The following is a 117,242-nucleotide window of genomic DNA, read 5'->3' on the forward strand; positions in this document are numbered from 1 at the left end:
TCAGTAACTCTGCTTGTCTTGTCCAGGCCTCTCTCAAAGAAGCAGAATTGCGTCATGCAGAAATCAGGAAGGCTAAGAACGAGTTTGAACGCAGACTGCTCAAACCTATGAAGGACAACAGGTTGGAAATGAAGGAGCCTGAGAAGGTGCTCCAGTACATCGAAGACAAGTCAAAGGTAGAAATAGGTTAGGTTCAGTCTAATGACATCAACCTGCAAAGTAGGATTAAAATAAATTGTTAAAAAAAATAAATAGCTGGACTGCTCATTTTAACCTAACTTACAACCTATGTCATTGTGTTACTTCTCATAGTTCAGTTTATACAATTTCAAGACATTTTGAATTTGAGTCTGTTATTTTTCTTCTGTCAACATATCATCATTATTGCCAGCTCCTGCATTCACTTTTCCACCTTTAAAATGCTATTTTAGCATGATTATTATTCCGTAGTCTGATGTTTTGATGCACCAGTTGTTCCTTCATACTGCAGAAAAGTCAGATGGGGTCAAATAACACATAATACTCATATCCCTTTAAAAGGGAATGGTCCTAACCCCCACCAATATTCATCATCTCCCTCCCTTTGTCCCCATTGTCTGCTCTGTTCATAAACTCACAAACAGGTCCCCCAGTTGGAGAAGTTTAATCTGAAGAACCGGGCACTGAAGGCCCACGAGAAGAAGCTCCAGCAGCAGCTTCAACAGAAAAAAGAGATGGGAAAAGCCGAGTACGAGGTAGAGAACCAGAGTGTGAGGGTGCATCTCCAGAGAGGCTAAGAAAGCAGAAAAAAGACCCTGTTTCATCAATTTTATCTCAATAGATTGTCAGTGGATTGTGTGTTTTGTGACTGTTATGCAAGAGAACACAGCTTGGTAGTAAATACTGTGTGTCGTTTTCAGGACATTTTCCAGGAGTACAGCGAGCAGAGAATTGACAAAAACCTGGACGAACTTCAACTCAACAATTTGAAAGTACAACGTGTCCTCAGTTCACACAAGGTATCTCATTGGAAATGTGCGTGTGGGAGAGAGAGATCACTTCCTTTGTGTAATTTAGTGTAGATGTACAGTATGAAAGCACCTTTGCAGTACAGCTCCAGCTTGTTAAATTGGCGTGTGTGTGCGCGTGTGCGTGTCCACAGGAGAAGCTGCAGCAAGTGACATTGGAGTCCACAGAGCTGAGCAATGACATCACCAACAGGAAGCAGATGCTGGCAAAAATTGAGGAGGAGATACAGCATGCCGAAGAGGTTTGTTACAAGTCCAAAAATTAGACAAACTTTATTGACCCAATTTTAAAGGTCCCATGACATGGTGCTCTTTGGATGCTTTTATATAGACCTTAGTGGTCCCCTAATACTGTATCTGAAGTCTCTTTCCCGAAATTCAGCCTTGGTGCAGAATTACAGCCACTAGAGCCAGTCCCACAATGAGCTTTCCTTAGTATGTTCCATTTCTGTGTCATGGGTGGGCCAAATTCTCTGGGCGGGCAAAGCAGAGAAAGGGGAGGTAACCTTTCTCCTTATGACCTCATAAGGAGCAAGATTCCAGATCGGCCCATCTGAGCTTTCATTTTCTCAAAGGCAGAGCAGGATACCCAGAGCTCGGTTTACACCTATCGCCATTTCTAGCCACTGGGGGACCATAGGCAGGCTGGGGGAACACATATTAATGTTAAAAAACTCATAAAATGACATTTTCATGCCATGGGACCTTTAAGCCCAACATGGTCACCGAAATCCATTATAGTAATTCCAACACGGTTTGTATACCAAATACCAAAACGCATAAATCTGTTCATACTTTATGTCTCTCCCTCTCTTTCTTCTTTAAAACCCTACTTATCTCCTGCTCCTTAAACTAATTATGTGTACTTCATGCCCTTCCACCTCTTTTTCTCCCTCTTCAGGAGCGTTTGAAGGCGGAGGCCCTCAACCAGCACCTGCGGCGCCAGCTGACAGATTATCAGGCTCCTGATATCACCGAGTACATGCACGTCAAGGACAAACACAAGAAGCTGCAGCAGAGCGTTCACACTTGGGAGAGGAAGGTTGGGATCGCTGAGGTAAACTATATTTTATTTCCCCCCCCACCCCCCACCCCCCTCAAATACAACCAGCTCTCTCCCCAAATTCTCTCCAGGATTCTCTGTCAACTGTGTTAAAAAAAAAAAGGTAAAAAAATGGGATACGGTTTTGAAGTTCAGTATTTGTTTCTCCACTTTTATCATACCAAACCAAGCCTCAGTCCAGCTGCAGGAAAAAAAAGTAAAAAAAAAATGGTTGTGTGACAGCAGTCAAAACAATGGGCTCTCTCTTCTCTGTTTTCACCAGATGGCCTTGAAGAGCCACACCAAAGCCTGGAGCGCACAGAGAGCCCCTCTTACTCCTGCATACAGATCTGAGGCTGGAGCTAGATCAGGAGAGCACCAAATCCCAGTGAAGCTCCCACACATAGCACAACACCGCACATAGAGAACTAGAGAATCAAAAAAGCCTAAAAAAAAAATAAAAAATGCTATGCCAATGCTCCGTCACAATATTCCAGTCATCCAACATCTGATGATTTGTGACGATCCTTCGATACTTTCTTGTAATGCCTGTTGGGGAAATGTAGAGAGAAAACAATGCACTTTTGTCTCGAAGCTTTAAAGGTCCCATGGCATGAACATTTCACTTTATGAGTTTTTTTTTAACATTAATATGTGTTCCCCCAGCCTGCCTATGGTCCCCCAGTGGCTAGAAATGGCGATAGGTGTAAACCGAGCCCTGGGTATCCTGCTCTGCCTTTGAGAAAATGAAAGCTCAGATGGCCCACTGAGGCCTATATAAAAGCATCCAAAAAGCAGCATGTCTTATCATGTCTTTTCTTTTCATATATTTTTAATCATGTATCGTTTTTTGTTTTTCCACTGACACTCACTATGTGTCGTTGGGAGATTTTTTTTACCATGCACCCATGGGCGTCAGTTTGGTTTGAAATGTGCTGGGGACAGAGACGCATTCGGAAGTGCATTTTCAAAAGTGCTGGGTACAATGACGCATTCATTTTTTCTTTTCTTTCTCCTCTTTCGTGCAGGTCATGTTTTGAAAGGCGCCGTCCTGTAGCTTATCTAATGTAAATGAATAAAAATGTATGCAAAAATGCGAATGGTGGGTACAAAATGGCTCATGTCCAAATCTGATAGGTACCCCACCGAAAATTGACACCTATGCATGCATTATGAAGGATAAACCGTACAGGAGGTGTTCTGTACATGTTAAAGCTCGCTTCATCGTTATAAAATCTTTGTGTACTGAATTATATTGAATGATGGTGTGTCACCATGGTGTACTCGATCCAGTGTTCAGCAACGTATGCTCTCCTGATGCCGGCTATTTGAAAAGTTCCTAGAAAATCTTGAGCGTTTGCGCTGCTCGTTTGGAATAAAAGCTCGTCTGTCAAGATTTGATTAAATCTAGGCTTAAAACACGTCTTTTCTCTGGTCCCTCATAACGTTCCAAATGCCTTCTACCTTCCAATCAGTAACCTCCATACCATGACAATACCATCATTGTATTTATTATATATTTTTTGAACTCTGATGATTGGCACTGTGTATGTGTGCATACATGTGTTCTACTGTGAAGTGTGCAGAGAATCCCCGGGTGATGTCACTGTTAATGATGTTGGAATGGCTGCTATACTTTTACTTTAATATTACCGTTTTAGGCTACTGTATACTTCTACTCCACCAGATTTCATAGGATTTGACCAACCACAACAATAAAGCAGCATTTTACATAATGTATGTTATTTAATACAATAATCCATATATAATATGACACTGTGAAAGGGGCCATTTTGCATAATGAGCAGGATTTTTACTTGGACTAGAGCGGTGGTTCTCAAATGGGGGACTGCAGGGGGTTAACAAAATGTTTAATAGTTCCAAGGCTGTTGTCCAGAACATTGTTCCTCTTTATGTAGAATTTTTTTTTTTCCTACCAAAAATGTGACATTTGTGTCACCTTCTTTGGACCTAATCTTGCCTTCCTTCTACTGTCCTGCTTTTTACAAGTTTCTTGCTTTTTTCTTCTTATGTCAGTGTTTTTGATACTATTTTGACCTATTCTTGCCTTACTTCCTTCCTTCTACCATTTTGTTTCTCCAAGTTTTTGTCTCTTTTTCTCATTAGTTTTTTTAGTTACAAGGCTGTTGTTTAATAAATCTATTGCTGACAGCGCTGTACTGTTCCTGTTTGTATACACTTTTTTCTACCGAAAATGATTAGCGCTGGTTAAAGAAACAATTCAAAAGGGGTACATTATTGAAAAAAGTTTGAGAACCACTGGACAATAGTATTGTTACATTGTGGTATTCCTACGTTTACCCAAGTAAAATGATCTGAATACTTCTCCCACCACTGATTATAAATCAACTTAAAGTTGAAGTTACTCAATAAAAAAAAAAAAAATCCACCTCAAACTCGACAAACTATTTCCTTTATTAGAAAGAAATCCTTGGAGGTATAAGCCCTCAAAGAATTCTAGGTGTTAAGATGTTACGTGCCATATATACAGTTATATACATCAAATGTGCAATGTCACAATGGGTAAGCTGTTTATTATTAATAATTCTGACATAACTGGGAAATGGCATCGTTACTTATTCACGCATCTTCTTTCTGCACTGCATTTTCTCAACACAAAAAGCATCCGACACGAAAAATGCAACAGTACAGAATGTCTGGAGTTCCTCTAAAACATCTTCAAAGGCACTTTCACAAGTACATACTACAGATGTACAGAACACTACAGAGTAGCTTAAAGCCTACAAGTCCTATTGTTGACGATAACATGGTGACAAAAGCACACTTTTTTTTTTTTCTTTCTTTTTTTTACATCTGGCTTCAAACTGTATCTCTGGATATTTATTCTACATCATTTGTTCCAAGTCAGAAATAAAACAAAATAACAAAAATGATTACAAAAATAATGAAAGTTAGTAAGTCGGAAGTTAATTCCTCTTTTGATTATTATACACAATATCTTGTCAAGTCAAAGAATAGTGTAAACCTGCCGTTAAAGAGCACTGCTTATTTATCGCAAACCAAGTCTTTTCTGTGTGTTATATTATGCTAGCTCAAACAATCCCAGGACATGCACCCAGTTCTGTTATTTCTACAGTACTGAGGTTATAAAAAACAAATACAGGTGGTGCAGTCAGTCACACAGTTGGGAGCTCTGGCACATACGGTTGTATGTGGCTATTGCATTTGAAATTATTACTCAAACTGCACACATAAGGGCCGCTTTTTACCGGTTATGGGAGACTCGTGTATTCTGCCGCGCCAGGCCTTTAGAGGTGTCCTCATCCACAAATACAGAAAACACACAGAAAGAGAGAGAGAGACTCATCTCAGTCAGAGAACAATACAAAAAAAAACACATTACTGACATTCTCACATGAACATAAAACAGACTGGAAGGACACGAAGCAAGCTGCTGTTTCCAGAGAAGCATAGCAAGCAGGGGGAGCACATTAGGAGGCTTTCAAACTAACAGTCGTTAGGTCCATGGCTACCGGCAGCGGTCCCACAGGGCGCTGCCGTTAGTCTATACACGAGTCAGTATGAAGATATATATGGAGGGCCGAGACCCCGGTCATGTCTTTGGGTAGATAAAGCCGAGCAAGGCCTAAAAAGTAGCCATGGCATGTGTTCCACACTGTATAATAGCATATGTGTTGTATATACTCTGAACATAGGAGATGATTTGTCATCATTTTTCACACGGCTCCTCATTTGTCACACAGATGCAAAGTTCTAAGCGATGTTTTATGCACGCGTCGTGAGTTTTTGATGCAGGAATTCAAGAATGCATCAAATTCAAACAAATAAATGAAGTAGTGGTTTTATCCAATAGTTATATCTCATTCCAGGCAATATGGAATACCTAAAAAAGAAAAAAAAAAAATCTATTTGAGTGAATCCAGCACAGAGGTGATCTTTGTACATTTTCTGAGACACGACGGGATGGTATGCCTTGCCAAAGAAAAGTCGCAAAGTTTACACGCCAGTGAAGAAAAGCACAATGCTGTGTGATAACAGAGTACCGTTTAAGTTGTTAAGAGGCTCTTCAGGCCCGTGATCAGCCCCAACCCTCAAACCGTTTCTGTCCAGCTAGTCACAGCACCTTTTGAAAATGTTTAACATGTGAAATCAGTTACATCTCAAAGTCAAGAAGGCCTTTGAACTAGTTCACATCAAATCCAATGGTCCTATTAGGGAGGAGCAAAAAAAACAAACAACAACAACAACAATCTAGTTCTATGTGTGAGAATGCCAGTGTGGTCGCTACGGTTCTCGCCAAGCGCCGATTCAGGTTCAGTGGCGAACGGAGGAGCTACATGCAGCGTTGTTCTATTCAGAGTTACACAGTTCACGAATGTCCGCACACTAAACTAACTAGTGTACGTGTTTTCTAAAACCTTGAAGGAAGCCTTTGTGATTTGTTGTTTGAATTTCCATACATTTGTTGAATAATAATAACCTTTTTATTGAGACGGGAGGTCTGTCGGCACTCTTACACGAGTCTCTCGGATCCCGTCAAGACTCCGCTTTACGATCTCGTTCCAAAACACCACTTTTATTTTTCACTTTCACAGCTTTATGTATTTTACACGCTCTTAGATATTAGATGTTGTATGTCCATCAACAGCAGACGCTGGTAGCGTTTTTGCAGCCCCCTGGAAATGGATTGAGGTTGAAAGTTTTTTTTGTTTGTTTTTCGTCTCCGGTTCCTTGTGTCAGAGGTTACATGGTGCAGGACTTGTCCAGAGGGTCCTGAGCAGAAGCAGCTGGAGGATGCGGGGCCTGGCTGGACCTGGGCAGGACCATGGGCTTGGGCCTCAAGGCCGGGGGTTTGAGTTGCACCCCCATGCGCGGCGCTACCAGAGGCTTGAAGGTGCTCATGGTATCGCTGGAGGAGCTGGCGCTGCGGCGAATGGGCGGCTCGGTGTTGGCGGCGGACCTCAGCACGACGCCGTGGACGGGGCTGAGGGACTCGCTGGAGCTGGCCGGCGTGGGACCCCCGCCGCTCCCGCCGGAGGTCTGCCGCTGCTCCAGGGTGTCCAGCACCACGTCGGGGGCGTGCTTGGCCGAGCTCTGCCGCTCCAGCTCGCGCAGCTCGTTCAGAGCAGTGTTCATGGTTTCCTCTATGTCCTGCAGGAGACAGAGAGAGCAAGTGTAAGACGGGAGGGTATGGGGGGGGGGTGGAGAAAAAATGAGAGAAATCTAAAAGAGGAGGTAGGAGGGAGAATTGAAGAGTGAGAAAGAAATGAGAGGTGATAGGAGCAGCAGAGATGTGAGAGATGGAGGCGGTAGAGCACGGCATGGTAGGAAATGCAAAAAAGCGAGAGAACCACAGTGAGAGTTTAAAAATAAATAAAACGCCAAGCATGCATTATACATGGCAGAGACTTAGCAGAGTAGGACTTTGCACTCTGCATGCTAATGACTGTGGATAACGAAGGAGATGCAGAGATGACGGGGTCTGTTCATCTGAGCATGCTCCCAGTAGGCAGGCAGGCAGACAGACAGACAGACAGACAGACAGACAGACAGCCCAGCCCAGCGGAGAGCTCTCTGTGAACTCCGCTCTCCAACTGAGGCTCTGTACAAACGCCATTCATGGCTTTACTACAACACTAAGGATGTGACAACAACATGAGAGCCGCAGCCTTCCTTATCAGCAGCAGTGATTCAATAATGGATGTCTGCTTAAAACACAACATATTACCAGTTAGGCTAATGGTATATATATATATATATATACATCTAGAGCAAAATATTCGGTGACGGGTCCCAGTGTCGAGCTATGCTCCCCTGCTGTCTGCCTGCGAAGCTAGTCTTTTGCGTGTATTTAGCACACGGACACAGTAGCAGCCAGAGGAAGCAGAAAGACAGGGACTGACTATGTTGTTTTACAGGGCGGGGCAGGGCTTTGATGGTGGAGGGAGCTGCGGTCGGGTCGCCGCTCGTCCCGCGCTGACCTGTGCGATGGTCTCCGGATCCAGGGGCTTGCCGCCGCCGCCGCCGCCGCCGTGGTGGTGGAGGTGGTGGTGGAGGTGGTGGTGGTGGGGGGCGTGGGCGTCAGTGAAGCCTGGGTACTGGCCTGAGGAGGTAGAGCGGCGGATCGGGGGGCTCTCCATCTTCTTCAGCGACTCGTGGCGGCTGATGTTAGTCAGACTGCCGTGGCCGGCGCGCCGGCGGCGTTCCGGGCTGTCCGCCAGCATGTGGTTGTTGCGACTCCGCAGCACGTCCCGGGGGCTGAAGTGGCCCAGGACCGGGGAGCCCATCTCCGGGGTGCCTCCGTGTCCTCCGTGACTATGCTGGGAGGGATGCACCGTGCAGTGGACGTCGCTGGGGCGGGCAGGGGGCCGCCGAGAGGGGGGGTCTGATCTTTTCTTGTGCCTGCTGGGATAGAAGAGGGGGGCGGAGAGGAAACAACTAAGCAAATCATTTATTTATTGCATTACAGCCTTTTATTGTCGCCTCATACCCAAAATACTGAATTAAGCATTTTATCTTTTTTAATTACAGCCAGTGTGCCACTTTGCATCTCCCAAATGTAAACATTTTAGAAAAGGCTTCTTTTTAGACTGACTGCCACGTCTTCAATAATTGAAGCCTAAAATGTATTTATTTAAGCCTTACATTAATCTATTTAAGGGCTTCCTTTGGGTATTAGGTGTTTGGTGTTTTAAGCCCCCCAACGTCGCCTTCCAGGCAGCCTGGGAGGCACTAGGATTAGGCAATGGTTAGGGTTAGGTGCCTTGAAAGTCGACGTTGGGGGGCTTAAAACACCATCGAGCTGGGTCTCGCTCTGAAAACACAGTAACGCCACACATTACTCCACACATGGAAACCTTCCAAACCGGATGCTCAATTACAATATGTGGGCATGCATCCTCCTCAAACATTTGCCGCTGTGGGAAAAAAACAACAACAACAACAACCCAAACAATCATCAGTGGTGTAAGAGGAACCCTGATGTCGGTGCCAAACAGCTCCGAGCAGCTTATTTGGAGAGCAGGTAGAGTGGACCTGGCTAGCCGCCAGAGGAGGGAGGAGGCCTGTGGTTTGTCAGAGCACCAAAACAAGACGCTACAGCTGCCCTCCATCTGAACCTGGACCAGCACAGCACCATACACACCTGATATGACACACACACACACACACACACATACGAAACACGGAGAGACAGAGCTGAACATGAATGCATGTGTCTGATCAGACACACACACACACACGCACTTATTTGCTGAGTCATGCACAGTGTTTCTCCACAGTAACATCTCCTCCATTGAAGCTGTTCTATTGCTCCATAAAAGGCCAACAGAACAGCTCCTCCTCCTCTTCCTCGGTATGGCTCCAATAGGCTCTGCCTCTTCATGACTACCAGCACTCCAGTAACTACAGACAGACTTTAATCAAAGCAGCTAGACGTCTGAATTGAATTATTACGTGACATCTCATTTAAGGTAAAAAGAGGAAACCGATAGCATCATTTCATTATTGCACAGTCACTTTTTCAGTTGCTATAGCATTTTCTGAAATGGTGACAACTTTGGAGATATTACATCTATAACATCTAAGAGCTGATACATGTCAGGTTAACTATTTTATTTCTGCATTATTGGCTCTTTGTGATGAACAAGTATAGCATTACTCATCCTTTAATTACTTCTCCGAGGCAAATGGCTTTGTTTGGCAGTTTACAGCTGCCTAATGAACGCTGTGTCAGTCATTATCATTAAGATTTACAGGCAGCTTCATCCCAGCGCTCAACTTAAAGCAATAATGAGCATGGATAAGAAGGGCCGTGAGGGTCTTAAAGAATGTACTTGCAGCTCTTCGCGTGAAGCCACCCTGCTGTCCTTTATCTCCCCAATATATTCATTTCTTCGCAGAAAACTACTCGTCTGCATTAACTAGAGGGTCACCAACTTTTTTGAAACTGAGAGCTACTTCATGGGTATTGAGTCATACCAAGGGCTACCAGTTTGATACACTCTTCTGAAATAACACATTTTCTCAGTTTGCCTTTAGTTATATATGATTATTAATGATTAATGATACTCATCTATGTGAAGACACTGATCATGTTAATGATTTCTCACAACAATTATCAACTATGCTTAACAAGGTGGGAAACAGATAATATCAATATTTAATTTTCATTTTAAGAACAGGCCTGAGGGCTACTCATGTGGTCCTTGGGGGCTACCTGGTGCCCGCGGGCACCGTGTTGGTGACCCCTGACTACTAGAGAGTAGTCCGCTCAATCCAAGCGGCCATGTGTGCTTATGTAACACCATGAAACCTGTACCTGCTCACACACTGCAAAACACTCTGAAGTGTGAACAAATCTCTTAATGTAAAAATAGTTTTTGTGTCCATATTAATAGTTAATAGTTACTGAAGATAGTTTAGACATTGAAAAATAAAGACTCGTTGGTGGAGTGGTGTGGGCTGGTGTGCTCGGTGAGAGAAATATATATATATATATATATATATAATTTTTTTTCTCTGACTGCAGTGAGAAATCTGGATGAGTAAACAACTGCAGCAACCACTGACAACCTGCAGGGGGAGCAGTCTACATTCATAACACCAGTGGCCCTTAGGGACAGAGTGTACAACAGGAACTGCAACTTACTCTGCAGGCTGTGGCCACACTGACAGCTCAACTCACCTAACGTTTATATGGCCCTGGCTAATGATGTCAATCACAAGGCCTTCTAGGAGTTCCCCTCCATCAAAACAAAATCGGACTAACCGTAATACTGGGTGTGATCCCGTCAACGTGGATCCTCTCCACTAACGGAGGCACCAACTTAATCTTCTTGTTTACCGACGCTCGCTGTGATCATGATGCCAAACTCTACAAGAAGTCCTGTCTGGTGAGAGTGTTGTTGATGGAGAACACCGGGAGAGGGAGAAGATCTAAATAAAGCTCAGGATATAAATGATTCAACACACATGAGGGTTGTCTGAATGGAAGAGCAGAAAAGCAAGTGGGCGGGGGGTAGAAGAGAGAGTTGGGGGTCACGTTGGAGAGCTTGTGACAGGTAGAGAGTGTTGTAGAGGAGCGTCATTAAGGCGGATGTGAAAAAGACAATTCATTCCGATATATTCTCCATCCGCACACAGCTACCTGCAGTGGTGTAAATATCGCCTCTAGTATGAATCATCAACATTTTAACGGTGAAGTAGAGGGGGAGTGGGCGTGGCTCTGAATGAAACCGCATTTGTTCATGTGCTTGGCAAAAGGGAGTAACAGACGCTTCGAGGTGGCTTACTCCACCAGCAGAAATGCAGCGCAATGCAATGAGGAGTCGAGCGGGAGACAAAAGTCTGGCACGCAACCAGCAGACGCTGCCAAAAAGTCGGAGGTGTGACTGGATGTGTGTGCGTCTCCTCTCTGTGTGCCATCCCTCCCTGTGCATGTCTATATATACAGTATTTTTCAGTGTGACCAGCTGATACCAGCCGGTATTTAATACTCATCATAATAAAAAAAAGTTGATTTCTCCAGTAGCAATTCCGCGGAGAGAGGTGAGCTGAGGATACAGATTGACAGGAGGAAGCATCAATGTAACCTTCTGATTCACAAGGTCCCGATTTGATTACATTTCCGACTGGATATCAGTGTGGTTAGGGAAATTTCAGTTACAATACCAATTTTGCTTGGATATAAAAGAGATTCTCAGAGAACTCAAATATGTTTTTATAATGCACCCAGAATTTTTTTCTCCAAATATTTTTTTACTTAACATGACAGTCGTTAACAAACTACAACAGTCGTCAACACAATATATTGCAAATGTAGACTACAGCCAGTGAGTAGAGAGACCAGGTTGAAGAACAGTCTATACCAAACTACACCATGGTAAAGAATGAAAAAAGCCCCCTCTCAGACTAATTGACAGTACTTGTGGTCTTTACAGTTCATTTTAGGCTGAGAAAAGGTTACCGTGAGCTGGGTACAGGGCATCGCCAGCTGACGGTCATTTCAGCGGCCGTTGCAGTAGAGTTTCGCCGACAAAAGGTGACTGTCCTGCAGCGACAACGGTTAAAGGAACACGCCGACTAAAGTCCCAATAAGTCAGGCGTGTTCCTTTAAGTTTAGGCACCAAAACGACTAACGTTAGTTAAGATTAGAAAAAAAGATTGTGGTTTGGGTTAAAACACCGGTCCCCTTAAGTAGTACTCCCGGGACATGAACACACGTTTGCTGGGTGAAAGTCTTGTTTTTACCCTAAACTTCTTCGGCGACATGAACTCTGCGCTCTCCCGCTTTAAAGCCCTGTGTGTGTGTCACGTGATGCTCTTATACATCCACGGTGAAAAGGCATATATTAAAAAGATTGATTTTGGCATATTATTAATCGATATCAGATCACTCACATTATTTTAACCCAGCCCTATAGTACAACAGGCGAATCGGATACATTCTGTTAAACTGCTCTCAGTGCGAGCTTGCATTAAAGTAAAAGGTTGAAAAACATGGTTATAGTCCAAGTCCATCTCTATAAAAAACATTTAAAGGGTTGTTCACTTTTCGAGTGTCTGGAGTTTGGGTATTGATATTCACACCTGAAGCTATTTAAACATCTTAAATGATGCAACACTGAAACATGCTGCGGCGCCGTCAGTTGTCATCGGATTGGCCGGGTCTCATTAGATAAAGCCAATGTGAATTCCAAGATGTGTCGTGGTCATACATTGGTCACTGTGGCATCAGGAGGACTGGCACTATATAACAGTGGGGTGCTTGATAACCATGAGAACATGTGTCTCAATGTCTACAATATTCTTGAGTGCAGTAAGAAATCACAAATACCCATATGTCCAATGAACGTAGTTATTCTACAATACTGCGAGAACCATTTTTTTTAGGCACTTTCTTGGCCGTTTTCTTTTCCTTTGGAATTCTTTTTTTTTAGGTCATTACATTTCTAAAAGATGATGTTTATCTAGTCAGCAGCTTGTGTCTTTAACTTCTCATGCTAATGTTCCCTTTGCAACCAGATCACTGCTGCTGTACAATACACACAAATACATACACTGCAATATGATATAATGGCCCTGGTTACAGACTGACCGGCTGGGGGTCGGAGGGACGGGTTTGAGAGTGTAGAGGGAGGTAGGAAGGGTTTTTATTTTGTGTGGTTTTTAAAATGTTCTTAGAAAAAGAACAACATGTAAGTAAATAAGATAAATAGGTTTGGACTTAGTTTTACAACTGAAATTAAATGTTTTGTTATTACAGTGAGAAAGTACCGAAAAAAAAGACCAATTCCACTACCTGGAATGCGGTACCGGTAATATAAACGTTTACAGAGTGATAATATATGTAATAGTGGATTTTTAAACAGATATTTCACAGAATTGATTGCAGGTGTGCCTTGGGATTTTGGCTTGCACTTTGGTGTCTCTTGGGCACAAAAAGTTGGACGACCACTGGTATGGACAATGCAAAGATTTTTGCCGGATTCCTTATTTAGGTCCCTTTATAGAAATATGTTGTTGTATGATATACCGCGGTCCAATATAGCGCAGCTATACAGCCGTGTGAAAACAAACCTGGTGATGTAGGCCTCGGAGATCCTGGTGTCTGAGGGCGAGCCCATGTCTTTCCCCGAGCATTTATCCTCGCCAGCGTGGCCGCTGCTGGCCTCGCTGTCAGCCTTCTGACTCAGAGTGTCTGAGAAGGTGTCATCTCTGGGACACAGAGACAGAGTGACATTGAGACATGGAAAGAGGAAGTGACAGAAAGAAATGAGAAATCAGCAAATCAGTCGATCTTTCATATTTGCACCGTTCTCCAATGGCAGCATTTGATATCAGTTCCTGTGAGTCAGCATGCCCCCCCCCCCCCGCCACCCTCCCATGGTCCACAGAGTCAGATGAGTCATATTCCTCGGCCTCTCTGTATTCCGGTGATATACTGTGACACACACACGCACATACCCACACCCACACCCACGCACAAGCCGGCTGTATGGGTTTCAGTGAGGTGTATGACTGGATACTGAGCACAGTTGGTGTCTGTCAGGTGGCAGTAATCAGAGCTAGTGAGCTGCTGTGCCGCCTCTGGTGTGTACTATCCCATATTAAAACGCAGTCACTTATTTAGTGTATCCACATGAACGCGCACAGACGGAGACAGAGCAAGGACGAGCGCTTTTACAAAGCAGAGGCGGCAGTAAACACAATTTACGCGAGAAAGTTGGTGACCCCTGACTACTAGAGAGTAGGACGCAAGACAGTGGAGTCTTGAGAGAGAGACATCCTGTGCTAAAGCGGCCTCTCGGATGTCTCTCCGCATGTTTTATTCTGGGCTCTTTTATGGGACAAGTGAAGATCACAACCCTGTGTGCTCTTACACTCCTGAGCCTGCTCTGTTTGAGCAGAGAGCAGGATGTTACTACGCTCGGGGACAACCCGTAAAGCTGTAAATCCCCCTGCTCTTTCATTAACTAAGAGGACACCCCATCAGCAGTGAATTATTGATAGTGGCACACTGACGAGGGGAAAGAACAGAAGAGGAAAGAGAGGAAGGCATTCTAAATGGCCATTTTGTCGGCCAGCTCCTAAGTGATTGGAGTGATTCTGTTCCCGTCCTAACGAGACAGCGAATCCAGTCCATTAGGGGCGAGCAGTCGCCATGGCAGTGTGTGTGTGTGTGCTTGTTAGTGCCGAGAATGGGGAACAGTGACAGAAGGGCTGGTTGAGGACCCTGGAGATGGATAACAGCAGCTGAAGGTCCTCTATGCATGACCCTGCAGCTAACTGATGGCCCACGGCCTCTTATAGAGCAACAGTCAACAGGGACAAGTGTGTTGTTTAACCCACAGGGACATCACCAGGGAGAGCTGGAGGACCATTTCCTTAAAACCACCATCCAGGCTCTGAGTGGAGCTGGTAGTAGTTTAGGAGTAGAAAGCAACATTTCCCAAGTGTACCCCCCTTGTACGATTCTTTTTTGTTTAATTGTGTGACAACAAGACTGAGTTTTGAGTCTACAACGATGCCTGCAGCTCTGTGAAGCTGTACTGAGGCACAGGGGTGCTTTGAGCTAAATGCTAACATCAGCATGCTTAGGGCTGGGCGATGTGGAGAAAATCAAATATCACGATATTTTTGACCAAATACCTCGATATCGATACCGCAACGATATTGTAGTGTTGACTGTCGGAGCTTTCACAAAATATTTACACAATGAGATTTTTGATGAATAATCATCAGTAATGTGGATATAATGACTAATCACTTTACTGTAATGCAGCCTTCTTAGCATGCTAACATGTGCTAATTAGCATATACACCAGCTGAGGCTGATGAGAGGGACCATGATGAATGTACAAGATTTCATGGCAATCCATTCAATAGTTGCTGACATATTTCAGTCTGGACCAAAGTAGTGGATTGATCAACAGACAGACATTGACTTCACAGATTAGAGCCATGCTACTAGTGAGGCTAAAAACACATGAGCTTTGCTTTAAAGGTCCCATGGCATGAACATTTCACTTTATGAGGTTTTTTAACATTAATATGCGTTCCCCCAGTCTGCCTATGGTCCCCCAGTGGCTAGAAATGGCAATAGGTGTAAACCGAGCCCTGGGTATCCTGCTCTGCCTTTGAGAAAATGAAAGCTCAGATGGGCCGATCTGGAATCTTGCTCCTTATGAGGTCATAAGGAGCAAGGTTACCTCCCCTTTCTCTGCTTTGCCCGCCCAGAGAATTTGGCCCACCCATGAGAGAGAGACATCAGGGCTTTCAAACGAGAGCAAAGTGGCAGTTGGTCAAGGCCACACCCCCACCCTCCACCTTGCCCCCCCTCTCCCTCCTCAATAGCTACAGACACAGAAATGGCACATACTAAGGAAAGCTCATTGTGGGACTGGCTGTAGTGGCTGTAATTCTGCACCAAGGCTGAATTTTGGGAAAGAGACTTCAGATACAGTATTAGAGGACCACTAAGGTCTATATAAAAGCATCCAAAGAGCACCATGTCATGGCACCTTTAAGGCTACAGCACTCACACAGAAAATGTACTGCTTTATAAAGTCATATTTCTATTGATTCTTTTTTTTCAAAGAACCCAAAGAGACTAGGTCGTTAGAGGTGATCGGACTGGTATTAGTATTCACTTTGCATGCAGAACTCTGTGCATGATTCAGCTTCTTTGCTTGCATTTAAAACAGGAAGAATCCCAGATCTGAATATAACCTTTATTATACATGTAACTTATAACGTGTTCTCGTTAATTCCTATATCAGTATACATTCATCTGCTGTTATTCAACCTTAAAGCATACTCTCAAAATGTTGATTGGACACATTCATGCATTACTTATTCATATCTAAAATAATGCTCAATGAAAAACACTCACATGTCTTGGACCACAATATACTGGTGTGGAACCAGGCCATCGATGCCGTTGTGCCGTCCCTCCCACCAGTCTTCTGATGCCCGCTGATACAGCAGCAGGGAAGCGCCCTTCTTGAAGGACAACTCTCGGGATGAGCGCCCAACGTAGTCAAACTTGGCAATGGCTTCAATGGGCTCGCCCTCTGTCAACAGAGAGGATTAGACAGGTCAGGTATGTCAAACAGGGCAAAGACCTCAAGTAGAGACGGCTCTTATCGCAATCTACAGACATTTCTAATGATTGATACAAGTGGCGCAGTCTTATGAAATAAAAATCTTAATCCGGAGAGATAACACCATGCACTTAGGGCGTTTTCACACCGATAGTCTTTAGTTCAGTTGAATCGAACTAGAGTTTGTTTGCCCCGCTGGTGAGGTTCGTTTGGGCAGGTGAGGACACGGCAATTGAACTTGGGTGCACACCAAAAGCGGACCAAACAAGCGTACCGAGACCTGCTTGAAGAGGTGGTCTCGGTACACTTTCAATCGAACTCTGGAGCGGTTTGTTTGTGGTGAGAACGTGATCTGTACTCGAACCGCACCAACTAACATGTACTCCGCAAGTCTGAGCTAATGTCTCCTGTAGTCAGGTGTGTTTAGCAATCTGCGATGCATCAGAGCAGCAAACTGTAGCAGCTTGCAGTGTTTCTCTCACAGAAATAGACTGCGGTCGAGCTTGCCGTCCAACACTCGTATCTCTGTGGTCAAACCAGAGCAGATCGAAGGATGAGTCAGGACCTTCTTCCTGTATTTACTTTCTTGCTCCCTCCCCCAGAAATATCCAACCAAAAAGAGGGCTGGACGTTCTTGCCTGATTTGTAATGACGCATTTTGGTAAGCTTGGATTTTTTCAGGTTTGAAACCATAACAAATCAAACTGACCGAGGGCAAATCGCTCCAAGTTTACTATCTCACCAACTGATTCGGACCAAAGCAAACAAACTACAGGTGTGAAAACGCCCTTAAACACATGTTGGCTCCGATAGTCAGGTCTAATACTGGCGTGTTTGTGCACGAGGATGCTCATGTGTGACAGTTTGTGCACATGGAGTTCAAGTGTGCTGAGCCAGTTGGTTGTTTTAGTTGTAGTCAATAAACCTGGGTCTACAACACCAGGCCAGGGCAACAACAGGCCCTGAGGAGCTTTAGCAGGATATAAATAGAAACTGTTGAGAGGAGATCTATATGACTCAGGGGCATGCCAGCCACTGGATGGATCATTAGACTGGGTTGATACCTACTCAATAACTGTACAAGTAGAGCCTGGGATCAGTGGCATGGGAAATGAACATTGGAAAGACCAGGGGAAGTTATTGGAGACAGTAATAACCAGTGGTAGATAGAGCAGTTTTATGCCTTATTTCAATTTATTATTATACATTTATTTTTTGTACTGAATGCTCTTTCTGAGTCTATTATTTTGAACATCAGTCTTATATTGATGCCTGTCCTAAAGAAAACATCTGTTTTCAACAGAAGATACAGTCGATTTCAAAAGGTACAAGTCTCCGAGCCAATATGCATGCACTACAGCAACACAGGTCTAAAAATAGCATCTTTATTCCTCCCTCACTCCTACCTCTGCCCTCCTCCTATCTCACTTTAAGTCAGACAGACCCCCCTGGACAGACGTAGCCTCACCCTAACACAGGCTCGCTATATATACACTGGGAACAGAGTAAATGGCTAAAGCTTGTATCGGCTGTGAAAAGCCATCATGGTATATCTTTCACAGGAGCATGAAAGTAATTCCCAGATGAGCAGAGAGGCCAAGTGAGAGAGAAAATAGAGGTGTGATTCTGAGCAGAGCAGAGGTTTCTTCATTTTATCTACCTACCTTTAGTCACCTATTCAGCCTCATCTACTTCTATTACATATATTTTTTTCCAACCTTTAACTTGCCACCTTCCTTGCTTGGTTTAGGATCTGACTGGGTGGATGTGACGTGGCTCCAATAAAATGTGACAAGCAGGAATTTACGGTCTGAATTAATTGGGCTGCACTGCAGCGGACAAGGCTGTTAATAAAGTTGACGGAGTCCTATAGGTGCAGAGGATTTCTCTTCCTCTCCATTTTCTCCGTCTCTCACTTCAACCTATCCATCCATCCATCCATTCTGCAAATGTTTATCCACACACACACACACACACACACACACAGTGTGCAGGCCATAAACTCAAATCTCAGCGTGGTAAAGGATCCCCTCTGTCACGTTGTGCAATTATGACTGAGAATCGTTTCAGACCCAAGCACCCAAGGTTACACATGCACGCTCACACTGCGACTGGAGTTAAAGAAATGTTGAACCATGAGAGCTGGGGGCCTGCGGTGTAAGAGATACGAACTGTCAGATGTTTTACACAAGCCAGTGGAGCAGAGTCGGGGTGGATGTTGCTCTACATCCATGTTCATACATAAAAATAGGGGAGCAGAAGCCTGGTGTGAGATATGGTTAGGATCAGTACAATAGGAGAGGGTATAAAACACTTTTTAAAGATTATTCTTTTGGGGGGCTTTTCCCTTTATTAGAAAGTGGATTGATATGAAAGGGGGAGAGAGATGGGGGATGACACGCAGCAAAGGGCAGCAGGATTTGAACCCTGCGCTGCTGCCGGACTCAGCCAACAGGGGGCGAACGCTCTTACTGGGTGAGCTAGAGGCCACCCCATAAAACACTTTTTATTCCTTTTTCTCACTCTTTTCCCTGAAGACAGATATTAATCTCAGATGCTAGCTGCTACAAACTTAAAACTTAAAAAGGATGAATGCGGGTTAGATGTGGCTCTTTATGGGGAAAAGGGGACCATACAGTAAAATACACTGCCCTTTAACAATATACAGTATGCCTGGCAGCCTGGGGGCAATTGACAAACAAGGACATCCTGCTACACTCTTGCAAAGTGATATATAATCAATGTACCAGTTAATTCACCTTTGACCTTGTAGCAAATTTACCAGCAGTTAGAACATCATTGTATTGATGGTGTGTGAGAAGTGCCACTCCAAACACAGACAGTTAATCTACAGGCTCCTTGAGACTGACACGTGTGTCAGCCCCGAGCAGAAATATGCTGAAGGACATTGACAACATGCCGATGATTAGCAGGTATAATGTTTACCATGTTTACCATCTTAGTTTAGCATGTTAGCATGCTAACATTTGCCAGTTAGCGCAACACACAAAGTGCAGGTGAGGCTGATGTCATTGGTTTTTGAGGTATTTGGTCATGAACAAAAGTATGGGAGAAACTAAAGTTTTGACCTGATGATGGCGCAATATAAAAAGGAAAGGGATCACAAACGTTGTTACAGTTGTAACACATGTGTGTGCCAAATTTCACAGAATAAGTGAACACTTTGACCTCATGGTGGCGCTAGAGGAAAAGTCAGGAGATCAGAAAAGTCTGTGGGCCTCATCCTCTGGAGACCATGAATGTCTGTACAAACTTTCATCGCAAATGAAATGACTTTCTGCTCATCTTTTGGTTAATTGGGTGGTCAGCTCTGTTACTCCAATGTAATGCTAATACACGAGAGCCCCAAATTGGGACTATACTTACAAAAGAAAATAAAAAATCTGGCCAGTCCAGATCATCTATCTAAGCTCTAATGAGCTCTAACACGCTGTGGGGGGGCTGCGCCCACGAGGCAGAATCATTTCCGGACAGCTACTTAGACAAACATGTGGAATGACTTTACTCCTCTCTCTGTCTGCCTTGTGCTCACTTACTTTCAGGGCAAAGAGGGCAAACACATTTCAAGCCTTGAAGAAGAAAGTGAAGATACATATAACTGGCATATAATAAACGTCTGCAGAATCAAGTGCTGGTAACCGAACAGGAAAGGAGGTTCGCTTTTGTGTCTGAAATCCAAATGAGGTCATGGGGATATAAAAATAACTGATGACAATAACTTTGACCACAGTTCAAGACTCCGCAGGGAGGGACTCAAGTCAGTGAGGACATCCTCTCAGTCCACTCAGAGAAGCTTTTGGAACAAAACCATGATAGCAAAGGGATTTCTGGAAAACATAATCTTCCATTAATTACTCAAAGAGTTGACAGCTTCCATCTGTGTTTTTATAGGGGAATCCTCACAGAGAGAAGCTTCCTTGGCTAATCAGATGTCGTTTTTAATTATGAAGGACATCATGATGATGACTTTGATTTGGAAACAGAGTGATTAACAGCTGATGTAATGAGACCATATTTCCATAATCTCTCTATGGAGACTGATGACGCATTGGTGACAGGGAGCCCCTAAAATCATCTCTGGGTGTGAGACAGGATTGGGGCAGTTGTCACCATGGAAACAGGTTTAGGGAAGTCTGTTACTAAGGTAAGATATGAAGCCTCAGCTCAACTATAGGTTGATTCTTTTTGTCTCACAGTGACTACATCTTGTCAGCTCTCTGTCACATTTATTAATCACTTTTTAATGAGCTGGAAGTTTTATTGTCTTTTTTTTTTTTTTTTTTTGCTTTTTCGCTGGATGTTATAACAGCAATGTCTGACCCTGGCTGATATTTTGGTTTCAACTAACTCACAATTTGATTTAGATCAGACCAACTGGTATTCATTTCACTCAAACAAAGGACCACATGTACGATCGCACAAATGCGCAGTATCCTGCCACGTCTGAGAGAAGTCTATTGTATCCTCCAGTGTCTACATGAGCCGGGTGTTTTTTGTATTTCTTCATATTTCTCTTGGACACATGGAAATGTAGTTAAATGTAAAGTAAACACAGGCCGTATCATATATGGAAAGCTATTAAAACCTGACACTTTTGACACACACTCCATACATTGGCTATTATTTTACAAATTAACTGGGGAAAAAATGAAGGGAATTGAACATTTATAACCCAAGACTGCGACCCTTAGAAAACAAGATTTCCCACCCAAAAAGGTCCAGTTGGTGTAGACCACCCTCGAATTAGTAAAAGGGGGATGTGAAAGTGTCCCGAGGCCCAGAGAGAGAAGCAAAATCATTAGAATATGAATGGCGGTCCATCACTGTGAGCCCAGTTCCTTGGCCCTCCAAGGTTACTGATTTTAACAGGCTGAAAGGCAGGATTAGCTGCAGTGGGATGCAGAGAGCTGGATTCAACCCGCGCAGCACCACAGACACAAGAGAAAGTTTCAATATGGACATGGCGTTTAAGCAGAGAACAGAAATGTACTTTATGAGCGAATGTGTGTTTCTTGATAGTTAAGTTGAATTTATGTAATGTTAAATGAATGATATGTTTACAAAAAATATACAGTTTGGTGGAAAACCATAGTGCAAAAAGTAGAATTGCACACATTTAATTGAAGTATGTGTTATTATGTACATACAAGTTTGCATAGTTACTCACCGTCTTCACTGGTGTGTGTCTCTGTCCCTCCCTCATTTTCTACTTCCTCCAGGGCTCCATGCTCACTGTATGGGCTTTCACTGTGGGGGGGGGGACAACAACAATGCACACTGTCAGGGTCACAGCCAAGGCAGGGTCAGGGTTCAAGGGATAGTTTCACATGAAACAAAAAGCCTGTATCTTTTCCTTCATTTCTTTTTCTTCCAGGAAACAACAGTTGTTTGAAAACACTATCTCCTAATTAAATAATAATAATAAAAAAAAAAGTAAGACTTTTGCAATAGAGAATTACAATAGTCGAATTTCAGTGAAGATGACAAGGAGGAAGTTCAAATAGCGGTCATTATTCTGCGAGAGGCTTAGATCCTCCATCTGTGGTTGGACCTGTGTTAAATGGTCTTCTTCTGGCATGGTGCTGAGAGAGCTGGTGGTAATGCCACACACACAGATTACCCCTGCCAGAATCTAAGTGTCTCCTCCCCTGCTAGCATGTCACCAGTCACCTCCTCTCCTGCAAGAAAGGGAGGAAGCCAAGACAACAAATCCAGGGGATGGGACATGGTTGCGCTGAGACGGGTGATTAGCTCTAGCCAGGGATAAATCCCTGTCAACCTGTGGTGATGTGGGGGCATAGAAAAGGAGAAACAAGTGATAAGCACTGCTTACATATGTGGAGCTGGCAAAGGGCCTCAGGTATGACTCAAGTCTGTTTAACTTCAGCATGTGCTGCAATTCACCTAATCATTCTTTCCCTGCCGGGTAACCCCGTCTTATTCCTCCTGGCCTGATCACGGTAATTAAAGTGATTGTTTCAGCCTGTTTCACTAAAAAAAAAAAAAGAAAAAAAAAAAAAAAAAGAGTCCACCATGTAAAGTCAGCGCTGAAACACGCTCTCCCCTGTCATATTCCTTAACCACAGACGCATAATTGGAGAGGGTAATTACTCATATCAACTCCATCGACATACGTTTGACACAGCTGCAGCGTAGAGAGCACATGCATACCTGCATGTTGAGTGAGTCCCTAATGAAGGAGGTTTGGCTGCGTGCCATTCATGGTAAGAAACAAATGGATAAAGACAACCACTAGTGTCTGTCTGACTCTCAAACCTACATGTCGTTGAGGAAATCTGTGCAGCTGCATGAAGTAATCTCATCAGAATGCCTTCCATCTTCCCTTTTAATCCTGGATAACCTACAGCTTCACCGTCAGACACCGGTGACAGTGTGCGTCTTGTAGCTCAAAGATCTAAGGTTCATTTGCGATAAAGCCATTTGAGTCTTTCGAGCGAGAAATTGAACCATGACCTGAACAGTTAGCTAATGTTTGAGGAATTAAATCAGCTAAATGCATCGCTCCTCACCAGTAGTCTCCTCCAGCCATACACTTCTCGTAGATGGGCCCATCCAGTTCTTTGGCATCAGGAAAGATGGTCTCATGGTGGATGATGATGGTCTTGACGATCTCATTGACGTGGGCCTGGCAGGAGACCTGGTCCTGGCTTTCTGGTGTGGGCATGAGCGTGGGGCCGAAGCATATGGCCAGGTTGTACGGGTCCATCATGTTCTCGTCACTGTACTGGGACAGGCTGGAAGGAGGGAATGAAAGAAAGAATGAAAGAAATGAAAGAAAGGAAGAGGACAAATTAACCAAGTTAAGGCTGAGTGAGAAGACATTGCAGTGGGGAAAGGTTTTCACATCAAATCATGACTGACAGCAGTGGATGCTCTTCATTTAGAATGTCATTTACTAAAGATGGGGAAATCATTGTGAAGCGAAATACAGGATTGATTCACTGGTTAGTGTCAATAGACTTACTGGTTGAGGAAGGCGAAGAGGTAGCGCATGACGATGAGGACTGATCTGGGAATGGTCAGGAGGATCTTACGGATGTATAACGCTCTCTCATACAGGTTTTCTATCCCTAGAGGATTGTAATACAAGAAGAAAAATAGTGTTAAATGAATAAAGACCGCTTTGCTTCCATCCATTCGCCTCTGCTGCAGGTAAAATGCATCACCTCATCTACCTGATGATGTCCATATATTGATTAGCACCACGTTCCAGCATAGAAATACAAGAGCACATGGAAGCTGAGCCAATTACTTATCAGAATTACTATAAGTCTCTGGAGGACCAAAAGATTTACTAATGTAGGGATATTTAAAGTGTGTGTGTGTGTGTGTGTGTGTGTGTGTGTGTGTGTGTGTGTGTGTGTGTGTGTGTGTGTGTTTGTGTGTGTGTAGAGGCCACAGCAAATGTATCAACTTTGTGGTGGTGACCTCAGCCTGTGTTCCTCTGTTGGCTGTTGACCCCGAAGAGGAAGAGCAAGAGGAAGAGGAGAAGGAAGTTCAGCACTCTTCGTAACACCTGACAACGAGGACGCTAAGTAGTTTTTCCTGCTCTAAATGAAAACAGCATCCATCAAAGTATTACCATCAAAGGAGTTACCTTTTTCTCAAACATATTTATTGCAGGAACATTGTCATAACTTTAAACAAGACTTCCGACCTTTATGTCTTTCATTACTATCTTATTTGTTCCGCTGGGGTACTTGGAGCAGCCTATTTTATTTGGCTGATCTGGGGCTCTGCTGGATGCTAAAAATAGCCCTGTCACCCTCCAGCCATATTGTGCCTTCTGGGATTTGGGCTTCTGGAATACTTGTGATGCATTTCATTTTTTCATGAATACCTAACTAGGATTCTGCAAGGCTCCTGAGCACTTCAGAAGCTACTATTTAAGGATCTATTCCATTGTACGCTTGTAAATCACCTACAAACACGCGTGAGAAACACCCACGCAAAAAAATCCCTGCTGCAAATGCTCCAAATGAAAGATATAACTTGCTGCAGTACGCCGCTTTAGTGAAAAAAGTGAACTGAGAGCAGTTGAATGGAAAAGTGATCTTGTAGCTGGTCTGATCTGCTCCATATGGAATAAGCAGAGGGGTTTTAATATGAAGCCTGCTTGGCGTTCAGCCCGCACTGCAATCACTGGCATGTTGAGCTGGGGAATGTAAACAGGGAATCCCCATCACTCATCCTGCACAAATGTGTAAAAGTACACTACAGACGGTTAATTATACCGTTTCATCTGAAGACTACATTTGCTGGGAAATACAAATGAATGACGGTAAAGATGCTAGCTAATAAGACTAAAGTTTCTAACTTTGAAAATGTCCACACAGCGCGTTGCAGACCAGGGTAAGTGTAAATCCATCAAAATCTGATCTAATGTCAGGATAATCTTGGGAATAAAACACGCTGTTAGTGAGAAGGACAATGCCAAGTGCGTAATAATAATAATAATAATTAAAAAAAAGAGCAGACGGTCTGTGGAGTCATCTGGGCCATAATCCACCTGAGTGGGATTCACTTCCCGTTTGAATGACAAAAAAAATCTTTTAACACAATAAAGATTCAACAGATAAACACTGTGTTGTAATGCCTTGATCAACAACAAAGAGATGCACTCTGAATACAACTACTGATCATGAGCAAAAATGTGTGCGTTCTTACTGATGCATGACAGCAGATCATTGAACCTCTCTTTTGGGAAAAGAGGATTCTCCAGACCACGGAAGTAAAGTTTGAGAACGCCAGCCACCGAGTTGATGTCATGACCGTTCTCATCGTCCGCCAGGGGGTCGTTTCCTAAGACACAAGACAAGTGAGAAGGTCAGTTGGACATCTCTAATTATTAAAAATGCATAATGATTTCATGTGAAATAAACCTACTCAAAACGCCCACTGGCTAAACATTTTCAATATAATTGATAATTGGTACAAATTTTCAATATAATTGATAATTGGTTCCTAATTGTACCAAAGATTTGCATCTGACAACAATGAGGCAAAAACAAAGATCATTTTTTAGATCCAGGTAATAATGTGTAGCTAATATAGTTTAACAGATACATAATGTACCTCTTTCAAAAGAGTTCTTGATGTCATTGACTTCCAGCTGGGATCCAGATACACGGAATATTCCCTGATGTTGAAGGCCTGCACAGACAAAGACAAAGATAAAGACAGAGGGTAAGGAAGAAGGAGAAGCAGACTGAAGACGGTAATGGACAGACACACTCAACATGCTCATGAGTCCACTCTGACGGTCGCAGAAAGAAACTCCCCCACTCAGCAAATAAAGCCTACTTCAGTTGGACCTAAAAGGCACATCCTGTTCGTTAAGCCCCTTCACTTTTCTAATTAAAGATAATTAATGAGTCAGGGAGGCCGCAATCAAGCTTTACTAAAGTGTCTCCCAGCTGGGATTAGGACTTAATAAGGGGAGAGGTCAGGGGTCAGGAGGAAGCATGATTAGTCTGCTGTTTGTCTCTTTTAGATTTCCACGCCATTAGTTTGCTGCTCCATAAAATGCAGTGGACGAGCCTACAACCCATGCTTATGAGTTTTCAAAAAAAATCTGGTTTAAAACCAATATTGTAACTCATCATTTGTGCCAGGCTAAGCTGTCTGTTTGTTTTGGAAACTGGGTGTAAAAAGGCTGCGCCGCTGTAAACAGGATGGAATCTGCATTTTCCCATGACTGAACACTCTGAAACACCAACGTGGAAAACTACACCCAAAACAATTAATGCTTGGAAACCACTGGTAGTGTCACTTAGTGACAGAAAATATAAATACAAGTTATAATTGCTGTGACAAAAATGTCCATACACTGTACAGAACAACAACCAACTCACCATACAAATTTATGCAGCGGATACAGCTTTCAACCACACGGGGGATAGCTTGTCCAGAGTCCTTTGAAGGCAAAGTAAACAAAAACACCCAAATGTCAGATCATGTATAATTTGTATTACATGTACAAAAAGCTAGAGTCCGACAGATACTGGCATTTTGAGACATCAGTAATTGAGAATAATGAGAATTGTATGCAATAATAATAATATTGTTTATATAAAATACATGCTGTTTTAAAGATATATCAAAAGTAAAGATAAGAAGTAAGGAAAGAGTTATATAGCAATAGCAAGCATAACCGGTACTGGTAAATTTAAGATAATGTGATAAAGTGTTTATCAGTAAATGGGATTCATATTTATATTATTTTAAATAACTATGAATAGAAAGACATTAGACAAAACTTAATTTAGGTGTGTAGTATCAAATGCACATAATACATTTATTATGGCAGTTTACCTCTCTTTAATTCCTTTTTGTACGTATAGCTGAAAACATATAGGCCAATATATCTAATATATAGAACGGTGATATTGGCCTGCTGACGTATCTGTCGGGCTCTAACAGAAACTGGTTAACCTGATGTTAAAAGTATATAAACATGCACACCCAGTGTAAGTGAAGAGGGAGGGTTACCTTTTTGAGATCTTACTGAGACAGACTGAGTTGACTTCACCAGCTATTTGTTTATGCCCAGTCTCCCATAATAATTCACTGATTATGAATGATCAGAAAATATACAGAAATTACTGACTAGCATGTACAGACCTGATGTCCAACGCATTTCGATTGGCCTCCAGTGATGCTAAATATACTTTGTGACTTGTTATGCTAGCATACAAATGCACTCGGTGTTTAAATGAAGTAGAGCTCATCTAAAGAGCCACACACTCAATATGGAGCTCGGGGCAGGAGTGGTGAGGTTGAGAGGAGCAGCACCGTCTCCTTCAGAGAAAACTACATTCCTCTCACACACTGACGGTGCACTCTGCCTCTGTGGCTCAGTGCTGGACAGGGACTCTGTACATGCCTTTAATGATGCAGTGGAGGCTTATGTAATACTCTCTCTTTGGTGTGTGAGACTGGGGATGACTGCTTTTTATCACACCAATTTTTAAGTGTTTCATGCTGGGGAACAAAGCCAAATTGAAACTAAAGATACAATGTTCTGCAACATCTCTGTTTAAGGAGAAAACCTTCAATTCAGTCTGACTCGGTCTGCTCTCAGAAGTCAGGTAATGAATACAAGATATAGACAAACACAACATGAGGTGGAAATGTTGTTAGGGCAGGACAGATGAAGGAAAATGAGCGCAGGCAAGCAGCATGGGCCCCCCCAAGATGCTTCAAGATGTCTACCTGATGTCGAGCGTGCGAGTTCCGTCGTCCCCGGCTACAGAGTAGTGTCGCAGAGAAACAGAAAGAGAGAGAGAGAGAGAGAGAGAAAAGCAAGACCCGGATTAGGACCACAGCAGCTGCCCACCAAAGCCTCTCCTAAGAGCGCACCCTCATTCCACTCTGAACTGGCATCAAACCCAAAAAGGACCCAAAAAAGTGGATAGGACCAGGCAGAACCGGACAGGGCCACCAGTGAGAGGCCACCACAGAGGAGAGAGGCAGCACACCGCATCAGTCTGGCATCTGCTCCCTAATATATACTGCTGTTTCACTGGCCTCTGCTCTCGCTCTGGAGGAGGAGGAGGAGGAGGAGGAGGAAGAGAAAATATCTCTGCCAGAGCAGCTCACTGATGCCAGGTAGGGGTGCATGACAGATCGACTCAATATCGTTATCGCAATATCACGTTGCGCAATATTCTATCGAAAATAATTGTAAGTATGCAGTATTTTGTTTATTTTGTGGAGCGCTGCGTCCCGTCCGTTGGCAGTGTGGCTTAGTTGTGTTTGATTTAGAGCCCACTTGAAACACTATAATGATCATCATTTCATTGGCCAGTTACCATGCCACTTGCACATGTTAGTGCACGTCAGCGCACGGGTCCACTACGTGATAAACCCTATGGAGCGTACCACGTGTGTGCATATTCCGACAGAGTGACAGCGTGAGTGAAGAAATAGATAGAGACAACAAAACGGAACGAATCAGAGAAGCGAAAGGAAAATTGTGTCCTGTTCTCTTTATTTATTTATTTGATACTGTCCAACCAGTAAAACATGTCCTCTTCTGTAGACATGGTCCTTTATTTATTTATTCATGTTGGACCAGTCCAATGTGACTGCCAGCTGAAATATACCTTGTGTTGTATTTGTTATGGATCTATTTTGATGCGTTATCCCATAACTTTTGTAATGTTTAAAAAATAATATTGATATCGCAATATTCATAATCGAAATCGCAATATCACATTTTGTCAATATCGTGCAACCCTAATGCCAGGTCAGCAGTGAGTCAGATGACTGAGACAAACATCCCTCCAACTGCAATTCCTCTCCTCCTGCAACCCTCCAAATCCATCAGAGCCACCCTTACATCCCAGAAGCACACCGCCACTCACTCATGGGGAAGGTTTCCAGAATCCAACAACTATGTTGTTGTTTTTTTGTTGGTTAAATATAAATCAAAGCTAAAATGCTTTGGGGGAACCCACCAAAATGGCCAGAAAGCCAGAGCAAGATAGAAAATAGATAGGAGGAGGAGCAATGTCAAGCGGACGGACTGGTAATCAGTACCTTGATAAATGACTCCAAATTGCCATTAAATAACTTAACATTAAAAACAGAGCAGGGTCTAGCCCGCCGGGTGCCGGTGTGGGTTTTGAGTGACCCATTGGGATGTCTAGAATAAAAAGAATGCATTAGAATAAGTTAACAGTGCAGTTGCGTTTTTCTTTTTAGAGTGGTTCACGTATTCTCCAATAAACTTTATGACCTACAAAATTTTTAACTGAAGTTGAGGCTGACTCATCTTTTGAACCCTTCGACTCAAGATGACGGACGGGCATATGAGGGTATTTTTCAGACACTGCTGAAACCTGGGAATTAACTTTTTCCTTTATAATCTTTTTCTTTCTCCACAAGATATCACAGGCCAGTGAAATATCAGACCAGCTGGGAGCATAATATGTGTCATCATCTACCACATGACAGGCCCTGCGGGGGATTGCCTCTCTTTGTGTGTGTGTGTGTGTGTGTGTGTGTGTGTGTGTGTTTTTTAAAGCAATTTGGCTACTTGTGACTTGTAGGACTGAGAGAATAAAAGAGTCCGGGACTTTGGTCCCTTCTGCTGCTCAATCATAGTGACAGAAATAAGCCTGAGGGTGTTTTAGATATCTGATCATGTCAACACATAAGATAAAATCTTTGCAATATGAACAACTGTGTCATTAAGTATACTACCCCAGTGCGTACTTTATTGGAATTTTACTTGCTACGGTTACAAATACTGGTGTTAATCTCTACTTAAGTAGAGCAGGAGCTGCACAACAATGTTCTTGGGCGATTATTTTTGTCTATAAATGTTGAAAAAAATGTAAAACAGCCATCACAGAGCTCAAGGTGACATATTTCAAAACCAAAAGATATTCAGTTTACAAGAACATAAAACAAAGAAAAGCAAGAAATTGTCACAATGGAGTAAGCGGGACGTAAGGAGTATTTGCTTGAAAGATGACCTAAACTATTAATTCAATAATGAAAGTAGTTGCTGATGGACCATTGACACTCCATAGCTGTTTAGTTTACACTGCTCATGCTGAATTGAAAATATGGTCATAACATTTTTGTAAAATCAAATGCAAGTGAAATATGCCATGCAATTTGATCTGTTTTCAAAGTTAGACTCAGGATTCAACTGAACTATTGAGTTGTTCTTTGAAACTGACTCTAAAACATTTACATTTCATGCAAATTCTTTCTCCTCTCTTTTCTCCACTCCACCACCTCCCATCCTGTTTACAGGCCTGACATACACTACGGTTGGGAATGGCAAGTATGGTCACACCACCACACCACACCATGTTGGGCTTAAAAAACACAGAGGCTGGCGCATCTGCTCAGTACGCTCCAGGAGTCTAACTAAGGACTCCTTTGCTTTCATGGTCACATAAGACTTCACATGAGAATATCCTGAGGCAAAATGTCCCCGCCTTGATGAGCTGCAACATGTCACCAACGTGTCTGTCGCTGTTGAAAGAAAAGTGGACTGGATGCGTGTCTGGAATATGCACAGGTCCTGAAGTGTGTGTGTGTACTTTACCTTGTGGTCATGTAGTCAGCTCTGTGGCCTGCGGGTGAAGAGAGAAAAGAGAAGAGAGATGTGAGGGTACGTTAGATGCGTGGACATGCCAGGACCTGTCTCTGAGGTCCCTGCGTCCCTGCATTTTGCATACGGCTAGTGAAGCATTTGAAGCCTGCCATCTGTCCGCAACCGCTGGCCTCTTGAGTCGCACTAACAAAACCCATACACACACCTACGCACACAAACACAGACACCAACACCAACACCAACACCAACACCAACACCAACAGCTCATAGCTTGCACAGAGACTAATACAGGCAACACTTTAGCTACATTACAATTACGGTATAAACAAACATCCACCAGACACACTAATCATTATAGAAATACACAGAGCTACAAGTGTGGACAGGCAAAGTAAGATTAAGCACAAGATAGCTTCCAAATGTTTTTTGGAGAACAGGAGTAGTTTAGTTTGTGTGAACAGGATCTGACCTGTCTGTGTGACTCACACTGTACCCCAGCTCATTGACAACAATATGATTAAGGAGTATGTAGGAGAAGCAGGAGGCTTTTCTCTTCCTCGTAAGCACACGGCTCCATTACTCATTAAGTGGACAGTTTGACTGAGACCACCAGGACTGCTGGTTAGGACAATGACTGACTGACACTGCCTTGGTTGACGGTAGATTAGCTGAGGCCTCGAGGAGATCCCACTGATGTAGACCAAGGAGAGAGACCGGCATAATGACCGCCACCCGTCTAATGTACGGCAGTCAATTAAGTAGGGAGCAAATCAATCACGAAGACGGATAATACAAGTTCACAATCCCCCTCAGCTCTGGCTTGACTGGCTAAAACCCAGATTACCACCTAGGAGCTTTGAGTAGTGGAAAAAGCAGGCAAACGATGAGTAAGTTTGTCACGGAAAAGGCTGAGGTTTGCTTGAGTAAGACTGCAGAAAATGAAAAAGGACACAATCCAATAACTAATCATTAGTTATGTTGGCTGTTTAGACACTGATTAGGGCTAATATACACCCTCATTCTAGCTGGAAGAAGGCAACGCACAAAGTGAAAGTGGATTCATCATTAAGCGGAACAAGTATAAAAGTAAAGGGATCGTGACCGTACCTTCACCAAGTGTCCTCTTCAGCAAGTCATGTTTGGCCTGCAGTTTGGAGATGAGATTACTGCCCTCCAGAAACTCCCGGAATTTCTGTGGAGAATTGAGAGTAATTACACAGCGGCCCTGAGTGCCAGCCGGAGCACCTGCTCTTGAAACAGCAATCTGTGATAAGAAAGCCAAGGGCAAAGGACGCGCTGAGAGTCTTTTTAAAGCCTTTATCAGAGCATGTCCATCTTCAGACTGGAACACGATAGCAGTTAGCCTTACAATATGGAAATATTTTGGGAGATTTCAAAGGGGCTTGGTGCATGAGATTCAGTCTTTTAAGTCCAACTGAATTTAAATGCACAGATTACGCTTTTTTAGTCCAGACGAAAGCTTTGAGTTAATATTCTCATATTCATTTTACAGACTTTTGTAGCAGATATTTAACAGTATATTTTTCACTTCTTTTAAAACATCTAAGTATAACAAATTTTAATCAAGGCTTCAAAGAGACTCTATAAGAGAAATGTATTTCTATTTCCATACAGAAATAAAAAGACATCTCTGAAGTCTTATCCCTTTGTATTTGCTCACTCTTATTGACCAGCATCCTCTTCTCTTAAAGCACACATCTCCACTCACCATGAAGTAGAACTGCTCTGTCTCCTGCTGGTTGGCCCTCCTCTTGGCGATGCTGGGTTTGCTGAGGTAAGTCTCCGACACAGTGGACTTGACCGATTCCGTAGATCGACTGTGGTGGAAACACTCGGACACGTCGTAGTCTTCGATGGTCACCATATCCTGGATTGTGGTCAGAGTGGCCTCCGACGTCTTTTTGATCTGGAGATATAAGGGATGGGGAGGGGAGAGTTGAAGAATTACAAAAAACATGCTTAAAAGCATCATCTCTTCACTTTCACGTTGTTACCATCACATCATGTCTGGCGGCTTGTATCACACACTCGCTAAAAAACCTCTCTCGATATTTCATGACACTCTGAAAAATTCAGGTGTTTTCTGACAAGACGCGAGTTCCTAAAAATCCATCAGCCCGTGAACATGACTCCCAGCCAAAGCAATCAATTTGCATGCACTCAGAGGGGCCAGAGGTGAACCAATGTCTGCTAGAGATGGTACATTCAGTCGCAGGCTTTTAAGATTCATTTCCATAACCGCCTCTTTCCTGTCTAACAGGAGTGCTTCTGCCGGAGCTTATAATCGTCAGGACTTTGGCGAGCGTGCACCACCACTTACTGCAAAAGATGTTCGGCCAGTGCGAGTGCTGCAGGCCATAACGGCGTCCAGTATATGATGACATAAGATGACGGAGGATGTGACATGTGAGCTTGTAATAGCTCCATAACAGTTAAAGAGACCAATGCAGATATACATTAATTATGCAGACTATAAACAAAGAACTAGCAGTACAAAGATGTGATGGTACAAGGTTGAGAAAAGAGTATGGATTGGTAGCTGGAGAGATGCCAGTTCACCTCCTGGGCACTGCCAGGTGCTCTTGAGCAAGGCACCATACCCCCACCAACCACTCAGGGTGCTGGTCCAGCACTGGCAGCCCACTCACTCTGACATCTCTCCATTTGTGCATGAATAGGTCCTGAGCATGCCTGTGTGTAGTGATTTCTAACAAACAGAGTGTAAATTGTAATTTCCCCACTGGGGATCAATAAACAGTATACATTATTATAATTAATGTGAGCACTGATTGTCTGAACAGATAGGGTAGGGGCTACAAGGTCACCCTAAAACTATCTCTAGTTTTCCCATGCCAGTTGAGATGTAACTGGGGGGGTGAAAGTCGTACAGGGAGGAGGAGGCGAAATGGCTCCAAGATTGTCTTCATGTGTATCAGATTGCCTGCAAGAATTGTAGCGTCATAATACGCCAAGTGCGTGTGTGCTGTCACTCTGAAGATGCATATAAGCCTAGTGTTTCAGTTCACTCATTTGAAGAACTTGTTCCACACTGAGCTGATGTGCTTTTTGTGAAACTGTGTTCCTCCTATATTTGCAAATATCTTTTTAATAAAATACAAAAACCTAACATGGTTTAGTCTTCGACTGTCTTATTTGTTTCATTTTACTAAACTTTCAAAACTTTACTCCTGCTGCAAAAGAAACTTCCACAACAATACAATTCAGAAATGGGTCGACACTACTTTTTGTAATTTATTTTGATGAACATTAGAGATAGCTGTTGTTTACAGCAGGTTTACAGTACAACTTTTTGATGCACTGCAGGCTAAATTTTTATTAATCAAAAAATCTGGCTGGATGGTTTGTTGAGGACAGTCTGAAGATATAGTGGAGCAATTTTGGTATCCATTAAGCAAAAACTGTGGGAGGAGTAAGGTTTGATTAGTTTTACAGTTTTTGAGAAAGACAGAGCGATGGACTTCATAATTCCTCCAAACTCAAAGCTTATGCACATTTGTGCTTAATTGGGCCTACATTTTGGTGAAAGTTGCAAAGTGCTAGCATGTACAACTGATTTGTTTTTTTTCAAAGTTTCAAACTTTAGACAGTTGCTGTAGCTCCACCATCAGGACTATTAGCCCACAAAGCCAGTTGAAGAAGTTTACCATTGGACTGGACCTTTGTGCAAGGTTTGGTGATTTTTCATGCACAGGAAGGCAGATTTCATGGTAGGAAGAAGAAGAACATCCATCTGGCCCTTATACTCAATGATATGATGTGGATCTACATCAAAATGTCCAATTATAAATTGAAATGTCCCAATTGTGAGGATTACAAATTTCCGTCATTTATTGTAATTGCACGTATGATCTATGAGGTTGCAGAAAGACATTATAAAAAACTCATTGACTAATCCATTTCAGTCAATGAGTTTACTAAAAATATATCAATATAGGGCCATATCGGCTAAGGACAATTGCAAAACAAGGTGAAGTCTGAATAGGACGAGAGAGAAAAAGATAAATGGAGAGGAAGAGTCTAGAGACTGTCAAGCATGTGTGCATGAATCACTGATGTGGAAAAGCTGCAGAAGGAAAGAGGCCATGCTGATGTAGAGACGCCAACAAGCACCTTGAAGGACAAATTCAGCAACAGAGAAACTCTGGGGTCGGATAGAAGTGCTGTGACGATAGCAGTTGGACTGCGTGTGCACCACAGGTCAACAACGCCCGGAGTGAGACACAGCTGGAAGTCCTCCTAATTGTTCTTAATGGTCAGGAGGACCCCCACTCAAAGGTAGTGATTTTCGTAATTTGTCCTTAATTATTAAGCGAGTCTGACCTCATTGCTAATGAAAGAACAAGGTGGATTCCTTGTGTAACTGTTATACACACAGAGACAACAGTAAATTAAAGCTTGTTTTTTTTAAACTGTGTGACCTGTGACTCATTTGGCCTTCAAAAAGAAAAAAGAAAAACCCCTGAAAAGCAAGGTGGCCTTCATCTCTTTCATGTGTTACACTGATGGATTACAGTGCTGACACACATGCTTGGGCACACAATGTGGATGTAGTTAGAGTGTCATCCATCCCATCCTGAAGCAAAAACACACTGCAGGTTTAAACATGCCTAATGACAGCGTAGGAAAGGAAATGGGGGGGATTTTGCAATTGTAAAACTTTGCAAAAACATCATCCTGTCTTGTGACAAAAGTTGGGGATCATCATTTGGTGATCAAATGAGTGAAATGAAAATAAAAAAACTGCTGCCTTCAAGCATTTCAGACAGAGAAAACCTTTCAGACAGAGAAAACATCCAGAAATCTACACTTAAACCATCAATTTACAGTTTATGCATATGCATTGTAGTTTTATCCACAGCAGGTGCCTAAAATAGGCAGCTTACTACGACAAACAGTACAGTCATGAGTTACTAGGGGTGGAACGGTACATGTATTCGTATTGAAGCGAAACGGTACAGGTGTCACGGTTCGGTGCATGAATTTACACAGAGAATACACGGTATAAAAATAAATAAAACTTGCGTGCAAATTAATTAATGTAATGCGGAACTACTGTTAGATATGCAGGTTCTTTAGGGACACATAATCTGTAGCCCTGCCTTAGCTCTGAAGCGTGCAGCCGATGTTGGCGAGCTCCGCATATGTATGCAGTTTTAGTGAGTCAGAGATAGCAGCACTAAGATACGAGTATGGCGAGTTGTTGCGACCCACAAGAGTAAGAGGACCCGTCGGCCTCTTTAAGATCGCAAGTTTGGGAAAACTTCAGTCACAGTAGTACAGGCGAGAGAGTGGTGGATAAGACTGCCGTTGTAGATTAGTGTTACGTTTCCAGCGTCGCGGCTCCGAACCGTAACGTTAGTTGGGACAGACTCCTTGTTTCTTCAGGCTAATTATATTAGCTTTAGCCAGGCAGGGAGCAGCTTTCTGCGGTGAAAAATGGCCGGGAGACCTTGTGATAACGTTGCATTAATCAGTTCATTTAGTTTGTCTTTGCGGAGAACAGAGATGCTGCATTTTCAGTTTCATAGCTGATTGTCTTATTTTGTTTACAAGTTACAGATGGAGTCTGGAGATGATGTGGGGTACTTATTGTTTACTGTTTACATCTTACTTTACACACTTCAGGCTGTTGCAGCTAGCTCAGGGGAGAGACTGTATGACACTAGGTGGTACAGCCTGAGACATGCACACTTCTGCATTTTTGTTTTGCTTTTCCCTCCATTGTACCCAACCGAACCGTGATGTCTGAAGCGAGGTATGAACCGAACCGTGACTTCTGTGTACAGTTCCCGCCCTTATTGTTACATGCTCTGAGTGTGTTGGGTATCTCTCTCCCTGTGTCCCTGGCAGCCTCATCCTGGGTAGGCCCTGTAGAGGCGAGAGGCCCAGCTGTCATCATAAAGACAGGACCCATGCATGCGAGAGAATCGCTCCCAGTGAAAAAGCTGTTGAGTTTATCCATTATTCAGCAGACGAATAGTTACCAGTGTTTACTGCTGGGCTCAATTACAACAGAGCTCTTAGAGAGACTCGGTGGATATGCCTATTAGTCCCTGAAGCTGCACAACAGATCTGGAGAATGTCCCAGGGATCAAATTAAGTTTGTTTATTTTTAATAAAGAACCATGACTCATGTATTTCCTACGATGCTGCCAGTGACTGTAACACAGACAGCGCACCGAGGAGCTAAGCATCAGCCTGCCTTATTTACAGTCGTCATTCTCTGCACTGAAAACAACTTCTGCGCTTGTCAAAATCCGAAATAATTCCATTCACTCACCGCACTTTAAAATCAATGTTATTCTGCAGGGCAGCAGTATAAGATCACTAACAGTTATTTCAACATCTCTCATCACAGCTCAAAAGGCAGACTGCTGTCCATAGCTTTCAACAGACTACGTATGTAGCGAGTGTGTTGTCTGCTGATCACACAGACACACACAGAGACAAACACTCTTTGATGTGCTTCCCTAAGATTTATCTGAGGAAAACAAACACTCCCTGCAAACGAGACGGTATAGATGGAGTCTAGTGTGAAACATCTGGAGAATACAAAAAAAACAAACAGGAAAATCAGCCTGTGTGAGCTTCGCGGCTTCATATGGAGGCAAACGAGACCTAAATGAGCAGATTATTAAATCTAAAAACAAAATGAACCACGCTGACTGACTGAGGAGAACAATTTCAATTGTAATTTCGTCAGTGAGGCTCCCAGCAGGGCTATGTTAAGCCCAACCCTTTAGCAAGAGTGAGATCCAGAGTTTTCTCCCCACACCGCACCACTGTCACAGAGTAAATTATTCAGAAATGTTTCCTTTCACGGTTTCACAGGAGTCAAAGAGGTTTGAGGAAACAGCTGCACTTCTATTAGGTACCGCCCTGCAGCCTTTCCTGACCGGATAAAGACGGACTCTTTTTTTTTGTCTCTTGTACATTTGACGATTGTGCTTGTAGTTTGTCACAGCGCTATGAAAGTTCATTTTTCAAGGATGTATCTGGCACGCTGTGCCCGGGAAAAGAGGCCATCTGGTGATCCTAACACAAGGCAGCAGCACCCTCCAATTCTGACCCACCAGGACATCCGCTTCAGTGAGGCAGGCGGACAAGGACATGAAGCAACCAGGGCTTGTCATCACGCACACACACAAACACACACACACACACACACACACACACACAGTGCGTCTCACTATCTTTGTGGGGACCCGTCATTGATATAATGCATTCCCTAGTCCCTTACCCTAATCTTAACCATCACAACTTACATGCCTAACCTTAACCCTTACCCTCACCCTAACCATAACCTAATTCTAACGCTAATCCTAAAACCAAGTCTTAACCCTCAAACAGCCCTTTAAAGTTGTGGGGTCCAGCATTTTGGCCACACATAGCTGTCCGGACCCCACAAGTATACTGTATTCCCGGTTGTTGGACCACACGAATATAGTTAAACGAGAACACACACACACACACACACACACACACACACACACACACACACACACACACACACACACAAACACACGGGTGTATGTGCCCAGTTGCAGAGATACTGTACATACTGCAGGCAGCATGAACTGTGATGACACCAGCAGGAACCTGGCCAGCCCTGATACACAGCGCAAAACAACACACACATAAGTCTGAATGATACTTAGTTGGGCTGCAACTATGGATTATTTCCGTTATTAGTTGATCTTTTTTTTTTTATTATTATTCATAAATTGATTATTGAGAACATGTATTTTATTTGTATTAATGTATTGAATTTAAAGTGATATAAACACAGAAAAGCAGTAAATCTTTACATCTGAGAGGCTGGAACCGGCAAATATTTTTGCTTGATTATTAAAATTGTGACAGATTCATTTTCAGTAAATTAGCTATCAGTTAGGCTATATCCACGCCGTTCCACTTCCGGGATTGCTCCGGTGCCGCAGGAAATTCCGCGGGATGCTTGTCTTTTCGCAGCTTTTTTTGTTGGAATTTTAAACTCCGGTGGATTTATGAGGACTATGGTTAACTGCTCCTCAGATCTCTGCGTGGTAAATTGAGACAGCTAGCTAGACTATCTGTCCAATCTGAGCTTTCTCTCGCACGACTAAAACAACTTTTGAACATACACACGTTCCACCAAAACAAGTTCCTTCCTGAGGCTATTTTGCAGAGGCACCGTGTGGAGCTTAGCGACGGCCATGACGACAGTGACTGGTTTAAAGAAATGCCAATGAACCAGAGCACGTTTTTCTCCCATCCCGGGAATGCTGTGTGGATTAGCCAGACCCTCCTCCGCAGTGCTGTGGACGAAGGTCTGGCCGTGCGAGACTAGCTATCAGTCAACGAATCGAGTTGCCTCAACTCTAGTAACACGCAAAAAAGCCCAAAATACAGCTTTCTTATCCATCATTATTCATCCCTGTAGATGTCTTTTCAGTCAATTTTACAACGGGTCGACAATATGATCAAAAGGAATCTGGAGTCACAGTGGATGTAGAGGAAGCTGAGAGAGCTGTGTCTCTGTTTGTCTTTGTAGCGGGACAAAAGAAAGAGAGTGCACCGATGTGGAGGGATAAAGAGAAACAGAGAGCATAAAGAGAGACGGCAATGAGAGCTTATAGAGAGGAGGCAGGTCAGACGTGACACAGAAGCCAGCGTAATGGACAGGATTGCACTCTGTGAAACTGTGGCAGTCATGGTTTTTCTCCCCTATTGGCTTTTGTTTCATAAAACAATAAATAAAGTCGCTTTACTCAAGCAAGCTGCAGACAGATTAAAAGAATACAGCCTGAGAAGCAGAGATGCACCTCCAATGTCAAAACAGAGCAGCGCAGGACAGGTTGGTGCGAATAAAAGCGAGACAGTGAATTCTACCGGTGGGAGTAAAAATGGAGGCTTCACAGAGAGGGTTTGATGGCTACCTGCAGGGCATGAGAGAGAGGAAAATACAGAGCGTGCATGTGTGTTTGCGTGCGGTTATATATATGTAGCAAAAACTTTGAATCTTCAGAGATCATCAGCAACTATTTCTCTCTCTCACCTTGGTTGACTTCTGGCAAAAGTAAAGTTAACTTTCTTTAGTAGCTTCTAACTTTCTTGTAATGCTCTGCAGCTGTCAACATCTTGCAACCAACAAATAGCAGCAGGACAAAAAAAACCCATCTCTGGCAGACAACAAAGCCGGAGCAGCAGGGAATAGTTTTGACATCTTTGGCATAGCTAAGCCCACACCACAAATACCTGTGTAATGGCTTGAATTTATGTTTAGCACTGTTACCGAAGATTACCTCTTCGTTCTCGATCTTTAGAGTAGCCAGGCGAGACTGAAGCTGCTGGAACCTCAAGATGAGCTCTCCGTTCACCGGGGGCTGCAATGACATCTGACACACCTAGAGGGGGGGGGGGAGGAAATACATCGTCAATGATTAGAAAACAGACATTGTAGAGCAAACCACAGTGCCGTTTGTCGACTGAATGCAGACAGCCACACAACAGCAGCTAGTAAACAGACATGATATCAGCGTTGGCAGTGTCAGCCAAACGGTAAAACTCAACACATGTTGAGCTACATGACTGCAGGGGGAGAATTAACACATGATTTATCAAATTCAGTGGCCCATAAAACCTGATCCGACAGCCCAGACGCAGTAAAACGCTGCACTTAAGCCACTGAAATCAGACCTCATTAAGTCTGAGACCTTTTTTAATCAACTCCAAATTCACTTCCATGTTGTTCAGTATATCTGCAGTGCAGCAGTGGATGACGTTTAAAAACAAAACATTTAAAAACTCATCATATAAAGGCATATTTCTCCTCCAAACACATTTTTCCAGTTCAGTTCATCATCACAGCTACTATTTTATCCTGAACTGTACCTCGTCTCCCATATGAGACTGGAACTCAAATTTTGCCGGTGGGCAGAAGGCCGTAGGGAACATCTCCATGAACCTCTGTCGGTCACTGCGGGGGTCCAGACTGTCCACGGCGTTCTCTATGATGTCAAGACCCTCGTGGCGTGACGTCTCAAGGTTGTATTCGGCTGACAGGTAGGTCCGCAGGGCCCGGTTCAGGCTGGCGTGGTACCCCAAATCACAGCACTGGAAGGGATGAAAGATCAGGGTCAACATGATCCTACAGGTCTCACAATACACAAACTACCAATCGTTGGTGGCTGCCTGCCTTTTTGTAAATTGACTTGCTGAATATTAGGCAAACAAGCTAATAATTGCTATATGGTCAATTCACACAAACACAACACATTTCTTAGAATTAAGTTTTAAATTATATGTGTGAATATACCTGTAATTGACCCGTGTATGGTAAAAGTAAAAATTGACCTTTAAACGAGACAAATTTCTCTCGTAAACACTCCAGCCCTTTGCCTCCGTGTTATACAATGTTACCTCAATGTTAATAAATGTTACCTCCAGGAACTAATGCTGATTTTTTATAACTTTTAATAACTAGAACCTTGGCCAAGGTCTCTCCTGGGAAGACACACAACCCTCGGGCAACCACAAAAAAGGGCGTGCGTACACACACACACACACACACACACACACACACACACACACACACACACACACACGACATGGCCTGAGTGATAGGCAAACACAATACCACTACCGTCCAGCTTGTACACTTTGTTTTTTACTATAAAAAGTCCCCTTCATCAATAAATAAATGTTTGAGCACGCACGCACACACGCACGCACACACACATGCACACACGCACACACACACACACCATGGTGCGATTGTAAGGCTTGTGAGCAAAGCAGGGAGAGGGGTAATTTCAGCACACAGCATGCCACTGAATAGAGGTTGCATTTATCCTCTCTTCTGGTCCTGTCTGGAATATAAAACCCCAAAACCTGGCCTTCACTCATTTCCAGTAACACACACACAAGTTTATTTCTCTAACAAAATAATAGTAACCCAGGTGAGCCATATTATAAGTCATGTTTATTGGTACGGTAGGAAAATTCTTGTAAGGCAGAGTAGAGAGTGATAAGTGTAGTGAATGGAGTACATGACAAAAAAAACAACCTAGTGTCCATTCAAACAGTCTGAAAGATATGGAATATTTTAAAACAGTGACAAAATGTCAGGAAGAAACACAGTGCAACTAAATATTACACGTGGCTTTCAATACTGACATCAAGAGAAGGAAAAGAGGAATAGAATAGTTCTCATTACAAAAGTTAATATGCTTATTTATTACAGTCCTGCACTGTAATTTCCATCCCACAGTCTGGTGTCCTAAGATCTCTCTTTTATATGCTAAAGTCATCAGTCTCTCCTCTGATCACCATTTTAAATCTCCTCTAAAAGTCTGTGGGGGGGTGACGGGGGGGACGGACAGACTCTGAATAGCAATACATGAGGAGCACAAAGAGACATAATAAAATCTCCCTGACTGCAAAGCGTGAGTTTGGTTTATGTCCTCAGCAAAAAACTTTTCCCAGTCTCACTGAAGACACAAAAAGCCTGCGCTGAAGATAAAGCCGTCTCTAGAACAGGGCTGACAAAAGCATGTGGTTTTATACGTACATCAATTAAGTCCGACAAGTCGTGGATGTAGTATTTGAAGACGGAGGAGTTTGACGCTTCCAGTGTCAGTAGGTACTCGTTCCGCGCTTTGATCGACTTCAGCTTGTTCTCGGAGTACTTGGCTTGACGCTGATGAGAGAATTAGAGGCACAGAATGAGAAACAGAACACAACAGAGCGAACGAGGGAGGCAGGGTGAATTTAATGAGTCGAGAATTGCCTTTTTGACAAGTGATTGTGCTTTAATGTCTCTGCAAGCATCCCAGAACTGAGACTGAATTACTGGCAAAACAACAGCTTCAATAAACAGAGCAGAAATAAATTAAATTATGTTAAAAATAGCAACAACAAAAAAGGGAACAAGAACGAAAAAAAAACAAAGTCTAAACTAAAAACAGACGGTGTCCTTCACTGCAACTAGGATACCTCAGTCTGAGTCATCCGTCTTTGTCTACACTTCCTCTCTACCAGATAAATACAAGGCTTTTAGTTTGTCACCATGCACTGACCAATGGGCTCTGACTCACACACTTCTCTCTATCGTCCATATTTTAATACTTCCCAAATGCATTCCAGGAGTCATGTTTAAAAAGCCATTGAATCATTTGTCATAGAGGTTTAACAGAAAGCAGGCTTGTTCTGAGAATAAAAAGCCTGCTCTTTGGCTGTGACAATGCTTTCAGTTTTTTTATTTTTCCTTTACTCAGGTCCGCGGGAATTCTGAGAAAAAGCCATGCTGTGGCCCCCCCAAAAAAGGGAGGTTTTCCAATCAGATATTGTGTTGTGTTGAAACTACTAAAAGAGAAACACCTTAAGGAAAACAGAATAGCGTGACTACTAACTAAGTTTAAATGCAATTGTCCCAAATTGGATTACAATTGTTAAGGGTTGCGAACCCCTGGCGTTCTACCTTCTCTTTCATCTTCTCGATCTTTTTCACGGAGCTGCGCCTCTGGTATTTGTCCTCCATTCGGATGCTGAAGACTGGTTCTCCCCTGCCGATCTGCTTCTCCTCCTGCTTCTCAGCCTCCTTCAGCTTGCTCTCGGCGCTTATGCTCTCCGAGTGGTACATGTGGTAGGTCTTCATCACCTGGAGACAAACACAAGCGGAAATAAGCTGCAAAGAAAATATGTTTTAAGTCCTGCTTGTCATTATTTCCTTTTCAAGATTTGCAAAGGGCAACATCCTGAAACCGTGCAGTGTTACAGTTTCAGGTCAGTTTCTGTGAGGTCAAAGGTCACTTTAATCTACCTTCATAGTCGCGACTGGCCTTTTATAACCCACAACTAAGGCTTCTATCCTTTGGCCCGCTGATTTATCACATATCGATTCAACAAATTTCACAGCAGGCGGTTCGTCTCTCCCTCGACCACAAACCAAAGACAGATCCTCTCTAGCTTCTTCTTATATGAGGCGCTCACACGACCACAACCACCACAAATCACTGCAGCTAAATCGAACATGCTGCCTTCATTGATCTGTATTTGGGGAAAAATACACTCAGGAAGAAGATTTGGTTTCGTCCTCTGGTTGCCCCCCCCCTCCTTACATTTGAATTTTAAATGCCGGAATCATTGTGTTTTAAAACTGTCTGTGTTGCACTTTGCTGGCTCTAACGATTGATATTCATTCTGTTTAACATGTAGCATATGCTTCTTAAATATATCTAAATACATATATATATTTTTGTAAAGGCTAATATGGCAAACAAGTTGAACCCTCCTATACCCCTTGTGTCATCACACTGTAGTGATCAAGTACAAGGGAAATGCTTTGCCTTGGTGGTGAACGGCTACTTCCTAAAGTCTTCAGACAGTTGGAGTGTGAGCGTTACTCATACATACTCCATGTCCGCATTAGACAGTTACTCAATCGCTAAATAGCCGGTAAACCACGAAACGCAAACAATGAGTTCTTCAAGAGAGCTGAGCGATCGTAAAAGTCATATTAACACTGGCTTACATCGTCAGGAGAAGGGGGAACGGACACATGTGGGGGGGGGCTCTGAGGACAGGCGAAACATGGAGTCCATGACGCTGCAATGGAGTTATCAGCGAGCAAACTCACTGACCCTCACGCATGCAGAAAATGGAACATTCACAGTAGTGATTCTGATGTTCATAGAAATATGCAGACTGCAATAGAAAGTAGCGTTCCAAACCCTGCCACCGAGACACTGCATATTATTTTCCCAAAAAGGAATTCTGGAATTCCCTCTACACATTCAAACAGCTGTATTGATGGGCATGGTTCTGGCAAAAAAAAAAAAAAATAATTATTAAGGACCAGAAAACATTAAATCCACCATGTTTCAGAAAGTGGCTACATGAACTTGTTTCAGTGATCTACCTGAAGAAACGGCGGATTAAGCATTCAAAACATCAATATAAATGGGAAGAATCCTGGGGGACCCTTTTTGGAATATCTGGACCCAATTTGACTGTACTTGTATTTATGCATTGTATTATGTATTAATGCACTTATGCACTGATTTTGTCTATGCCGGTCTTTGTTTGGTTTTTGTATGCCTACTACCGGACATGTTTTGGTTTTGGTTTCTTTAGCTTAGGGTTAAGACAAACTGGGAATATTGGCTTGTTTCGTTTGTATTTTGGGTGTTGATTTTTATATATATTTTGTCCTATGTTGTCAAAAAAACGTTAATAAAAACAATCTTGAAAAAAGAATTCTGGTGTTAGGTATGCAAGTATGAAATAGCAAAAAAAGCAGGTGCACTATCAAGAAACAACATGTCTTTTTTATAAAATGAGGACATGCTACCATGTTTTCATTGTTCAGCTATGACAAATATGTATTTTGCTTTATAATATTTATGTATGTTTGTATTGTGTTGGACCCCAGGTCTTCACTACCCGTGATGGTTGATGGGGATCCTTAACAAACAATAAACTATCAAGAGAAAACTGGATTCACAAAAATGTTAAATCTTTTGGAGCAGCCACCTTGCAAAGTGCCAACTGCAATATACAAGCTAATCCAGTCCTTACAGAGGTCACAGACTCGCTGGTGTGGGAGGAGAGGAGAGTAAAGGAGAAGGGAAAGAAAAGGACAGGACAAGACAGGACAGGACAGGACAGGACAGGTTTGGAGAGGCGTTTGTATTCTAAATCTACAAAACAATTTTTTTTAATCTTTACCAAAAAAAAAAAAAAGTCAACATTGTGAAAGTTTTTGTATGCTTGTATAGTAATGTTTGCTTTGGAATTGGAATATTGTGTGAATCTCTCTCAGATGTTGCATTTTCTAACATTAAATCGGTCTTCTGTAAAGGTACATGAGCCTGAGTTCACGGCAGCTGGCCAAATGCACTCAACTGAAAATAAAGGCAGAAAATACATTCAAACTCCCAGGATAAGGTGGCAATCAGAGAAGTATAGTAACGAAGTAGAACTACTTCACTACTCTACTTAAGTACTAAAAGGCTGTATCTGTACTCTAGTGGAGTATTATTTTTCTCTCCTACTTCCACTTTTACTTTAGTACATAATTTCGATGAGTTTAATACTTCCCCCAGATCCCTCTGTGTCTACACCGGACCCTACACCGTAGCCTGACGTGCACCTCTCGAAAAATGGAACTACACGTCGCTCGGCCGTGGCTTGGTAGCGTTGCATTTCCTACCGACTCATTTCCTGGTTCACCTTCTCCATAAACAACGTGAAATCAAGGAGAGTTTTAACTTCTCCTGCTACAGATTTCCCACCGTGGTCAGAAAACACAGGGGAGACACTTTGTTTCTCTCACTATGACTCTAAAGTCGGTACTCGCTCCGAAGCTAATCGCCATCACTCTTTCACTTCTCCCTCGCTCTACCACACAATGTACAGCTTGTGACTGCCTGTAATGCACCATCTTACTACCAAGTAAAAAGTTAAACTCCACCTGGTGACTCGTGCTCTCTGATAAGAGCCCTGGAGCAGCTAATACACATTATTCAGCATTCACAGGTTTAAAATCCCAACAGTTAGAATTATAATAATGTTATTTTTTATAATTTCTTTATTTTTAATTTTTTACTTGAGCTTTGTTTTTTTAATTTTTAATTTTTTACTTGAGCTTTGTTAGTTTGTTTCGAGATGGAAGAACCAGAAACACCACCTTCAACTTCCAGTGATCGTGGCGGTGAGGGTGAGGAAGGAGACCCCTGGCCCTACTTAAGGGTCCATGTTTTCATTTGTCGGAGTGAAAAACAATTCATATAGAATTGTGCCTACTCTGCCTCCTGAAAGATAATGGCCTTCAAAAATTCATCGTCGAATCTGAAGAAACATACAAATATAATACACATATGGCACACCAGCTTGAGCTATCAGTAAGCGCTAGCTAACTAGCTACCCGCGGTTCTTCTACATCCCTGTCCTTGTACTGCTCCTACAGCCGAAGGAATCGTGGGTGTCCTTTAGGCTAAACGTTTGAAATAATATAAACAATAGGATATTCAAACTTTTGTCTGCTTTCTTTAATAACTACATAATACAATACTTAGTACATTTTAAAATAAACTACTTGCAATACTTATGTACAAAAAATGCTGAATACTTTAGTACTTCCACTTAAGTGTGGTGCTTAAAGAGCACTTCAACTTCTACTCAAGTAACATTTTTGATAGAGCACTTGTACTTTTACTCGAGGCTGGGTCTCTAGTACTTCATACATGTCTGGTGGCAATACAGAGCACAAGTGGTTTAACCTGGAATGAACCAACTCCAACAAATTACAGCTCCATAATGTATGCAATACACTTTGAATGCACTAAACCTCAACTTCAGTACAAATAGAGACTCACCCATCGCAAAATCTAAACATCTTTCCCCCAAACTGAGTTATTTTTGTACGCGTGGAACAACGAAGCAAAGCCTAACTTGTCTGCAGCCCTTTGCCTTTTGTGGGGTTTGGCCTAACTGGAACCAGTTTAGAGATGGGTGACTGACCTTGGGTCCTGTAGTCCTCATTTATTGGTCTGGAGTCTGCCACTGCTGTATTTACTTTGGTGTGTCTTTTAGAGAGACATATTTAGAGACGGAGCAGACCTGTTATTTAATTGGAAGAGGCAAAAAACAGGACTGTGGCTGTCTGATGCAATAGCTACTCAGTGTGTGTGTATGTGTGTGTGTCTTCCCACATGGGCTAAACCAGGTCAAATCTGGAGCGTGGACTGTGGTGAGAGTGACACACATACAGTTTGGAGTAACACGTTTGTCGTGTTTGGAGCAGCACCGACCATCGACTGGAAGTGTAACCACTGTAATCCACCGTAGTGAGTTACTGGAGACTGTATAAGCAAACTGAGCTGCTTTTCGCTCCATCTCTCGGGAAGCGACAACAAACTGCCTCGACCTGTATCTCCATCTGTGTACATCCTAGGTTACCACGATGATCAATAAGAAGGCTCAACACAACGCCATTGATTGTTAGGGAGGAATGGCATAACTGACTGATTCTGAAAATTCTGCTGTATTTGTTTCTCAAATACTTTAGTGACATGTTATTCTGACATGTCATGCTTGTCATTGCTGACGCCTGTGAGCAAACCTAAAGTGCAATCATATTTAAACAACGTTGCCTCGATTCGATCCAGTCAATCTGTCTGAGCAGAGCATCTAATTGCCAACAATATATGTGAGGCATTAAACTAAGCTAGTAGGCTAGCAGAACTGACTGGGACAATTAAGGCAGTGGAATTGGCTATTGATTCACGATTAAAGTACCTTTCTCTACCAAGGTCATAACTACACGCAGCCAACTACTTACAGCTAAGGCATGGAACAGAGGAGATGAAATGGCCTTTAAAGAAACTATAAAGAAGAAAGAAACTCTGCAGCTTGTTTGATGTAGAAGTTTGATGGTTTGGTGAAATGTTGCTCTGTGTTGCATGTAATGTCTCTCGCTCTCTCCCCAGGCTTGTTATCTGTTTTTGTCAACTTTTGAATGACGGTAACAATACCTAAAAGAGATCATCTTTTATTTATTTTTTTAAAGAAAATGTATCCTCAAGTTGCTATTTGGCTCCAACTGCCTGGTGTGGCTTTGCATGAATTTGTTTTGAAGAGCAAGAGAACTAAGCTGATAAGAGCCATTAAATGCAGAGAATATGAACACTAATGAGTCAAACATAATGTTTTGATACTTCACAGTTTGAATATCTTGTTCATTAGGGTAGAACAGATTGTGTTTCATGTTTTGCTGAAAAGAGATTACACATACTTTCCCTTCACTTTGGTAGATGTCTATTTGCTTGGATATTTAATATCTAATCCCTCAGACATCTCTAAGCTGCAGGGTTAAAGACTTCAAGCTGTTACAAATAGTTGGAAGTTAGTCAGCTCAGTGCTATGAACCAGTCTCAACCACAGCAAAGACCAATGCATTTGCATTAGTAAAACTAAGGGGCAGCCATTAATACTTACTGTGTATAGCTCATTTAGGACCTTCATCAAGTCTTCCTGGAGCTGAAAGGCTATCTCCTTGCTCTGAAAAAAGAAAGAAGAAGAACAAACAATGAGTCAATTACAACAAATCAGTAAATTTGTCGACTTGCCTACGGACGACCTTAGACTCCGTTGCTCCCCTGAAAAAGAAGATGATGAAGCAAAGGAAATTAGCACCTTGGTATAACTCCCAAATTTCGCAAATTAAAACAAATCTCGCGAAACCTTGAATGTAAGTGGCGTTCCACAAAAGTGGAAGAATCCCGTTTGGATTGGCAAGAAAGTCTCAAAACCTATAGTAAGGCCCTAAGAAAGGCCAGATCAGACTATTACTCATCACTAATAGAAGAAAACAAGAACAACCCAAGGTTTCTTTTCAGCACTGTAGCCAGGCTGACAGATACTGAGCCATCTATTCCTCTAGCTCTGAGTAGTGATGACTTCATGAGCTTCTTTAATGATAAAATTACAACAATTAGAGATAAAATCCATCACCTTTTGCCCTCAACTTCTAACGGTTCACCTTTAAACGCAGAGTCGCTAGAAATAACGACTAGTCTCGACATATACTTAGACTGCTTTTATCCTATAGACCTTCAACAATTAATGTTAAAGATATCCTCAACTAAGCCATCTACCTGTCTCTTAGACCCCACCCCAACGAGATTACTCAAAGAAGCGTTACCCGTGGTAAACACTTCATTACTAGATATGATCAATATGTCCTTATTAACAGGTTATGTACCGCAGTCATTTAAAGTAGCTGTGATAAAACCTCTTCTGAAAAACCCACCCTCGATCCTGAGGTCTTAGCAAACTATAGACCGATATCTAACCTTCCCTTTCTATCCAAGATCCTTGAGAAGGTGGTTGCTAATCAGTTATGTGATTTTCTACATAGCAATAGTTTATTTGATGACTTTCAATCAGGATTTAGAAAGCATCATAGCACAGAGACGGCACTGGTGAAAATTACTAACGACCTTTTAACTGCTGCAGACAAAGGACTTGTCTCCATTCTTGTTTTACTAGATCTTAGAGCTGCATTTGACACTATTGACCATTCAATCCTGTTACAGAGATTGGAACACTTGGTTGGCATTAAAGGAATTGCTCTAAGCTGGTTTAAGTCCTATTTCTCTGATCGATCTCAATTTGTTAATGTTAATGATAAATCCTCCAAGTACGCTAAAGTTAGCCATGGGGTTCCTCAAGGCTCAGTGCTTGGACCAATTCTATTCTCCTTATATATGCTTCCTCTAGGCAATATTATTAGGAAACACTCAATTAACTTTCACTGTTATGCGGATGACACCCAATTATACTTGTCAATCAAACCAGACGAAACCAGTCAGCTAGCTAAATTTCAAACGTGCATTAAAGATATAAAATCCTGGATGACCTATAATTTTCTGATGTTAAACCCTAACAAAACTGAAGTTATTGTACTGGGACCTAAACACCTCAGAACCTCATTACCTAAAGACATAACTACTCTGGATGGTATTGCCCAGCCTCCAGCACTACTGTCAGAAATTTAGAAGTTATTTTTGATCAGGATATATCGTTTAATGCCAATCTAAAACAAACCTCAAGAACAGCCTTTTTTCATCTTCGTAACATTGTGAGATACAAACAAAATTAGGAATATCCTGTCTCAAAACGACTAGTCCATGCATTTGTTACGTCCAGGCTGGACTATTGTAATTCCCTACTGTCAGGTTGCTCAAATAAGTCCCTTAAGACTCTCGAGCTGATCCAGAATGCTGCAGCGCGTGTTCTCACAAGAACTAAGAAAAGAGATCATATTTCTCTTGTATTAGCTTCTCTGCACTGGCTTCCTGTTGAATCCAGGATTGAGTTTAAAATCCTTCTCTTGACCTACAAAGCTCTAAATGGTCTAGCACCATCATATCTAGAAGAGCTCCTAATACCCTATTGTCCCACTAGAGCACTGCGCTCCCAGAATGCAGAGTTACTGATGGTACCTAGAGTCTCTAAAAGTAGAATGGGAGCCAGAGCCTTCAGCTACCAGGCTCCTCTCCTATGGAACCAGCTCCCGATCTGGGTTCGGAGGGCAGAAACTGTAATCGCTTTCAAGAATGAACTTAAAACTCTTCTATTTGATAAAGCTTATAGTTAGGGAGTGAGGAGTTGCAGTGTTCACCTAACTGGCCCACCTGCTTCTCTTCATAATTGTTAGATTAATAATACATAACAAAGTAGAGGGAGGCAGGCCAGCCAAGCCCGATCCGGCAGGGGGAGAGTTCTAAGCCCGAAAAAGCTACCTCTCCTTATGACCTGTCTCTCTTAGTTACGCTGTTATAGGTATGCTGTTATAGTTCTAGACTGCCGGGGGACTTCCTTCCTTTGACACACTGAGCTGCTCTCTCCTCTCCCTTTCTATTACTATTACTATTACTATTTGTGTGTATCCCGTCCCAGAAATGCTTGTTACTAATCCTAGCTTCTGGGGAGTTTAGTCCCCAGAGTCCTTATGTTTTTTCCCCCAGCGTATTTCCTTGGAGAACGTTGGCACCAAGATCCTGGTTCCAGCTGTCGCCGTGGTCCTGCTGCACTCCCTGCTGAACCCTGCTGCTTCCCGCTACATCCAGTCACTGTTCCATTATTAATGTGACTACTATTGCCACTGTTCATCACACCCCCAACCGGCCCATCAGACACCGCCTACCAAGAGCCTGGGTCTATCCGAGGTTTCTTCCCAAGAGGGAGTTTTTCCTCGCCACTGTCGCACTGCTTGCTCTTGAGGGAATTACTGTAATTGTTGGGGCTTTGTAAATTATAGAATGTGGTCTAGACCTACTCTATCTGTAAAGTGTCTCGAGATGACCTATGTTATGATTTGATACTATAAATAAAATTACAAGTAGGCTACACAAAAAAGAATTCTTCCAGACCAAAAATATAGTTTATAGCCCATTCAAAACTGTCTGCAATGGTGAATTACATCGCAAACACTGCAGCAACTACTTTTATTGAACTGTAACTTAACAAGTCTGTTTACTGTATATTGGGTTTTAAATGAATGGTGGACAACAACCAGACATTGACCCGTGGTCTGAACGGTACACATACACAACAGAAGGGTGGATTTATCATCCTGTGTCAAATGAGTGGTTTCTGATTGAAAGTGGTATCAGTGTCACGACGGCTTTTCCTTTCAAATCGGCGAACACAGCTTGAGTTTCACCGTCCACATGCTCGACACATTATCTGGCTTCTACACATCATCGTGAAAGATTTTCCCCAAATATGTTAACTCAATCAGCTGTGCCACAAGGCTGACTCAGTAATACTATCACACACACACACGCCCACGTTAATGCACCTCACGGTTGTGGGATACAGTTTAACAGTGACTCAGTGATGGATTTAGAGGGGCTTTCACTGTTAATTTAACTGTGGAGCTCACATATTTCCTTAACAGTGACTCACATACTGTATCACATGTTTATGAGATTATGAGTCATGATTCATGACAATTAATTTTTGATCTCTCTACTACAGTCGATACCACACTCTGCTACCTGGATGATGTTACAGCCTCATTCCCGCACTCCAGGTCTTTCTCTAACCCAATTATCCTCAGGCAAATCTCATTTTGGGAGCCGCTCCCAGCAAAAGGCTGTAAGAGGGTTCTGCGGGGGTATTGAACCACCTAGTGCAGTGGAATAGAGTGGTGGTGATGTATTTCTGATTAAGAATGGAGTCTACTGCATGGCAGGGATTGGCGAAAATAAACTAAATCTACACTACAACTGTTTAAATTAGTCATGATCAAAAGGTACCCTGTGGAGTTTTTGACTACTAGTAGTGCTATGGAGTTATGTTTTTATGACTGGGTCCCTGTTTTATTGTTATACTGTCATGCACGTGTGCAAACAGGCAAGCAACGCAATACACAAGACACGTGCCAGTGTGCAAACAAATGCAAGAAAGACGACCTAGTAAACCTAGTTTACATGGACGTTAACAATGCAAGTTTTTTTTTTAAATATGACAAATTTGACTTTGCAAATGTTTAATGAGAAAGAAAATGTATTCAACATAAGTTTTTTCTTTTTTCGGACAGTTTTTGGCAAATATTAATTGTAATAATTTAAAATATTATTTTTTTTAATATTATTTTTAACACTGTATAGATATTGTTCTTTTTCCTTTGGTGTGTTGCTATGCAGTTTTTTATTTTATAGTTATATGTATATGTATGTATGTATGTGTGTGTCATTTCTAATATATATATATATATATATATACACACATATATATATATATATATATATATATATATATATATATATATATGTATGTATGTTTTTTCGAAAACTTTTTGAAGGTAATTTGTAAGGCTGCTTGTTGATTGTCAAACATGCCCTGAATTTTAAAGGATTTATGAATTACCCGAGTCGTTTTTATAATAGTTGCAATTTATGGCAATATTATCTGCTTGTATTAGCTGCAGGGTCCAGTGCACACAAAGGTAGTTCTTACAAACAACACTGCCCTTACAAGCTGAACAATGTATGGGATATCTTTACTTGATGAGTCACACACTCCGTTGCTTCATGTGTGTGTCTTGGCAACAGGTAAAAGGCTCTATTGAGGTGACACACCTGATTGATACAGGTGAGTTTACAAGCATGTTGGTTCTGGCGCACGGTTTTCACAATCTTCGGCTCTAAAAAGGACTCTGGTGAACTGTCACAAAGTAACAGATCAAGACAAAAGCAATCGTGTAAAAAAACTTGTGTGCACAAACATGCAAAACTCTCACTCTTGTTCTTCACAAGTCAGTCACAGGTAAAGCTGCACAATGTCCAAGCAAGTGAATAGACAGCAAAGAGGATTACACTCTCAGTTACCGGCTGCCAGGCCGGTGTCCCAACCACCACCTGCTCTGTCAGTTCCTAACTTATCAGAGTGCAAACAGCCTTTAAGCCTGGATAACCAGAGCTTTAGAAGCATCAAACTTGACAAAAGTCAAACTCAGGCATGTTTGAGAACGGAGTGTAGATGAGGGAGCTAGGGTGATAAAGTTTTTTTGTTTTTTTTTCATAAATGATAGTTAATCTGGTCCTTAAGTTTATAGTAGATCTGTAATTGTATCTCACAAAACATGACAGTACCACATTTTAACTGCCTATTAATTGTAGATCCCTGCATATCTTAAAATATCATAAAAACACAGGCCTTCTCCTGTGGGGAAACCCATTATCAACTGTCAGTTCAGAGGACAGAACCTTTGACTATCTGTCATATCTAACACTCATCAGCTCTTCTCCATTGAGGAGGCTGGGAAATGAAAAGCCTTCTCAGGGATCACACGAGCTGCGAGAGTGTGTGTGTGAGAAGTAAAGGCAGAGATGAAAGTAAATGGGAATTACATTCAAGACATGTTTAGAGTGTGTTCACCAGAGAAGCTTCACCTAACATAATGCTTTTGTGAAATAATCCCTCCTTTCAAAGTGTCGCTAAATGAAACCACGCGCACGCGCACACACACACACACACACACACACACACACACACACACACACACACACACACACACACACACACACACACACACACACACACCTCAAATTACAAGCAATAATGGCTGTTCACTAAAGCTGCATTTCCATAAAATACTTTCGGTATAGTAACTGCTCCATTCATCTCTTGCATTCATCTCTTGACGCAGAGGTACTTCTGCACCAATCACGGACTGCAATGTTTCTAGTTCCACTTTTTAGTATCAGATCAGTGTACGAGGTAACTCACCAGAGGGGTAACGACAAAATGGGATGGAATGGAGCGGTTCTATTGGTACCATCCACAACATTTGGAATGGAAACGCAAAAATAACCATTGTATTGTGTAACAAACTGAACTGAACGGCGCCAGACTGCTTAGTGGAAACTGAGCTTAAATGCGCCGTTTGCTGTGATTTAATTTTCACAACTTAGCCTCTTTCATTTGAAAGGAATCTCACTTGGGGGGGGTTTCCAATTCGGTTGAATTCATTAAAAATATCCTACAAATGGGTTTCCCCTTTTAGATACCATCTGTATTCCAACCACATTAGAAAGTTGAAACAACCCGAGGGAGGAGAAACCAAGTCAGCCTTTGGGGAGTGGTGGGTTTCATATTGCCACTGACATTAATCATGGTATAGAGATGTTAGGCCCTGTGCATGTGTGGTGCTCAGCATAGATCGGAGTGTCTTGTCACTATTAACACAGTCACACAGTCAACAGACACAGTAGAAACTCTTAGCTGATGTATTTCATAAAAAAACAATATTTGACCAAATGACATTGATCCTTTCATTTAAATGCCAAAAGAATAGTTCAACATTTTGGGAAATCCAATTATTTGTTTAACCTGTTACATGTTTATGCGCTGAGTACAGAGCAGGAGTCCTTAGCGTAGCATATAGACTGGAAACAGGGGGAAACAGCTAGCCTAGCTTTGTCCAGTGATAAACAAATCTTAAGCTGTTGTGTTTACACAATGTATCGTGTTTGTTTAACCCAGACTTGAACAGAAACTGAAAGGAAGGAATTCTGTCATCATTCATTTTATAATTTACACCAGCACTTTCCTACTGTGATATGTCAAAAAATGTATTCTTGGTGAAAAATGCTGTAAAATAAGCACTATCCTGCGCATGCTTTGCCTGGGAAAAGGTTCAAAACTGCCTCACGCTTTGGGATCTCCACCTTGTAGCTGCAGACTTCCATAAATAAAACAGGGCAGAGTAAAACAAAGAGCCGGTTGTATGAATAATAAAAACTGAATGCATGCGATAACATCTGTCCAAGCATAAAAAAAGAAAAAGAAAAGACAGGTCCACTATTTGATGCCTGTACTCAAACATAAAATGGGGTGTTTCTAAGCGAATTTGTGACCACAACGCAGCACTGAAGACATAAATGCGCGTGGCAAACGGGTAAACCGGAGGATGTCGACGAAGACACTTTTGAGTCCTTCTCTGCTGTTCCATCTCACAGCATGAGGCCTGAACATACAAGGAAATAAAAACACAGGTCTTTGATGTTCTGGAAAGATGACAACAGTACAGCTGTCTCCTCAAAAGCTGCGAGGGAGCCCACATAACATGGGGCCCTTCTCTGTTGTTTGGGCCTCGTTACTGAAGCTCTGCTGAGATCAAAGGCTCGGGGAAGCTTTAATTAGAGGGCGAGCGGTGTCTCGGGTCTCATGAACCGGGACCTCCCACCAGTCTGCACAATGTCACCTGGATCCACAGAGAAACTGCATTACAAACTTTAAAAAAGGGACAACTATCACAGATTCCACAGCAATAATGGTGCAGGTGGAGGTACCCTGCAGATTGGCAGGATTTGGCAGGATTAGTGTCTTCAGAGTCACACTAAAAATGAAAATCAGCATTGAAGGCAGTCAACCATTATGATCATCAAAGTGTGCTGAGTCAGGGTAGGCAACGAGAGTAAAGTGAAAAACGACTGTTTCGCATCTGGCCTCATTAGTAGAAACATAATACTTTAAACGCCATCAAAAGGAAATGGTTGCTGCAGTTTCCTGTTTGTGTGTCGGGGGTTTGGGTGAGTGGTTAAAGACCACGCCCCCATACAATCAGATGAAACCATAGCCATCAAGAGAGTTTAATTACTTTGAGAACTAAAAAAAAAGGAGCCTCACTTTTACTTTTTGAATCTGGAGGTTAGATGGTCAGGGTTTGCAGTAAAGTAGAGCAAAAAAGAAAAAAGAAAAAAGAAATAGAGGAGGAACAGAAAAAGAAAAAGTCGCACCAGCCTAACTGACACAAAGGCGCTCCTCTGAAGAAAAGCCACTTTGTAATTTAGGCCTGTGGTGAGTTCATGTGACTCCTGCAGCATAGGAGCTCATAATCTTTTAGGGAGTTGTCGTCTTTGTGGTGGAAAAGGCAGCAGAGGCCCGGTTTCAGCCATGAAGCCACAGTCGTCAGACGGGAGAGTGAAGGCATACTGATCTGAAACTGTGGTGGCCGAGGTTCCTCTGCCTACCCTAATTCACAAAGCTAAACCCCAGGAACCCAACAGTGTTTCATCCCATCAGATGCAAAGCGGAATATATACTGTATGTATCCTGTATATCATGCAACTAAATATACTTTGTTGTCAAATGAATGGGTTAATTGAAAGTGAAAGACTTTTTTTTGTGACTGGAGACACCGCTGCCCGCACTGACCGCCGTGAAAAATCTGGATTGTGTTAGTGGTGGAGTTCAAACTTCGGTTCTGTTGATCAAAGAAAAGTCACATCTGACCTCGTCTAGTAGATGTCAAACAGTACAGAGGAAAGTAAAAAAAGAAAGATTGAGGGAGATTGAAGCAGTTAAAAAGAGACTTCATGGGCATAAAAGAGACAAGGAAATGGTGAGACAGAAGTACGTAACGACAGCAGGCTAACAGTCTGTCACAGTCTTGTGTTTGGAACTGGAGTGAATTTGTGTTAAACATGCTATACAATAAACGGAGTCAAATGAGCAGTGTGTTCTGATAGGTTGACAAGGCCTGTAAACGTAGTAATGTTTTATTTCGTGCACATAAAAGTATTTACATCCTGTGCCCTGCATGTTATATCCCACATTTATCATGACTTTGGCATTTTATTTCAAATATGGTCTAATTCTTTTTCAGTCTGTTCAATTTGGGTTATTCCTGGTCAGCGCAGACACCTAAAGGCCATGTTTTTTTAACCTCTCCAACCACAAAGCACCTCTAATTTTCACCGCATTGGAAAATAACTTGAAGACCCAAAAGACTATATCATACCTCCTGTGACATAACAAGTTGTCCATTGTGATGGCCATAGGGAAATCAAAAGAATCCCCATTAAAACAAGGTTGTCACGTCAGTTGTAGCAGTTGTCGCTAGGGGTGGTACGGTTCATGAAAAAACACCCGAACCGCTCGGTTCGCTAGTCTCGGTTCGGAGCATGTGTGTACCGCACGGTTCGTCAGTACACTGTTAATGTGCACTAACCTCTTACTGCCGTAGTGCCCACTTTCGACACCTATGTTAAAACACTTACTGGAAATGACGAGCGGGATGGGCGTGAGAAACGCAACCCATGGCAGCTGATTGGACGATTGCGTCACATGGGTCTGGCTGGTCCCTAATTTCAAAACAGACTGTCATGGCGGCTCGTTCAGAATACGATCTCATATTGTACTAAAATAGTTCACCGAAAACGTGTTTCTGAAAACATTTTAAGCGAGAAATAGGCCATGCAGTTGCTGAATCTGTCTTCATTTCAGATCGACAAAGGTCAGTTTAAAAGATTTTCGTCAGATTTTGAGAGACACCGAGCCGACCGCTCCTCAAGTGGAGTGGGGCGCCGCTGCAGGTCACGTCACCTGCAGAAATGTCAAGTGGGAGAGAGGCTGCCCAGAGCTGGAGGATGAGCCAGCGTCGTTTATAGTCTGGTGTGTGTGGGAACATTTTGAATTTCATGTTACCTATGATGAAATAAAGCAATATAGAACTGCCACTGTGTGCATGTTTTGTGCAACATGCATTCAATATGCTAATTGTAGCTATATGCTGAAGTATATTCTGGAGTGTTAAAGATTAAAAGAAAAAATAACAAGAACCGTACAGAACCGAAAACCGTGACCCTAAAACCGTGATACAAACCGAACCGTGGGTTTTGTGGACCGTACCACCCCTAGTTGTCGCTCTATTTTATTAACCAAAAAGGGTAAGAGTGTATAAGCACTCCCTTTATGAGTGCCCTGACGATCCTATTTAGCTTTTGTGCGATCCTAGCACAATGTGTTGGCCCCCCTCACCTTCTTGAGTAGCCGGGTGGAGTCCTCACTGATCTGCATGAACCTCATGATGACGTTGTTGAGGTAGATGTCGCTCAGCGTGGCGTGGTCCTTACTCTCCCTCCTCACCTGGTTCAGCAACAGGTACCAACAGTTGACCGGGGACAGCAGGTTCTGGTCTTTCCTAAATAAACCAGGGAAACCAGTCAGGTGTCAGATCAGCTGCCAAAAGATCCATGTGGAAAATGAATCTCCTGTTGTCATTTACTATCATGTTATTAATAAGAATTATAAAGAGCAATGATCAGTGTGCGGGAAAGAATCAGTTGTGTCCGTTCAGCAGAACACACATTGTCACCGACTTAAAACCCACTCCATAGTTAGGTAGCATGGCTGAGACGAGCAAGCAGGCCCGATCAAGTACCTGTATGCGTGTCCTGTGTGTCTGCTCCCATGACAATGTCTCAGCCCTAATTTCTTTAGGCAATATTTGTCGTTTTTTTACGAGGAGACTGTGGCAGTTCCTCAACTAGCAGGTTGTCTACAAGTGCACAAGGGCCTGTTACAAAAAGCAGAAGCTGTGTCATAAGCCTCCCTTGGCGTTAAATGTCCCATATACCGCTTCGGGGCCTAAAAAGCTCTCCATATATATTACATGTACTACGCAGTTACGTTGGGAAATACTTTGTACTGGTGACATTTCTGGGGCAGAGCTCTTGCAACGCTATGAGCCAAGCTGGCTTCCTACAACCAGGGAAGAGTCTGCCACAGGCTTTAAATACAATTAGTGGAGTGAAGATGGAGAAGCCATGGATGTATTTTAAGTGAAGGTGAAAATAAGAATGATGTAAAAACTGTGACAGCGGAAGACAAACAAGCGAGGCAAGAGAAGTTACTGTAAAGGGGAAATATAGAGATCTGAGTGCAAAAAAAGCTAAAGAGCCTCAGAGGTGTTTCCTGTGCTGTGTGCTGGCTGCTTCCAAGCTAACTGTAGGACATTGTCCAGGCCAGAGCAAACTGGGGCCCTGCATAAGCACTGGCCTGCAGGCTGACTTCCTCTGGGATAACCTATAACATTCCTCCTGCCTGCTAAGAGCAGCACAGAATATGAGTGTGTGTGCGTGCGCGTATGCGTGTGTGTGTGTGTGTGTGTGTATTAGGGAGAGGTGTTAAGGTTGGATCTGAGGTCAAGTCTTGCAGGAACCATATGTAGACTCGCCTCTGGTCTTCCCTCACAGCGTTTGTTTGCATAGACAGACAGCACTTGTCAACACAACAGGTGAAACTCACTTGCACATTCGGCAAGTGGCCCAGCCCTGAACCAGCCTTCAGCCCTGACACAACATCTGCTTCAAGAGCAAAAAAACTAAGCATTTTCTGCAAATGAGGAACTGACACAAACATTCCAACCAGCTGAAATGCTCCCTGAGACTCTTCAAAAACAGGAAGCAAACTACGTTTGATAAAGGCAGAGCCAAACACGGTGACATGAAAAACATCCGAGAGCACAGTCGCTTATCAAAGACACCGGAAGGCGGTGAATGAAAAAACTGATTTAGCTAAAGAGGAGAGTGGTGTACTGATGCCACATGCCCAGGCTACAGGACACGTGCAAAGGAAGAGAAAGCCAGAAAAAGAGAAAATAAGTGAAGCGTTCCCAGAGCTACAGCAACAGGACTGCTGGACAGCATCACACACTTTTAATGAAAGTCTGAAGGTGAAACACAGGAATGACCCAGGATTCATTATAAAACCTTCAAAGAATATAAAAAAGGAAAAGTGTTCCACACAGTGGAGTTACAGAACTCTGGGGAAAGTCACTGATGTACCCAAGATTTCTAATCTACTAAATCAAACTGCAGGCCTGCAAGTAAAAAGAGTACAGAACGAGAAAACAAGGGGAGGGAGCTGACACAGGCTGTGACGACAAAATAACCTCTGGGAGTTGTTTACCCCACATAATGACAGGAAAATCTCTCAATGTCATCATTTCCCCCTCAGCCAGGGCAGGAACTGGGTCAGACAGACTCCCAGAAAAATAGACGGGCCCCTGGGGGGCTAAAACACAGGTATGAAAGAGGAAACTGATGTCCAGGAGAGGCAGAGAGAGAGATGAGCAAAAACATTTAGCAACTTGGCTCCTATCGCTGAGTCAACGTCAACATGCTAGCACTCTCTCATATAGTAGCAGGATGCTGACATTGAATTACCACTTCAGTATGTACGGTATTGTAACAGGAGCCCTTACAAGCATCAGAGGCAAAATGGCAGAGTCCTCTCACGACTAACTGATAACATCTTTCATTATTAAACTGCAGTGGCGGATTTTATAGCTGCAGCACAGTGACTGGGGTTCACCTGCAATGTAAGTGTACAGTTGCTACCTAAGCAAAGTGATCACTGCAAGTCCAATCACAAAACGGAAAGTTCCAGTTTGAAATGTGAAAGCATGCAACAGGGTGTCAAAGCCTAATTGATCATTCTAGCCGAGTCATTCCGCTAATAACAAATGGTATCTTTGCCACTCAAGCGGAATGCGCTGCAGATAGTAATGTCTGCAGTCGCAGGATGTTCTACACCTGCTTTTTATCCTCACAGACAATGAGAGGAAGTCCCTTAACCAGACACTTAATTCTGGATAAAGGCCGTCTATTTAAGATGATCCCAGCAGTGGCTTTGGCAGTATGAATAATTCAATGATTCCTCTGCTCACCATCTCCATGTCCCTTCTTGAACAAACTTTGTGTGTTCTGCAAACAGCCACGGAAACACAAATGGACGAGGTAGACAGGACTGAATGGCGCTACCAAAGACTGCCACCGTAGGCTGGACACAGTCCGTACGTTTACATGCACAGCAGTAACCGGTTAAGTGAATAACCGGGTTATGCCAGTTCTACCCGTATACATGAGCGGAAAAGACTGGGACAAATGGCGGGAGTAACTCTACCTCCGGTACAGTAGGTGGCGCCCCGGTTCAGGTGTATACATGCACAAATACCCTGGTTCCTAAAGGATTTATCTTGGTCTGTTAACCAGGCTATGAGAACTCAGATTTTTAGCCGGGGTAAGGTGTTTATAGCGTTAGAAACCGTGGTATTGCCTTATTCCCGAATATAATCAGGTTTTTAAACTGCAAATGTAAACGCACTGCTTGATGTGGGTGTTGTTGTGGTCCATGTAACGCTTATCAGTTCAATTTTCTAAGCACAAACGGACATTTGGAAAAACAGAAACAAATTTGATCTTTAACCTGTTTTTCCAATTTTCTGTTTTTTATTCAGAGGATCAGAAATTGAGAAAATTACAAAATTGCGTCTGAGCTCCAATTATTCAATACTGCAATGATATTCTCTTCCTCTACTTTGCGGAATATGCAGGTCATTAACTGCATATGGCCAAAAAAAATAAATAAAAAAACTGATAGACTTTGGGGTCAGAGGTGCTTGCTACTGATGGTTCCAAGTGGGGGGAGGGGCGTAGCTAGGCGTAATGAGGGAGAGAATACCATTGCAGTATTGAATAATTGGAGCCCAGACGCAATTTTGTAATTTTATAAATTTCTGATCCTCTGAATAAAAACAGAACATTGGAAAAACAGTATAAAGATCCAATTTTTAAATTTGTCAAAGTGGGAAAAAATTCTAAATTGGATATTGGAAGCCATTTTTCTGTTTTTCCAAATGTCCGTTTGTGCTTAGAAAATTGAACTGATAAGCGTTACACTGACCTGTTTTGTTTTCTCACAGGAAGGAAAGAGAAAGACACTAGTGCAGTTGAACTTTTTCGTTACGGTCATAAACATTTAATGTCTAAACCCATTGATGTATCTGCTACAATCACTAGCGGCCGCCGTCTTTTCTGCTGCAGCGTTGCCTCATCCTGGATACTATAAGCTCCCAACTGTTTTCAAAAAGCCATTATCACCGGCTCACACAGACATGTTGCTGCTTTGACCAACATCATACATCATGTTAAACAGCATGTGTTCTGTAGAGTTTCCAGAGTCAACTTTCTAACACCTAATTATCACGTTTAACTGGGAGCGTTTGTCGTTTTTTTCCAATATTGCGCACTACATTTACTACAAACAAAACTTACAGCAGAAACACACAAAGGTCTTTTCTGAGGCTAAAGAACAATGTTTGTTGTAATTGTAGTTAATGCAGTGTTACATAGTCAAAATATATAGGCTAATACATGTTACTTAAAGGAACACGCTGACTTATTGGGACTTTAGCTTATTCACCGTATCCCCCCAGAGTTAGATAAGTCCATATATACCCTTCTCATCTCCGTGCGTGTTGTAACTCTATCCGACGCCCCCACCGCTAGCCTAGCTTAGCCCAGATCCTGGAGGTAACCGGCTACAACTAGCCTACTGCTCCCAATAAGTGACAAAATAACGCCAACATTTTCCTATTTACATGTTGTGATTTGTATAGTCACAGCGTGTAATGATAACAAGGTCACATGAGACACAGCCATCTTCTAACCGTATACAAACTGGGAACTATATTCTCAGAAGGCGAAGCACTGCTACTTGGGCAGAGTGATTAGCGCAACACCTGAAAAGCACCGTTGTTACTCTCTGCTCCTCACCACGGGGCTTCTCAAGTGCTGCGAGCAAATCACTCCGCCCAAGTAGCAGAAGTAGCTGTGCTTCACCTTTCTGAGAATATAGTTCCCAGTATGTATGTTTCCACTTTTGTCTGACATTTTGGAAAACTCCCCTCAGGTGAAGATCAGTGACTCAGTCTCCCAGCACCTCTCCCAACTGGCAGAGAAATTTGGTGACCACTTTCCTGAGGATCCCAAAACATGTGGATTTTGGACCCATTTTCAGTGGATTCCACTGTAAATGATGTTGCTTTGCCCTCACACCTGGAATCCCAGCTTCTGGAAGTTTCTACTGACAGCACTTTAAAGCTGCAGTGGGGCAAACTGGACCTGGGCTCCTTCTGGATTGCTGTCTCAAAGGAGTACCCATGTCTTGCACTGAGGGCTGTGAAACTCCTCCCATTCACAACTACGTACCTGTGTGAATCAGGATTCTCCATTGTGGCCACAACTAAGACCAAAGCCCGAAACAGACTCAGAGCAACTCTGGAGGCTACTCTGAGAGTGAGCCTTTCTCCCATTCCACCCAGACTGGATCTGATTATGTCTCAGAGGCAGGCCCAAGTGTCTCATTAAGAGGTGAAGATAAAAGGGAGTTGTATTATTGTTGTTAATTGTTATTATTTGTGTCATTGTTCATTTGTCACAGATATAAAGATTCTTCTGGTTCTGCCATGCAAAAATGGAAACTGCTGAAGCAATTTTACAATGGCTTTGCAGATTATAAGGCTATAGTTTCATTTGCACTTTAATTTCATTTACAGTTTATTTATATTTATAGATTTAAATTATTTGAATGCATTTATTTTATCACCCCCTTTTTATTGATTTCATGATTTATTTATTTATATATATATATATATATATATATATATATATATATATATATATATATATATATATATATATATATATATATATATATATATAATTTACTTTTTATTAATTTAAAGTAAAAATCCTACTATTGGTCTTTTTTTATTATGATTAAAAAGCCTGAATTGATCCTTGAAATTTTTTCTTATCATAGCTTGATTTGGTCCATGAATTATCAGGCTGTTCGGTGTCCTGATGTATGTGTGCAGGTTTATGTGAACGTTTAATAAAAGTCTTTGTGATGATCCCATTTTATCATGTCATTTTATTTGACAATTTTTTTGCTTGTTAAACAATAAGTGGATTTGGTTTATTATTGAATACAAATCAAACTGAAAGTGAAGTCAATTAAACCTATACAGTGTTAATATTTAATCATGGGCCCGGGCCACTTTGTACTATAAAAATTGGGCCTCAAGGTCGAAAAGGTTAAGAACCCCTGCTGTAGAGGATTCCAACACCGGGACGTAACAGTCTGACTGCAGCTGCCGCTGTCGGAAAAACAACACAGACGGTGCGTTCACTTGAAACTCGCCAGCCTTGTGGTGCATTTTAAGTTATTGTAAAATACCCTTTTGCCATCTGGTTCTTGTTTTTGTTGTTTAACAGCAATTTACTGGTGAAATAAGTCATTGTTATAAGTTATTGTTATTACATTATTAATCAATCATTTAATTTTGACCATATGGCCTTGGCAATAAACAAACCGTTCTTTAATGTTGCCAACTGTTGTTTTGTGCTCCATTTACATGTTATATACATTATAAATATATTATATATATTTTGGTTCAGGCACCAGCACCGTTTTAAAAGTATCGTTTTAGCACCGGTATCGAAAAAAAAAAAAAAACGATACCCAACCCTATTCTAGACTAATTATACACAGATTTAGCTAATGCTACTTTAGCATTTTGCAGCTCCACCAAGCTGAGCTGTCATATGAATACTGGCTTCAGGCTACAGACAGAATAAAAACGCAATTTTTCACAGCACGGACAGGTCTGTCCAATAAAAACAACCTAGAGAATATGGAGAGCACAGAAGCCTTACTGTACATGTGTTGTTTATGTAAATACAAAAATACAGGCCAAATGATTTAAAACCCACAGGAAGGTTTTCAATGTTATTCAGACATCTTGTATTTACTTAAGAAATATGCTCCTCGACACTTGCCAAATGTTCACCCTGTGAATGAAATGACCAGACTGTACATCACGCGATGAAAACCACAGAGCGCCATAACAGAGTCCCTTCACCAGTAACATGGGCACACACAGCTGCTAGAGCCATTGGAGCGTCAGACAGAGAGCAGGGGCTATTTGCAGACGGCGAGGACAAACACACGTTTTATTTTGGTTCCCACCGCAAGTTCAAACAATATGCTAATGTCTGCTTTTTCCACAAGCCGGACTCCTAGTGTAATAAGGCCAAAAACTAAAGCACGCTTAACTGTGTCGAGATCCTCAAAAAGGCTCAGAGTCAAACTGTGATGCACCATGAACACAGAGTGAGAGAGGGAGACAAACTTTCTCCAAACAGTTTGCTAAAGAATCTCATTTCATTACATCTTTTCATATCTGCCTCCACAGCCAGGTTAACTCTCTATGAGATAAAGACAGAATTCAATTCAAGGTTTAGTTTCTTCTTCCACTTCTTTTATACTTTTTCAGAAAGATACAGTGACACTGTTTTATTATGTACAACTAGGGCGGGGTAATGAAACTAAATTCTTTTTTTTTTAGCAATAATAATAATAAAATAAAGTATTAGGTATGGAAATGTACATTTTGCATTGCATATTTTGCTGGTCTTCCAAAAAAGATATTGAAAATTAGTTTTTGGTTTTGGTATTCGAACTTTGTGATTTTCAATACAGATCCTCATATTTTTATTTCACATATTTAACACCTTGGTATTCATGCCTGTGACAAAGTTTTGTGGCTTGCATACCACATAATGTATGTCAAAAAGAAGGCATAAATTCCCCCCAGAAAAAGTCTACTTCACTGAACAATACAGTGCTGTACTGTGGCACATAAAACAAAACAAAAAGGCAAGATGGATTATTCATAATGCTCCCCAGCTACATTAGTGTGACATAATGGGCTAAAACCACAGCAATAACGTAAACATTGCATAATGTGAAACAAAGCAGTAGTTTTGTATAGATGAATTTCCTGTGCTGGAGAGATAAAGATATGACTAAGACAAAGAGAGGAGTCTGGCACTAGAATTTCAGAGGGCATAATATTTGCAACACAGAATTTGGAGAATGATTAAAAAATAAATTACAGAAACAAAAATAAAACATCACCCCCGAGCGGCTTTTCTGTCTTCATTTGACCAGCTTTGAATATAAAACGAAGATTAATATAGCTCATCAGCACAATAATCCTATCAGAACACAGACATCCCATCAAGATTACATTGAAATACAGCATGACTTTCGTGTGGTAGAGGATGGATACCCGACGGGACCTGACGAGACCCTTACAGGCCGGGCCAGGTTCGGACAGATATTTAGAAATGATGTTCGGGTTCGGGTCGGGCTCAGTCACGTCAGTGCGATAAGACATTCGTTATAAAATGGTGCTGTGGCTCCTTTAAGAGAGCTCAGTGCGTGTGGGTGTGTGTGGGTGTGTGCGTGTGTGGTAAGTGGAAGCAGACGTGTAGATGCGACCGGAGCAGTGTTGGTGGAATAAGTTTACGTTTTGTACCCAGTGTGTGCGGTGTCCGAAATAAACCCCAGACTGGAAGCCAAGTTCATTCATTCGCTCACCAGAAACGGGATTTGTAACCCCGACGTTATTCATTTTCTAACGTCGGCCCTGGAGGTAACGAGTCTCCCCTGGTTTTCTGACCACGGTTGGAAATGAAGCAATCAGGAAAGGTTAACACATTGAACATTTTAAATTAAACAGCTTATTAACATGCGCTCGTTGCCCCGTGTGCGCTGATGCGCTCATCAAACGTACATGTGTCATTAGTATAAGAAAAAAAAATTGATTTTAACTGTGTCGGGCTAGGACATAAATATCTTAATGCCTGTTGGGCTCGGGTCAGGTTCGGTTACTGCTCTGTTGGACGCGGGCCGGGCTCGGACAGAAAAATGCAGCCCCGATCCGCACTCTATCGTCTGGTTGACACAATAAAATTAAAGTTCCTCATTTTTTAGAAATAAATTAGACTAAGCATAACAATCCCAGATGGCATAATAAACAAATTGAGCACAGACGGACACCCTTACTTGTACTGCTGGTGATCCTTGGTGCTGCGAGTCTTTGCCATGAAGCGCTCGGCCAGTTTCTCCAGATTTCTGGAGTATTCCATCTCAATCTCTGCCTTCTTCCTGAAGAAGTCCTGGAGGTCCTGCAGCAGCTGGACCCTCATCTCCGTCTGCTGGTCCAGACATTTCTGCTGCTCCACCAACTGGGTCCGAATCTCTGAGGAGACCAAGGAAGAGAACAAATCCATTAGGATGGAGCCATAGCTGAAGGCTGAGAAATGAGGTCTTTCAAGATAGAGTTTTATTTCACAAGAAAAACCTTTTTTGACCAAGCGTAGGTGCTGTAGTCAAGAGCACACAAAGCCAGACAACGGGACAAAGGTCAAGAGTTTCATGTTTTAGTGATGCACATCAACTGCTAGATACAGATAGCTCAATTTGGCTGTTATCAGTCAAAGATGTTTACCTCTTAAAACTTTTACAACATGATTATTGTGCACGCTTTCAAATTTTAAAATCTTAAAAGAAAAAAACTATTAAGGTGTACAACTAGGGGTGGGAATCACCAGAGGCCTCACGATACAATATCATCACGATACTTACGTCACGATACAATATTATTGCGATTTTAAAGATATTGCAATATTCTGCAACTTCAAATTTTTCCCAATTTCAAATGATGTCCCCAAAAGAAAACTTTGTCAACATCTGTTTAATCTAAAAAGATACATTTCTCTGTTTGTTCATCTCACTTCAATTTTATTGCTGCAAAATGGGATTGTCAAGCAGACAAACACATGTATAATAAAAGATTAATACTTGGCGTCTTATCGTATATATATTGTATCGATACAGTATTGCCACGGAAAATATTGCGATACTATGCTGTATTGATTTTTCCCCCACCCCTATGTCCAACCCAGATTTACAAAGCAGCATGCAGCATGCATCTTAAATCTATCCAAAACGACATGTAGTCAACAGAACAGCCCAATGCAGCTTATTATCCTTTAGTTATAGGTCTTCTGAATGCTTTAAAGAGGGGAGGTTGAAAAACTAGTCTCAGGTGTTTCATTAAAGCTGAAAATATCTCCCAACACACCCAGTGTTAGAGCACAGCACAGGCTACGGGCACTCACACTCACACATCAGTGCCTATGACTGAAAATCCAAGCCACTTGAAAGCATAGGGGCGACAGCAGGCCTCACTTAAACAAGTTGTATGTGCAGGTAAATTACCCTCTGGGGTCCTTTCGGAGGAATCACCCCTGTCAGAGTGCCCCTCATTTAAATTCACATCCTCAACATGACATCTGATCTGGGATCTAACACACACACACACACACACACACACACACACACACACACACACACACACACACACACACACACACACACACACACACACACACACACACACACACACACACACACACACACACACACAAATACACACACACACACAAATACATGCACACAGCCACACACAAATTGTATCCTCTGAGTGTCCTCTGTGGCTGGAACTATGTATAATGGATTTCTGCTAATGGTTGGCAGCCTGGGCCAGACATCTTCAGCTAAGGATACAGATTAATGAGGTGATTTAGAGCCACGCGGAAACCAATAAGGGAGGGGGGGACACACAGAAAGATAAACATATTAGAGGCAAAAAAAAACACCAAGGCTGCAACATGCCTTCACACATTATTTGTGCAACTCACTGGACTGGGTGCAAGGTCTTACTGGCACACCGACAAATATAGAAAATAACAGTAATAACATCAGCTGAACAAGACGAGGATAACTGTTTCATGGCAAAGTTTAATGCGCAGCGTATTGTCCCCACTTTCAGCTGATGTGGTAATGATAATGCAAACGTTAATATGTAAAGATCAAGTACTCGACGTAGGGTATTGCCCCTTTTGAGAAAGATTCAAACCACGAAACAAGCATATGCTTTATTAGGCATTGGTCACTTTTTAAAGACAAAAACCTAGTACGGTGCAGGAATATTACCAGTGCTTTAACTGTTATTTAACACAATGAGTTGGAAGGCTTCAGAGAAATGACCATAACACTGTATTCAATGGAGGTATACCCCTGTTTTCTTATGCTCCACAGTCTGTCAGCTCCTGAATAGCAGTTCTCTGCCACAATTACCAACTTTCTAAAAGTTACAGCGTATCAGTTTTGCTTCTTTTTGGCATTCTTTAGAAACGGTCTTGTTGAATGTCCGTCAGTCCCTGGCAGGGAGCTTTGACTGGCCACATAAAAACATTTGGTCGTTTTTGTGGCTAATGGACTGTAATTTGGGCACTGACTATTATTCTTCCTTTGATGTGTCGCTGCTGCCACATGCTGCTTCCAACATAGGCTTTTTTTTACTTACTATATGTGTGTGTAGATTCAGATCAGATTTAGTAGTTAACATCACTTGAACTAGGAACTAAGAACTAGGGGAACCGCAACTATAAATGGCATGCTTGGCCAAGAGTTTGAATCCTGCCAGTATTTGACGAGACACTTAAGACAGCAACAAATGACTTTGTAAAAAAGCTGAAAGATCCCTAAGAGCCTTTATGGGATATCATCAATAGTTCAGTATGTCAAGCTACTTTACTTAATGGCCAATCAACCACTGCCTCAATAAGAATTGCTGCGCTCCATTCATCAGCATTAAATCTTCTCACAATCTTGATAAATTATCAATTTACGCCAGGCCTATTAGAAAGAAACAGTTTTTGCATTTCCAAGTAGAAGCGCCTTTCTTCTGGCACTCACAAGAAAATAAACCACAAGTGAGACGTTTCAGCAATACTAAATCTGAATGAATGCTTATCACAGCAGTTCAAGTAAAACACAGTGAACCACGAACATCATTAACCTGGACGACAGTGAAGCAGAGGCTTGACTACAATCAAGAACTCTAAACTTCCACATCAAGAACACCAGGCCGTTGACAAAACTGGGAGACCACCAATGAGCATTAAGAAGGAGGTTGGTTTTAAATGTGACTGTATTAAAGTCCACAGGGGCTTTTTTGATGAACGGCTAAACCTTGCAATTGCTTCACTCTCCAGAGGATGTGGGGATTAAAACAAAGTTACCATGGCACTGACACAAAGAAGCATACTGGATCATTTAACACAATTACATTCATGACTGCACACAGAAACTCATTTTCTGAGTCAAAGATGGGCCATTGAATCTGTACTACCAAGTTGAAGTATGGAAGAGTGAAGCGTGATTTATGTTTCTGCGTTAAATCTACGCCGTGGCTACGTACGCAGGTACATGGAGACACGGACCTTACACCGGACCCTACGCCGTAGCCTGACATGCACCTCTCGAGGGTTAACTTTTCCTGCTACAGATTTCCCACCGTGGTCAGAAAGCATAGGGGAGACACTTTTCTCTCACTATAACTTTAGAGGTACTCGCTCCGAAGCTAATCACCGTCACCCTCTCACTCGCTCTACCACACACTCCCCACACACACACACGACAGCCCTGCTGAGATCAACTTACACACCAATGCACAAGTATAAACTTCAGGCCACTTACATAGGCTACAGCGAAAGCTCTGCGTGGAGCCTCCGCAGGACCATAAATCACGCTTTAAATGTTAAAAGACAACCACTTGTCAGAGAAAATTACAGGTTTGGCACTTCCTTAAAACAAAAGAGAGAAAAATCTTAAAGTGGGTTATGGAAACTCACTTTTTAATTTCAAAAAAATCTGCTGTGACAAGTTGACAACAGAGTTAAAACAGGGTCTACTTACTACAATAGCGCAGACACATTTGAAAATGCATCTTTTTCTCTCTATTTCTGCCTTCCATACATAATAAGATGGTGTTTGTCAACCCAAAATCAATGCTTTTCAAAACGGATTTCCATATGCCTACACAGGCATGTTCAGAAGGCAACTTTCTGTCACAAATCTCGCTGTAATTGCTGATTTTAAGTTTCAATAAAGCAAATCACACAACGCCCAATGTCAACAGTGTGTCGTGGAAATGCGTATCAAGCCAGCTGATTGGTTGATCAAACTCCTTGTGGTGGGAGTTGTGTCCGAAACGGAGAAGAAAATAAATCAATGATATACAAGTTATGCTGTTCGTACAAGTAAAAAAAGAAAGGGCCATGCACTTTTGCCAAGGTGTACCCGATAGAAGCAGTCTAACCTCTCACACAGTAATTGCTCTAATGCACAATATTGTTGTTTGCCAACCAAAGGAGAAGTTATCTAATCCCGTAGGCAAATATTTGAAATGATAATAACTAAGTCACGTATCGTTTGAGGACAGCCAAACAACCCCCTTGCTTTTAAAGAAAAGGGGATTGATTAATTCACTGCTGTATTTGAATTCCCTACTGCAGGCAACCTCAGCTGTCTGACTGGTTTCTTACCGAACTAACATGACCAGCAGACTGGCACACAGGACCTTACACTTGTTAAAAAAAATCTAACCACTGCAATCCAAAGTTTTTCTCAAGTTAGAGCTTAATGTCATAGCTCTACTATTACATGGTGCATTTCTGTCATTCTGAGGTCATCTGTACGGTAAACACGTGTGGAGGCCTCTGTGCCGAGGGATTTGGGTGTGGGGAAAGAGTGTGTGGAGGGGGGCATCAAAGCCCTTTGTGATCCCTTTCAAACTGGGAAGCTGAGGGGAGATGTTGAGAAATGACACTACAGGAAACAGAAAGAAACAGTGTAAAAAATGTATGCAAAAAATAATAACTGACGCTGTCACTCCATTTTTCTCTCTCCACGTCTACGTATCTAGCAAGCAAACAACCTGCCAAAGCTCCACGGGTTTTTATAACCATATTCAGGTACATGTTGATGTGAGTGGGTAGTAGCTTGCAGAATTAAAGCAGGGCCTATAAAGTTGTCAGCAACAATTCCCGCTGATTGATGGACATCCAGTCAATGTGGCCCAGAATGCACATGATATGGACAATGGGAGAGCGCCGTTTGCCTCTTTGTGGTGAGCAGTTTGGGCTAGTGCCCTTTTGTTTCTGAATCTGGATGTTATCCAACTGCTCCTTTGGAGGCCACATCGCATACTTCCCATAACCCCATTCATGGCAACAAATATGTCCAAAGTTGCAGTTCAGAATGGCTTCTGATTTGCCAGACAGGCCTGTTCTATTGTCAAAGAAACTGCCTTGTAAGCAGGATGGGTACTGACCCACATTGTTGAACTACAGAGAGAAAAACTGGGCTTCAGTTAAAACAACTCACCCACTGTCAGAGGGCCACAGAGATGTAATAATAATACTTTTTTTCTTTCTCTCTTGAACCTAACAATATGGTCTCTCCTGATACTCCCAATTAACCTGGCTGTGAATTAATTTGCCTTTAAAACATCCGTTACTTTTGCTGAGTGCAGAAATGTATTCCTTAATGGTACCATAAAAGACAGACAGACAAACTCCCAGTTTCTACAGTTTCTCCTTGTTGATTACAGTCTCCACCAAGCTATCTGGGACATGCCGTACCACATCGGTCCCAGGGCTGCATTTCCACACAGAAATACTGAGTGGCTCATCAGCAGCACCTGAAATAGCAGCTGAGGCATGGGGAGGGACAATACAGGGAGGTGCCCAGCCCCACCATCTGCTTCAGATCTTGGGTTTGGGACTGGGGGGAGTCGTCCGTGCATCTTCTGGAGGCTGGATATAAGGCAGGATAAATACCATGAGATGTAATTACCAAATGGCCAATCAGTTTTTAATGGAGCACAAGCTTTCAGTTACAGTTGGAGTGGGGTAACATGCCAGAAGGAGCTGAGCATCTACAGTATGTGTTCCTCTGAGTATTCTGACAATCCAACAAGGCTCTACGGCCATACTTAATTACAGTGGGTCAATCATTCATGTTCTTCCTTTAAAAATGGAAATGCATGCCATGTGGCAAAAAAATATACAAAAAGCAGTTTCATCCAAGCAACTGGATTGGTAAAGGATGGGCCGAACACGTTGCTAATTTCCATTGAGCATGACTCACTATGCAGCGAGTTAGTTTTTATGCCGAGTCTTGTGGGAGCCGGGGATCTGTTGTTTGATCTGGTTTACCCTCTAATGTCCGTACACATTTTGTTAGGAGCGTTTCAAACATAGACTGTACACTCATTTGCAATCCTGCTTGTGAAGAATGCCCTCTTGTTGTTAATACATTAATGTGCCAGTACAAAATACAGTACGATTTCAGGCTTAGAATATACCATACAATGTTTAGATTAGATATTATAAAAAGGAGAAACATGCAGGAATGATCGTAGATAGGAATGTGGGAGATATTAAGTCGGGCTCATGCCTGTGGCCGCATGTGGCACACACCTGTGCCAATGAAGCTACCAGCACAATCCATGCAGTCACAGTGTTCAAGAGATTCCCACTGATGAAAACTGGCGAGGCTCATTCCTTAGCATTCCCAGATGTAAAATACACTACTGTAAGCACTCTGAGCCCCCATCCACCTCTCATCTTCTCTCGCCACCTGAAGCTCTATCTGCCTTCTCGCTCCACTCTGTTAACGAGAGACAGATGGATGTGCACTATAGGCCCACGGGGTGACTGACTCCTTACCGCACTGTTCCACTAGGCTGACATGTTGAGTTTTATCACTTAGCATGGCATGCCAGGCCCTGGACCTGGGGGGGTGGGGGGTGGGACACTTGAGGGTCTGCTACGACAAGTATCTTGTGACCGAGGCAGACGGTGGCTTTTAGGTAGGCTACTTGTAGCGTGAACATTATAAAAGGCAAAGTTATTAGACCACGCATGATCATCAGACAACACAACTGCTCTCGGATGTTTGAAAATAAGTAGCGTAAATGAAATGAAATTCATTAGAAGCACACATACAGTAGCTATGTCACCTAATAAATGCATTCTATACCCTTCAGGTAGTGTGTTATATATCTATATATTGGCCCTAAGACTGATGTTGTAACAGCGGGTTCAAGAACAAAATTTGTAAGAAAACCATCAGTTCAATAGTAGGGGTGGGAATCACCAGAGGCCCCACGATACGATATCATACTTATGTCACGATATAATATTATTGTGATTTTTAACACATTGCAATATTCTGTGATTTATTGCAATTTATTACTTCAAATTTTTTCCCCAAAAGGAAACTTTGTCAACATCTGTTTTATCTAAAAAGATAAACTTCTCGGTTTGTTCATCTCACTTCAATTTTGGGATTGTCAAGCAGACAAACTGACCAACACATAAATCATAAAAGATCGATAACTGGCGTCTGTGTATCGATGCAGTATTGTCAAGGAAAATATCGCGATACTATGCTGTATCAATTCCCCCCCCCCCTATTCAATAGTCTATTCTTTATTTTATTAGCTTAGTTACAATAATAATGGAGGCTACGCCCAAGCACAATGGTACTATAATAAAAAAAGGACAAACTTCATTTTTCAATAATTTTTTTAAACATTAACGGGAATATTTACCCACTTTTTATGAAAACTCAAAACAACATTGAGCCAAAACCGTGAGGCACTAATCACTAGCACTGGTGTTGGCTAGGTATGCCCACTGGTCACTTCACCAATATCATGCTTGCTGCAGCATCCTCCAGAGTCTCCCAGATTAGAGGTGTTTCTGCATATGGCATCCTGACTCACGAGGAGCAATATGTGACGGCGCAGAGAGTCACACACAATACACAAAACATTGCGCAGTGACTAAAGCAATAGCAACCACTCGGTATCCTTGTGAAGGACTTGTGTAATGACTCCTCCATTACATTGGAGGGACCAGTAAGAAATTCATCATGTGCTTGGTATGTCAGACATTGTTGGACCTTGCCACCCCTCTGCCTTACATCTGGGCAAACGTGTCACTGATTCCTGTGTGGTTTTTGTATGAAATGACATCACTACTGAGATTGAATTACTAATATCAAGGTCTCCTTCTATTTACCAACATGTGGCATGCCTGCTCTGTCGGTGATAAAACATATAAAGTAGAGTTGCACCAATTACAATTTTCTAGGCCGATTCCGATTTCCAATTTTTCATTGACCTGCCGATACCGATTTTAGCCAATTTCATTTTTTCGAGCCATTTTACAGCACGCACAAATATTTATTTTCTATCTTTTCTTTAATAGAACATTTTGCATAGAACATTTTTTTGAACAGATAATCGACCGCTATAAAATAGAACTATATAAATGACTCGTGGTGTGGGAAATTCACTAGGGTTGCGCTCGATTGAAGAAATTCTTAGTCGACTAACACTCATTCAATTGTATCAACTAATCGATTAGTTGATTTAATCGACAGATCTGTAAATCTTTCTCCGGAGATTCTCCGCAAAGAGTCATGCAAAAGCACCACTTTATTCATTCTTGTGTTTACCAGAGATGCGCTCGTACGTTTCTTGGAAATAAATCATTCAGCATGAAAAAAAGCATAAAACATGACTAATCGACTAAAGAAATCTAAGTTGACGAAGACCAAAACGACCGATTAGTCGACTAAGAGGGAGCAGCCCTAAAATTCAGACACATCTAAAGTGCAATGTTATGGAAGAACCATATTGCAAACTTGTTATCTTCTTCACACACGCTGAAGAATTTCCAAACAGCTGACATGTTGCAGGTTAATTCACGAGGTTTCCTACATGTGCGTTCCGTGTGCATGTGTGATGCTGATGTTGCACGATGTTAACCATGCGGTGCCCGAGTGCATTTGTACAAAAGGCCCGTCTATAAGCAGTGACTGTTAGACTGCATGTCGGAGAATAGCGCAGACACGCGCTTCAAACTGCGAATGGGCACGCGCGCCACCTGGCGGAAAAGGGAGAGAAAGGAAAAAGAGACTGTCGCTGTCCGGAGGATAACTAGCCAGTGTGCGTCCTTGACAACTGTGAGTTGTATAACTTATGCTGTCGGTTCATTGTTAGCTCGTTGTTTGTGTTCTTCACCTGCTAGCTAGGTTGCACGTGGCTGATTTGATATAATGGCGATTGTTGAACGCCCTCGCTCACGTTTGTATTTTAGGTGCATTATTTACATGCTACAGTAGTTACACTGCATTAAGATAATGTAATTAATAGTGGTTTTATTGTTATTATTTGCTAGCCTATATATAATTCCTATGCATTGTGTATGGTAGCCTTTACAATGTTATTTATTTACAGCATTTGATCGGCATAAAATCGGCATATGTCAGACTGACCGGCTGGTCGACGGTCATGGCCGGTCAATCAGTGCATCTCTAATATAAAGCACTGAAAGGGTGACAACCCCTCATTTTTGGTTAAAATAAAGTTGTCAGGGACACAGTTAGGACTTGAGGAATAGCCAGGTCTGTCTGAAGTAACCCAGACTTGCCAACAAGGCTGAACAGATTCTCTCCAATCACATAAAGCGCAGCCAAACTACACACAGCATACTGCCAGCTTTACTGAAGCATTTTATCTCAAAATATTACAGAACTGGCAATGTTGTCCCCATTACAGTATCTGACTGACATGTTAGCAGTTTCCAAAACCACGGAGTGAGCTCCAATGGACTGTTGGCTACTGTGATCCAGAGAACAACTGTTAAATCAGAGTGGAAAAGATCCTGGCCCAAAAGCCTCTGCTTCTTGCAAACTCTGTGAGCTTAACCAACGTCCTTTGGGATATTTTATGATCCAGTAGGAGTGTGGTGCTACTCATGTGAAGTGACTTTGCAAGAGGTGTGTTTTACAGCAGCTTATCTGCAAAGGCAGCTTTGTTTGTTGGTCACTGCTGCCACATCCATACTGCTGAGGGTAAGAAGATGACGAGCTGCTGTTAGCTCGCCTTAATTATGATTTCCTTCGCCATGGACACACACACGTAAGCGCTACTTCTCTCAACAATTCCAACACACACACAGGAAATGCAGTAGTGGCGGTGATTTGAGTTCTTGTGTTTTCTCTTGGGCCCAGGAGTATTGTGGGCGGCAGACCCAAAGAGTTCAGGTTCCTTCCTGCGCTCTGGTTTTTATAGTCTGATTCAGAAACAGCTCAGCCATGGTGGCTAACTGGGCTTACTGTTCAAACACAATACACGCCAGCAGTCAAAAAAACAGATGTCTGACTGGGCAAAATAAACACTTAAATCAATGTCTGTTTCACTCACTGAGGTAATATTTAAATGTGTAATTTCAATAAAGTGAAATGTAATTATCTCTGCCAAATTAGATTCAGCTCTGCCAAATGGCAAATAAGCCAAAAAGCCACGGTTGCTAAGGCAACACCCCCACATACGAGAGGCCTGCAGCGACCAGGAGAGAGATCAATCACCGCTGACATTACGGTGGCCTGTGAGCACCATCGTTTTGATCCAAACTAAATAGAGTGAGGAGCTGAATGCTGGGAGAAGTAAGCACACTTTAGAGGCAGAGCTGTTTGTTCAGCTGCTGGCTAACATCTAGACATTCTGTTTGATCTGGACACCGGTCTGGTGCGTGTTTGGTCCGTCAGATGGACCTGCCGAGATTTGTGTGCTTGTGTGAGTCCGTTTGAGTATGTGTATGTTTGCCCGTGTGTGTCAATTCGTTGATGTATGCATGCATGTAAATGTGTTTACACTATTACAAGAATGCTTCACCTGTAAGCTTTATGGTCGGTCTAAAAAGACTGTAGCTTGCTCCTTCCCTAAGAGCAGAAACTGCAGTCAGTTTGGTTGCACAGGAGTAACAATGGATCGCAATGGTGACCCAAAGTCATTCCAGAAGTGTCAACTCGTCTCAAAACGGTGTTTGTTCACCCCCAGGAAGCAGCACAGTGAAATTCACCCACGTCTTTCCGAAATATGTGGTTCAAGAAGTTTGGTGATATAGGGACTACTCACGTGGCAAGTTGCTTAACTACTGTAGCTAGCTGGCAAGCTAACTGCTAACTTCTGTGTAACGGGCTGTTTACTCTCGCTTGGGATTTTTGTTCTCAGTTCTCTGAGCTAACGAGCTTGCTGTTAGCGAGCTTGTTGGCTTGGTCACTAACTGTAAGCGAACCATTCCTCTTTTGTGGAGCAGTTTATACGCCGACAGAGGAGGTTAAATAAGTGAATGGTGCAACACGGCTGATTTTGTCAAATGTCTGTGTCAAAGGTCACCAATGTTGAATTTAACATCAAAGATTTGTGGCCACACAAGAGCATTCACTGATTTGCAGGAATTCGTAAAATGTTGCCTTTTTCAATCCTGGTGGGACAAGGCCTTTATACAAAAGAAGCTGTTTTGAAAAGTTGTCTGTGGACAATTTGTTTCTTTCTTTCCTTTTTTTGCTTTAACTCTGGGTCACTGACAGATCCTGTCCTCTGCAAAGGAGCAAGCTACAAACTCTTCAGAGCCTGCAGAGAGTTAGAATTTGACACTCAAAAAATGAGATTTTCCCAAACAGAACGAGAGACAAAACGATTGACGCGGATTCACTTTAACACTGAGGATGATAAAAATGTGGACGAGTAATGCCAGGGACAGGAAGTGGTTACATCTGTGTGGCTTAACATCAGAGAAAAGAGAATCTTTCACTCTCTTGGCCATGACTCACCCACTTTTCTCATTCATCTCCAAACCATGCCCAGCTGCTCTGTCTGCTGCCCTAAAGTGAACAGTGCGGGTGCTTGTGTGTAAAAGAAAGAAAAAGAGACAGATAATCTGTATACTGAACACCAGTCCAGGCAAAGGCCCTCTTGTTTAAATTTAAAAGCCAGTGCATACACTGAGGTTTGGAAAACTACACTGGACATGCAGTGTTTACACCTCATTTTTCCAAATGAAAAATGACACCTCGCCTCGTATTTGGCCTGCCTTTGTCCTTTTGTTTGGGGATATTAGTGATGAGAGAGATAAAGCGGCTAAAGCTCGTATGTCAAGGCAGCCAGTCCTCCTCCCATTCTCAACAAAGCTAACCTCAGGCAAAAGACTTGGCTGGGCAGGCCTACAACTCTTACAGTTGTTTTGGGTACTATACTATGGAAATTCTGCGGTGGGACAGCTGAAGAGATAAATGCCTCTAAAGAGGGTGTCGCACACAAGAAACATCTGGAACGGAGGCACACAAGCTTTCATCTATAGGAATATTTACTTCCCCTCGCAGTAAACAAATGGAGACTGAAGAATGCTGTCAGAGACTTGAATAATACAAACTCTGAAAGACAAACCTAAAGAATGGCAGAGCCATTATGTGGCCTGCGGTGATAAGCGTTTGAAGGTGGGGTTGCTTCTAAGAGACTGTGGATTTATGCCCTCCTTATTAGGCCCCAATGAGGCAGGAAGGTGAGAAAGAGACAGAGAGAGCAAATAAATGAATAGTCACACAATGTGGCTCCTCACCCACACACCTACACACCTACACACACCTACACACCTACACACACACACACACACAACAGGTAGAGGGGGTAGTGTGTGCACCTGTGTGGGGGTTGAGTACATTACATTGCAGGTAAGCAAACCAGACTTCTGGGACATTTCCAGCGGGGGGAGATGAATATATTTGACAGCTTGGTCTCTGTCAACAAGCTCCCTGCCCTCCGTTCCTGACTCCGCCGTGTATCTCCTGGCCTCTGCTCTCCACCAGTCTCCCTCCGCCGCACACTGGACAGTTTGGTCCCAGGTCAAGTTCGTCAACGGCCTCTGATGGCACTCAGAGCTGCCAAGGTCTGCCCTTCAATTTTGCTGCTTATTTCTGTCTGTAAGTTTTTTTTGTTTGCTGGTGTCTCTATTAAGGCCTTTTTACAGTGGCCGCAGCCGACCTGGCGCGCGCCAATGTGACGTCAAAATGACGTAGATATCGCTGGCGCGCCAGGATTTTAAGCGCGCGACCCAAGGGCGTGCACCACTCTATTTTCTTTTACCGGCGCGCGACAAAGCGAAAACAGGAAGCATGGACGAGTTCCGGGATGCCAGGACTCTCAGAGTGACTGTAGGTCTCTCTTGGTCTCTCTTACTGGGTTAAGATGAGTTCTTTTATGGCGAATGAAAGGCTCGATCCGACCAAGTAGGTCATCGAATCGAAACATTGATGTCAATGCTGCTGCCAGTTCTGCCGTTGTTGACCTTTTTCTTCTTCTTCTAGTCCGTAGAAATAGTAAAGTCGGTAGCCTTTCCTCATTCAGGCATTTTTTTTTCTTGGACAATAAATCCATTGCTGAACTGTTTAAGTATTTTTTGTTAAACAAGTTTAAACAATTTATACACTCATCATTTTTTATTAAAATTTGAATGATGACAGTCAGTGTTCAAATACTAACCACAAAAAAAACATAGAACATTATTATGCAAATAAACTGAATCTGGATAGGTTGATGCTCGGATGCATCCCTGATTGTATGACTGTTTGTCTTCAGGGTGTCAGCCTGTTCGCCTCTCTATTGTCCATCCACCTGTCTGTCTCTATCCAGACTATCTACATAACTGCCTTCTTATGCCTCACTCTGTCTCTCTGTCCAGCTGTCTATTCCCCCAATGTGTTTGTGCATCTGCCTTCCTTCACAGTATGTACACCTCTATTTTAAAAGGCCTGTTCTTTTGTCTGTCTCCCCACACAAGCAGCGTGGAGACACCAGAGCTGGGCAGGGACACCAGGATCCATGGCCCGGAGCCAGCTGGAGACGCTGTGAGCTTGGGTTGACAACGTGTTCCCCCGCTCGGGACACTCTGGCACCGATGGAGGAAAGTATAGGGGGGGAGAGGAGATGACTGTACACAGCTACAGCTGAGCTGACACTGACAACACTGGACCACCAAGCCAACATACAACCAAAAAAGAAAAAGAATGCAGCTGGTAACTCAATCAAACTTAAGTAACCTTTAAAATTTCCTTTTTGTTGCTATACACTGGACAACACTTAGTGGATACAGGTATAACCACACTTTTCTCCAACAGAGTTATGTGTGTGAGTTGGTGATGTAAAAACTAATCCCAATTCCCTGTCCTACCCCTTCCCCTTAGTTTTGCACGTTCACGTGAGAGTAAGGGCTATCCCAATTTTCGTAAGGGGGTAGAAGGGGAAGGGGTAGATACCCCTTAAAACCAAGCATTTTCACGAGCTTACTTGAAACCAAGGGGTACCTCATAAATGTAAGTATTTCCGGCTTAAATAATTTAAAAATTACGACATTTTGTGCTCTACACAGTCCTCTACATATTGTATATATTTGCAACCATGTTCTTAACTGAAACATTTTTTAAAAATTGCTAGTTTGCTACGCTAACGTTACATTGCTGATTTGCAGTCCCGTGTTTCTCTGACTAGCCTTGAATGGACTCCATGGCAGCCAGCTAACGACGACGTACGATGACGTAACCGTGACCAAGTGGCGTCTCATTTCATAGGGGTATTTTTCCCCCCCTAGCCCTTACCACTCGGTTTCGAGGGACAAGGGCTAGGGGTAAGACGAAAGGGTAGGGGAAGGGGAAGGGGAAGGGGTAAGACAGAGAAATGGGATTCAGCCTAAATCCCATCATTCAAAGCCAATGAGCTTCCTTCGGTTACAAATTCATTGTTTTGTCTGAGCGTCATGCAGCAAATCCACCTAATATTGCTGATAATCAAAGCACAAAAAAGCAATCGATGGAGGATAATATGCAAGAGACTAACAAGCTACCGTGTTACTGTTGAGTGCTTGCTAACATCCAGGTTAGACATCCCGCTGGCTCAGGAAATTACAAAAACTAGTCCGAGTCCCACGGAGATCTCTGTTAAAGCCTCCCTGGCCCCCTTATTACACACTCCATCTCCATAAACACCTTCCTCGATGTGTCCCTTCAGACTCTTCAGAAACATTGAGATAGTGGACGTCTCTCTACATATTACCGCAGCAGAGAAAAGAGAAAATAACTTGGGGGGCTATTTTCCATTCTCCTTCTCAAATATTTCATCTTTCAACTTAATGAAAACAAATACCAGCAAGACTATCCCATGATTAGCTCAATCCTTCTTTTAATGACTCCAAGAAAAGATCAGTAGATGAAGGGAGGCTGAGAACTTCAAAAATATGTTAATGCAGGAGCAGGTTCAAACTGCAAAAAACACAAACAACACAAGATGGGAAGAAAGTAACAAGTTTGAGCTTTAATCAAGGTTTGTCCTGCAGTCACAGCCTGCATTATTATGCAGTATGTAAGGGGTCATCTGGATGAAAACAGCATTTCCAAATGTTTCAAGGCTAGTGCTGAAAATACACAGTCTCCCTTTAGGATCTGTCATCTACAGGTATAGAATATAGCTGACTGCTGAGTAGTCAACCTTGTGGCTGTGCCAAAGGAAAAGGCAGGGGAAACACTATTGTCATAAGGATATATTGATTTGGAATCACAAATGTCTGTACCAAATTCTGTGCCAATCCAACCCATAAAAGTTAACATATTTCACTGGAACCTCTGACCTGCTGGTGGCACTAGCTCACTAAAGGTATTAGGATTCAAATTTCATGGCAATCCATTCAATACACGTTTGGTTATTTCAGCCTGGACCAAAGTGGTGGACGGACACATCTAAATTAGTCCATACTGCAACAAATAATGCATGCAGGCCAGTTTCTGACAAAAGAAACGTTAACATAAAGCATAATTCCTCCAAGAGGGTTGCAAAGTGGCGGAAATTTAACCAAGATTATGCTGCAAGATGTTTTTTTTCAACTACATTTAAGTTCCCTGTTATAGACTAACAGTATAATAACAAGCAATATTAAAAATATCCAGTTTATTCCCATTAATTCCCATGGAAAGTTTCCCACTTTGAAAATTCCCGGAATTTTGCAACCCTACTTATGACCCACAATTGTTAATAGAAGGGCGATCATTGTGTATGTGGTTATTTTCCTACAGTAAGGAGGGAAAACATTTATCTCCAATGATGTGTTGTTTGATTCATACTCGTTTCTTTCTCTCCGATTGATGACACCTTCAGGACAGCAAACAGCCAGCGAGCATGTTTGTGCCAGAGATGGAAATAGCGACAGCCGACCTCAAACTTGCACAGCGGAGTACATTAGGGCCGACATCAGAGGGGCACACAAATACTCAGAATTTAGATTAAAACCCCACATGGGAAACATCAGCCATCCCTTCAGGATTTGTACTGTATCCACTAAACAGCAAAGGAAAGCATCATCCTCCCCCCGCACCCCTCCCCTCGATCCGCCACAAAAAACAGCACTTCGCAGGATGTGTGGTTTCTGGGTCTTTGATAGGGCTGAGCCAGTAGAGGAGCTGGAGGGGCCGAGGAGGAACAACCCTACTATTCAAGACCAGGCCTGTAATTCCAGAGGCAGGGACATGTGCTGCAAGCCCACTGGTGAGAAAGAGGAAGCAGGAGAAAAGAGAGGAGGCAGAAATTGCAAAAGGCAGTTTACTAGTTGAAAAAGTGAGCACTGAGGGCTCTAGTAAATTCTCTCAGAAAGAAAGGGGTTGCACAGATTGTTGTGGAGGCTGCAGGCTGTATCATTCTTTCTGACAAGAGAACTCTAAGGTGACATCTTCCATTAAATATTTTCAATAAACTGACTGAAATGTATTAGTTAGTCCAGGACAGAGAAATGCAAAGGCATATTTGATAGTGGGGGGGGATCTCTGCGTACCTCACGATTCGGTTCTGATTCGCAGGGCTACGGAAACGATGATGAAATGATTATCTATGCATCAAAAATGTTTATTTCCATCCATGATTTATTTTTTCTTACTGTGACTACTTGCTACTTTTAAAACATATTGTATGTCTAGTAAACCATAATTAAAATTAACAGATGCATTTACTTAATTAACTACCATTATCTTTTAGTTTATTATGTATTATTTATTTTTCATTTAAATCAAAAGTAAATTTAAGCTCACTGGCCATAATCTTACAGTTACTTACACTTAAATACTGGCATAATAAGAAAAAATAAATCGATCAATTATTAGCTTTTCTGGATCGAGCCATAATATTTCAAGAGAGAATTGCAATGCATGTAAGAATTTTTTTCCCCCACCCCTAACATTTGAAGTCACTTTACTGTTGGTGTACAAACCCTTACAACTGTACGGCAACAGACAGAAAGTTAGCAAGACTGCACATGTCAGTGTTCACTCCACAACAAACAATGGGGTCTTTTCTCCATTGTACGCAAAAGCTTCCATCTGTTGCTCTCTTTTAGCTAATCTGTAAATCTGAGAATTGCTTTAGTTGACTTTCTTGTCCCTCTTCTCCTCATCTTGCTTATCTCCCACTTCAAGTGCAAGTTTTAGAAAAAAATGTTTTTCCCAAATTCAATTTAAGCTATACATTTGAACAAAGAAATAAAAAACAAAGATGAATCCCTACGGAGACTGTCAAATCTTGTAATCAACTCCGGTCTCATTTTCAGATCATCCTGGGACAAATTTAAAGAGACAAGGCTGATTTCGACAAGGTCAAAAAAAAGATGGATGGAAACTCTTATCTGCAAAGGAGCAGCTGGCTGAGACCAAGCACAGCTGAAAGTTTGTCCTATTATGCACACTCTATGTACACACCACGCACAGACACACATGCCCATTCAGCCTTCTCTAAAATTCCTTTTACAAACCCCACTGTGTCTACACACAGGCGATATTGACAACTATGATGATGCCTTTAAATTAGACTATATACGTAGCACACAGCATCCTTGTGTGGTAGCCCAGTGAGTGTTAATAGGATGTATACGTGTGTGTGTGTGTGTGTGTGGGTGTGTGTGCGTGACATTTATCTGTCTGTATACACCCATCTGTCATCTTTTCCATTTTTCTGTGTGAATAAATGATGGGGCATTCGACAGAAAAGGATTCGCAGGTCATGAGAAAAGTTCGGCAAAAACTCCAATCAGCCCAGCATTAACAACCAACAGGTATTTATCCTCCTATTCTAAACGTTTCTGTAGCGCAGATGGGTTGAAAACATAGTGCAAGACGCAGAGACTTCCCCCAAACTCCTCTGCGGAAAAACAGTTCATCTTTCCCACCTGGTGCTCAGAGTTGGGACAGCTGAAATAATCCACTCTCTGAGAATGTAAACATATTCACTTTGGGGAATGTGCAGTCTGATCTCTGACAGGAAGGACAGAGTGATATAAGAGTTGTCTTTCAACTGCACTTAAATACGTATACGGTCCTCCATTAAAGTGTTTGCGTTGTCTGAGTGAGAATAAATGTTGTTAGTTAGATTATAATGAAGCAAACCGTAATATCAGTATTAGTACACTGAGAGCATTAATACATGTGTGAAAATGTACCTAATTACATTTTAACAGTGCCTCAAGGTTGGAGTGTGTCTGCCTGCTAATGCTCACATAGCCAAATCAAACACCTCAGTCAGCTTCAGAGCATCCAACTCTCTGTTTACTAGATGTTGTTAAAGTGTTCATATTATGTTTTAGATTTATAATTGTATTTAGAGGTTGTACAAGAATAGGTTTTTGTGGTTTAATTTTCAGAAGACACCATATTTTTTTGCTGTACAGCACATTGCTGCAGCTCCTCTTTTCACCCTGTGTGTTGAGCTCTCTGTTTTAGCTACAGAGTGAGGCATCACACTTCTGTACCATCTTTGCGCAGTAAGTACTGCTAGCCAGTCAGAAGCAGAGTATGAGGGCGTGCCACGCTAGCAGCTAGGCGAGCATTATAACGTGTTACAAAGTGACGCACGTTCGTCACGGAAGTAAAGGCTGGACTACAATAGAGCTGTTTGGAGCGGTTTGTGAACAGTGTTTACTGTTGGAGATGGTAAGTCCCTTTGGGGTGGACTTTGGGCTTTTTCACTTTGTTTACCTAGAACGTGCACAAAAAAGATATATAACACAATAAAGGAAAGGGGGAAAGCCAAAAAGCATAATATGAGCACTTTAAATGTCAACACCTGAATGTTAGCCATATGAAACCAGCTTAACCAACAGAAGTACTGAACTGAAAACTATTTCTACATTTGTTCCCAGTGAGGTTACCTAAATGTCAGGAGTTATGTGGTCATCTCTGTGCACGGTGGGCGACTTCACCTCAGTGGGACATGGGGGATCAGAGGGAAGGCGGATCACATACCTGACGTATCTGGACAGCTGCCGTCCCATGAGGAGAATGGGAGAGCTGAAGCCAACTGAGTTGGATGAAGTCTGCCTCCTACTTTCTCTTGTTTAGCTGTCTCCCTCACTTATGGGTATGTTCTTTACACCCTCCGTGGGTTCCCGGTGCGTTTTAGAATCGATTTTAAGATTTTAATATTTGTTTTCCAGGCCTTAAATGGCCTGGCCCCAGAGTATTTGTCCGAGATTTTCGCAAGCACAACAGGTCATTGCGATCAATAAATCAACTGGTTTTATAGGTCCCAAAGTCGAGGTACAAACTATGGGGTGATCGCGCTTTCGCAGATGCTGCCCCAAGACTTTGGAACAGGTTACCCCCTGACATTCGCACTATTTTTAGATATGGGTATACTACACACTGTGATTGCATTATGTTATCTGTCATGCAAGAAATTAGTTTGGTCTGTTTAGGTTTTGTTATTAGTTGAATTTGCTCTGCAAATTGATTATAGACAAATCAACCGTTTTTATCTACAATGCTAACAAAAAGTCCTGTTCAAAAATGTTCAAAAGTTGGTATTATATCACCCCATACACTATCTACACTACTGAGATTTCGACACCAGTGCGCTAATTTAGATTTTTAAGAATGCCTCAACATGTGTCAAGACCTGAGCATCTGCTCCCTCCAAACTAAACCAGGTCTGATCACAGACTAAAGAGACTCACATATAACCTCTCTACATATTTGACCTGGTCCATTATAATCTTTTGTTTTATATTTAATCAACTGGCACCATAACTCGGTCTGAATGTCAGAGGAAAAGCATCTGTATGACTTTTGGGGCTGGTCACAGGCCTGGGGGTTAAGGTTAAGAGTGTCAGGTTGGGGGTTAGAGTAATGCGGTGCATGGATGGGTGAGCTAAGATGGGTAAGCTGGGATTGAAGATTTAGGTTAGAGAATTCAGGGCAGGTGGAAGATAGTGGTGGGGGCTTTGCCTGAGAGCTGGGGGTTTAAGAAGAATTTCACATACACAATCGTAAAGGACCCCCCCTGGCAGTGAATCCTCTCGTGTACAAAGCCAAATCTGATTAACCGTTTTTGAATAGTAATATTATGGCCAAATGGATACATAACACAATATATTTTGTTTACTTTAAAAAAATGCACTATAATTAGCCAAGTCGATGTTGACATTAAAAAAAAAAGATAAAAACTATATTTAAGCTGATTCAACAACACAGACATTTGTGGAGAGTCTTTTACTACGTCACAGAAAAACACTGCAGAAATTTTGCCAAGAGCCAAACTTCAAAGCACAAGCATAATCTAAAATCAAAGAGATATAATTATGCTGATATGATACACTTACGATTTTCAACCAAATATGCACACATGCATTTTTAATGGCTGTTTAAGGGAGGTAAATGAATCATCAGAGCCCAAGAAAGAGGGACCATCTAAGGCCTATCATTATTATCATTTTATTATCTTGCAAGTTTCAAACGTTCCCAGAACCCCGTGTTTCGTGAGCTGCAACTAACCACACTGACAGCTCAAAGCAAACTTTAAGAAAACAGAAATTGAATGCTGTACTGGAGGATTTGAGTTTTTTTTGCTCTGTCTGATGCAACAACATCTATAAAGGCCAAAGCCAGACTGCAAGGGCATAATAATGAGGCTGCCTTGATCGAGACAGCTCCCTGCAGTGCAGTCGAGTTTGGTGGTTTAGACTGAGGCACGGATAAATATTTGCTCCACATTCCTCTTCTCAAACCTTAAGATCGACCTTAAGAGATCCTCACCTAACAAAGGAGCGGGAGCAGAAACAGGCAGGATAATTACATGCTCATGTCAGATTGAGGGCTGCACCCTCAGACACACAAGCAGCTGACCAAATTTCTCAAGAGGAACTTTCAGTTGTACCAACATTTGATGATGAAGGTTTAGATCGTTCCCTGTGCACTAGGAGCGGCTGAATTCATGTCCAAATACATATATCTCTCAGCCCCTATTGGATGGATTGTCGTGACATTTTGTGCAAACATTTTTGTTTTCTCAACAAATACTGGATAGCACTAGGGCTGTTGGAACAAATAACAAAATTCGAGTATAATTCAAATAGTAAAAAAATTCAATACTATTCGAATGCTGAAATTACTATTCGAATGTGATTTTTTTTTTTTCATAAATATCTGGGCAAACGTTAGCTAATCCCCCTCTTCTCGCCTTGGCCTACCAGCATGTGTCACTCATGTCACGTCTTATGAACAATAACTTAGTGGGAGTAAGAAAGACAAGGCATTGTGAGGTCTAAACTAATGTTGCGTACCGTACTTTAGTACAACATTACGGAGCTAAAGTTACGTACCGAGTTAACTTAGTACAAGGGGGAGTGACAGGCTGGAAATCGTAACGAAGGACGGGAAATAGTTTTAACATGACTTTAAAATTGACATCCACCGAGCCAAAGTGCTTATGTTAACATTAGTTAGCTTGTTCTTGTTTTCTAACTGCGTCGCAAGGTATAGTAACGTTAGCGTACCTGGGAGCTTCATGGAGACAGCTAAAGGTTATGTTAGCTGCCCTCTCACAGCTTTCAGAGTTAGCTTCGACTATATATATTACCTCCTAATAGCTGTATTCTCAGTAACGTGACAATCTACAAGAAACAGGTTGCTTTTAAAATCACTAAAATAGTGGCAACAGCAAGGTTTGGCTTTTTTATTACTGCAGTTAGCATCATTTGTTACTTACCTAGTTCATGACAAATTGTTTCGGCTGTACTTTCTAACATGATGTCATTGTGCTAACCGAATACCGTTAGCCTTTACAACAATGCCGCTTCACTACACTTGTTAGATAATGTTTCATTACAGAGTTCTTTGTTGATCTGTGTTTGTCGCTGTGTGCTCGTTGTGGAAAATTAATGTAAACAAAGTTGCGTGCAGGTCCCCTCATGGTAAGGCTGATGTTAGAAGTCACTCTAGTGGACAGAACGTGTAACAACAACCACATGCTTATAGTTTATAGTGGCACTGACAATGCATAAGCCTGAGTAGTGTTGTACATATTAGTTAACAGGCTGCAATTGAGCATTACATATTCGAATATTAAAAAAAAAGATAAATCAAATGGAATTCAAATGGTATTATTGAGGAAGATCGACAGCTCTAGATAGCACCATCATCAGGTCAAAGATTTATTTTCTACGACCAAATACCTGCAAAACTAATGACTGATGAATCAGCCATCAGCTGTACTCCATGTTTAGTAGGGCTGGGATGATATGCTTATGTCCAGATACGATTCTTTCACGATGCATGGGTACCGATTCGATTTGTATAGCAATTTTTATTATTATAATATATTTATTGCAATTCGATAGTGTTATGTATTGCGATTTTCTTTTACTTCTTTAACAAAAACAAAAGCTGAATTATACACTTCTAGAGGCAGCAAAAAAACACCGCTGGCTAAACTATTTAAAAATGCCGTCTGTCGATAGCAATGCAGTGATCAGTGCCGATTCTTTCCGACCAATCTGTAGCCTGCAGGGTTTCACGTCACCTTCTCGGCTCGCCTCAGCTCGCCTCAGCTCACTTGGAACCTCGATATATAGATAAAAATTCTAGGGAAAAGAATTGATTTTAAAAATCGTCGCAAAAATAATCAAGATACATATGATTTCCGATTTTTTCCCCCACCCCTAATTAGCAAATGTTAGCATGTTATAACACTAAACTGCTGGAGCTGCTCCCCCCGCGACCCGACACCGGATAAGCGGACGAAGATGGATGGATGGATAGCATGTTATAACACTAAACTGATGTGCTAAACATTCTACCTGCTACCTACATCAGCTTATTTACATAACAATGTATGAAGACATGTTTGCACACTAAAAATTATCATTTAGCTCAAAGCAGCGCCATGCCTAAGTACAGCCCCACAGAGCAGCTAGCATTACTGTACTCTTAATCTTATTTGACTTACTTGCTACGTTGTGGCTACTTGCTACAATTTGCCACCACTTGACAGTGGTGGCAAATTGAATGGATGAATGAACAATGCTGCTATTCAACTATGTTTCTGTGTGCTATAGTTATGTTTGAGCTTTGCTTTTCCTTTGTTTCTAAGCTAAGCCATTGTCATCGTTTCTAAAACTGCTTGGACCAGGGTAAATGATCAAATCTCCAAAATAACACCAAAATACTATTATAAGCTGTGCTGTGCCCAGCATTGCTGAAAAAGACATAAGGCCTAGTTCAAATAACATCCTGATCTTTCCCCTTACTCAGGTTTCAGACTGAGCTCCCTCACCACGTCCCTCACCGCAGCCTGAGGCCCAATCAGTCCCCTTGTCACACTCCCAGTCACCGCCGGCACAGATTGATTTCTCACAAAGCATCTACAGTGGAAGCCCTGCCGTGGAACCCCCTTCCTCACAGGGCACCAGAGGCCAGGGCAGGCTAACATGAGCAGCTCCAACACACACACACACACACACACACACACACACACACACACACACACACACACACACACACACACACACACACACACACACACACACACACATATAGGAAGAATGAGGAGGCTTCACAAAGACCTCATTTCCAGATAATTATAGTGGAAGCCAATATGGAGGAAGTGACAGAGTGTTAGGTGCTGTTATCTCCTCCGACCTACCCTCAGGGAGGCTTTAACTGCCAATCCTCTCCCAATTTTCTAAGTACTGACTCTGAGAGCAAGCTCTCGGTCTGGCTCTCAGGCACGGAAAAATATTTCCGTCAGAATATCTCTAGCTGATATATCTGAAGCTTTTGTCATCATCCCTGCGTGAGCACAAATTTGACAAGACTGGTCAGGTGAAATCCAATGCCAGTTTTGCCTACGGGGAGCTTTACCGCATGAGATCTGAGCCGAGCGCGGCCAGAGAATGTGACCGACCTAAGGGCAGCTGCTCAGAGTGCGAGAGCGAGGGACAAAGAGGGAGGAAAAAGAAAAGAACAGACAGATCAGCTTTCACTGCTCTTTGTTTCTCTACACTATAGACAGCAAGACTGGGGCTTTCTCTTTTCTGTCCCCCACAGAGCCGGGAGATAGAGGCCATACTTTCGTGAGTGTGTGTGTGTGTGTGTGTGTGTGTGTGTGTGTGTGTGTGTGTGTGTGTGTGTGTGTGTGAGAGAGAGAGAGAGAGAGAGAGACCACAGCCTAGTCATGCATGTGCCACACACCCAGCCAGGTTGCCATGCATCACACCCCTGTGACACGCCATTAACCAGGACAAATCACAGTGCCCCAGGGGAGACGGTAGCTTCCTCCACATTGCCTGATTAAAAAGTAAGATACATGAGGCATGCCCACAGTGTCTGTGTCCATGCTGGGCAGCTGACCGAGCATATGTATGCACACAAACGCACATATACTGAAACAAACCAACTGTGGGGACATTTTTGAACTGTTCTTAACAATCTTATTCCTGCTGCTATAATGGCGCTTCAGCAATTTCTGTCATCCTGCTCCAAGAGCAAATAATATATAATATATATATATAATATAATTGAGGAGATTAAAAAAGTGTCCTGCCTACTATTTTCTTCATGACCAATTGTGTCACGCAGGCTTTGCTCTACTTAGGGTTATGAGACAAGGGGCAGACCAGGACAGTGTCAGGCTCGTTCTATTTCCGGATCAGTCTGATCTAAAAAACTAACTTTGCTTTGCAGCTCATGCCACTCCTATTACTATGATAAAATGGGCTGACAGGAGTCTGCAGGGACTTTTCCAGAGAGCAATGTGCGCCACTTCATCTTAACCTAAAAACATCTACCAGAAAAAAGAAATCACACAACAAAGATTTCCAAGAACTGAGTTGCAGCTACCTGCGATGCTACAGTGCTCTGCCAGGCCAGTTCCTTCAGGATTTTGTCATAGACATCATTAAATCAATTAGTAGATGGAAATGTGGTAACGGCAGCTTTATGCTAAAGATCGGTCTCTCACTCTACTGTGGAAAAACACTAATGGTCACCGTGGGAAGCAATAGAAACTCAGGAACTTTACCCAATTTTCGAGCAGAGTAACCAGAGACTAAATTAGTTTTTGGCGCTGCTGGTATCAAAACTAGAATGGGGGGCAGACTTATGATGATTGACGTAAAAAAAAGTAATTGTGTTACAGTATGTTGTCAGATTCCTGAGGGAGCGGTGATCTAGAGAGCTAGCCAGTGAACAAAAACAACTTAATTTACGGATGGACTCTCTCTCTCACAGGTACATACTCAAGCATCCGCTCATTACATTCATCCAAACGTCAGAGTTGTGCCACAGTTAACACAAAGAACAGCATTTTGTTTTTATGTTATCGGACTAATTTGCCAAATGTTAACGGTTCTGAAGACGTGGTCGAAACGCAAACAGGAATGCACAAAAGACGATTAGGTCTTGTTGAGTTCCTGTGGCTCCATATTTCCTGGAAAAATTTGGTTTAAAAAAAAGAAAAAGAGCTATAACTTCCAGGAACAGGTTTACAAGCTAACGGTTACTTTGCAGTTGAGTTGCACAAAACAGTATAAATCTCGAACTGAAAAAACATGGGATTAAATACTCATTGATAATTGGTTTGAATGGCCATCATGACATGGACAGCATCCATGATCCCTGCTGTCAGCACGACAGGCACACCATTAAGTTGAACGGAGTTGGCAGAGCTGTGGTCTGAGGATTCAGGTTAAGGAGCATAGGTCAGTGGTTTGGTGACCAGAGGGGTCAAGTTGTCTAGGGCTGCCAGCTGGAGGTCAGTGAGAGGAAAGAGACAAAGGGCAGGACAGGCAGAAACTAAATACCAGATAAGTTGCATGTTAGTAGCTCTTTACTTCTCAAGTTCTAAAATGAATGAGTCTGCCGCGTGTGTGTGTGTGTGCTAGAAACAGTTAATGACTCAGTTGGATTCCTTTTTTTCATCGGACTGTATACAATGGGAAAAAAGAAGATACAAAGAAAGCTATTTAATCTATTGCGTAATAACCGCATGACATGAGGTCTCATGACAATAAAATGATTGTGTTATTTATAGAAACGGCTGACCGACGTTGCATAGCAGCTCGGAGAGTTCTCGGGGAATTTAAAAGCTTCACAAATGCTTCAAAAGATTAAGAAAACTATAAATAGTTAACGCATCTTTACCACTCAGCCTTAGTTTATTGTACTGTTTAATATGAGCTGTCGGCCAAGGAGAAACTCTTTGAAGCCCAGAAACTGAGCGAGTGAGAAGGGACGTATCGCAGCCAAAGGAAGACTGAGACTTTCTCCATGCATCACCACTGGCAGTGGGACACAATGAGCAGTGGAGCAACATGGCTGACAGATCCTTATCCGTAAATGGCTCTTTTTTTTTTTTTATATACATTTCCAAGCACCCTACATCTCCGTGGCTGGAACCGCAGCTGTGGCTCCAGTTTCCATCTCGGGGGGAGGGTGGAGGAGAGTTCGGGCCAGAGCTCACAAGAACTGCCTCGGGCTTGCTCAGACACCAGCCATGGCTGCGCACTCGGCTTGGGCCTCCTCCTGCTGCAACCCACAATGAGCCTTCATTGTTAAGACCATGGGAAACTCTTCTCAACTCCTCTCAGCACTACTAAAAACAGACCGAGTGCATTGAGGGAACCAGAGACAGAGGGGGAAGTTACCACATGAAAACGGTGTAGACATTTTGGGACGTCCGCAGCAGCGAGACTGCATTATATTTTCAAATAAAAGACAGGGTTGCCTTTCTGGGTTTAAGCTATAATCAATCTGGCTTACAGACACAAAAAGGGATGGAGCCTTAAGATGACATTTCATTGACCGCTTTGTTTTATAACACTATTTCCCCCGCCCCTCAAACGTCTCCCTGGGGCAGCAGTCTAACATGGCAGTCGTGCCTCAAGGGGTGGCCTCTGGTTATTGATCAGGAAGGCAGCCAGCGCAAAACCTGCTTGCCTTGGGTCATAAGGTCAAGGCAGAAGAGAGGGGAAAGGGGAGGGGAGGGGGGAGGGGACCGGGAGGAGTCGCACGATCAGTAAATTAAACGTCTGTTTGTCAGTGTTAATGGTGGATGGGAAAGAGAGTTTACGAATGAGGGCGGAGAGAGGAATTGTTTTGGAGAAACATTGTGTGAAACTTTACACTTTCCTCTCCTTTACTATTACACTCCAAAGGATCTTTGAGGTTGTTTTTTTTTGTACGTGTGTTATTACTGAGGTCAGAAATTAGTGACTTTATAGCTGCATTTAAAAGTGATGAAATTTGCAACAAGTTGTGATAGTGTTTAAAATTGAAAGAAGCTTGTTGGGGGAGTTATACACTGCCTGGACTTTAAGCTTGCCTCAGAAGACAACCTCTAGGAAGATAAAGTCCCAGAGGATAAAAAGTTATCCGTAAAGAAGTTGGATTGTTGAAATCAGGACAGGTATTGATTTGGTCTGCCTTGCGGTCATAACTTTGGCTCAGAATTGGATTATTTATGCAGAAAATAACATGGATTAGAAATTGAAATTGAAGGAGCATTCTTCCAATGTGAACATGTGTTGCAGAAAGACTGGGGAGTTGCACACTATTAGATACTGCATGTATCGATACACATTTACTATACTTACTTAAGCATACTGTGGGAATGACATAACAACATGCATTTTATTTTCTTCTACAACACAGCAAGTCGCCAATGGAATTGGGCTTTTCTTTGTCAGGTGCAGGAAATAGGACAAGCCATCTGATGAACACAGACAAGGCTTGACTTGTCAGCACAATAAAAGCTGCTTAGTTGTCATTCCTGATAAACATTTAATTGTTTTAGATTGCATTATTTCAGGAATAACTGGAAAGCCCGCACCCTGAGGGAAGAAAATGTAGAGAGATATGCAGGCACAAGTGAAGGCCCAGGATCAGATAAGGTGAATACAGCACTTTAGTTGTTATTAGAGACTGGACGTCTTTTAGTTTTTACGTACGGCATTTCTTATCACTTTTGGTTTTGGATTGTTTATGTCTCACTGCTCTAATGAAGTCAAAATATTACAAAAAACCTTCTCATTTTGGACAAAAAGGTGGAGTAAAGGCGAAGTGTTCTCAGTGTGTTTAATTTAATCATAACTTTTTTTTACATTTTCCCTCCACTGCTAGCCATGCAGCTATGCCGCTGTTTCTTCAAATCCAAAACTCTCTAACTCAAGATTATGCTGTACACATGCCATTAGTAACTCAAAGGACAGCCAAGTAAGCCAGTTGTTAATCTAGTTGTGCTTACTACAACTACAACCTTAATGTGAGTAGGATAACCTGATTACAGTGTTAGCATGCCTGTTGCAGAGAAGTGCCTTACTTATAATCAAATTAGTGGAGTGGATGTAAAAGCAGTGTGCCATTCACTTATGACACTCCTCTCTGAAGACATCAGTAGTTGATCTGATGACTTAATGACTCACTAGTTTACATCACATATTTAAGCTCTTTACAAAGTATGACGGCTTATTGAGAGTTTGAGGGAAAAAGTATTCACCTATCTATAAACGCAAAGTAAATGTAACCAGGAGCAGTCCCATATACAGTAGAGTTGAGATAAGAACTTGAGCATAGCAGGAGTGGATAGAGGACTTGGGAACGCCGTAAAACGCCCGGATAGCTCAGTTGGTAAAGCGGGCGCCCATATATAGAGGTTTACTCTTCGACGCAGCGGGCTGGGGTTCGACTCCAACCCACGGCCCTTTGCTGGATGTCGTTCCCCCTCTCTCTCTCTCTCTCCCTCCCCTTTCATTTCTTCAGCTGTCCTGTCAATAAAGGCCTAAAAATGCCCCAAAAAAGAAGAAGAAAAAACTCAGTTCCAAGAAGGTTAATGAGACTGGGACACCTGAGCCAAGCACCACAGCACAGCGTGTGAACAGATTGTCGTCAGTCAAAGCTTTGACACAGAAAAGAGGAAGCCAAAGTGGTAAATGTCACACTGGGCTGGGCGATATGGAGAAAATCAAATATCACAATATTTTTGACCAAATACCTTGATATTGATACCGCAACGATATTGTAGTGTTGACTATTGGTGCTTTTACAAACTATTTACACAATGAGATTTTTTATGAATAATCATCAGTAATGTGGATATAATGACTAAGTGGGTAAAGGCAAATAATAGAACAGTTACAACAGTCTGGTAAGTTCATAAAATGACATCACTTTACTGTAATGCAGCCTTTAAAACCAGGAAATGCCATATAACGATATTAGCATATCCAAAATCTAAGACGATATCTAGTCTCATATCACGATATCGATATAATATCGATATATTGCCCAGACCTATGTTTAAGTGAATGCAGGGAATAAGAAAACTGGTGAGAGACTTCACTTATAGCATGTATGCGCTCATCTTAAAAACCTTTCGCCCCTGCTAAAAACATTAACGGCTTAAATTCGGCAGATGAATGGGCTGAACACACTCAGAAGCAGATTAAAAACAAGTCAACCAAGTCAGAGCTTATAACATCCGCCTTCACTTACTCCTCCGCTGACCTCATACCGTCCCTTCCCATCCCCCAATCTCCTTCCCCTTAATCCAGCCCTATATACTGGGTGGCAGACAGCAGCATGGCCTGATGGTCAAACTGTGTCTGTCTGCCCTTCCTGTCTATCCATCTGCTGGGCCCCAGCAGTGGTTCAAAGGAATTAAACTTGTCCAGCAGGCTGCCAAAACCTCCCCAAATCCCCCTTCAACCCTGTCATTTATTTCACTCCCCCTCCCCTCAGTTTTAGTTCTACAGTTTTACTTTCTCTAAGCACGGGTCAATTCCATTAACACCATGTACCTCCTATTAGCTAATGCAGTGAGCTACACACTGAATCTCATCCAGCTCATTACCAGGCACTTCAGTCCCACACAGGGATTCTTCTCTGTGGTCCAACACCACCTACGGAGAAGGGGGGGGGGACTAGCAGCAGAATATGGCATGTGCAGCAACTTTGTCAAAAGAACAGTTCTCGGTCTCTGTATGCTTCACTCACAGGTAGAACAGCCTCAGTCTGTGACGCTACAGCGGTTTCGATTTGATCCTTTCTGGGAAGAAACTGAATTAACCAGTGTGGGTTACAAGTGGAGACAATACGCCAGGCTTCTTGTGTTGTCTTCATCTGCAACAGTGCCCACTTGAATTTCATCCTTTTTGTTTGGTTTAGTCATACCAGGGCATTGGATGTTTTTTTTTTAATTAGGGGGAGGTGAGGGATCAGTGGGGGGGCTTTGTGGCTACAATGAAAAGCTCAGCAGGGAAAGTGAAGCCTTGCCTGTGCTCGGAGTTTATTAAAACTGCAACAAAAAAAAGGGTGAGTGGCCACAGATGGTAATGTCAATAACCATTCACCCGCCCATGCAAATGCACACTCTCATGCACAAACACACACCAATGTCACACCCCATGCCATATCACCGGGTGAGAACGCACCACACACACACACACACACACACACACACACACACACACACACACACACACACACACACACACACACAGAGTTACAGAAGGAGGGTCAGTAACAGATGGTAAGTGTGTGAAAGGATGTGTGAGGTTGTGGAGAAGTGCGCCAGGGGCATTAGGATCATTCCATTAGTCTTGCAACCTCTAACCTCCATCAACACCTCTGAGAAGCTGTTAAGACGCAGTCTCTCAATCCACATCCAAACTAAGCACGTATCTTTTGCTACGTTTAACCCCTGTTGCCCACACTACTCCGGCGTTTCTCTGGCGAGCTCCTAAAAGCGGAGACATTTGGAATGCTGCTGACCCAGTTTTAATTTGAAAACTCTGGAGTTGCGTTGTAGTCTGGGCGGGCAGAAACGGAGGTCTTTGGAAACGATGGCGCAGACATATACGTTGACTCCGTGACTGGGTCTTATCAGTCACAATGTGTCCGTCCCGGATTGGTCACACCTAGGGCTGGGCAATATTTTGATATTCTATGGATATTGTGATATCAGACTAGACAGATGTTGTCTTACATTTTGGATATCGTAATATGGCTTAGGTTTTGTCTTTACCTGCTTTCAACGCAGGGCTCGAGAGTGCGACCAATTTGGTCGCAAATGCGACCAAAATTTGTAAGGGTGCGACTAAAATTTTTCCTAGGTCGCACTGGTGCACCTAACGTCCTCGCATCCGCTGCCTCTCCACTAACGAAGCAATGTCGTTTATATCGATATGGTTTAATGTTGCGTTACATGACTCATTCCTTCTGGAAAGCCGTGCCTGTGTTTGGATCTCTCCTCCGCGCAGCCCCGCCCCCATTCACTCACACACCGGCCGGCTCGCGATATTACGAATCCCACTATGGCCACGCCAAGACCCGCCCTTCAATAGCATTCACACACTACTATTGGCCAAGAGTCCATGCTTACATGTACAGGTCCTATCCCCTGACCAATCCCCTAACCCTAACCTTAACCACTCGAGGTGAAATGCCTAACCCCAACCAATCAAGCTGCTTCGTAGGGCGGGTCTTGGCGTGGTCATAGTGGGATTCGTAATTTCGCGGCCGGCTCACCTGCAACATGGAGAGACACAGCGCCGCTGGTCCAAACTCCCGACATTTGTCTACAGTTTTAATTGTTATTAACACAACTGTATAATGTTAAGTATGAGAGGAAAACCTGTATTGGTACCAGTGTTTCCGCTGGTAACTCTCTGTTATTGCAGCCACCACAGCGAAAAACACATTAGAAGTTATTAAATGCAACTAACTAGTTGGTTGAGTAATAGCCTGTAAGACGATGCCTGCTGGATCATAGTTCATAAAAATGCAGCGCAGTGACGATACAGACATTTCATAGCCTACACAAGACGGGTGTAACGCCGCTAATGAGTCAGCCGTCACTCTCTGAGTAGGCTAGCATATGCTTCAGTCCATCGCACTCCCTCGGTCTTTCAGTTGTTCTTTTTTATTTTTTTTTCTAAAGATTTCGGCCTTTATTTTGATAAAAGGCCGAAATCTTTAGAAAAAAAAATCTCTCTCCCCTTTAATGTCTTCACATTAAAGGGGAGAGAGAGTGGGGGAGTGACATGTAGGAAAGGGCCGCAGGTCGGAGTCAAACCTCTATATTTACCAACTGAGCTATCCGGGCATCCTCTTTCTCTTTAAGTCAGTCTGTTATTGTTGTTGAAAGTTTATGAAGGAGCTTTCTCATATATATATATATATATATATATATATATATATATATATATATATATATATATATATATATATATATCCTAGGCTATTTATTTTAGCTAACTTTCATTTACATGTGTTGCAACTGTATATTTTCAAACTGGTAAAGGAAACCCTGTCTTTGCATTTTATTTTAATCACAATCTGTTTTAATAAAAGAGCTTGTGAAAAGTGGCTTTGACTTAAAACTGAACATTTAACCCACTTTGTAAAAAAATACAGAGCTATATATCTTGTATCGCCATTCAGCGTTAAAATTTGGGTGCACCTAAATTTTGTGCTGGTGCACCTAAATAAAAAAAGTTAGGCGCACCAGTGCAAACAAGGCAAAAAGTAAGTGTGGAGCCCTGCAAAGGCTGCGTTACAGTAAAGTAGCGTAATCTTCTGAACTTACCAGACTGTTCTAGCTGTTCTATTATTTGCCTTTTACCACTTGGCCACATACAGTACCAGTCAAAGGTTTTGAACACACTGTGTCCAAAATGTTTGACTGGTACTGTATATTTAATCCACATATCTATATCCACATTATTGATGATTATTTATCTAAAATCTAATTGTGAAGACATGTTGTTAAAGCACCAATTGTCAACCCTACAACAATGTCGTAATACCAACATCAAGGTATTTGGTGAAGAATATCGTGATATCTGATTTTCTCCATATCGCCCAGCCCTAGTCACACCCCTATCACGTGACCCTAATGAATTATTGCTGCCGGAGAGGTGGATGCAATTCTGTGACTCTGCATGATCCAGATGTCACATATGTGTGACATCTGGATTGTGTAATGGACAGTGATCAACAGATACATGTATGCTCATCCTCTGCCACGCAATTGGATGTGAACTAAACTCCCACTGTTAATAATGTAAATAAACTAAGGACTTTTAACCACAAGACAAATCCTTTTAATTTGAAAGATAACTAAGACCACCCCACCCCCGACCAGTTTCCTGCCTTTAATCCCCATGCATACAAACATGGGCAGACCACTCTCTTTGAGTATGCAGAGGGGCAGGGCTCTGATTTCAAACAGCAGTGAAGGCAGGTCAAAGGGGGGCAGCCTTTATGATGATCTGGGAGAGGTCCCCCTGACAGAGGCTCAAGGGGTCCTGCCATCGGAGTCACAACCCCCCCGGGGCCACAAACAGCAAGCCACAACCTGACATCAAACCAAACCTTTTGCCCAAGAGAAAACACGGCAGGGCTGCTATGCCCTGATCCACCAGTCCACAGAAACAGAGGCCCACAGAGAATACCAATGTACCCACAACCTCCCTTTAGTCTACATTAAATGACTTAAATTGACTGCAACCGATGTGCTCCATAAACCACAAACAAATTCCACTGTCTTAACCCAATCTTCTTAATGTTTTTGTTTTTCCAAAACAAGCCGAGTCTTGATGTAAGATGCTGATTTTAGCAATCAGCAAAAATTAAATCCCAATGCTCCAGAGCTTTTTCAATTAAATAAGAATTTCCTTGAATTGCCAGAATGCTGTTGCCATGCATTTTCATTTCATCTGTTGGAGTTAAAAAGTGAATGTCAGCTGAATGACAAGTCTGGCTTGAGATGTCAGCCATCGTAGGGAGGCTTTCAGACACACAGTCACCATAGAAAACTACATTAAATACCTCACGTCTACTTCCTTGAATAACAACGCCACTCCGAACAGTGATGCTGCCATGACTTTGAAATGATGATTCTCAAAAGAAAAGGGGAATTGTTGGTGTAAATCTGCATAACTGCTGAATAACTGGATGACGGCAGACGACCACAGCGTTATTTGTCAAAACTGGGACAGAGGGCTTCAGACTACAGATCAAAGAGTGTTCATGTAAGACGAGCCAAAACTGGCAGCCATATATTTGTTGAAATAGTGTGAGAATTAAAAACAAATATTCAAACTGTGAGACAGAGAGGATGCAGGCCAAAGGATCAAACATGAGCTCCGGCTGTTTTCCGCGCTGCCTGTTGTTCTACTTCTTGAGTAATCAATGTCAGTTCGCCAGAATCTGCCTCTAGCTATCACAGCTACACTGCAGATGTGATCCCACTCATTATCACGGCAAACTCTTAACTCATAAAACGCTTTGCAGCTGCGGAAAATCAGGAGCCGCTCTAAAACAGAATACTTAATGTTGACTGAATGCATTTTCTTCAGCTGCTAACTACTCTAATCCTGACGAGCCTGGCAGCTATTTTTCCAGAGCAAAAACAACAACAAGCTTGACAACAACCACAAACATATAGGTTTTGTAGAGATGATACAGCATGTTTGACTATGCATGAAAATGTGTAACATAAATGTTTCTCCATGGCTAACTGCAGCGAGTCGAGTTCATATAAAGACAGAACGGGCGTGATACGTCATCGGCGCTAAATGCAACGCAAAAGATGATCCTAATACACCCTCAAAACGGTCTTTTTCCAAAAACTTTATTTAAATGATGATGAAATAAAGCAACTCTCAAATGAAATACACACAAGCTATGTGCAATGCAAAAAGAACAAGTACAGTGCATTTTGCAAAAAAAAGACAGGCACCACCTGTGAGGATAAAAAAAATAATAATCTCACCGGAATATTTACAATGAATGACAAGACTCGGTTACCCTCAGAATTGAATTCTGCATCTTCAACAAAACAATAAACCGTAACACTGATTTACTGAGACTCCGGTGGTCCCATCTAGCAACGGCTAATTCTCAGCAGCGTCAGGTTGTTGTTGTTGTTGTTGTTGTTGTTATTACCCCGCTGGGTTGTGCATGACAATCGGGAGGCTTCGTCATCTCTTGTTTAGCATCCCCTATGACATCATCATCATGTGCATCATCCTCTATTATAGGCGGAAAGCCCTTAGTCATCCTCACAGGGAGAAAAAAAGGGTGCTGAAACATTCCTTGCAAATGAGAGCTTGTGCTCAACCACATGCAATCTTGTAATTCCTCAGGTCTTGGTCCATTCTCTTCACTAGCCCCCCCAATGCCCGCTAACCTTCCCCCCTTTCTCTGGATTTAAGGTTATATATGGGGACATGAATAGGTGGTATTTCATCATGCTAACCTAACAGCGCTGAAGAACAGAGCTGGTTGGCAGGAGGCCAAATCCCCATGGTTACCCTGGAGCAGCAACTGCCTCTTTCCTGTGCTGGTCTATCTGGGAATAACCTAACTCTGCTCTGCATGCATGGGGGGGTGTAGGGGTGGGGGGGTTTGAAGGAGACAGGATACAAGATGAGTTTGGGTGGCATCATTATGGCATCTTGCAGACCTCTAAACCACACACACTAAATCAGGGCAAATAGCAGTTGTATTATAGGAGTGAGGCTTTTGACATCCAGGGGGAAACAGAGAGGGCCAGAGAATAGTAACAAATGGCACAAGCAACCGCATCTTCTGAAGTGCCCCTGAGCAACACACCAAATCTATAAGACGGGTGTTCTTGTCTGAACATGTGCTCCTCCCGTCTTCGGTTGCACGATCACGCTTTAAGTGCTGTGGGAAAAGTGCGGTTACTACATAGTCTCACACCAACTCCTGATAGTAACAGGTTGTTAAACACATCAGCATAATAAAATGCACCAGACCATGAAGGAAGATAAAAGACTGTAACCTGATTGGACATGCAACATAACAGATTACTTGATAGGCTATATCTGTGAAAGATATTGATCTCTACTTTGAGCTAATGGTGACTCTATTGTGAGCACTTTCCTTGGCTCTTCAGATGCAAAACAAAAGACTAAAAGCCACTCTTTAACACAATGAGCAATCTTTTTATTTTGCTAATTAAGTTCATACCCTTGTAATACTGACATAAATGCCATTAAATTGTATTAGGCCTGTAAGTAACTTTACAAAAACAAATGTTTAACTTTAAAGTTATATAATGATTGACGTTAGATGTTATGGTTAAAAAAAATGTGACTGTTTGCCTTGCCGTAAAACAGGTTACGTTTTAGCAACTTTTTTATTTATTTTTTTACATGTAACACAGCACATCACTAGCTATGATACGCAGGTAGTGGTGAACTAACGTTAGCCTGCTCCCAATCAGTCAACAAGCATTTCCCAGCGAAACATATTCACTCTCCCTTACCTTTGACTTGACTCTCGTAATCCGCGATGATTTCTTTATCCTTTTTGAACCTCGGCGTGGACATTTTCTGTCTTCTTGTGTCCGAAGCTTGTTGTAAACTTCTTTAAAAAAAAAAAAAAAAAAAAAAACAGTTTGTCAACAAGCCGGATCCTAGAGCAGCCTACGCATCCCACACAGGACGAGGAAAACGGACGCGAGGGAAAGAAGAGGCGCGAGACAAAAAGAAATGACACTTTGAAAGGATTTAAGTCTGCAACGAGCTCGACTTGGAGCGAGAAGGAAACGTGTACGTTAGTTCTTCATTGTTCCTCCAACCTCTGGATAAGCGGTAGATATACAAGCGGGTCCAATGCGCAATGCTGCTCCAACCAATGAATCCGCTCAAGTATCAGAGCGGTCGGCACGGCGCAACAGCACTGCCGCTTTCCATAGCCGCTACCACAGAAGAAGAAGAAGAAGGAAAAAAAAACAAAAAACAATCGCGCAAGTTTCAGGCTCTCTGTGGCGGGTTTTCACAGCTAGTTGTAAATGAGTGCCAACACAACCCGTCCGTGGCGCTTTCAAGTCGATGGGAATCTTGCGAGTGTGCTTTTTGGTAGTGGTTTCCAGTTTGGGACTCACGCACACACACAAACACACACACTTCCCCCCCCCTTGCTCGCTCTCCCTCGACGGTTTCTCCCCCCAACTCCCAGCAGGCTCTGAGGCAGACAGGGCAGGCCGACTGCAGCACACACACAGCAGCTGGAGCCAGGCAAGGAGAGGGAGGAGGGATCTGCAGCTATAGTGGACACCCGGACTGACAAAATCTGACCAAATCTTAAGCCTTTTTTTTTTATTATTATAATTATGATTTGTCCATATTAGTCAGCTGTTGGAACAGAATATAACATTCAGTGTAACTAAAGCGTTATAATACACCCATGAAAAAAAGACTTCTGAATTTCGTATTATTTGTAATGAAAGCCATTAAAGTGTTTCCATTTCTTAACAAATACCCAGGCATGTGGCGTTTTAACTCAATTCCCATCATGCCATTAAGGATTTGCAATTACTTTTACCCTCTTATTTAATCCAAAGAAAGATCTCATAGCCAGAACATATTTTTCAAATGAATGGATACAGCAATAGGTAGGGAGCCACAGCTGCAGAGGGCCCATAAAAGGTCCAGTTAAAATATACTCAGTGGGCCTGTATTTCCTAGCTACACCCATGCACTCATATACAAGTAAGCTCTTAGGTAATAAAAATATACAATACATGCATTTTATTAAGAAGTTTTTCATTGAATATTCCAAACAGACAATAAATAGTAAAATACATAGCAAATACATGATTTGTCTTAGTATAAGTTTAACAAACTTTGCAGATACCAAGCCACCATTCTTTTGCACCATTATATTACCTGATCTGTGTTGATTTAGTTAAGTTGAAAGTTGTTCCCTTTTAATTTTATCCGACTTCAAAAACTTTTGCCTTACATTTCAACTGAGATCATTGTAGCCACTGAAAATTAACTGGTCCACGGCGCCATCTGCAGGGAAAATAAAAGCCCAGGACAAGCACATCCACACATTTCTCCTCAGGACAACACTCATTTATTTTCTTTGCACTGTCTAAAAAAAAAAAAAATCCATGCAGCACACCACTGAAATAAATAAGAAAAAGAACAAAAAATAAATTACTTTGTCATGTTTTGATCAGAAAAGTGACACATGCCACAGCAACAACACACATTTTTAATTCGCTCACAATGCAAAATAATAGCTCTAACTACTATTTTCAAACAAGGCATAAAAACAAATTATCATCCCATTCTACTCCTTATGTGTAGTGTTTTTTTTTTAAAATCACAATATTAAGTGCGTACAAACAGATATAAAATTTAAATGAATGTAAGGATTACAAAAACAGTAGTTTATCATTTAGTATTTCTAAACGCCTGGACATTCCACCATTGTAAACATTAAGATGTTAAATACACAGTAATGTCATTGGGCCCTTTACTGACTAGTAATGACAGCTTTACAACATACATAAATGGTTTTATAATAACCCGCACGGGAATATTACACTGAACATCATCAGGTTCACAACACCAGTAGTAGGTCACATTTCTCCACAAATAAATTAAACTGATATTGAATGTTTACCCCTGTATAACGGTCAGCCGCTCTTGAAGAAAGTCTCCTCGATGACCTCGGTGAACCTCTCCTTCATCTGCTGACGGAAGCTGGCGTACCACTCCAGCAGCCTCCTCCTCCTGTCCACCCTCTGCTCCTGGCTCATCCCTCGCTCCCTCTCCAAGATGGCCGGTAGCTCCTTCCAATCGCTGATGAAGATGAAGGGTGCTCCTGCAGCTTTGAGCAGGCGTAGTGGGGAGCTGGGCCCTGCCGCGCAAGTCCCAGGTGTCAGTACATCTTCCACCACTGGCACGGAGCCATACGAGCAGGCCTCGTAGATGCGGTAGCACTCGGTGTTGACTCCAACTGGACAGAGAGTGAGCTCGCTCTCAGCCAGAGCTGTCTGATAGCGTCTCAGGCTGTCTGCTGTCTCCTGAGGGAGCCACCTGAGGCAGGGAATACATGTAAGAAATATGCAAGATACACTATATCGCAGTACTGTTCCAATGAGACAATTCATGATTCAGATATGTCACCTCAACTCCGTTTATAATTTCATAAGTAAAAAGAGAAAAATCTCTTCTACAATTCTACATTGAAAATGTCCAAACATAAATCTAGCTACCGATAACACCAGGCTTCCCTGACATTATTAATCGAGAAAAATTCCTCTCAAATAGAGGTGTTGAAATTAATCATATAATCGATGCATCGAATCGCGGACATGGACGATGCTGCATCGATAATCGGCAGGCTCATAATCGATTATTTCTGTTTACAATTTAATGTAAACTGTTTACATGCCATGGGCTCACTGTAGTTTTATGTATCCAATTTATTTAGTATTAGAGCACTGCAGATTGTTTTGTTTTTGAAGCTTGAAAAGCTATGAATGGCTTTAATAGTAAAAATGTATTTGACGCATCAAGATATCGAATCGAATTGAATCGCTGACGTGATAATCGTAATCGAATCGAATCGTGAGATCAGTGAAGATTCACACCTCTAATCTCAAACTGCATTATGTACCACATCTGTATCACTCCTGTGAGTGAAGCCTGGTCAAAGAAAAAAGACTAACCACAGCCCTCTGTGTGAGCAGCATCCCTAAAATGTAAAATGTGGGTAAAGTTTGCAAACTGCTCACATTTAAGTAAAGTATATAACACAATTCTAATAAAAATGACGGGGGACAAACTTATAGTCCTCTTTCTGTGCAAAAATGCATTTGAAAGTTCAGTTTAATAATACAAGGTTTAACCTCTTCAGCCTCTGTGGTGTCTAATTATAACTAATGTCATGTCAGTCCCTGAAATTTAATCTACTTTCACCCCACAAGACCTTGAAAATAGTTTCAAAGCCCTTAAATGTGATGCCTCAGTAAGTGTTAGAACCCCGATGCCCCGATGATTAACAAAAATAGGTTAGATACAATAGGAAGGTCTCAGTGAGAAGGTCTTGATATTAAAGGTGCTCTAAGCGATGTTGGGTGACGGCACTTCTTGTTGACGATCAAAGTATTTTCAAACAAAGCGAGGCTAGCTCGCCCCTTCCTCCTCCTCATCCCGTCCCCTCTCCCTCCCTTCTGTGCTTAATACATCCATGGTGCTTCCGCGCACTACCCCCCACCCCCCAACTCCCACCCCCACCCCCAAATCCTTGTTGTTGGTTATTGGCTGGAACGCTGGAGCTCTGTTTGTTATGTTGTGTGGTGCAGGTTGGCCAGTTTTTTTTGTTTGTTTTTTACAGTGTGTTCAGGGGACAGGCAGCTCGCGGATAGTGAGGATATGTTTGCTGTATGTGACAAAAAATGTTGTAGCTTAAAAAACGTGTGACATCTCTTAGAGCACCTTTAATATTCTCAATATCAGTCTTTTTAAAACAAGACACTATCCAAGTAATACAGTCATTAAAACAAAATAAGAAAAGCTTTACTCTTCCATATTAGTCCTAAACAATGACTTACTTATCCCTGGCAGTGGTGATGCATTCCTTTTCCAGACCAGACTGTTTCAGCACCTGCATGAGAGTCTCTCTGGAGGAATTTTTGTAAACAGTTCCTAGGAAATTGCAGAGGTATGGCCTGTTGGAGGTAATCAGTTGGGCATTTGGCCTGATCATAGGAAACTGTCTATATCTGCACAGAGACGAGCAAAACAGAGCAACATGTTAGACGTTATTCATGTAAAAAGACAATCCGCAGTTTAATGTACTCATGTTGAGCACTAATGATGTACACACACAGGCACACACGCACACACGCACGCACGCACACGTAGGACTAGTAAGAAATAGCATACGTAGCGACACCGAGAGGCCACTGGAAGACATCCTTGTCATTGACCCAGGGGCTGTCGTACACTAGAAACAGCAGTTCCACAAAGCCACCATTTCTCTTTAAGTAAGGGGCAATGAAGTTGTTGTTGCAGTGCTCGTTGCCCAGCAGGACCACAGCCACATGTGACACTGTGTGGGACTGTACCAGAGATTGGACGTGCTCCAGCCACCGTGTAGAGTAAGAGACCTTCTGCTGCTCGCGGCCATTCAGAACCAGCACCAGGCTATGCATATCCAGAGGGACATGGCCCTGGACCACAGCAGGACCTGTGTAGAAACTAAAGATGAAGAGACAAGAGTGGAGGGGGAGAACAAGCCAATTTAATAGTTCTGCCTCATTGGGTATGAGTCTCAATCACGTATCACATTGAAGCTTGAGTGAAAAGGAAAAATAAACGTGACAACAAAAAGAAAACTGTGGAGTCATTCTGAGTCTTGTTTAAGCGCGTCGACCACGGCGCATTCCAAAGGTCAAAAAAGGGAACAAAAACGTTGTCGGATGGTTGCTCCCACAGTAGTTATTATATGATGTGGTGCATTTCGCAGAGTCACAAAAGCAGAATACATGCTTGGTATCGCATTTATGACTTGTTACCTGAAATCAATCTTTCCTGACTGCAGCTCTCCTTCTCTCCATTGTGCGATCTTGTCAGTAGGGTTGAGGGGTCCCTCTAAAATATGTTCCCAAAGGTAAATCCCTGAGGAGCAAAGAAGGGTTCAATGCATTGTGCTACCTGAAGTTAAAACATCAACATGTGCAGTGCCATTATGTTGTTCTAATGTCTGACTTCCGCAGCAGAGCATAAATCAGTTTTATATAGTCTTTTATCTACATCTATGTCTGTGGACTAAATTAAATGAAGTATCCAGCAAAGGGGGGTTTTATTCCAAATGATAAATAGAACAATGTAATTTTCTCACAGGGAGCATCAGTTGTATTCCTCTTTGTCATGCAAGAATTTAGTTTAAAGTAAGAAAGAATTATGTATTAGAGAGATTATTTAAAATCCATCAAAACATGTTTGAGCTACATGTTTGTTAAATCTGGTTGACTTTATTTTATTTACAGTCTGAGCTACAACCAATATGATTTACTACTCTTAATTCTGGACAAGAAGACACTCAATATCTCTTACACATTTCGCTTATTAACATTGATTACATTTTTATATTCATTTAGCTTTTTTATTGTTTAAAGTACAATTTTCCCTATCCAAACACTGTTCAGCTTGATCACCAAAGTATCTTCCAGCCCTCTGCAACAACATTGCAACTGTAATGTATTAATAACATCCAAATTATGAAATAGTTAATACATTTAGGAAACTACTACTTTTAAGACTTTTAAGTAATTATAAATTTGAATACATTTCAATAATTATTTATTTTCAACTTATCCACATCCACTCCATGTGCATATAGCAAATGTTTAAAGTATTTTGGTTGCTCCCATCATTTGTGAAGTTAAAGTGTTTAATGCATGGCTGCACAATGTGAGTTAGGACTGATGGCAATGCTGCAGGGGCTACTAACATAAGGAGACAGCTTCCAGAGCTATTTTTCCCTTTGGGTCTCTGCATGTTTTCATCACATTACTCTAAGCCTGTAGTTATTTCTGAAGTTTTTAAATGATATGCAGTTGGATTCTGTATTCTTTTATACAAAACACTCAGACTTGTCCATTTCTTATTGACCAATTCCTGTATTCCTTGCACCTCGTCTTAAGTGAGAAATAACATTACGTTCCACTGTATAAGTGTATGTATGACTACATGACAAATTTGAAATGGAAAATTTAAAAAAGGTATATTGTTTTAAAAAGTATAATAACCAGAAGTCAAACTAAATCATCAATCACAAGACATGAACAATTAAATTTAATGATTTTATTTAATTCAATATAAGGGGAAACATTTGTATAAATGCTTTGTACTTGAATGCACACAAGCAGATGAAAATTGACGCCATTGTAAAGTCACGGTATCGTCTTTTCACACCCAAATCACAACACAGACCTTCTCTGCAGACTCTGACGGATTAATGACACCTCATATACCATGCCTTACCTATGGCAGCTTTCCCCCAGATTTGTACCCTGTATCTTTTGGGTTTGTTCTTGTCAATTCGATCCAGGTGCTGTTTGAAGGCCTCCCTCTTTTTGGTCAGAGCAGAGTTGTAGTCCACCTGCTCATCCTCCCACGGATTCCAATCACCTGCTAAAAACGGAGCAACAGCACCGCCGTCTCTGACACCACCTACAAACACAATACACATTTGCCATCCATCTTTTCATTCATCTATCATAAAAAATGAGTTTCTAACTGTCGATTTATGAAAATGTCAGGCAGTTTATTTGCAATCGGAAGATTACGGTAATATTCCCAGGGAAATTACCCGAGAGTGCTCCAGACTCCTTCTTTACCACCCTGTGAACGCGGGAGATTACTTTGGTGCTAAAGAAGACATTGTATGCAGCATAGAGTGAAAAAGCCACATACGCAAAAATAATTAGAAGGAATAGTTTTCTTTTGGGTATTTTCATTTTTCTTTTCCTTATGTCTCATGTTACCATTGTGTAGCTAGCTCTCCTTATTTTGTGAGAGGACCCTTGTTTACATCACGAGGACCCCTGGACACAGCTGACTTAGGATAATGCCTGGACTAAATGAGTCTTTGTGTATGAAGGTATGGTTTCTACCCTTGTATATCTAACTATCGCCATACATCAACACAGAATCTATAAAGTGTGATTCTAGCATTAATTAATAACCTCAAAACTATGTAAAAACGCGATATATTGGGAAAGGAGCGCTTTGGTCAGACCGTACGTTTTATAGGCGGGGTTGTTTCAGGTAAAGCAGCATCAATGCACGTGAAGTTTGTACACAAGAACTTGTCCCCCAGCTGCGTTGTTGGGATCTCTTATTTTGAGCAGACATGATGTCCGTGGCCGCTCGGTCCGGGGCTCTTGCCCCGTACTTGCATTCAACAAAACACGCAGTTAAAAGCCTGGTGAAACCTGGAGCCAAGGACTTGGCGCCTGCTGCTGGTAAGGGGGCGGGAGGGTGAAAGATGGATGTGTGTGGAAATCCTTGTAGTTTATTGAACTGCGTCATAACACTAAAACTGGACTTAATGACTTATTACTAATTGTGATCGACAGAAAACGTTGAATATTCACTGGCTCCAGCTCATCAATGTGAATATTTGCTGGTTTTCAGTGATAGCAAACTAAAATCTTCGGTTTTTGGACTGGGCGGACAACAAGCAACTTAAGAATGTCAACTTTAATTGGCTTATTCGAAAACAAAAATAATCAGATCAATCGACAATTGTTAGCAGCTACATCGACAGTGTCCTGATTTGTAGATCCAGTTTAGACCTGATCTGATGTGCTGTATTGTAGCCCATGTAAGGGGAAGTAATCATATCCTTGACTAGTATGATATTGTAATTAAAATGGTGTCTTTGGTTTCAGGAATCTAACGGCAATGCGTATGGATACAGTATAACCAGTATTATACTGCATATTATTAATTTAATCCAGAATTCGAATTTTTAAAATGTCTTTACCATTTTTAAAGTGAAGTGATCCAATTTCCAAGGTCACATTAATTCAGCAGAAATCATTTAGTTTGTATGGTTTATGATTATTAGATCTTCTATTAATTAAACCTATATGAGGACACGGTGGGAAAGAGAAATCCATTATTTTTGAATGTTTTTGTAAGATGCTGTATATTTTACAATCCATCTGCTGTTTTTGTCTTTAAAGGTTCCATGACATGGTGCTCTTTGGATGCTTTTATAAAGACCTTAGTGGTCCCCTAATACTGTATCTGAAGTCTCTTTTATATAGACCTTTGTGGTCGCCAAATACTGTATCTGAAGGCTCTTTTATATAGACCTTAGTGGTCCCCTAATACTGTATCTGAAGTCTCTTTTATATAGGCCTTAGTGGTCCCCTAATACTGTATCTGAAGTCTCTTTCCCAAAATTCAGCCTTGGTGCAGAATTACAGCCACTAGAGCCAGTCCCACAATGAGCTTTCCTTAGTATGTGCCATTTCTGTGCCTGTAGCTATTGAGGAGGAGAGAGGGGGGTGCAAGGGTGGGGGTGTGGCCTTGACCAACTGCCACTTTGCTCGTTTGAAAGCCATGATGTCTCTCTCTCTCTCTCATGGGTGGGCCAAATTCTCTGGGCGGGCAAAGCAGAGAAAGGGGAGGTAACCTTGCTCCTTATGACCTCATAAGGAGCAAGATTCCATCTGAGCTTTCATTTTCTCAAAGGCAGAGCAGGATACCCAGAGCTCGGTTTACACCTATTGCCATTTCTAGCCACTGGGGGAATGCATAATAATGTAAAAAAAAAAAACTCAAAGTGAAATTTTCATGCCATGGGATCTTTTTAAAAACTGCATCGTATGTCTCATTTCCAGCTCCTGGGGGGATCCGCCTTGCCCACACAGATATCAAGATTCCTGACTTTACAGACTACCGTCGCCCCGAGGTTACCGACCCCAGCAAGTCCTCCCAGGACAGCAGTGATGCAAGAAGGTCGTTCTCTTACCTTTTCACTGGAGCGACCACTGTGGTTGGTGTGTATGCAGCCAAGACAGTGGTCACCCAGTTTCTCTCCTCAATGAGTGCGACAGCAGATGTCCTGGCCCTATCCCAGATTGAGATCAAGCTCAGTGAGATCCCTGAAGGCAAAAACATGACCTTCAAGTGGAGGGGAAAGCCGCTGTTTGTCCGCCACCGCACAGAGAAGGAAATCGCCGCAGAGGAGGGTGTGAATATTTCGGAGCTGCGTGACCCCCAGCATGACAAGGATAGAGTGATTAACCCCAAGTGGATGGTCGTCCTAGGTGTGTGCACCCATCTGGGTTGTGTGCCCATCGCCAGTGCTGGAGACTTCGGAGGCTACTACTGTCCCTGCCACGGCTCCCACTACGATGCTTCAGGAAGAATAAGAAAGGGACCAGCGCCTCTTAACCTGGAGGTTCCCTACTATGTATTCTCTGATGAGGACACACTCTTGGTGGGATAAATACTGGAGTTCTATCTCAGTTCCTCTATGTAATATGTATTTTTTTTTTTTTTTGATGGCTCTGTGTGAGCATTGAGGGTGCAATAAAATATGTGTAGTTACTAATAAAGACATATTTCCAACTCTATGAATGAGTTATTGCATCTTTTCACTCGTAAAAAGTCAGTTCTTTCTTCCGTTGTTCTGCATCGTTTAGCTTGATGTCTTTGATTAATTGCATTTTTATATTGGGATTAATAAAGTACTTTATCTCTATAGGTTTTTCTTATTCCATTGTTATTTACATTTTTTTTGAATCGGGAAAGTCTTAGCCTCGATATATGACTCTTAAGAAAGTCAAAGGGCCCTTTGTTACTTTTAATGGGTTTGTCGGAAAAGATGACAATTTTATACCAGTAATTTCAGCAGCAAAGAGTGAACAGCCAAGTAATTTAAAGCACTATTGTTTCACACTCGAATCACAGATGGATGTAATCCTGATGAACAAGTGTGCTGTGGAAAACTGAACCAGAGAAATACATAAGCCTTTTTTTAACTGATGAAATAATTTAAATATAATATACTGTGCACATATACTAGTCAATTCCTAGTCTTAAACTTAATAAATTATCAAATCAAAAATATTCCACATTGTACAGTTAAGTGCATAATCCTTTGAATTGAAATCCGTGTATCTGAACCATGATTATCAGGACCGTCAAAGGCTTAATAAATAAATAATTCATTCAACTGATGGGTGCACCTCACATAATAAATTAATCCAGTTATACAGTCATTTGCTAACCTCATATTACCCAGTGTAACCTTTTGCCAGGACTGTGATATCTGTGCAATTTTACAAAATGTGATTTGACATTTGATGAAAAAAGTCTGTCCAACTTCATAACATCAGTTCACATTATTTTTCAAAGACTCCGTCCTCCTGAGCACGTGCGCCCCTGAGTCAGGTTATCCCAGTTTTTCCACAGACACTAATCCACGTAGTGCACCTCCGCCTGGAGCTCCTTGGAAATATACCCGAGAAGGGCGGCTGTAAGTTGCTGCTTCAAGGTGGCGTTGCCCATCACCAGAGCAGTTAGCTGAGCCAAATCTGTCCACTGAACGTCTCCCAGGACGACCATAAGATCATCGTAAAGCTTCTGCTGCTGCTGAGGACTGAGCTCCATGATGATCTGAGGCAGCGGTTTGAATTGTCCACTGGTCAGCCAGCAGCCCAGCAGGCCTCCAACAGCACCGCCTACAGGGGAAGAGGGTTTAGAATTTGTGAAAGATTCCATGGCATGAAAATTTCACTTTATGAGGTTTTTTAACATTAATATGTGTTCCCCCAGCCTGCCTATGGTCCCCCAGTGGCTAGAAATGGCGATAGGTGTAAACCGAGCCCTGGGTATCCTGCTCTGCCTTTGAGAAAATGAAAGCTCAGATGGGCCGATCTGGAATCTTGCTCCTTATGAGGTCATAAGGAGCAAGGTTACCTCCCCTTTCTCTGCTTTGCCCGCCCAGAGAATTTGGCCCACCCATGAGAGAGAGACATCATGGCCACACCCCCACTCTCAACCTGCTGTAATTCTGCACCAAGGCTGAATTTCGGGAAAGAGACTTCAGATACAGTATTAGGGGACCACTAAGGTCTATATAAAAGAGACTTCAGATACAGTATTAGGGGACCACTAAGGTCTATATAAAAGAGACTTCAGATACAGTATTAGGGGACCACTAAGGTCTATATAAAAGAGACTTCAGATACAGTATTAGGGGACCACTAAGGTCTATATAAAAGAGACTTCAGATACAGTATTAGGGGACCACTAAGGTCTATATAAAAGAGACTTCAGATACAGTATTAGGGGACCACTAAGGCCTATATAAAAGAGACTTCAGATACAGTATTAGGGGACCACTAAGGTCTATATAAAAGAGACTTCAGATACAGTATTAGGGGACCACTAAGGTCTATATAAAAGACACTTCAGATACAGTATTAGGGGACCACTAAGGTCTATATAAAAGAGACTTCAGATACAATATTAGGGGACCACTAAGGTCTATATAAAAGAGACTTCAGATACAGTATTAGGGGACCACTAAGGTCTATATAAAAGAGACTTCAGATACAGTATTAGGGGACCACTAAGGTCTATATAAAAGAGACTTCAGATACAGTATTAGGGGACCACTAAGGTCTATATAAAAGAGACTTCAGATGCAGTATTAGGGGACCACTAAGGTCTATATAAAAGCATCCAAAGAGCACCATGTCATGGGAACTTTAAATTACGATTGTACATAACATACACATTTTGTATATTTCTGTGAGTTAGATCCCACTTACCCACTGCAATACCAAGAGGGCCCCCAACTAACCCTCCAGCGAAGGCCAGTCCACCAGCAGCTGCTGCTCCCTTCCCTGAGCCTTTCACCGTGGTCTGGATTTGCTGATTGGCAGATAACTCTGAACACAGCTTCATGACATCATCAATTCGATGACTCATACTGTGGATCAGAGTTATATACTTTTAGGAGAAATTACAGAAAGTATAAATGTAAGACACTTAAAAATCTAATAATAAGCATAGAATAAGAAATCGTGAAAATACTGCCAAGTTAGAATAGTTTAGAATAGTTATAATACAAGTATTTGTTGTTGGCTATTCACAAATCAACAATTTCGAAAATCCCATCAGACACTGACATACACTAAATAATTTAGAAGACTATAGAATAACATAGAAGACTAAACATGTTCCTGCATGTATTGAATATTGTGGCACATAGAAACGTTCTAAAGAAATCATTGACAGCTACCAATATAGTAGTGTGATAGCTCTGATTGCATCAGAAATCTTCATAAAAGGCAAAGGTTAACGTTTCATTGTAGCATCCACAGCCCATTTCAACAAAACATTAGCCATTCGGCCAAGCCTGCTGTAATAATCACAGTAAACATTATAGGCTTACCTTGCTGTGTTGTGAAATCCTCATCAATATCTGTAAGGCTGTTGTTATAATGTTATTATGATGTATCAACTATTTTTCTGATTAGCCGGTTACTCTTTAATTTCTGAGCTGACTATGGCCGCAATGCCTGATGGGAACAACAAAAATGCTGCGTTCAGGAACATTCGGCCAATCCCCATATAGAATTCCCTGCATTTTGGCAGGAAAACAACCAGTCTATGAAAAACAACCAAATATACAAGTTTTAGGTTAGTTAGGTCAGTAAGTCACTGAAAATGCTCATCACATAATTACAGAAAAAAAAGATTGAGACAAAGTAGAGAATAATGATATTATTGTATTATTCTACCGTAATAGTATAACACAGCAAATTTAATTATTTCAATTATTAATAATAGCTTGAACTGATAATTCAGGATACATTTGTTAATTAAAAGCTTTGTGAATAAAGGGGGTTATTAGGAGTTAAATTGATAAATAGAAATGTACTTGTCAAATATCTAAGATTAATGTGTGATTTGTGGGGAAAGTCGCTTATCCCTTATAACTTCTTCTTAATTTGATGAGTAAAGGCTTTTCAAGTGGTATGACTTTTCAAATTAATGGACAAATTAAGGGACATCTCGTTCCTATACAAAACATAAGAAGTGAAATATGGATTATGTTTTTAAGGGGTTCTTGAGTCACAAGTGCATCATTTGTTTTTGCTATTATGACCGGTACATGATATTTCCGACAGCAAATAAAGGCAACAAAAACAGCCAATGAGCGTCTAACAACAAGGGGGCTGGAACCATGGGTGATAGAGAAAGACATTTGCCTATTTATTTTCTGAACCTAACTTGTTTATCACAACTGACCTGTCTGAGCTAACTAAGGCTATATCTACTAATAACTATGTGGGCTATTATGCGAATAAGTGTGTGTATAAATATTATATCTGTGTCTGCAGGTAGCCTATACAGTCGATCAAACAGCTCCTTTTCTTATAGATACATCTCTGACAGTGGTTGTGCTCTTCACTATTTTACTGTGTGTCGGTCAGTGCTGCAAGATTT

General features: G+C 42.1%; 5 protein-coding genes across 15 annotated transcripts in view; 2 read left to right on the forward strand and 3 right to left on the reverse strand.

The window, feature by feature from the left end:
* The window catches only part of cfap263 (cilia and flagella associated protein 263), a 4,166-nt gene extending 1,454 nt beyond the window's left edge, over positions 1-2,712 (forward strand). For both annotated transcript variants that reach the window (XM_028586082.1, XM_028586083.1), the window contains exons 4-9: positions 27-176; positions 624-734; positions 900-998; positions 1,142-1,249; positions 1,909-2,064; positions 2,333-2,712. In XM_028586082.1, coding sequence (XP_028441883.1) covers positions 27-176; positions 624-734; positions 900-998; positions 1,142-1,249; positions 1,909-2,064; positions 2,333-2,473 — 765 coding nt within the window. In that variant the 3' untranslated portion in view covers positions 2,474-2,712. The remainder of the gene's footprint in view (positions 1-26; positions 177-623; positions 735-899; positions 999-1,141; positions 1,250-1,908; positions 2,065-2,332) is intronic.
* Positions 2,713-4,467: 1,755 nt separating this feature from the next.
* srgap1a (SLIT-ROBO Rho GTPase activating protein 1a) lies at positions 4,468-104,428 on the reverse strand. Of its 7 annotated transcripts, XM_028584508.1 has the most exons (23): positions 104,033-104,428; positions 103,718-103,818; positions 67,360-67,555; positions 58,639-58,801; positions 48,799-48,861; positions 43,280-43,459; positions 42,371-42,499; positions 40,693-40,914; positions 40,104-40,205; positions 32,507-32,704; positions 31,885-31,969; positions 30,769-30,796; positions 29,244-29,349; positions 26,555-26,615; positions 25,776-25,853; positions 25,368-25,502; positions 23,665-23,770; positions 23,210-23,434; positions 21,847-21,926; positions 16,448-16,628; positions 13,633-13,770; positions 8,034-8,457; positions 4,468-7,203 (listed from the first exon to the last, which is right to left on the reverse strand). In XM_028584508.1, exons 2-23 carry the CDS (start codon positions 103,779-103,781, stop codon positions 6,796-6,798), a joined length of 3,372 nt encoding a protein of 1,123 aa, XP_028440309.1. In that variant the 5' UTR covers positions 103,782-103,818; positions 104,033-104,428; the 3' UTR covers positions 4,468-6,795. The 7 variants fall into 7 exon arrangements, with proteins under 7 accessions (XP_028440309.1, XP_028440310.1, XP_028440311.1 ...); XM_028584509.1 differs by lacking the exon at positions 29,244-29,349 and adding an exon at positions 27,915-27,948 and having other exon boundaries at positions 103,718-104,427; XM_028584512.1 differs by having other exon boundaries at positions 7,125-7,203; positions 7,956-8,457; positions 103,718-104,428.
* Positions 104,429-104,969: 541 nt separating this feature from the next.
* Positions 104,970-110,789, reverse strand: rxylt1 (ribitol xylosyltransferase 1). Of its 3 annotated transcripts, XM_028585004.1 has the most exons (7): positions 110,572-110,789; positions 110,244-110,432; positions 108,773-108,875; positions 108,141-108,455; positions 107,807-107,977; positions 105,871-106,286; positions 104,970-105,365 (listed from the first exon to the last, which is right to left on the reverse strand). In XM_028585004.1, the coding sequence occupies exons 1-6, from the start codon at positions 110,717-110,719 to the stop codon at positions 105,884-105,886; spliced, it is 1,329 nt and encodes a 442-aa protein (XP_028440805.1). In that variant the 5' UTR covers positions 110,720-110,789; the 3' UTR covers positions 104,970-105,365; positions 105,871-105,883. The 3 variants fall into 3 exon arrangements, with proteins under 3 accessions (XP_028440805.1, XP_028440804.1, XP_028440806.1); XM_028585003.1 differs by having other exon boundaries at positions 104,970-106,286; XM_028585005.1 differs by lacking the exons at positions 108,773-108,875; positions 110,244-110,432; positions 110,572-110,789 and having other exon boundaries at positions 104,970-106,286; positions 108,323-108,408.
* A 94-nt stretch (positions 110,790-110,883) lies between these two features.
* LOC114559949 (cytochrome b-c1 complex subunit Rieske, mitochondrial) lies at positions 110,884-113,353 on the forward strand. The gene is made up of 2 exons (XM_028585006.1): positions 110,884-111,226; positions 112,616-113,353. The coding sequence occupies exons 1-2, from the start codon at positions 111,115-111,117 to the stop codon at positions 113,224-113,226; spliced, it is 723 nt and encodes a 240-aa protein (XP_028440807.1). The 5' UTR covers positions 110,884-111,114; the 3' UTR covers positions 113,227-113,353.
* Positions 113,354-113,569: 216 nt separating this feature from the next.
* zgc:112052 (protein C19orf12 homolog) lies at positions 113,570-116,306 on the reverse strand. Of its 2 annotated transcripts, none has more exons than XM_028585985.1 (3): positions 116,185-116,306; positions 115,559-115,719; positions 113,570-114,463 (listed from the first exon to the last, which is right to left on the reverse strand). In XM_028585985.1, the coding sequence occupies exons 2-3, from the start codon at positions 115,716-115,718 to the stop codon at positions 114,198-114,200; spliced, it is 426 nt and encodes a 141-aa protein (XP_028441786.1). In that variant the 5' UTR covers position 115,719; positions 116,185-116,306; the 3' UTR covers positions 113,570-114,197. The 2 variants fall into 2 exon arrangements, with proteins under 2 accessions (XP_028441786.1, XP_028441785.1); XM_028585984.1 differs by having other exon boundaries at positions 115,559-115,739.
* Between the last annotated feature and the right edge of the window lie 936 nt (positions 116,307-117,242).

Source organism: Perca flavescens, chromosome 8, assembly GCF_004354835.1.
Source record: "Perca flavescens isolate YP-PL-M2 chromosome 8, PFLA_1.0, whole genome shotgun sequence".
Lineage (NCBI taxonomy): Eukaryota > Metazoa > Chordata > Actinopteri > Perciformes > Percidae > Perca > Perca flavescens.

Coding starts and splice junctions, on each gene's coding strand:
- zgc:112052 (XM_028585984.1), bottom strand. CDS start 116,208: ATGAGGATTTCACAACACAGCAAG. Junction 115,740..116,184: donor GGATTTCACAACACAGCAAG/GTAAGCCTATAA, acceptor TTCTCCTAAAAG/TATATAACTCTGATCCACAG. Junction 114,464..115,558: donor CCCTCTTGGTATTGCAGTGG/GTAAGTGGGATC, acceptor CTTCCCCTGTAG/GCGGTGCTGTTGGAGGCCTG.
- srgap1a (XM_028584508.1), bottom strand. CDS start 103,781: ATGTCCACGCCGAGGTTCAAAAAGGATAAAGAAATCATCGCGGATTAC. Junction 48,862..58,638: donor CCACCCGGCTACTCAAGAAG/GTGAGGGGGGCC, acceptor TTCTTTTTTCAG/AGCAAGGAGATAGCCTTTCA. Junction 26,616..29,243: donor ATTTGGAGTCATTTATCAAG/GTACTGATTACC, acceptor TTGCCTTCAAAG/GACTCTGGACAAGCTATCCC.
- rxylt1 (XM_028585004.1), bottom strand. CDS start 110,719: ATGAAAATACCCAAAAGAAAACTATTCCTTCTAATTATTTTTGCGTAT. Junction 110,433..110,571: donor GGAGTCTGGAGCACTCTCGG/GTAATTTCCCTG, acceptor TTGTGTTTGTAG/GTGGTGTCAGAGACGGCGGT. Junction 107,978..108,140: donor TGGCCTCTCGGTGTCGCTAC/GTATGCTATTTC, acceptor GTCTCTGTGCAG/ATATAGACAGTTTCCTATGA.
- LOC114559949 (XM_028585006.1), top strand. CDS start 111,115: ATGATGTCCGTGGCCGCTCGGTCCGGGGCTCTTGCCCCGTACTTGCAT. Junction 111,227..112,615: donor GGACTTGGCGCCTGCTGCTG/GTAAGGGGGCGG, acceptor TCTCATTTCCAG/CTCCTGGGGGGATCCGCCTT.